Below are 132148 nucleotides of genomic sequence, written 5' to 3'. Positions count from 1 at the left end.
TTTTGTTAGTTTTTTGTAAGAAAGAAGGACTAAAAAAGCATCAGATGATGAACATAATATTCCTTTGTTATTTGTAATGAAAATAATAAGTCATGGGATGTGATAAATTTAACTTTATTTATTTGAATTGGCTTTAATGACATGTTACGATACACAAGGTTGAATAAATTTATAATTAAAATTTCTAATTATTCATAATTTGTACCTTCGCCATACTAAAATTATTATTTTGATGTTTTTACAGCTCGTCTCCGTCACTTGGACTGTCATGGCCACCATTCTTCTAAGTAAATAATTTATGTGATGGGTGTTTGTTTTGGATATTCATGCATAGGTACTCAGGTGGAGTTCTGTCTTAGTCGTCTCTATACTTTACAACATATTAGTCAGTAGCACCCACCGTCACCTCTTGTGCTAATATAATCAAATTGAGGGATTTGTGAGGACATCTAGTGATTAGTAATGATGTTCTTCAGAAAAATTAAAATATAATAAGTTTTAGCTACGAAAAAAACTATACATAGAAGATAACGGGATACGTAATATTTATATAGCATAAAGAAAACTAGAATGACATTAATAAGAAATTAAAAGGATACATAATTATTTAGATACCGCAAATAAACCTAGAATGGCATTAATAAAAAATTAAATGGTTAAGTAATAATTTAGATATAAAAATTGAGCTGTAATATCATGTAGTTAGTAGGTGTAATAGGTAGAAAGTAATTACAAAAACACCTATTAATAAGGTTTAAGAGAAAAAACACCAACAAAGGTGATATTTACTTGGGAATAAAGAGTTACTGAAAACCTGAAAGTTGATTAGTTATTAAGTACACATTAGAGAGAAAATTAAAAGTCCTACTAATTATAAAGTATGGTAAAGAGAAATTGAAACGGTGTTGAGACATTAAACCAGACAAAGAAACGAACGGACGAATACTTAATTAATAGCTACGACACAGAGGGAGAGATATTAGTAATATATACTTAGTTTTTTAATTATGAAGAGAGAAATTAAAAGTGGAATAAGCTATGTGGTTCGACATATACAGACTATTATTACTAGAAAATAACCATAAAGTTTTATGTGGTTTTAGTGATTGCAAAAAGTATTATTTCTGTTAAACGAATAACGAATTTTTTAAGTTAAGAAATGCCAACAGCCAGGTTAAATAATAAAACAATAACGATAATTTTGTACTGGTGTGTCCAAAAAATGGTGTTGAAATTTGTTGTTGTTCAGTCATTGAGATTCATTGCTTTGGCAAGTTTAAATATAGTCTTATTCTCTTCTGTCTTGAACACATCAGCAACAAAGCCACAGACAGGTAAATGTGGGTTACCATGGTAACGCTAGCCACAAAGCTACAGAAGGGATGAAGGTAGGTTACTATGGTAACACTTAGATATATATAGAAGCTCATATAAACAATTTATTGTTACAGAGAATCAGACAATAAAAGTGAAAACGGAGATTCTGTCTTTATCTTTTCATCACATTACAAAAAGAATAATCTATTACGTTGTTTGCTTTGTGATGAATAAATGAGATTTTGTGTAATACAAGTTATGGGTACTTTGATCTTGCGCTACATTACTAGTGTTAGTTCTTTGTTGCTTAAGACTATTGTCTTATTTTATACAGGGTGAGCTAAAAGTAGGTGGACAGTAAAAAAACATTTATTTAGAGATCACGTATACGTACAACTATATGTAATAAGACAATTATATTAATGAAAATAAAATGTTATTTATTAACGCAAATGCTCAAATTGTTGAGATTTCCAATACTCTTTTATCTGTATTTAAAGTATTTGACATTATGGGTTCTATTAACAATCTAAAAAAAAGAAAACAGATTAAATTAAAACAAATGTAATTATATAATTGTAATTATATAACACAAATAATATAGTTGCAACATATTTATAATATACAATTGCATTAATATAACCGATACATAAACCTATCCCAAATGCTGTCCACCTACTTTTGGCTCACCCTGTATATACTTGGAAAATGTCTCTTGTCAATTTCGTATCGTAAATCGTCACATAAATATTTATTGTAAAAGTCTAATTTGAAGACAACTACAGTAGTTATTGTGACAGAAAATTTGCATAAACACTTTCCAGTCAGGTTGAAAGACCTGGCATGATCTGGTGGTTAGGGCGCCTTACTTGCAATCTGCATGTGGCGAGTTCGAAACCTATCACCGAACCGAATATATCACCCTTTTAGCCGTCAAGTCGTCAGGATGTATGGTCAATTCCATTTTTTGTTGATAGCTCAAGAGTTGACGGAGAGTTGTGTTGACTATATGTATTCCCTCTCGTCTATCACTTGTAATTAAAGACAATTAATGTAGATAGTGCGAAATTCACTTTTGAATTTGAAACAGATGTTTGATTAAGTTGTCCAATTTTGAAGAATTTAATGTTTTGGATTATATTTTTGTTTCATCACATGTTACTGCTGAGTTTTTTAAACTACAACCGAATTTTACAGCTTTTAATGTCAGTGCTTGAAAACATGGTAAAACTTCGTGAGAAACACCTGTTGTGTTTACCAACTTAGGTTGTGTATTAACTTATTCACAATCTAAATAAACACATATATCTCCACAAATATGTTTGTTTGTTTAATATTTCAACAGAGTCATATGAACACGCACACACAATATATATATATATATATGCATAGAGAGAGTTATATTGTATATGTGTCAAAAGTCATAATTAACTTAGCTATAAAAATAAGTTTTATATATTAATATTAACAACTAGTAGAACTTGATATATTGTCCCTTGTTGTTTTCGTAAACTTTGTTCTTCCAGACGTAGTTCAACTTAAATCAGATGAACAGCCCTGTTTATAAATCCCAGCTTTACGTTATCGACCTGATTTCAACCCAGGTTTTTGTAAATATGGTATGAAAGAAAGTGATGGTGTCGTTGCTTTCCTCGTGTGAAGACATATTTCAAAAGTACGTATATTTTTCAAATCCAAACAGTCGTTTTATTAAGAAATATAATGTTTGTTGTAGATGTATTGAAACTATGGTACTCTATTGTGAACTAAACCATATCTAGAAGTATGTGTTTATAGATTCTGTTGCTTTCAATGACAAGCTTAATTTATACAACTAATAAGCTTGATCAATACATGATGCAAGATTAATTTCCCTTCAGCAAAATTTATAGAATTATGTATTAACCCTTAAATTACTAACTTTTCAAACACAGTACATATCGGTTGGGGTCCACGTATTGTATTATAGTGGTTTGGTTTGAATTTCGTGTAAAGCTACACGAGGGCTATCTGCGCTAGCCGTCCCTAATTTAGCAGTGTAAGACAAGAGGAAAGGAAGCTAGTCATCACCACCCACCGCCAACTCTTGGACTACTCTTTTACCAACGGATAATGGTAGGCATGACGATTGACCGAACATTATAACGTCCCCACGGCTGAAAGGGTAAGCATGTTAGGTGTGATGAGGATTCGAACCCACGACCCTCAGACTATGAGTCGAGTGGTATCATAGTGATTACTACTATGTTTTATGTGTTACAACACTCAATGTACATTAAAAAGTGACCAAACACACTGAGTGAAGTCATTCACTTTCTATATGTGACGTAAAGTGATTATAACACAGTAAGGTTAATTACAGTATTGATTATGTCTTGATTATTTTGTTTGTGTGAGAGTTTAGGATCCATTTTAAATGAACATGTTATGAGCACATAAGCAATTAGACACATGAATATTTTAGTAAAGTGCCTTTGAAAGGTTGATGGGGTCCATGTTGCTCTCTGGTAATTGTAGTTTTAACCGTAATTACCATTTCGTGTCAGTTAGTAACATTAAAACCTGTCATTTACAGATGTTTAACTCCGAACGTGTAGCTAAATGTTAGAGGTTAAAAGGACTTATCCCGACAACATAATTATGTATAAAGAAAATGAGAAAAATGAAAACAGCAAACTGGAAAATTAAGTTGCAAAAACATAAGTAATTAATTAATCAAAGAATAATTACCACTTTAGAAAACAATTAAAGGTTTAATAAATATTTTAATTAGAATATTTATTTAAAAATAAAAGAAACTAAAATTATAGATGAAAAACAGCTTCAAAAGTACAGTTTTGAGAGAAATAGCTAACATAGCTATTTATATATCACATTCTACATTCAGAGGTTTATTAAACAATTGATGTTGCATTGCATTTTCTCAGTTGGCTGAAAAATGATAATGTTCTCATATTGATACGTTTTTTATATCAGGCTAATACAGTGCTGGCCAAAATCTTAAGGCCAATAAACACAAAGAAAAAATATGCATTTTGCGTTGTTAGATTCAACGATGAAAATAAGAAAAGGGAAAATAAAAACAACAACTTTTTTAACATTTAATAGGGAAAATGTGAACACTATGAAATTAGCCTAAATACTAGCTGGTCAAAAGTTTAAGACCATACTGAAACGAAGCGTTAATCGATAAACAAGTAACTAAATTTAGTAATTTGTGCTCAAGCATTAGCGTTGTCAACATCTTCCATTGACATCTCCTGCGTTACATTGGGTAGAAACATGGCAAAGACTAAAAAGTTGACAGAGTTTGAACGTGACAGAATTGTCGAGCTGCAAAAGCAGACCTCTCTCTCAACGTGCCATCGCTGGTGGGATTGGGCATAGTAAAACTGCTGTTGCAAATTTCTTACCCTGAGGGATACGGAACGAGAATTTCAAGTGGTCGGCCCAAAAAAATTTCGCTGGCGTTGAGCAAGAGGATTCGACGGGTTGTCCGGCAAGACGCCAGCCGATCGTCGAACCAGATTAAGGCCCTTAAGGACGCAGAATGCAGCACAAGAACAATAAGACGGCATCTACCAGAGAAAGGTTTTAAAAACCGTAATGTCTTCAAAGGCCACGTCTCCTTCCACACCACGATACAGCTTGTTTAAACTTTGCTGAGAAGCACCAAACATGAGACGTAGAAAAGCGGACGAAGTTTTGTTATCTTCCATGGAACAATGAAGCTTCAGGTTATACATGAGCGTCAAACAGCAGCTGGTTACATTGGCATGTTGGAGAGAGCATCCTTATTGTCTGAAGGCCCTCGCTAGTGTGGAAATGACCGGATCTTTCAGCAGGAAAACGCTGCAATCCACAATGCTAGCAGGACAAAGTACTTTTTCATGGCGAATAACGTGATTCTTTTGGACCATCCAGCGTGTTCGCCCGAACTGAACCCCATTGAAAATGTTTGAGGTGGATGGCAAGGGAAGTCTATAGAAATGGACGTCAATTCCAAACAGTGCATGATCTTCGTGAAGCCATCTTCACCACTTGGAATAACATTCCAGTCAGCCTTCTGCAAACGCTCATATCGACCATGCCACAGTGAATGTTTGAAAATATTCGTAATAACAGCCGTGCAACTTACTACTGACACCTCTTGTTGGTCATTTCCTACATTGTTTTGATTTTTTTTTGGTATGGTCTTAAACTTTTCTGCTAGTATTTAGGCTAATTTCATAGTGTTTCATTTTCCCTATTAAATGCTAAAAAGTTTTTTTTTTTTATTTCCCTTTTTTATTTTCCTCTTTCAAAGCTATTCTCAAATAAGTGGTTGAGTCTAACAACGCAAAATGCATATTTTTTCTTTCTGTTCATTAGCCTTAAGATTTTGGCCAGCAGTGTATATGATGAATAACTTACAATATACAAGATTGTTATAAAGCAAAAATGTATGGATGAACAGATTTTAAATTTCAAATGAAAACGATTTCAGCTTCCCTATTCGACATTCGCATCAACTGGAATCCGGGAGTACAAGTTCAAAGCTGCTCTAGTTCATCAGAATCATTCTAATTCCGAATTGTAACAATAAAATGTAAAATATGATCTACCTTAACTTTCATTACTCTATCTTCAAAATTATTATACAAATAATAATAAAGAGATAATTGACCATCTTACTGTCCACTTGAAAGGACCATTGCTAAAGATGCTGATCAAATTACCAATCAAAATATAGAATAACCTTTGTTAAATTTTGCTTTCTTTAGTCGAATAGAATCACTCACTAGTAATAGTTTGTTTAGCCAATTTCAAAAGCAAAGTGAAAGAAGAGATCCTTGAATTATTGTTGAGAATACAGAAGCTTTGGTTATTGCTTAACCACAGGTATTTGAAGGTTAATAAATTCATAAACGCTTACACAGTTCGTTGAAACTGATTAGTGTGAAAAACTCTGCATTGAACTGAGATAGCGAAATGATTGGTGGATCTTTTATTGGCTCATCATTAATCTCTAAAAAAATCTGTAAACAAATTAGAAAGATAAATCCCACACAAAATGAGAACGTATATACCTGGCAAAGTCGACCAAACATAAGCCTTGTTTTATATGTTAAAACACTCAAAACTACACTAGGGAAACACAGAAAAAAAATATGAACAAGTAAAAGAAATGCAAATGTAAATTGTCCTTATTGTGCTCATCATAAAAAATGTACCAGAATTTATCTCTGAAGTAAAAAATAATGAAATCAAGTTATTAATTCATTAAAGTTTAGAAACGTAAAGGGAAAATGGCACTAATGATTAATCGAGGTACACAGATTAGCTGACTTTGATTGGTTAAAACAAGCGTACAAGTCAAAAATTTGTGAATTAACAGAAGGATCTCTATTTGATGTTCTCATTGATTCCGTTGTTCGTGCAAATACCATCTTCAAGGATAAAAAACTGTCTTTACAGCTGAGATCAACGTTACCACTGGAAATATTTCTTCACACTATCGCACATGAATGAAGAACGTAAAATAGGAGTCAGTCTTTGGATAGAGGGTCCCCGGTGGCTCAGTGATAAGTCTGACGACTTATAACGCCATAAATCGGGTTTCGATATTGACGGCGGATAAAAAACAGGTAACATACTGTGCAGCTTTGTCTTAACAATAAATGAACAAACAAGAATCATCTTTGAGAATAGACTTTCTAGCATCTGCTTAATAAAAGTGGATGTTTCTCAAGGCAATTTTGTTAACTCCCTATGCATGGTAAAACACTTTCAACTTTCCAGTTAGTAATTTTAATATCGTCAGATGTTTCTATATATGTGTGTGTGGGTTATATACGTATATGATTTTATTTCTTTATGTTTTATTATCCTTATACCATGAGCTGGCTGAGTGAAATGAGTTAATTTATGAACACCAGTGGTATCAAATTTTAAATTCTTACCAAAGAAGAATGGACCGACCTTATTAGAAAGAATTAATGACAGTGGATAAGATAAATTCTAGTGTTTATGACCATTTTAGGGAATGACACTACGAACTGATTTGACTACACATTATTTTATTACTTATAATAATAATTATCCTACTCACTTGAGTTTCAGGAGTATATACAATCGTAGGCAAAATATTTACAGAAAATATCTTTTTTATTAAGATGGAATACAAATACACTTAGTTCTGTAAAAGTGGGAAGTTCATATTACATTACAAATCTACATAAGTATGTTTTATAGGCATCGGAATAGATTTATTAGAATAGCAAACAATTTTATCAAACATAGGTAGAAAAATATGTAATTCAGCATTTTATCTATCACAACAAAACCTTACCAAAACATAAATAATGACAGAGTATAGTATTGAGTTATTATACACAACCTCAGTAAATTTATATAAGTTCATATTAAATATTCAGTACTTGGTTGGTTTTTCTCGTATTCTAATAACTTCCGTTAGGCGTCGTGCCATACTGTCTATGAAGTTATTGATTTAATCCACCTGGTCTTTTATCTCAATTTATTACTAAAAAGCGCTGTAACTCAACGACAGTAACTGGTTAAGGGTCACGGTCAGCAATGTGTTGGTTTCGTTCTGCCCAACAGTTTTCAATGGGATTTCAATCTGGATACTTTGCGGGCTACGTAAATCTTGTAATGTTCTCCTGGCCGAAATAATTTTGCGCAATGCACATACTGTGGGCAGTAGCTTGTTATTCTGGAACACAAAGTTATTGCCAATCCTTATCTTAGCATATTGCAGAAATATCGTCTCCATGTGATGTCTGTAGGAGCTATTGATATTTCCATGAAGGATATAAAAAGCATTTTCTAACCATAATGAATAGCTGCCCAAATATATGTTGCACCACCTCCTTTTTGTTTAGTACGGGAAAGATGAAAGACGTTCTTCCCTTATTTGTTCTACACAAAAACGACGAAAATGATGTAGAGAATAATAATCCGTGATGATAAGAAAACTCACTTGCAGAGAAAATTATATATTTAAAAACACTAGTAGAGGAGCAAACAACGTTTCGACCTCTGCTAGTGTTTTCTTTACCCATACAAGCCGTTTTTGAACGTAAGATGTAGACAATAACATCAGTATAGTAGAATATGCAAAAAAATTGGCGAATGCTGTTCACTGTACATAGAATGTCTGATCATTTTTAACAACTTGTTGTTTGTCTTGTCAATTTATTTCTATTTTAAGCGCAATGCTGCGCAATGATTATCTACGCTGTGCTCACCACAGGTATCGATCTCTGATATTAAGCGTTATAAGCTTTCAAGTTTACAACCGAGCCAGTGGGAAGGTTTTATCAAAGGAAGTCTTATGAAGCAGTAGGTTTTCAAACATGTTTTTTACTTTTACGTTTGGAGAATTTATAATGTAACTTAAAAGTAAACCTTACATAATTTAATTTTTTTTCTGTTTTCTAGAATTATTTCAGATGTATCACATGACACTGAATATAATTTAGTATCTCTTATGCCTCAGCGCTAAAGAGGAAATTAAACACTTCATATAAAAAACAAAACAGAAACTCATTTTATGTTTGTTACAACATCTTGTGAATAGATTTCAGAATATTTTTTCTTTATTTTACTTCAGCACGTTGTAACAGCGCATGATGTCAAGTTGCTAAAACATTGTAAGTTGTTAATATACGAATAAAATCATTCAGTTGAAATGTTTGCCAGTCTTCTCAGGAACACGTCATTCGAACAGGCACACACTAGTTTTCAGCCATTATTGTTATTATGTTTTAGGTGTGCGAGAGGGCAAATGAGCTAAATATATAGAAGAGATATCTATGTTAAATACAATTTAGGCTAGAAATACCAAGTCTAGGTTACCAAATTTTTTAAACAACGACATTCAAAAGGAAGTTGAAATAGTTGAACATAAAATAGTGTACACTAATATTACAACTGCTTTGTAAACATTGGTTTGGTTTGGTTAGAATTTCGCGCAAAGCTACACGAGGGCTATTTTCGCTAGCCGACCTTAATTTCGCAGTGTAAGACTAGAGGGAAGGCAGCTAGTCAACACCACCCATCGCCAACTCTTGGATTACTTTTTAACCAACGAATAATGGGATTGACAGTGGTCTTATAACGCCCCCACGACTGAAAGGGTGAGCATGTTTGGTGTGATGGGGATTCGAACCTGTGACCCTCACATTACGAATCGAGCGCCTTGACCACCTGGCCATGCCGGGACCTTGTAAACATTGAGATTATGCATAGAATGTTTTTTTCTTTTACAAAGCTACATTCATATTAATAATAATAAATATTGTGTTTCTCTTCAACGTCATTTCCCCAGATTCGTGTGAAAAAGTAGGTGAAGTATTTAGTATGTTCATTTGTTATTGCACCCCGCTAGTACAGCGGTAAGTCTACGGATTTACAATGCTAAAATTAGGAGTTCGATTCCCCTCGGTAGGCTCAGCAAATAGCCCGATGTGGCTTTGCTATAAGAAAAAACACACACTCGTTTGTAGTTAAACACAAAGTTACACAATGAGCTAGTTGTGCTGTGCCCACAACGGTTATCGAAACCCAGCTTCTAGCGTTGTAACTCCGCAGACATGCCACTGGGAGGGGAAGCTATTAGCGTTATAAATACGAGATTAAAGAAATAAGCTGGGAAACCAGAGGTTGGGCAAAAGCTTTTCCAAAACGCTATTTATTAATATAATATAAGAATTTAAAAGTTAAGGTTTAAATACAGAAAACTGGAGAAATATTGAAAACCAACGTGTGTAACATTCACGGTAAAATTCACGTAATTTACGAATGGGGTTTCATATTCCTTTTGGTATGACTTTGAATTCCAAATCAGATATTTACATTGTTTCGTGAACGTTTATACCGTAACTTTTAAACTTTTTATTGTGCTTACATAAACAGCCCATAATAAGCTGACGAATTCAGAAATTATGCGAAAGGCCTCTTGGATTACAACTTGTTCGAATGAAAGATAAATATGAAATCCACTTTTACACACCTTTGATTTTGAATAGAAAGTGGACAAAATAAGAGAAATTGAAAACAAATGGCAGTTTACTAGATCTTTTTGAAAACATATACCTAAAGCATTCCAGTGTTTCGCTAGCTTTCAGCATTTAAATCATAGCCTTTTAAGATTTTCAATTACTTCAGTAATTACAATTTCCTTTGATGACGTTTTGCGCAAAGAAGTAATCATCCATTCATAAAGTAACACGTATCTTAACGTTTTGTACGTATATACCAATGAATAAATTTATTTATTCAACTAAGTGTTGAAATTATTTTAAAAAAACTAAGTAGAAAAGAAATGTTTATACAATGAAAATACTTAAAATATGTTACATATACACTGATCAAATCAAAGTTGTTCCTTTCTCCTGTTGCTAGTAATTTGCTAGTAAGACAGAAAATTCAATTTTAGGTTGTTGTTCTTTTCGTAGACTACAATTTTGGCAGATTAAAATTACTAAGATCAATTTTGATACTGCTGTATCTTTGTTTTGAAGAAGCGGGTAATTTTTGTTTGGTTGTTTTAAAACTAGAGGGAAGACAGCTAGTCACCACCAACTCTTGGGCTACTCTTTTACCAACGAATAGTGGGATTGATCGTCACATTATAACGCCCCCACGGCTGAAAGGGCGAGCATGTTTGGCGCGACGGGGATGCGAACCTGCGATCCTCAGATTACGAGTCGTACGCCTTAACGCGCTTGGCCATGCCGTGTCAGCGGGAAATTACTAAATATTACTCACAATTTGTTTGCGTTTTGTTTAAGAACATAATTATGTATGAAGGAAATAGGAAGTAGACTACATTTAAATTAAACTAGGACAAAATTTTATTTTTACCATAGTTACATAATACGAAAATTTTACCACTATCCTGAAATGTGATACTCTTTGACAACCATGCGAAGTTAAACGTAAGTGACACAGTGTTTTATTTCTTTACAAATAACCTTTCATTCATTTTGTTATTTGTAACACAAAATTGTCTGTTCATTAATTTCCACAGTTAGTTTTAAGATTTTGGAATTGAATCTTATGTAAATGTTTGCTTAGATAATCTTACAACAGAAAAATAAGTGTAAGTTACTGTTGTTTGCTTGGATAATATTACAACAGAAAAGTAAGTATAAGTTAGTGTTATTTACTTGCTTAAATAATGTTGAGACTGAGAAGAATGTTTAAGTTACTGTTAATTGTTTGCTTGGATAATCTTACAACGGAGAAAAAGTACAAGTCGCTGTTAATTTCAATTTTTCCTTTTTTATGTTTTTAATTTTGTCTTCACACTAGACAAAAGTTCTAGACAGGCTAGAACATATTTTAACCTTCTCTCCACCGAAATATGAAATAACAAAAATATCACAGAGGGAAAGGACGACGTTTTGAAAAAAAAAATCCCGTCTTTCGTCGTCAGATCAGTCTGCACTTGAGTTTCAGTGTTTTATCACAGTGTTTGAGAGGGTTGAGGTGGACGTGACCTGTTTGTTGGTGATTCATGTAACGCAATTAGTTCAACGAGTATTGATTTGACCAGTGATAGCCACAAACTGCCTGTTTCCAGATTGGCAATAGAAGTTTGAAAATCAAATGGCGTTATATGCACCCACTTGCATCACTTTGATAGATAACAAGGTTGATCCATTCACCAGTGTCAAAACAAATATATTTATGACCTCAACTTAAGGGTTTGTTTCATAATTCATATGTAAAGAGTTCTCATGTTAAACCTTTTCCGATCGACAAAATGCAATAGACTGGGTCTAATTCTTAACTTCCTGCTTCTGAGATAACCCTTCATAACCCGTATTTCCTGAAATTCTTAAAACATGCGTATTTTTAGTTTTGATTTTATGTTGCTATAATGATATTATCTTATGAAGTAAATGTATACATTTATCTGTAAGTGGCCATTACTATTCTTACTTTAACGTGTTTGTGCAATGGGAAATTTATTTTTGTATTTTTTTACAATTATCTCAAGCTTTAGTCCATTAAGTATAAAGATTTACAATTACTGTTTAGTTTGAAAGAGGAACATGTTGTTACATAGAAATAGGTAGCAAGGTAGTACTGTACCTTCTATTGTTTCTTGAGTCAGAACATCAACGTTGTCTTTGACTCAGGAAACAGCAAGTATGACGTAAGTTACGTCTGCCTTTTTTGTGCAGAAAAACACACAACTGTGATGTGAAAGCTCAACAACTACTTACATACAGTACGCTGAAAAGTTTCCGAATATAAAGCAGTCGTACAAAATTCGCATAGAATTATTTAGGATGAGAATCGTGACGTGATTTAGCATAGCTGTAAAGGCCGCATCTTGTTGAGCAGCTCGTGCGTCAAGTGGTGCTCGAGGTGCGCATGTGAAAACGTGTCAGTAGGTTATCGCGCCCACGAGGTAGTGAGGCAATATTTGGATCTCTAATCTCGTCTGGTAGAACAAAAAACTGCTTAGATAGAGCGGCTGTGAAGCCTTACACTGTGAGCTTGTGATTTATTCCGACACATGTCAAGGTACAAAGATTAAAACCAACAAAGAAAAAAAGATTGAATGGAATATTACGACGAATTAAAACTCATTTTCTGTCTTATTTTACGTAATAAACGTAGAAACTTTTGAAATTTACTGCTTAGGTCTCGTTCTGAGAAGCAGTTTGAGAAGACGTGCAGAAGTAGTGGACTGTTCTATTCCTGTTTTAAGACCGAGCATTACAGGTAGGTTTGAAGATATTTATCTTAGAAGGCAAACTCATTGTAGTGTTACAGTTTCTTTAAATATGCTTTTAAAGATACATTTTCGGAATTTAAATAAACAAACTATTTTGTACAACCTGTTAAGGTCTTTACCTATTTACTTCCGTTGTTTCTGTTGTGTGTTTTTTTTTCTACAATAAGTTCTGTTTTTTTTTTTTTTTTATTGATCATGAGTATCAAGTGAAAGCAAGTATTGATTACCGCGCGTCTTATGGTTCTGGATCTACGTCGAAAGAAAACAGTAAACACCTCGTGCGAACAGAATCTGTTGAAGCAGACAATATATCCATGTTAGTCATATGGGAAAATAAGGCTGTTCACGAATCTATCCTAGTAACAATACGAAAGCAAGTAGTTCGTGTCGAGTATAGTTTAGCGTGTTTTTGTACCTTTCTACATAGAAACGCTAGTCGTACACAAGATTACAGATGTAAATTACTTATGACGGTATACAGTGTCTACATATGTGCTAGTCACGTTATCTATCTGTCATTTTATATAATATAAAAATACTATAGAATTTTTTAAAAAATTCAATATTGAGAGTGCAGTATTGATGACGTAGATGTTGGATTGCGCTCGGCATGACTAGATGGTTAAGGCACTCGACTCGTAATCCGAGGGTCGCAGGTTCGAATCCTCGTCACACCAAACATGCTTACCCTTTCAACTTTGGGGGTGTTTAATATGACGGTCAATCCCACTATGCGTTGGTAAAAGAGTAGCCCAAGAGTTGGCGTTGAGTGGTGATGACTAGCTGCCTTTCCTCTAGTTTTATACTGCAAAATTAGGGACGGTTAGCGCAGATAGCCCTCGTTTAGCTTTGCGCGAAATTAAAAAACAAACAAACAAACAAACGTGTTGGATAGAAATGACACAAAAACGTTTCAGTGAATATGAGTGAAAACATACATTTACATATTTGTTTATCCATATAAACATGAGAAACAAGTATTAAACAATAAAATGTTTTGATTTGTAGTTAACTTGACAAATTATTCCACATTTATACCACATATTTATACACATCTCTTGTTGTTTTCTTCGACAAGTATTTGTTCGATTTTACAGCAGGTGGCGCCTTCACAGTATTTGTTTGTTTTTGTTTTTTGAATTTCGCACAAAGCTACTCGAGGGCTATCTGTGCTAGCCGTCCCTAATTTAGTAGTGTAAGACTAGAGGGAAGGCAGCTAGTCATCACCACCCACCGCCAACTCTTGGGCTACTCTTTTACCAACGAATAGTGGGATTGACGGTAACATTATAACGCCCCCACGGCTGAAAGGGCGAGCATGTTTGGCGCGACGGGGATGCGAACCCGCGACCCTCAGATTACAAGTCGCACAACGTTGTAACAAGATTACAACGCGCTTGGCCACACCGGGCCTCACCTCCTATTAGACCTGCAATGTGTTTACTAGCCTTTTTATTTTGAGAGCAGGGGAAAGTTCTGTTCCACTAGTCCCCATCTTAAATATAGTTTTCTGAAAATTCAAATTATCTAATTGTTAACTCCCACTGATATGAGAATGTTAATATTTTGCCTCCTTAATAAAAAAATATTCTTAAAAACGTCTCTGTTTGAAAGTTAAAAATATACTCTTCAAAAAAAGAAACGCAAAGGGTAAATTTTGAGACAAATTGTTAACAAGTTTATTCCTGGTAGTTCTGTATGACATGTGTGTAACTTTTCACATTCACTGCTAAACATCCAAAGTCTGCAAAGGCGAATTCCACGCTCACTAGTTGAAGTTTAACGTCACTCAACGTCAATAACGAGTATGCCCCCGTAAGCATCAATAACTGCTTGGCATCTCCTGCTCATGGAAGCGATGAGATGACGAATCACATCCTGTGGAATGGCTGTCCACTCAGCCTGCAAAGCTGCTGCAAGCTCAGGTAGAGTCTGCGGTTGAGGTTGTCGCCGTCGCAGACGTCGGTCCAACTCGTCCCAAAGATGTTCGATGGGGTTTAAATCTGGTGATTTGGAGGGCTAGGGAAGAACGTTGATGTTGTGGTGTCTCAAGAAGACAGTGGTGAGTTGGGCTGTGTGAGGACGGGCGTTGTCATGTTGAAAAACGTCGTTGACGTTCACCATGACGGGTTGCACATGGGGCCTAAGATTCTCGTCGACGTATCGTTGAGCCGTAAGATTCCCTCGAATGTGCAAAAGGTCTGTTCTGGCATTGTAGGCGATGGCAGCCCACATCATGACGCTGCCACCACCAAATATGTCAACTTCCTGCACACAGTTTGCTGCAAAGCGTTCACCCCGGCGACGGTAAACACGGGTCCTTCCATCCTGCCTACGAAGCATAAAACGTGATTCATCGCTGAACCAAACATGCCTCCATTGTCGATGAGGCCATACCCGATGTGCCCGAGTCCACTGCAGCCGTGCTTGACGATGTTGCTGGGTGAGGATGACGCCTCTGACTGGACGTCGAGGTCGGATTCCTGCATCTCGTAGACGGTTGCGTACGGTCTGATCGGAAATCCTACGCAGCCCTGTTATGGTTGAGGCAGTAGATGTCGCAGTGGTGGTCCTATCCCGAAGGTGACGTAACCGGATGTTGCGATCTTGTGCGGGCGTGGTCACACGAGGGCTGCCAGATCGTGGACGGTCACGAGTTGATCCTTGTGATGGTGCTTGGGTGGACATTCACAGCTCTGGCAACATCTGATCGAGATTCGCCTGCTTCCAAGCGACCAATGGCGTTGTTGCGTTGTGCTTCAGTCAGTCTTGGCGTAACTGTATTGCGTGTCGGTGGCTTAACACTGAGCTATGGAAACCGAGAACCCGACACTTTTACAGGGATTTTGCACATGTTGCACTTGCAGAACATGCAGATCTCTCAAACAAATTTATTGGACACGAATGCGTTGTGTAGCCTTCTACTAAAATGGCAAACAACAACAACGGGCTATTTGCGCTCTATCCATTAAGCAAAATCGAATCTCGGACTTTCATTTACAAGTTCGTAAAGTTACGATTGAACCACCGAGAGAAAAAAAATGCATTATATTATCTGTTCGTTTAACTGTGCAACTTTTAGACTCTTTTACTTCCATTCCATGTATAATTACTTAACGGTGTAAAATGATTGTATATAGAGCCATTTAAATCAGTTATTTTAAAACGTTTTTGTTTGTTTGTAATTAAACAAAAAGATTCACAATGGACCATCTGTAGTCTGACCACCACGGATACAGAAATCCGGTTTTTAGCGTTGTAAATCCGCATGAATTCCGCTGTGCCACTGGGAAGATGGAGTTATTTTAGAAAAGGTTTAGAAAGTCAGAGCTAAAATACAATAAATGTCTATTTCATGACCTTTTTTTTCTGTTGGTTTGGTTTTAGTTCATACTGTGAACATTATTTGAAATAATTAAAATTTTATACTATGTTCAAATTTATTTACAAGAAGTAATTAGATATATAATATAATAGTGACAAATTAATAAACATTTAAAATTAACTATGTTTTTAGGTTTTACATCGACTGATGAAAACGTAGTGCGACAGTTATTATTTTTAAAATTTTTGTCATTACGTTATTCCAAATGTACACTGTGAATATTACAATATAATGTCACACGTGCAAGATTAATAAGTTTCTAGCTGATTATTGTGGAAAAAGAAAAATACAGATTAAAACACAAATATGAATTTTAAAAAATCATAGTAAGGGTGGGACTTAGATATATCATGGTGGTAATGATAATACATATCTTTTGTTTGTTTGCTTTCGAATTTCGCGCAGAGCTACACGAGGGCTATCTGCGCTAACTGTCCCTAATATAGCAGTATAAGACTAGAGGTAAGGCAACTAGTCATCACCACCCACCGCCAACTCTTGGGCTATTCTTTTACCAACGAATAGTGGGATTGATCGTCACATTATAACGCCCCCATGGCTGAAAAGGCGAGCATGTTTGGCGTGACAAGGATCGAATCCATGACCCTCAGATTACGAATCGAGTGCCTTAACCATCTGGGCATGCCGGACCTGTATATCTTTTGCATCACCCTTTATGTATGCAGAGAGTATCTTATATAATATATATATGTATTATGCAAATACATACCATAATACTCAGTTACCATGTGAATGTTACCATCACTGTAATTGATAATGAGTTGATACAAAAATACACGCTATTTTTGCTTCGTTTTCGCAGAATGATTGTTTTTACGTTAAGACTAACACTAATATTCATTTTACCTGTACAGTTATCAATCGTTATTAATTAAAAGTATAAATTTCAGTGAACTATACAGTAATATAAGTAATCTGATAATTGTAACGCACATTAAAAAGTGTAAAAAATTGTATAAACTGTATTATTACAAGATATAATGAAATTGGGAATAATAGACAATAAAGTTTTCTTTCTGATTTGTTAAAGAATGTAGCGTGCAAATATTATAACTGTATCCTTTTTATAGCTTAGAAAATGGAAACACTATTCAGATGTATTCAACGAATTATTTATTATTTTAATAAATTCATTTCATTTATTCACCATTTGATTCCATCGAGGAACATAGGGCCGCAATAGCTTGCGGATTCTTTAACAGGTATTTAAGTGAGTAGGTTGTTAGCCCACTGCACCGAACCGTCCCTAATTTAGTAGTGTAAAACTAGAGGGAAGCCAGCTAGTCATCATCACTCACCGCCAACTCCAGGGCTACTATTTTACCAACGAATAGTGGGATTGACCGTCACATTATAACGCCCCCACGGTTGGGAGGGCGAGCATGTTTGGTGCGACGCGGGCGCGAACCCGCGACCCTCGGATTACGAGTCGCACGCCTTAACACACTTGTCCATGCCGGACCATTTTAATAAATATTGCTTGTGTATAGTTGCACTTTCTTAAATAACGAACCTAATCTTATGAAACTGGTGAAATGGTGTACTGGAAGTCCTCCTGGAGCTAGAAATCGAGTATGCTTCCAAGTCCGTATCAAGTGTAGGTGGTTTATTTGAACTGTGTAGCCAACTTTTGCTGTTGTATATCAGAGAGGCTGACTTGAGAAATAGTATTTGCCTTTGCCCGCGATACATTTCAATGAACGAAGTCACCAGAACTTTTTTTTTTATCCTCTTCATTACATTTGTTTCGAATGAAAACAACTATGCTAAGGCTCTGTTTTTGTTGTTTACCACAACAGCAAACCTCAAACGGAAAAGTTTTTGGAAGACTGTGTCATAAGATCAAGGGAGAAAAGAACAAAAAACAAGGGCCTACGTAGTAGAGAATACACTTAACAAATATATAGATAAGTTAGAATGGAGAGGGGCATGGCTTAGTCGTGTTCTTGCTCGGAGACTTTCAATCAGAGGATTCATGGTTTGATCTCGTTGCTGCGAAAATATGTTCCTCACTTTTGAGCCATTGAGTTATAAAAGTGACACACATAATTCTAACATTTCGTAAACAAGAATCGCCCAGGAACCGGTGGCGGGTGCTTTTCACTAACATCTTTATCTCTAATCTATAATTTCCAAATTAGAAGGACGCAAAGATCAGATAGTCTTTAGTGTAATTTTGTGCGAAATTTTGAAAAAAATCTCAAATACAATCAATTTATTCTTCCATCCGTCACAAAGAATTTCCTTTGTAACATGCCCATCCTTCAGTTAATATCAACTGAATTTGATTACTGAATAATGTGTTACCTATTTATTACCTTTTGCAGTGTGCACAAAACATACATTTATAATAATATCAAAACGTTTTTGAATAACATTTTTTTAACTGTCAACTTAACCGAGCCACGGAAGAGCAATCTGAAAACAGTAAACAAACCTGTTTGACTATTTCGTCTACTTGTATTTATTTTTAAAATATTGTATTTAAATTTTTTACATGTTGGAGCTACGGACTTAAGATCACTCTTTGATTTGCAACTTAAGTTATAGCACAGAAACTTAATAAAACCGAAAAGCAGGGAACAGGAATAAGCTAAAACATTTGTTATGGTGATAAATCTGTATTAAGGCGTAATAAGAAAAACACCGTAGACGTTTGTTTTGATATTTTTTTACTTCACTATGTTTGAAACAGCTCTCATTAGCAATAATGTTGTTTTAATAGAAAGTCTTGGAATTTTGTACATTTTACTTTTTACGTTAGATAAACACTAGAATAAGAAGAAATACACATAACTTTGGAAAGCACGAGCTTCCTCTCGTCACAATAAGCTTAGAAAGAGAGAGAAAAAAAAATCGAACTGTCCCCTGATCTCGTGTGTCTTTTCCCTTTGAGGTGGTCGATGATTACTTGGAAGGGGTAGCGGGGGGGGGGGTATAGAGCTTTTGTGTCGATAATGCCGATTTTCAGTTGCTTCGGAGGAAAACAAGTGGGGAGGGTCATCTCTGTATATAACGTCCAATAAATACGATTTTCAAGGCCTTTGTTTCAATGAGGGTGGTGAATCAAGTTCTTACTAGTTTTATCGAGTTACATCTCTACACGTCTTTCTATGTATGTATCTCTTTTAACCGTGTTTTTAAATGTGTTTTTGTGTAAAATATATTAATGTATTTACTTTTATTATTATTTACATCCACCTAGCTACTTTTTAATGTTTACCAGTCGTATATGTATTTCTTTACATATCTAATCTTTTTTGGAATGCAGTTCTTTTCTATGTATTTTTGAATAAATCGATTAATTCAGGATAATTATCACGTTACTTACACGGGTATCTTTTTTCATAGACAAGTTATATCGAGAAAGACACTAATATATATATGTATAGTGAATAATGATTTTCAACATTACATTAAATAGCTGTAATGTTAAGATAAGTGATATTTTTGGATACTCGAATAAATTGTTTCAGTTAATTTTAGTTGTGGTACCTCAGACTTTACTGCTAACATTTTCAAAGTTAAATTTCTAAATCGTTAGGTTTATCTAGTTTGGATATACCACTACTATACATGTATGTGTAGTTACACCTCTCAAACTTTCACACTTGTACATAAATATTCCCACGTGAGAATTTCTGTTACCTAGGTGCTTCTTTTCGATGAATCAACTTTCTTCCGTTACTTCGTTAAAATAACACAAAGCTATTTTTACCTTACGCATGTTGCCTAAGTAACGTGAGTAAAAGAAGAAAACGCCTTTCTTACAACTTTCGTGTCGGCGTTTCACTGTTAACTATCACTTTTGCTTTTCGTTTAAAAACATGGAGAAACTATAAAGGACTCGTGCCTTTTGGATGAGTGTAAGATGAAACGTGCTAACTTCTTGTAGTGGTCTCCCGTATACACACTCATTTTCACGATAAATTCTTATTGTGTTTACCCATTTTCAAACCTAAGACTTCCTTAAGTCCCCTGATGGGGACTTAATGATGTAAAGTCTTCGTATTTACAAAGCGAAAATCAGGATTTCGATTCCTCACGGAAGAAACAGTAGATAGCCTGATGTAGCTTTGCTATAAAGAAGTACCCAACACTTCCTTAATGTATTGCTGAGCTGTTAAGTTCACTTGGAAATTCTTTTTTTCAACTACCATTAAAACAACGTTTATAGGTTATTTAGGCTAAACAAATCGATAGTTTAGATTTAGGATTATAAAATTAACAAAGACATGAAATAATATTTTGATTTCGATGAAAATAAAGGAACATTTCTTTACAATCGGGTGGAAATAGTTTCTACTAGTCAGATGGAAAATGTATTATTTCAGATGTCTTAAGATTGATTATGCCTATCTTCTACTTCTGTAATCATGATGTGTTTAAAATCCGTAGGCCCAAGAAGTCTTGATACAACTGAAACAGAGATCCTTATAACTCGAGCACTTTCGAAAGCGCTCGGGTTATAAGGGTTTCTATTTCAGTTTCGACTTCTATTATTCAGACATGTAGAACAATGATATAATATTTTTCAACATGTATTATACATCCCACAATAATGTGGTTTAAAACTACTGTTTTATCTTCGGATATCCAGGTTCACTTTTCTGCCATAAGGTGTTAATTTCGTATTTATTAGTCAGAAAGTCACGTATCTAAAATTATGTATAGGTGAAAATCACAGTTATTCAGCTTTATAAGTTTCACCCATTTCACAAGTAGTTTGTGTTAAAAACTAAATTATCAAGAAATCATTAAGTTTTACAATTTAGTTACTTGATCAAAACTTTCAGCTCATGGTGTAATAAAAATATAATAGTAGAATCTAACTGAAAGGGTTTTGTTGCGGGTTGCTTTCACGTCTTCTTGTAACGTAAAACCTTGTTTCAAGCAATATTCTCAAGCCTAACTGAATGTGAAGTTTAGATCTCTAAATTACAGTGTAGCTGGAAGCTTTTAACGTAATATTTCTTAAGGGGTATCACCAGAATGAGCTGTTAAACTGATTCAAGGCTCAGAGTGTGCCCTAAACCAGAGCACTTATTAACTTTCTTCACGAAACTTTACGTATTAAAGACAGGAAGAAAAATGTGGTTGATATGTATGATACTTTTCTTTATCACAAAATGACTAACTGCTGATGTAATCATACATATGTATCATTAGATTTAGTCTTAATTTGTGTACGCCAATTTTAAACTATTCTATATACCTTCGTCCTATTTTCAAAGATTTTTAGAGAAAAAAATCACATATTTAGAATCCTTCTAAGTCACGTGATAATTAAGTTATTTCCAGGTTGCTCTGCGGTGTGTAAGTGGTAAAGCTTTTGATGAAACTCAGAACCGTGTAAAAGGATATGTTTATTAGAAATTGTACTTCCTACCTTCAAACTGCTTGTGTTATAGGCGTCGAAACATATACGAATATGGGGAAGGGCAACACAATCGACTGGGGGTTCTAGTTTACTATGTTGACAGTGACCATTGAACTCAAAACTGACAGTGCAGCTGTCCATGATAACTATATACAAGTCTTTATTTCCCATTTAAACAAGCACTTCGCTACCAGGTCAGAATTGAGAAACACGTGCTCACACATCTACCACCCCCACCCGTTTCGCTGCCTACGCCTTATTTTGATCATAAGATATTTCCATCATATTGCTGTTAGTGGTCTTTCTTAATTGGAATTAATGATTTTGGTTTTATTGCAAAATAGGTTAATTAAGAGAATGAAAACCTATATTCATATTGGGAATAAGGTTTTCTCTCTCAGCTCAGTGTAAATTATTCTGGTACATATAGAAAGATAAACTGAGGGAGTTTGTCTTTTGTCTTATGGGATATATTATACTTACGTAGTTGAACATTTAATCTTGCTCTTATAATAAATTATTGGTGCTATTTTTCTTGTTACTGTAAAACAAAGTGTGAACTTTCTGAGGCACTCTTTTTCAGGCTTCAAGACTAATTCGTGAAAAACACATTTGGCAAGTAATTGATTAAATATCTGTAAAGTATAGATTTTTTGCAACAAAGACTTTTAAATTTCCAGCAGTTTTAAACATTTCTGTAAGACTGACGCTTAAAACAAGTAAAAATACAATAAATACACCGAATAAAGTTTGTTGAAATTGCCGCATGGTGGCTATTCATGGGAACTCTTACAGATGTAAAAAAAAATGTAAATTAACAATACTTTATTTAAATTGTTTTTTGCGTCGTTTTTAGACCGAAACAAACGTCTATTGGGATCTATAATATTTGGCTAACATTACATAAACTTAACTCTCTCTTTGTTAACCTGAAGATGATCTAAGAAGGTCGATCTATAATATTTGGCTAACATTACATAAACATAACTCTCTCTTTGTTAACCTGAAGATGATCTAAGAAGGTCGATCTATAATATTTGGCTAACATTACATAAACTTAACTCTCTCTTTGTTAACCTGAAGATGATCTAAGAAGGTCGATCTATAATATTTGGCTAACATTACATAAACATAACTCTCTCTTTGTTAACCTGAAGATGATCTAAGAAGGTCGATCTATAATATTTGGCTAACATTACATAAACTTAACTCTCTCTTTGTTAACCTGAAGATGATCTAAGAAGGTCGAAACGTTGTCTTTATTAGTAAAAGTGTTAATACCCATACCAGCCATTCTGAGACATGTTGGCCCAGCATGGCCAGGTGGGTAAAGGCGTTCAACTCGTAATCTGAGGGTCGCGGGTTCGAATCCCGATCGCACCAAACATGCTCGCCATTTCAGCCGTGGCGCGTTATAATGTGACGCTCAATCCCACTATTTGTTGGTAAAAGAGAAGCCCAAGAGTTGGCGGTGAGTGGCGATGACTAGCTGTATTCCCTCTAGTCTTACACTGCTAAATTAGGGACGACTAGCGCAGATAGCCCTTCTGAGGCTTTGCGCGAAAATTCAAAACAAACAAACCATTCTGCTTCTTTACGCGGCCCGGCATGACCAAGCGTGTTAAGGCGTGCGACTCGTAATCTGAGGGTTGCGGGTTCGCATCCCCATCGCGCCAAACATGCTTGCCGTTTCAGCCGTGGAGGTGTTATAATGTGACGGTCAATCCCACTATTCGTTGATAAAAGGGTAGCCCAATAGTTGGCGATGGGTGGTGATGACTAGCTGCCTTCCCTTTAGTCTTACACTGCTAAATTAGGGACGGCTAGCACAGATAGCCCTCGAGTAGCTTTGTGCGAAATTCAAAAACAAACAAACTGAGACCTATTTTCACTTGTCATCACAAATCATTTAAATTTACGTTAATGTTATTAAACAAACAGTTATAAGCAACAATTAAACACTTTTAGCAACTTATTCTGTTTAATTTAATTTGTAAACTTAACTATATATAGGGAAATATTTTCCCATCTTGTTTATTCTTTCCATGAAAACTTTTGTGACGTAACTAATTTCAATAATAGAGTGGTGGTTGTTTTGTAAAAATACTGTCACATATGAGTTGTAAGAGTACGTAATCGGTAGTGGTATTAATATAGGTCTAAGGGCAAGTTAGACTACAATGTATATGGTACATTCCTGTTGTTGAACTATGAGGGGGGATAATTCACTGTTAATAAGAATTGAAGGAGATATACTTTCCAGTCCCTTGTTTAAATTACAATTACTGTTCATTTATGCTCTTGTACAGCGCTTACCACATTGGTTGGAAACATGTCTTGGCTGATATGGTAACAAACATGATTTTCTTACACGCATGTAGTTTCACAAGATTGTATATAACGTCAGAAAAGAGTTTATAAATCAATTAAAACCGTGGATATTATAATAATACATGTTTAAGTTTGGATACGTTTGTTTAATTAATTGATTGACAAAATTTTGAAGTATGTGAACTAATATCAATAAACATTAAGAGAGATTATCAATAGTTCTGTTAGACAACACGATTGATCTACTTTCGTCAGTGCAAGATAAACTTTAACGAAAAGATACCCAACTAGTAATAACAGGACAGATAAACTAGGCAGAAATTTACAAAGGAATTTCGCAAAGTGGGTCAATGGTAATTTTCCGGACTAAAAATATCAAAGTCAGGGGTAAATAACCCATTTTGTGGTTTGCGCTAAAGGCAAAATAAGTTTAATAGAATAGAGAAAATTTCAACTATTATTAATAATAAATTATGTTTAACAACTCAAAAAAAGTTTTAACATTAAAGAGAAAATTAAACCGTTATCAGCAGAATATTAAAACAAACAAATGTGGTTTGAATCACTAAAATAACAAACGATTAATATTATTAATGAAGATGTGGGTTATATATGTTAGTGTCTAAAATTCAAAATATAAATTTATATATTGACACTTGCCACAAGAGCCACCAGGGCATCTTGATGTAGTTTCAAAAAAAAAAAGGAGTCATTTCTGAAAAGTTTGGGTTTTGATCAGACAATCTGAAGACGTTTGACATTATTTTCAAGGTCTAGGTCACTGGACCAGACCCGTTACATTACCCGAGAATATAAAAGCTAAAATGGAGAAAATAACTTTTCAGCTTAAAGTACATCAACGTAGCAATGAAAAATGTTTGAAAAGTTCTAGATGTGGTTGTGAATGCGATGGCTTAAGTGTAAAAATTAAGTTAAACCTTGGTTTCAGGCAGAATGAGGGAAGAACTTAATCGAAGATATTCCAATCGATTTTTCATACCATTTGAATCACATATTCGTCAATTCATTACTGCATTGACAGCGAAATATAAAACAACAGGCACGTTAGTATCATTATCTTCAAAAAGAGGAGTTGAAGTCATAAAGACAGAATCATTGACTTCAATATTATGTGAAAGTAACGTCACAGTGAAGCCCAAAGATAAAGTGTTGAAGTTGGAACCAGATGCACGATGCATTGTGAGATGATTTCCTTAGCGATTGGCCCGGCATGGCAAGGTCGTTAAGGTACTCGATTCCTAATCCAAGGGTCGCGGGTTCGAATCCCTGTCACACCAGTCATGCCCGTCCTTTCAACCGTGGGGGCGTTATAAAGTTCGGTCAATTCCACTATTCGTTGGTGAAAGAGTAGCCCAAGAGTTGGCGGTGGGTGATGACTAGCTACCTTCCTTCTAGTCTTACACTGCTAAGTTAGGGATGGCTAGCGCAGATAGCCCTCGTGTAGCTTTGCAGAAATTCAAAACAAACCAAACATTAGCGATTGTTAAATTAAAAGTGTCGTATTTGAAATGAAGAGTAAACATAAGAAGGATGATATAATGTGGAGTATGGTACAATAATTTATATAGATCTTTTTATCATGCCATATTTTCATTAATAGTTAGTTGTTGTTTTCGGTTTAGAAGTTGTGTCGAGCTTCATTCATCCAGATTTGTCACAATAATCCTAATTCACCGACTTACAGGATGTATTCTTCCTCTCTGTTGAGCATCCTTAACTCCGCACTAAAAGATGCTGAGCTGACTTGTACATCAGATGTTAAAAAATACCTCTAAAAGGTATCTCTTCCTCATGTGGAATTTATTTTACATAAACTGAAGTCTGGTTTTTAGCGTAATGTGAATCTGTAATTCTGTTTGTATTAAGGGTTTCCATTATTTTGTTGTGGCTTTTAGTTTTTTTTTGAATGTTAATATTCTTAAAGCATGTGAAGGTGTTTTTATATGAATTACTAATTCACTATAACACGGCATCCATCTCACTGGCCTCACGTGGATGGTGGGTGATGTGCGTGTGCGACATTCGTAATACAAGTCTACAGCATATGAGTGATAAAAAAGATACACATTTGACGTCGGCTTCATGTAATAAAAAATGATATAGCCGATAAAATCTAACCTTTTTTCCTCACTGTTTATCCATGTCAGTTCCATCTTGTGAGCCCACCTGAATAACAACCTACCAAATTTCATCGAAACTGGTTCAGCCAGTTACAAATTGTTGCATCAAGACAAGGGACAGACAGATAACTATGTTGTATATTTGTATAATTAATACTATTTAATAATTCATTGAATTACATTTTCATTCGATTTTAACTCATTTTATAATAAGAAAAAAAAGAGTCGATAAGATGAAAATGTTGAAGGTCAAAAATAAATGTTCACTAATAAAAAATGTTTGACCTTTATTCATGAAATATACTTTATTACCTCACTTCTTTATGTTGTCTTATAACTCCAGAAATCGAGTTTAGCTACCCTCGACTGGCCAAATATACACAGTCCATTGCGCAGCTGCTTGTAGCAACTTATTTTCTCCCTGTGTAGAATCATGTGTAAGTGTAATTATTTACTTTTGCTCAATTGAAGGTAATTTTCCCTACTTTGCATCAAATATTTAATTCAAGTATCAGTTTGCATCAACTTGAGTCTTTAATATTTTGTTTGTTGTTAAGAGTTATGATAACAATACTGTTTAAAAATATCTTTGTATATTTGTCATATAAACTGTTGTTTCTGCGGGATGTCTGGAGACTCACACCGCGAGAAACCGGGTTTCGATACCAGTGGTGGGCAGAGGACAGATAGCCCATTGTTTACCTTTGTGCTTAATTCAAAACAACCCAAAATCTAATTATTGTTATGTTTCGAAGTGCTTAAACCTTTTATCTTGAGATGCAACTGCGCTATATGATAAAGGGAACTACTGAATAGATTTAAATTATATGTATCAACCAATGATTTCGCGACTTGCTCAGTAGAATCAGTCACGTGGATACTACATATTCGAGACTACAGACGAATATTTGTCCACATTGCTTGCTGATAGGATAATCAGCTTCAATCACATTGAAGGGATGTAGGCAAGGCATCATTCAGTGGAATACCATGCGAAGTGTGGACCTAAAGGGAGAACCTTGTGATATTCTAGTGTAAAATGATTTTCTCAAAAGTAACTGAGTTGGGCCCGCAAGAACTGGAAATCTGACGAAGAGTTAAGTGTGAATTGAGTTTGCCACAAAGAAAGTGACTGTACACAAAAATATACAAACCCCTTACACATAACACGAACAAGTGTTTTGCCATGGGCGTGTTGACAGAGAGAATGTGATAGAACCTTTAATGGCTCTATTTTATCAGTGCAGTGTGAGCCCCTTAAATGAAAATTAAAGCTCAGCTAGCAGGTAAAACACAACATAAAACCTATGAGTTACAAAACAAATATTTTACTAAACGAATATTTTACTTGACCTTTAAATACAAAACAAACTATGCAAACTTAGCCAGGGTGCTCGCGGATCGCGCTTTACTCATGCGACCCAACACCACAATGAATTCATCACAAGAGTGAGAAGGTCATTGCCCGATTCACTGAAAGAAAAAAAAAAGTTGTCTATTTTGAGAACTCTCAATTGAAGTTACAGTTATCTATCGTGTAAGAAGACATATTGAGAGACCCATAAGAGTGATTTTAACACATGCATGACTAAATCAAGGAGATGTTGAACAGTTTACTTGAATGACTTCTTTATTGAAACCTAACTGAAGAAAACAGAAATTGAAAAGGCGTTTACATGTTAATGAATGGTGAAATAAACATATGGTATCGTCTTGAATCACACCGTGTGTACTATGAAAATATAATGGTGGACTAAGATATATATATATATCCAAGAAGAGAAGGACACTTCTATCGAAAATTACGTTATTCGTACAAAATCACCTCAACAGCGCTATTATTCCTAGTGTCGGACATCTGATAATCCCTTCTAGATGACATTTAAACTGAATATGTGTTTAAAAGTACTCGATTGATTGCTGTAACATTTAAAATACGCCCCAAGGATTTGTTATACATGGTATTATTACCTCTGCTGAAACTTGGTGCTACAAAATATCACCTGAGCAGAAAGCATTTACACCTAACTCCTTCTAGGTAATAGGTGTAAAAGTAATGGAACACATCAACTGTAATATGATAGATGTGATGTAAGGTGAACTAGCCTTTGATGGTCTCAGAATCTAAAGTATGACAAATACTTTAATCTAACAAGACTTACGAAGTTTTAGTTTGATTATCTTTCTTCCATGATTTTATCTTTGAAGATTACATGTATGCGAGACCTATGCGAATCTTTTTCTGGGAAGGAAGGGCCCTCGTGATTAAATTTTGAGCTGGTTTATCAACTAGAATTCTGTTTAAAATTTTGGGACTGGTAACACGTTTTCTAACGAGAATAATATATTCAGTTTTTCTATCTTGGTGGGCAGTTTCCATTTTGTGTGTGTAGGATTTGGAAATAACATTGATATTCAGCTGTACTTGACTATTATATAGGATTTTCTCTCAGAAAAGAAAACTGATGTTTCCATGGTAGTTTTAGATGGTGTTTGTATTTATACAGTGCAGTTTTAAGTGTTGATCACAGAAGCAAGGATACAGCTGTGCAGCGACCGTATCAGTGGGTACATATTGTTGATCCGTGGTTCATATCCTGCTGAAAAGGTAAGTAATGATGCACTTGTTCATAACACTTGGATACAACCACGTGACATAGCAGAGGAACAGGGGTGGAAACAGGATTTTTTGGTGGGGGGGATGATCGACTAAGTAACAGTGACTTAAACCCGACCCCAAGTAAGCTTTTCCTTGTTAGTGCTATTTCATAGAATTAATTTAGAGACAAAGAAAAGAAACATATATGACTATGAACTCTCATTTATTGATTTTATTCTAAAATATCAAGTTACAAGTAATCGTACAGCAGTGTACTGAATCACACAACATAGTGCATGTGACAATGGACTTTTATATATTCCTAAATACATGTTACAAGTAAACATACAGCACTTAGGCCTATAGCAGTATATCGAATCAACCACACAACATATTAACATGAACTTTTTAACACCATAGTACATATGATCATGTACTCTCATTTATTCCAAAACATTTCTGAGGAAGTAAGTGACTGCCTAGTGGGTTGATCTAGCCAATACTATAAAGTCACCAGGCCTGAGGTCAATTTAGTAATGGTGAGTCAGTAGCTCCTTGTTCTGGGGAAATCCCACTCAGTGGTCTACGTAATCAAAAATATTCTAATTGAGATGATCAGTACTTTATATTTCTGATTTCACATTAACATACACAATTTTGGTATGGCCAGTGGGGGGATACATCCCCCCCTCTGTATCCATCCCTGCAGAGAAATCCAATGTTTTAAGGATTGTCACAAAGGCGCGTTGAGTAAAGCAATGATTTTTTCATAAAAACAATAAAAACTACTTACATGGGGTTTACCAACCTGCAGATCTCTTTATGAGGAGATTATGAGAATTATCATTTCTACTGGCAACTGGTGTTACGATGCTTTAATATAAACTACAAAAAGTAATTCTGTTCCAGTACAATGGATGCTCGAACTGGTGAACAATCCAACACACTCCAACATATTATGATTTGCAGGTTCAGTGCAAAAGCTGTTGATTTTGTAAAGATTGAAGCAACTGATACGACTTTGGGCTTTTTAGAATTATCTGAAAACCTATCTGTTGTAAACCTACAGAAACAGGTATAATATGCCCAAGAACATCTGTCTGAGAATGGACTGTACGTTATATTATTTTTAGTGAAAAACTTAATCTTCCCCTTTTAAAAATTTAGCTTCACCATCTTTCAATTAAGGTGTACTCTTTTTGGCTTCAAAATAACGTTCAAAGTGACCCATACAAAGCTCATATTGCTCGTATCGCGCATTAGCAAGGGTGATGTGCACACATAGCATCCGCAGCGTGTTTATGGGGTTCAAACAGCACAAGGAATATAAACTAGGCGGATTTAAGGTTGTGAAGGCCCAGGGGCAAATAATTTTTGTGGATCCTACATCCCATATCATTTTACAGAGAATAAAATTATCAATGGGCTCCTATTAAGATCATGGGTCTTGGGGCTGAGCTCCCCCTAGCCCATTTTCCATAAATATGCCACTGAACATAGATTCACTACACCAGCTTCCAATTTCGCTGAGTTCCGCAAAGATCGAAGGTCTAAGTAATTGTAACGAGAACACTTAGTTCACGCAATATTTGAAATGTTACGTGAAATACAACTTTCTAGTTATCTTTGTGGTTTCTAAAATTTGTAATACATGTAAAACATTCAAGGAGTGGTTAACGTTATTATAGATACTTGCCTTTATTTCATTAGAAGTAAAGAAACATGTTATTAACAACTTAATGTTGAGGGCGAGTAAATCAGTTATGTGTTAATTGATTCTTTCTAAACACATTAGGCATGGCATAGCCAAACGCGTAAGGCGTGCGACTCGTAATCCGAAGGTCGCTGGTTCGCGACTGCGTCGCGCCAAACATTCTCGCCCACCCAGCCGTGGGGGCGTTATAATGTTACGGTCAATCCCACTATTCGTTGGTAAAAGAGTAGCCCTAGAGTTGGCGGTGGGTGGTGATGACTAACTGCCTTCCCTCTAGTCTTACACTACTAAATTAGGGCCGGCTCGGTGCAGTGGGCTAACAACCTACTCACTTAAATACCTGTTAAAGAATCCGCAAGCGATTGCGGCCCAATGTTTCTTGATGGAATCTAATGGTGATAACCAACTACCTAACTAAACACATTACTAAATCATAGTGGTGAAAAATTATTTTAATAAATGACACCCAAAGTTGCTACTTGCAATCTAAAAAGTAAATTGAAAATAAGTGTGTTATTATCAATAACCAAAATGAACAGCTACCTTGTAGTATTTAATAAACAAAGTATTTAACAAAAGGTTCAAATTAATTTAACATTCTCAGTAGCAAATTAAATAAAAACACTTACTTATTAAAACACGCAGACTTAATGTATTTGTGGCGAAAGAGGTTTTTTTTGGAAGTTGATAAAAAAATTCAAAACATTCTTTTTTTTAAAGATATATAACATTCCTTATGCGCATGTGCAAGGAATCGCGAATTGTTACGCTGAATAAATAATGCAAGTTTATTACATCTTTGACGTCAACATCTGGTATAATGGAACTGATGTAACATTTTGAACACGAAAAGATTGATTGTTTGTTTTTTGAATTTCGCGCAAAGCTACTCGACGGCTATCTGCGCTAGCTGTCTCTAATTGAGCAGAGTAAGACAAGAGGGAAGACAGCTAGTTATCAACACCAACCGCCATCTCTTGGGCTATTCTTTTACCAACGAATAGTGGGATTGACCGTCACATTATAACGCCCCCACGGCTAAAAGGGCGAACATGTTTGGTGCGACAGAAATTTGAACCCACGACCCTAGGATTATGAGTCGAACGCCTTAACCCACACGAAAAGAAAGGTAGATTCGTAAACAATTAGTGATATAAACAATAAGTAATATGATAAGAATGTGAATTTTATGTTTCTAAGAAAATAAAATGAAAAAAGGACAAAATTAAAAGGTCATTTAGAAACAAATCTAATAAACAGATGTAATAAACAAATCTAATAAACAGATGTAATAAACAAATCTAATAAACAGATGTAATAAACAAACCTAATAAACAAATCTAATAAACAGATGTAATAAACAGATCTAATAAACAAATTTAATAAACAAATCTAATAAACAGATCTAATAAACAAATCTAATAAACAAATCTAATAAACAGATGTAATAAACAAATCTGATAAACAGATGTAATAAACAGATCTAATAAACAAATTTAATAAACAAATCTAATAAACAGATCTAATAAATAGACCTAATAAACAAATCTAATAAACAGATCTAATAAACAAATCTAATAAACAGATCTAATAAACAAATCTAATAAACAGATCTAATAAACAAATCTAATAAACAAATCTAATAAACAAATTTAATAAACAAATCTATTAGTAATTTGCAGAAAATCTCTTATCCAAGGCTGTGCCTAAAGCAATTTCAAGAATAATCTGTAGAAAAACTATTCTCAGAAGTTTCATATAAAACGATTATGAAAGCAATCTGTGGACAATATTTTCTCTAAGATTGCTTCTATTTCAGTTTTTAAAATAATCCGTAAAAAAGTCATTTTCAAAAGTTGCATCTGAAACAATTTTGAAAGTAAGCCATGAAAAAACTCTTCTCAGAAGTTGCATCTAAGACATTTCTGAGAGTAGTTTGTTTTGAATTTCGCGCAAATCTACTCGAGGGCTATCTGCGCTATATGACGCCCTAATTTAGTAGTGTAAGACGAGAGGGAAGGCAGCTAGTCATCACCACCCACCGCCAACTCTTGGCCCACTCTTTTACCAGCGAATAGTGGGATTGATCGCCACAATATAACTCCCACGGCTGAAATGGTGAGCATGTTTGGTGTGACGGGTATTCCAACCCGCAACCCTCAGCTTACGAGTTGAGTGCCTTAACCACCTCTGAGAGTTGTCCATGGAAAGTCTCTTCTCAGGAGTTAACCCGAGAGTAATTCACGGAAAGACTTTACTCCGAAATTACATACAACACTTTGTTCTCATAGACTTATTATTTTATACCACTAATTATAATTTTGGATAACCACTAAAGTATTTTTGTGTCGATTTTATGATACTACTAAACGACTGGTTGGTGTTTTGTAATAAGAAAAGCTGGGAGCCTAAGTCCTTCCTTTAGTGAACTTTTTTCGTCAAACTTCTTGTTTGTCATGAAAGAAAAACAATCAGATTTTGAGGAAATAAAAAATATTTATTCGATTTAGCAGACGCAGGGAGCTCAGTTAGTTTCTAATTAAAATTCTCTTAGAAAAAAAAAACGTTTCAGAGTGAGCTTTGGTTGTTTATATTTTCGAAATGGGATTTGGTCATTAAAGGTTTCGGAAGGTATTTCATTCACTGAACGTTTCAGAGTGGACATTGAGCACAAAGTTTCAGAGTAGACATTAACCACTATTTCTTTCAGGGTAGACTTTAGTCATTAAACTTTTCAGAGAATACAATGGTCACTAACCGTTTAAGAGTGTATATTGGCGATTAAATGTCCGAGGATAGACTTTGGTCAATGAACGTTGAGGACAAACTTTGATTATTAAATGTTTAACCAAAGTCCGCTTTCATTACATAGACTAACAACAGTTTAGTTCATGCTTTTATTGTTTAACAACATATTATAAACGCCATAACACCGATAACATCCCATAATAAAACCTCACGCCATAACATTCAACAATAGTTCCTTAAAAAGAACTCTCTACAACATCATATAATTGTTAAAAACACTATAACATCGTATAATAGTTTAAAAAAATCTTTACACAACATTTGTTTTGAGAAGAATAAATTCGTTACACACTTTAATTAAAATTCCAGAGATGCAACTTTTGAGTGGATTGTTTATTCTTGAACTTCATTAGAACGTTTAGATTATTCGTGTGGCCATCATCAGGTAACTGTCTCTATTGTGTGAAATACCGAGTGAGAATATTTTTCCAATTTAAAAGTCCCTCCAGTGGTACAGCGTTATGTTTGCGGACTTAAAACACAAGGAACCAGGTTTCGATACCTGTGGTGAAGAGAACACAGATAGCCCATTCTTCAGCTTTCTGTTTAACTACAAACAAACGCATAAGGTGACACCTGTTGTTTGATTTAAATTAGATTTTAGTTTACGAATAATTAATACTTATTTTATTTTACTTCTATTAATGTTGTTCTCGTTGCATAATATTTTAGAGTTGTTAATGTTAAATGGATGTTGATTCTTTGTGTTGTGTTCGTTAATGTGTGCTGGAAGATTGTTATATTCTTTGATTGTAATGCTTACGTTGCATCCTGGTTCGCCTACGTCAGTGCTAGTATATGGATTGTATTAATATTTACAGACGTTGAAATTATCAGAATAAAATGTCTTTAGATGATCTTTAGTTTTATGCAATGAGAACAATATTAACAGAAGAAAAATAGAAGAAGGATTAATTAATTAATTACTCGTGAACTGAAAACCTAATTTAAATGAAATACAGGTGTCGCCCTATATGCTTTCTAAATTGGAACGAAATGCTCGTGTAGTATTTCACACAATAGATGACAGTTAACTGATGATTGCAACACAAGAAGGAGAAAAGTTTTAATGAAGTGAAACAAAAAATAAGAATAATCAATCTCCTCAAAAGGCGTATCTCTGAACTTTTATTTAAAGCGTATAGCATGTTTGTTTTTTGAATTTCGCACAAAGCAATTCAAGAGCTATCTGCGCTAGCCGTCTCTAAATTAGCAGTGTAAGACTAGACGGAAAGCAACTAGTCATCACCACCCACCGCCACCTCTGGGGCTACTCTTTTACCAACGAATAGCTGGATTGACCGTCACTTGTAACGCCCCCACGGCTGAAAAGGCGAGCATGTTTGGTGCGACGGGGCTTCGAACTTGCGACTCTCAGATTACGAGTCGAACGTCTTCACCCACCTGGCCATGCCGGGCCCATATACCATGTATTCAACATATATACCACTGTTTTTCAAAGAGGAATATGAGATGATAGTACTGATGTATCTCAGGATGGCTGGTATGGGTATTAATACTTTCACCAAAATAATAAAGCAGGGAATAACGTTTTGACCTTCTTAGGTCATCTTAAGGTTAACTTGAAGATGACCTAAGAAGATCGAAACGTTGTTCTCTGCTTTATTTTGGAAAAAAAAGTATTAATACCCATACCATCCCTCCTGAGATACATTTTTACTTCAAGTAGATTTATCGTCATCGCGAGATGATAGTTCTGTTGCTAAGCGATGACGTATGTTTTTGTTGAGCGTCATCAGTAACAGGAGTGGAATCAAAAGATAGATAGATAGGTAGACGCTGGCTCGAAGCGGGAACTGAAGTTGAGAAGCCCAACGTCTAACTCATTTGGTTATTTCTCCTAGAAAACGGTGAAAATTAACTATCTAATACTACATTTCATTAATTATTGACTCTATATTAGAAAAGAAAACATCACCACCAGCTCTGATGACAACTGAAGTCGCACGACTTGTAAATAGTTAATCGGTATAAACCAGTTTTTCAAGTTTAATCTTATGACCGTTTTAGTTCCTTCACAGATTATCCTACAATATAGTTTCGGTTCCCCTTAGCCCTTTGTTCCATAGAGCTAGGGAACACTCCTTAGGGATTTTCTTATCTGAGGGTCGGATCTCTTACGACTCGCCCTCAACCACTTTCAACATTGATAGAGTTTACCAGTAACTTAGAATGTTTAATAACTTTATTTTACATAAAAAATATTTTTCCCTGAGTTAAAAATGTTAGTAACATAAGCAAAAACAGCATTTGCATACACATTCAAATAAAATGATAAATTATTAATAAATAGGGTAGAAAATAAAGATCTAAGCGCTAACCTATAGATTTTTGTACCATATTCCACATTATATAATTCTTCTTATGTTTACTCTTCATTGCAAATACGACACTTTTAATTTAACAATCGCTAAGGTTTGGTTTGTTTTGAATTTCGTGCAAAGCTACACGAGGGCTATATTACGGCCTAATTTAGTAGTTTAAGACTAGAGGGAGGGCAGCTAGTCATCACCACCCACCGTCAACTCTTGGGCTACTCTTTTACCAACGAATAGTTGGATTGACTGTCACATTATAACGCCCCCACGGCTGAAAGGGCGAGCACGTTTGGTGCGACAGGGATCCGAACCCGCGCCCCTCACATTACGAGTTTAACGCCTTAACCCACCTGGTGAAGCTGGGCCATTATATATGTACTTATTTAATTATTACAATTTATACGGTTACAACCCATCATGTAATATATACCGGATAAAGGGTTTTAACATTTCTTCTAGTATTTCTGATTTACAGCTGTATCATATTCGTTCTTGAATTATGAGTATACACATCTCCGTCGTCATGAGGACGAAGAAGGAATATTACATGTTCTTACCACTTCGTAGAAGACATTTATTAAAGCATATTTTCTTCACGGTATAAAAATGGTAAAATAATTACGCCCTATTGAATGGAGAAATATGTATCCCTTGGACATTTTGACAGATTATTTAAAGTAAAATTGTATCTAAAATCTTATTAATATGCTTGACAGTTGTAAATTCGTATCGGTTCACAAATAATGTTAAAGCAAGCGTGTAAGTTGGATATTTCTTTTCAAACTGAAAAATTTCGTAACATATTACACCGTAACACAAAATAAATTTTAGTTTCTATAAATAACAAAAATGAAACGGTCGTGTTTTCTCCTGTTTTATTTGAGGTAAGACTCGGTGCACCGTAAGTAGTATATTTGCACACACATAGTTTTCATGAATTCGATATTTTAATAAATGAGATGTCCTCACTTAATGTATATTTCATTAATTAAATATTGTGGAATAATAATATACTTTAACGGCAATACTCAAACGTGATAAATATTGGAATACAAAAGAATATTTAATTAATGAAAAATAACTTACATGTAGATATCTCCATACAATTAAATATAGAACTAACGAAAATAGTACGTCATAATAGTTAATTTGCGCGCGCAGAGGAATATTGGGAAGGTGTTTGTAGTCTCGTCATGACTGTTGTGCCCATGTCAGTGAAACCTGAACTAACAGTACAGTTTTTTTCCCAAAGACTAAAGTAATTTAACAGACTGTCGTACGTAACATAAAAGGTATTTATTTATATAGTATTTATAAAAAATGACAAAAATAAATAAATAGAATACAGCTTCCATTTAAGTGCCCCCCAGCGGCTCAGCGGTATGTCTGCGGGCTAAAAACCGGGTTTCGATACCCGTGGTGGGCAGAGCACAGATAGCCCATTGTGTAGCTGTGTGCTTAATTCAAAACAACAACCTTTTGTAATTAAAGCCCCCCAGTGGCTCAGGGGTTTGTCTGCTGACTTACAACGCTAATAACTGGGTTTCGATACCCGTGGTGGGCAGAGCACAGATAGCCCATTGTGTAGCTTTGTGCTTAATTCAAAACAACTACCATTTAAATGAAAATATTTCTTCAAACCGTTTTACTTTTCGGGAAGAAACGTCTTTTATCAAATTCACAAGAAAAGTAAACAAACAAACAACAAAAAAAGAATAGTTTATATACTACTTTGAAGTTAAAGATGTGGGTTTTACGTGTTTTAAAACGCTATACTTTGTAGAATATCACATTTAATGTGTCTGTGATCACACTTACCCTATTGATTAATAGCTGTTTATAGTTTCTTCACAAAGTTTAAAGGCTTAGAATTTCTAAGAAAGATTTTGTAAACGATGGATCGAATCTTCGTTTGTAATATTTGTTTGCAAATATAGAGAGCTGATTTTTCGTGTTAGCTATGTTTTTTCCTTGTCCTAGATAGTTATGGTCTAATAGATTGAGAGATAGAGCCCATTATCTTTCATGTGCATAACTGTACGTACCTTACGTAGAAAATAAATGACGAATAACCGCTACTTAGATAAGTCTAAGCGCTCTCCTCCTAGTTTTCTGTACTGAAACTATGTACATAGGATACTCCATCGCGTATATTTTCCCAGCATTAAAAATGGTTTCCTGTCAAACCTTTTCTAGAGAAAATGTTATCAGTTGTATAACGAATTTTCAGTTTACAATATTGATGTTAGTAGATTGGAGACGTAATCAATTACAATATATGATTAAGAATTGGAATCCTTTGACAATATAACGAAAAATAAAAATTATAATACAACATAAGCATGGGAAAGACGTCAGTTACACGTGAAAACAGAAACTTTGAACATGTTGTAACACTGCCACTAAAGAGAGTTAACATTTTTGTGATTGGGTACTTTATGTAAAAACGATGTTAGAGCCTCGGTCATTATGGAAAACGTTCCCACACCCAGTCATGCTCTAATAACGACCACGAATCTTGACAATAATCCTTCAGCGAAGTTTCAATAGCAGAAAGCTTCGTCATAAGGTTGTCACGTTCAAAGCATGCTGTTCCTTCCTGGATGCTTTCCACAACTGACCAATATATATGTATGTATACTTAGTGTACGAAGACTACAGTTTCCTAATATCTATTTCAATATTCCCATTGCGCAAAATCCATAGGTACTGCATCTGGTGTCTTGACCAACATTTCTTCATGTAGAAAAAAAAATGATAACCTATTTCATTCTTCGGCTGTTGTGGGTATGCAACAACTGAACGGATATTTCGTGGAAGCAACTTGTGTACACGTGTTTTTTTTTATAGTTTTTTCAAATAAAGGCTGTTTTTTATTGCGTTGTTTATTATTGCCTGGGATACGTGGACGACTTTTACTACAGGTCATTGTTTTCTGAACTTTCACCTGTTACAAGACGCCAAACTTTGTTTATCACAATTGGTGTTGGATTTGTCGCAAATCTATCTCTTTGGGTGTTCTTGGTTTCTCACGTTGTTCTCTATTGCTTTGTTTTCGGTTGTAATTAAGTGCAAGGGATATTTCCATATCGTAAATTGCAGATTTCCTATCCTAACACAACTTATAGTCTGAGGGTATAGATATTTTGCCTGAAAAAGGCTGTTGCATGACCTTCCCAAAAGTGATCAATTTTCGGTATCATCACACTATTTATATAATGTCAAACAATATTTCAATGCAGATATGATACATGTTTATTTTACTGTCGTTTTGTATTGTCTGTGGTTGCCACATGGCATATTTTTTTCTGATTTGTATGATGCAAATCGTTTTAGTATAACACACTGGACTCTTTGTAAACCTGAGGATAATGACAAAGCTAGTTAAATGTGATATTCAGAAAAGTAACCATATTAAGATAAAAGTTATAAATGCATAGTAAACCAGCAGGTCCAGGGTAGTTTGATTACTAGATTTAGTAAGGCTCAAACTGGCGTCAGATTAAAAATAAATGACACAAAGTGTCCATTTTATTTACATAACTATGAACAGAGTAAAACAAAAATAAACAAGTATACATAAACAGAAATATACAGTAAATATTGCAATAACAGGTAATTTGATATAGAATTAGATCTAAAAATCTCTTTGTAGAACGAAAAACATTTGTGAGACTAAATAGCACTGTTAATATTATAGTACAGTTAAAAAAAGACACAACAACAACAGTATAAAGATATAATCTCGATACTTTCAAATTGTAGCAGCAACTAAAGCACAGTTAAATTACACAGACCCAGCATGACAACAACAACAGTATAAAGATATAATCTCGATACTTTCGAATTGTAGCAGCAACTAAAAAACAGTTAAATTACAAAGACTCAGCATGACAACAACAACAGTGTACAGAAATAATCTCGAAACATTGCAACAACAACAACAATACAGGTTCACAATTTCCTTCAGAAATTTTTAACATGAAATAGAAAACACGTTATACCACATAATTCAGTAACATTGGAACCGCACTAGAGCAAAATTAGTTGTAGCTGTAAATCCGAAATAACTAATCGTTCCAATAAACTATAAATATAATAATCAAATGTATGTTAGTTACACGTAGCGTAGGGAAACATTTCACGTTTACTGACATCATGGAACAAACACATTAAAACAAAAGTAATAGAAAATCCCAAGAAGACGGGTCATCTTATTGAAATAATTACTGTTTTCCTTTTTTTATGTGAATGATCGAGCGTTTTTGATTCAGCGTGTTTCTTACTGTGAGGCTTACAAACATTAAAACTTTACTATGCTTAACATGTAAGTTAAATAGTTTTAAAGAAATATTAGAATCATCATAACGACAAAACTTACAGGTGTAATTTGTAGTCAGTGGATTTCCATTCTCAATACTGAACCGTAGTAGCAACTCACCTTTTGGTATAGATCAGAAACATTACGTTGAAGATCCAGTGTAAATACGGCAAACCCATTGCAGAATATCACAAACTGGAGTCACACGCTGTAGTGAAATGTTACAGAATGAAGTCAGAAAATTTTGAACACCAGTAACAAAACAAATTCACAGTTAATAAAAATAAATGAATCTTAAAGATAATAATATATTGAAAGCTGGAACTTAGAAAAAACCGGGAAATAACAATTCGTACTACGTACAATTATATATGTTGTGCTAAAAGGAACATTTATTACCCCATGGTTATGAAAAAGGCCCCCAGAAAAAAAATCTCAGTCTAAATATTGAGCTCTAGACTTTCATGGGATTTGTGTGAACATTTGGTCCAATATTATGCACTTTCACAGCGTGTTCCAGTGCTTTGTAACTGTTTTATGTTTCGCAAATATCGGAGAAACATATGAGAAGTATCTAGTTGGACTGGCACGGAGCGTCCTTTCTACAGTGAAAAATGATGCGCTCTACTGATCTACTTCCATTCATGGGGTCAAGAAAGTATGTCCCAAATCTGGACTAGACCGGTGTAGATTTTCTTTCAGGCCTTTTGCAACTTTTGTTCTTTATTTATAATTTATCTGTACTGATGTTTTTCGTTATCGTTCACTGAGTACCGTGATGTTTGTTGACTATTTACTGTCGAAAGTAGCCAGTTCTCAGAACCAAATAAAGTTGCTGTATTACATCCACGTCACTTATCTTTCGAATTAAAAAGTGCTTACTTATAGAAATTAAAAAATAAATTGTATCTCAAGTGCTTGTCAAAATTTTTTGTATGGTATATCGCCAATAAATGTGTGAAGACATGAATAAATAGAGCATTAAGCATACACCCCCCTATTTACTATATGGTGACAAGAACAAAGAACGTCATACCTCTACTTTCTGATTACTATATGGTGACAAGAACAAACAGAATATTAAATGCTACACTCCTACTTCATGGTTACTATATGGTGACAAGAACAAACAGAATATTAAAGACTACACTCCTACTTCATGGTTACTATATGGTGACAAGAACAAACAGAATATTAAAGACTACACTCCTACTTCCTGATTACTATATGGTGACAGGAACAAGCAGAATATTAAACGTTACACTCCTATTTCCTGATTACTATATGGTGACAAGAACAAACAGAATATTAAAGACTACACTCCTACTTCATGGTTACTATATGGTGACAAGAACAAACAGAATATTAAAGACTACACTCCTACTTCCTGATTACTATATGGTGACAGGAACAAGCAGAATATTAAACGTTACACTCCTATTTCCTGATTACTATATGGTGACAAGAACAAACAGAATATTAAAGACTACACTCCTACTTCATGGTTACTATATGGTGACAAGAACAAACAGAATATTAAAGACTACACTCCTACTTCCTGATTACTATATGGTGACAAGAACAAACAGAATATTAAAGACTACACTCCTACTTCCTGATTACTATATGGTGACAAGATCAAACAGAATATTAAAGACTACACTCCTATTTCCTGATTACTCTATGGTGACAAGATCAAACAGAATATTAAAGACTACACTCCTACTTCCTGATTACTATATGGTGACAAGAACAAACAGAATATTAAAGACTACACTCCTACTTCCTGATTACTATATGGTGACAAGATCAAACAGAATATTAAAGACTACACTCCTATTTCCTGATTACTCTATGGTGACAAGATCAAACAGAATATTAAAGACTACACTCCTACTTCATGGTTACTATATGGTGACAAGAACAAACAGAATATTAAATACTACACTCCTATTTCCTGATTACTCTATGGTGACAAGAACAAACAGAATATTAAAGACTACACTCCTATTTCCTGATTACTCTATGGTGACAAGATCAAACAAAACATTTAACGTCACACTCATACTTCCCGATTACATTTAATATGAGTAAATATCACGAGAAAACTTCTGTCATCCGTTGGTCACATTACAAGCAGTATGCCACAAAAATATACTTAAAGTAAATGTAACCCTTCCCACTGTCACGTGACTTCTGTCAGCTGGCTATATTTGGTTGGGTGCGCGTACCACATATATCTCAACGCGTGTTAAAATGACTCGGGTTAGGAAAATAATTCTACTATGTTAGAAAATGCTAATACTAACCCACATTCATGCGAAAACCATCCATTACTATTTTCGTTATATCTTTAGTATATTATTTTAATACTCGGTGTATTGACTGTAACAACGCCCGGCGATTTGTATAACTCGCGCCTATCGTGTATCTCAGAGAGAGTGAAGCAAAGCGAAAACATTAACTACAGATTCCACGTAGTTACAATGTAAACAGGCGAAAGTAAATATTTTATTTGTTGCCAGGCTATTAGTTTGACTGGTGCATATACACCTACACACGTCGTTGTATTCAAGTATCTTTACAATGAGCACAGTTTTGAAATGATTTTTTGTACGTCTGTGTCTGCTACATTTTCTGCATGACTCTTTGTTTTATATCACGTGACGCATCTATAGCTTGTTGTGTCGTCTGCTAATTACAGTCTCCAAACGACAACTGACACCGCGTCCCAATAGGGGTCGGGAGCGAGACCATTTATGTTTCAAGGTTGCTGGTAATAGTATTGATGCTAGCCTCTGCCAGCACAGAAAACAGTTTAAATAAGGTATTAACTAATTATACAACATCATATAATGAATATAGTGTGATGTGACTACTTCGGCTAAGAAGTATTGATTTATATTTTAAGATTTAATCAGGATTTGTTTCTCTTCAATTCTGACGTTAGGGCTCAAGTTTCTTATATGGAACTGCTGGGATCGATATAGAATATTAGAACGCCCCTAGCGGTTTTGTGCTCAGTGTATATTTACTCGTTATTTGTGATGAGGTTCCACAAATGTTTTCTACGCCCAGCTGTGGAGATAAATACTGATAAAGTTGCTTGTTATTTATGAAGGTTAATTCACGTCTTATGAATTCACTACTTTCGGTCATTTTCTTTGGACCCCTTGTTTCATATCCGTGTCTTTTTTCTCTGAAGTTTTATTACTGAAATTAGAAAACTTTTGAAAACGTACAAATTGTACTTTTTTTTACATTCAGTCACTGTACTATCTTTTAATTAAATGTTATCTGAATAATTTAGTACCAGTTTGACTAACAGCGTTCTCTTTCAGCTTGTTCTTTGCCACCAGGTGTTTTCTTTCTGTTATAGCATTATATCTTATGTACAAACCTATGCTTGCGTCATAGTTTTGCAAAGGAGCCGAATTACTATTATTAGTAAAGAATTAAAAAATATAAACAAATAACAGGTTATCTAATGTTTGTGACACTGTCGGAGAGTCTAGTATTTTCTCTTATGGCCAACATTATGAGATAAGATATACAATAATTTGTCTTTGTCAAAAACCTCTTTATTGGCTATAAGTAATTCTTCGTAGCTTGTGCCTAAAATAACTTGACGTAATACCACTTGTTTGATATTTGTTAGCAAACTAGAGTGTCTACGTTTTATCAGTCTATTTAGCCAATTGCAACTTTGGCGACTCTAAAGATGGCAGGTGACTAAAAGACAAGTCATAAATCGATTTCAAAAACCATTCAAGATGACCTCTGCTGAATTGGAATCAACATCTAAGGCTGTCAGACCTGAAGCCACCACGCTAAAGAAGGGGTTACTATGGCAACAAAGAGACAAATTTTTCAGCCGCTGGAAGGAGCGCTATTTTGTGCTAACTCTAGATTACCTAGCTTGCTTCAAAAAAGGTTCAAAAGTGGGAACTTCAGAAATGGGGAGCTTTCAGTTTAAGGTAAGTGTTTCTTTAAGTTCTCTACTAAACGTAAGTTTTTTTTTTCTTTTACAACATTTCTCGATAATTGTGTCGTTAAAAATGTGTATATTTCTTCTAATTATAAAGAACATCAATACTGCTAAACGTTTTTGAATCATAGACATTCCGAAGGACGTTATCTTAATTTTTATTTTTTTTTTTAAAACATAATTTTTAGGAAAATATATTTAATTCATGCAATTGTTATTCACTCCGTTAGATGATACGTAAAATAGCAAATTCACTGTAACTGTAATACAGCTAAATTTTGCATTAAAACGTCACCAAAAAATATTTTACACTATTTCAATGATTTCCTTGGTTATTATCAAGTTTAGTTGAGAAACATTTAGTGTTTTCTGGACGTGTAAAAAAACAATAAGTTTGCAACAAACAATTAACTTTTTGCGTCTGCTTTCATAATCAACAAAGAATGCGAAGTGCGAATTTTCCACGAGAGATGGCTGTCACCTAGTAATAAAAAACTTGTTTGTTTGTTTTGGAATTTCGCACAAAGCTACTCGAGGGCTATCTGTGCTAGCCGTCCCTAATTTAGCAGTGTAAGACTAGAGGGAAGGCAGCTAGTGTTCACCACCCACCGCCAACTCTTGGGCTACTCTTTTACCAACGAATAGTGGGATTGACCGTAACCTTATACGCCCCCACTGCTGGGAGGGCGAGCCTGTTTAGGGCGATGCGGGCGCGAATCCGCGACCCTCGGATTACGAGTCGCACGTCTTACGCGCTTGGCCATGCCAGGCACAGTAATAACAAACATAATCAACAAATAGTTTCTATAACAGTAGCTTTTAGAAAGGATCTTTACCAAGCTAAATCATTACGTTCGTGATGCTCAAAACTCCGATATGATATAATAATGAGATAAGATGAAAAGCTATCATAATAACATATAAAAAAGAACCAAGTCCAATCCGACATCTATCAGTGTTTCTTTGTGTATTAAAAATGGGTGATGTATTAATTTCTGTCACAATGAAGCATTTCAAGCGATAGACTTGCCATAACTTCCAAATAATTAACAATTAACAGTATAATTAAATTAATAATTAACAAAATCATATTAGAAGTTTATAAATATAATATTTATTTTGACACAGTATTTGTTGTGCTTGTAAAAGAAAAAAGGTATATTTGCGATTTATTGGAATAATTGATAAACGTAGTGCCATGATTTGTTCGCTCTTATTTGATACGAATTATTTATTGTGTATAATATTTTGGTAAAGAGGTAAACTCATGAAAATCAAGAAAAATACAAAAAATCACCAACATATATGAAATTATCTTTCATTTTTTTACAAGAATAATTTCACTTGTAAAATTTATGTTAAAGCGATTTGACTAGCAATAAAAGATTCAACGTATTTTCTAAACGATAATTTCTTAACAAGTGTTATTTATGCTTAATAGATGACGCTAAAATCACTACACATTTTATTAGTTTTTTTTTACCAAATACGACAAAGTTTTATAATAACTGATTTTTTCATTCATTTTTTAATTATCAATGAATCAACTCTGCAGATAAGAAATTAGTATTTGATATTACAATGTTAACAGTAATTTTTTATTAATTGTGCCAGGCCTTGAAACTACATTGTTTCTCTAGGCCAGGCGTGTTTTACGTCAAGCAAACGTGATATATGTTTAATAGATGATACCATAAACATCTGGCTATTTTACCTCATGAGAACCAGCTGAATAGTTTCTAAGACATTAATATTTTTATAAGCTGAATTTTACTTGTAAACAGTAGTAACAGCTTCAGAATAACTAAGTACATGCTTAAATTAACACATGAAAACTGATATGACTAACTTATAATTTACTTTGCATAAATCCTGTATAAGTAGTAAAAAATATTAATATGGATTTGTTATTGAGTGATAGTGAATTATGAATGTTCTCATTTTCCTTTGTTATATAAAACGAGTGTTACTCAAGGTACTAATCCCTCATTTGTTTTGCACTTAAGAGTACAAGATGAGAAATACCCTATAACCAGAGCGCTTTCAAAAGGTGGCCATTTTTTCTTAGGGACAAACCTATAGTGCAAGTATATCTAAACAAGATTTCTTCCCTCACATACAGTTTTGTAAAGAAGTAAGGGGATTCATCTATCATCCACTTTTCCTTTTTTTTTTTTTTTGTTGTTGTTAGTTCTTGTGATAAACCTTTCACATATTCCTGCTGTTAAAGTATAAAACAGTTTTAGAAATCACGGGAACGTGAGATGTCTAGTACTCGTTGTATCTGTAGGTGGTTTAGTGTCAGAAGGTGAACACGTATCTTGACGTCTAGAACCTTATCTAAAGCTTCAGCATAACTTGAACAATATTAATCAAGATTTAGAGTAAAGTAAATCATGATTGATTTGTGAGTGAGTCTGTTAGTTAAGGAGTAATCTATATAAAATTTAATCTGTTTGTTGCTTTCAACCAGAGTTAGTTCGGTACTGTCAGTTATGAGTTTATGTTTGTGATGAATTATAGGAGATATGAAAGTAGCAACTAAGTTGAATATCTGTTCAGACATTGTTTAGTTGTGAAATCAGGCCTAGCGTTAGCAAGGTACAACTGGAACTTCTTGTTGAATTTTACGTAAGGCTATAGCCGTCCTTAATTTCGAAGTAATAGACTAGAGGGTAGGAAGCTAGTCAACATTTACTCACAGTTGAGCTACTCTTGTCAGATCGAAAAATGAGATTCGACCGTCACTTTTATAATGCATTAACGGCATAAAAGTACAGAGAAGATTATTTGGCAGTAATGAAGTGCAAACCTGTAACCTTAGAGTGAAACTCCGGCTTGTTAGCAACTGGGTCAGATTGTGAAAAAAAAAAAAAAAAGATTTCGTTTTCATTAAATGGAACAGATTTTGAATTCTTTTTGTACTAAATAGTTTTAAAAAATCCGACAAACAATAGGAACCGTTACAATAATATTTCACAGAACGTCGTTTTTGGTAAACAGGACATGAAATACTGAATGTGCTGGTGTTTATGCTATGAAATATGATCGTTTTATAATTCACAGTTATTCACATTATGTCAAAGTCAACATATAATTTTTAATATTGCTACGCCAACTAACTTTTTATTGCGCTTTTCTACAAAGTCACTTAAGAACTTAAACTGAATGTTGGTCGAACGCCTTAACATAAAAACGAGTATATTGCTGCTGAAGAGTTTGAATTTGTAGAATAAATTATAGTTGAATTCTGAAAAAGGTATGTACTGTTTCATTTGTGGTATTAAATTTGTATTCACTAATATACATTTCGACACAGGAGTGGAATTAGGCTCTCGGGACTAGGGAACAATCTTAGAGTGAAATGGAGAATTACAGATGCATCACAAAGTAATATTTTTGTGTTGAATATTCCAAAATAGACAAGAGCACAGCAAAAACACAAGATACTGATTCATATAAATATATATTTTTAAACTAACACTTTATATAATAGCTATACCTCATTTGTTATTAATTAGTGTCAGAAATTGGCGAAACAAACTTCAAGAAACTCAAATAGATGTCATAAGCATGTCATAAGCATGTCATAAGCATGCTGGCTGCGAGTTTGATGTCTCTTGATGGAGTAACTTGAAACTGGTCTAAAAAAGGATAATAAACCGCAAGTAATGAATTATGAACATCAGTCATAGGCATTGACTATTAGAAAAGGATTTTACTGATTCATTGAGTGGACTACGTTTTTGGGAGGGAAGCAAGCTATAGTTTGATTAGGTTATTCAATAACCTGGCTCTACTATGAGGTGAAACTACAGAAACCTGTGGTTTGAGAAAAAACAAGATAAAATAAGTGGACTAATTTAGTGTTAAAACATAACTGGCATTTGCAATGAAGGAAACTCATTCGCTGTTCAACGGATGTATTCATTAACAAATGACTGTTGTAGTCGTAAAGTCGAGCTTAGCTCGTTTGATGACTATTATATTTCTTTGTTATCATAATAACAGAAATATCAGTACTATATAAGACCCCTATACTACAAGGGTTACGTATATGACACTTTTGCACTGGAATTGGAGCAACTGCTTGTTGTGGTAAAAACACAAGTGTAGAAGACGTTGTTTCAAAAGTCTTCTGTTTTTAACTTTTCAGAGAAACAAAACAGTTTATTATTTCTTAACATATTCATCAGCAATTACGAATGGAGAAGAAAAATCACCACATCTGTATCACCACAGACACCTACATTTCCAGTTCTATCACCGAACCTCTGTAAAATATGGTAGAATTCAATACATGAACAAGAGAGCAAATAAACAACATTTGTGATCAGATAACAATTAAATAAAATACACAAAGATTGTAAAATATTTTAAACAGAACGGTTATATCTCTACCTTATCAAGAACTTCCTGAAGAAAACCACAACAGAAAAACAAACAAACAGAACAACACTACTATTATTGTTAGACTTACATAACTGTTTAACTTACTACGAGTGTTATGGTTTAGATGGTTTAAGTATAGCATGAGTGTCAAATTTAATTATTTTTAGAAACGATAGCCTGTTATAGGTTTGTTTATATAACTGTTTATGTGTTCTACTTTGTGTAGTTTAATTGTTGTGAATTGGAGATGATTTGATAATTTCGTCATGTTACTAGAGGTTTTCTCGTAGTTTTAAATTAAGTATCATTGCATCATTATATCTCATAGTGTGTGTATCATGCTATAAGTTCACATACAAAATGTAGTTCAAGTTGGTGAGTTAGATAGATTTAGACTCCGTGATTGTGAGTTTAGCCATAATGCACATTTAGTGGCGATTTATAAAATGAAATTATCAAAGGCTGTATTGTAATAACAGAGCAGAGAAGAAGAATTCGCATTGTAAAATTGTGTTCTGAAGTAGCTGAACCAGTCTGCGTGGACTTTGACGAAAACAGAATTATTTAAAGCTTTGAATAGGACTGTGGTAACTAAGAATGAAATGAACATTCGTATATAGCTTTAACTTATTTCAGTATATAATATTTCAAAATAAGTAGACTGTGTTCTGTTTATTTATTGTTGAAAGTTATCGCCAACAAAAGATATATCCTACTACTTACTTCCTCTACATGCAAAATGTCAGTGAAAAACTCATGTGCATAGTCAAATGTTCAACATAGATGTCCTATGAAAATCATACAAGACAGTAAGATTGATTTTAGTGAAAACCAACAAGAAATTTTCTTATGAAAACCAGAAAAACGTACTTTATGAAATTCTACGTCCCTGTAACGAAACATACATTGGAGAAACGGGAAGACAGCTCGGGATAGAATAAAGTAAAACTGTAGAGCGTGAAATGTGAACTTGACTCAAAATTAACTGAATAAAAACTAAAATCCTGAACACAGACAAATTTTAGTAGAATCTTTCTGTATCAATATAGTAAAGGCTTCACTAAACAGAAATTCCAGGTTAAATGTGAACATCTTGTAGCAACTACTGTTTGAAACCACATGCAGCCATTCCACCAGTCAGAACTAGGAATAAATAATCAATAACAAGACATCGCCAACAATCCACCAGGATGCTATAAAAGACCTGTAGCAGCTTCTACTGCTAAGATCTTTATTGAAACCGTTAAGGTGATGACTGACACCAGGAGTTATATTTGTCGGACTACCAAACGACTTATTCCCCTCCAAGAAGTTGTGAACTTTATCTACAAGTATAAACCTGAAGTTCATTTCGTTCTTAAGTATATAAGAAGAGTACGAAAAGGAAGTTTTCTCCTATAACCTTGTCTCCTGAAGACCTACAGAACATATATGAGCCAATCATGGAAATATATCCCACCCAGCCTACATATACTTTTCTGAGAAACGTAAAGCAATCCTTTATCATTGAAGAGGTAAATAAGCCTTAGAAAAATACAAACACAACAAAATGCACGCAGTTCGCTGATGATTTCAAGAAACACAGGAAATCCATCACATTTTATGAAATTTGACATCTTATAAAAACAAACAGTAGATTTCATTCTTCCCCACGGATGCTTTCTTTACTTTTTCATTTTACAACTGAAAAACCTTAACGTAAACCACGACTTCCAACCACCATACCAAGCAAACAGTCCATGCAACATCAGCACTGACAAATAAACCAAGAAACCTACCACTGCAAAAGAAGCAAGCAAAGATCAATACATTTAAACAACAAACTAAAGGAAGAGAAAAACAAGAGACAAGATGATTCAGAAGACACATACAACAACCCAGGAAACTGGAACATCTTACTACCACCAAATAGCAGTAAACCAGAAAACCTAAACCCATTTATTTTAAAAGAGTATATCAATCTAAACCACTGTGATAGCTCAACTTTTTCTATGACCTTCTGTCTCTAAGTAACGAACCTACCAACGAGATGTTTGGCATGTTAGCTTTCTTCTGACGCCCCTCCTCAGTGATAAAGATGGCAGATCCCCCTTTAGTCAACAAATTCCATTCAATCACTTCCTTTTCAAGACGACCACAAGTTTACAAGCAAATAAAGTTGATATAGTCATCTAATGCCTGTCAATCTTTCTTTTAATAATATATTCATGTAGCTCTAATTCCTGTTTTGTTTAACCAGCTCTAGTTAGGTAGAATTTCTGGCGCTTAACTAGTAAAAATAGGCTTTGCTCAAAGTAGTTCTGTCTTTTCCTATATCACATTTTCCAGGTACATGACTTATGGATTCCATCTTCCTGAAGGATCATAAATCTGACAAGGGCCATTGTTTTCAAGAAATCAGATTTATGTAAAAAAAATCACCCCTTCCTTATCACCCCTTCCTTCAGTTCTACATCTGTAGTCAGTTTAGTCATGTACCAATTCATTCAACATTTGCTTCACACGAAACTGCTCGTTTAGACATAATAAATCCCAAAGCTCTCCATGTTTAAGTTTATTTTTGACTGTCAACCTTACTCGCGATGTGAAGAGAACAACAGTGTACTCATCATGAATATTTTGCCTAAACAATCTATTAAGGATACTTTTGCAGTTTCCAATGAAATGAACCATTCTTAATATTAGAAATCTATTGAAACCTTTGAAATGGGCATTGGCCTTTCAACAACTAGAATCTTTTTCTGCTCAAATGACAACATTTTTGGATCCAAACTGGTACTAACCTTACTCATACCCAAACTTCATTCGAAGTGCTTGCTACAATAATTTTACAAAGTTCCTCTTCCTTTGCTATCTGCAAATCAAAACATAAGATTTATCTAAAATTTCAGTTGGAGTCGATCTCCAATCTGACCTTAAATTATCTTCACATGATTACCTGCTACACTTAAACGTTTTATTGTTTAACATGTCAGGGCACCCTCTCCTTGTGCTGCTTCTGTAACATGCCAGGGCACCCTCTCCTTGTGCTGCTTCTATGCCCTGTTGGATTCCTTGCTGCACCCTTTTATTTTTAACAAAATATTTGATCACTGCATAAAATATATCTTTTTTACATTTAACTCCATTCGTTTCTTTCCATTAAAAATATGCAACACACAAAATCAGCTCGTCGAGTTATATGTTATATGTTGTTTATTTATGAAAGCGTTTAAACTTAATATTTAACTGAAAAACATCATACCTTCCTGTTTCTATTTAGGTTATACCACAAACGTTTTGGACAAGTCTCGTACATCTTACTAGTACAATAACAAATTAGTTATACAAATCACAGCTCACTTTAAAGTGTCGTGTAACAATTTCCCCAATTCTGGAAAAGAAAACTGGCTGGACATAGTTTGTACTAAATTTGTTTGTAGTTAAGCACGAAAAAATACAATGCGCTATCTTTGCTCTGCCAAATTTGGACTGTAGTCCCCAGACATACTGCTGTGCCACTGGAAGCTGTATAAATTATTATAACACAATTGAACATAACAATATTTTACAGATCAAATTTGTTTATTTTAAAACAAAACCACCATGGCCACCCCACCATGGGGAGTCAAGCCCCGGATTTTAGAATTTTAAGTCTATAAACTTAAATTTTCCCAACGGGAAATCCCAAAGTATTTAATTTTTGCTCATAGTAATATGTTTCAAACTGACAGCATACATAAAATAATTAAGAAAACTTTTCTATGATTCGTGTTCTTTTAAACAACCAATACACAGGTTTTCCTGGAAAACTAAGTGTAGCTATTATAAGACACAACAGCTGTTTAAGAACAAAAACCATAGAGCTTTCATATAAAGCGTTGTCGCTTTCAGTATTAAAGGTTGGGAAAAGGAGATTTGTGTTGACTTCAGATGAAGTGACTTCTGTTGGTACTTTTTCCTTTCGTTGATAACTGACTATCTGGATCCATGTGAAAGTGCTTGATGGTTTATAACTTTAGATCTGTCTTCTTGATAATGGAAAATGAAATCTGAATGACAAGAATCAAGCTAAGATTTTTTTTACAATACAGATATGCATCAGTTTATTTTCTTTTGCAAACTTAACATAATGTCTAATTCGAATACAACTAAATAATATTTTGAAGTAATTTGTATATTCTATATAGTTTAGTGTGTTGGGTATATGCAAATATATAATGTGTTAAAGGATATAGTAATGGGTAGAATTGATTTTGTTTGTTTCAGACTTTAGCTTAGTAGTTCAATTTGTAGAGCTTTGGTTTCAAATGAACAGTGTAAGGAGAGGTTTAGGGTAGATTTATTTAATATTCTGATAATTTACAATATCTTTCATGCCGAATGATAAGTAAAGTGTGTATTAATTACCGTTAAATGAAAGAGTCCGCAATTCGATACAAAATTTTGATAGATTCATCTTTTACAAAGGGCTCTGTACGTTATATTAAAACAAATTTAAAATATCTAAATCGGCAAGTTGTGTGACAACTACAGTCAGTATGAAACAACAGTAGAATTACATGTATCTGAATTAGATTTTGAAATTTTTTGGCACCAAAAATTGACCTTTTTTGTATTAGGCATGTATAAAAAAACAAACAAACATGCATACACTCAGATCAAAAATATGGGAAAATCCTTTCATCTTAGTGACATTGTAAAGCAAACGAATGTGGATTAATGTTATGTTTCCATGACTATCCAGAAAGAGGCTTGCAGCAAGCCATATTACTGACTTAATAGGCAAATTGTTGTGTCGTATAACTGGTGAGAATTCATGGAAGCAAAGTTCAGTGAGAAAAAATATTTAAGTGTTCCATGCAACGATATACAACATATTCAAGAACGGTATTTATCTAGAAGAACGGCCAACAGATATTTGTTATAATTATACGACCTATTTAACCATTATATCTTCACTCGTTTGGAGAATTAAATAGATATTCATGCTATTCCATATAAAAACATACTGGCCACAAGTTGCTAGAAGTTATGCCTATAGTTATTAGTGTGGTTAGGTTGTTGAAACAGATGCTGGGAAGCCAGCAAAAATGAGGAATGTGCTGTGAACATAACAGTTTTATGATGGAGTCTTTGACAATACAAACTATGTTGCAGAGTTATTTTCAAGATCCTTGGTTATTAGATTGTGCATGATTGCACATGGTGATATGGACTTTAACAATGTGGTGAGGCTCCAAGATTATTTTATAACATACTCAACATTTGTAAGTTATAAATACTCAGTTGAACTTTGAAGTTTAGTTTGAGAGTTCATGATAGATTAACATAAACGCAATATATCATTCAATATTTATAAAGGCATGGGTACAATGCTTGAATGTATAGCTCATTTGAGACATTATGCAAAATTATTTGATATGTTTTTCAAGTCTTCGACAAAACAAAGGAGAGACAAATGTCTTCACTTTTGGAACGATTTATATTTCCTAATGTCTATATCAGCAGAACATTGCTTTGTTAAAACATTCTATACAACAATGCTCAGTTTGTAACTTTTATAGTTTTTTAAAAGTATAATTTGTATATTTGTTTACTACTTTTATGCAAATTTTACTTGTTTAAACATTAAATTTTGTATTTCAGAGCTCTACATTCATGTACTTATTTCATATCTTATAAGAAAGTCACACGACAAATCAAACTGATAAGACCATTAAAGCTGTCTCCCCTCTTTACTTAATACAAACTACGAAACATTAAGTTTATAATATATAAGAAACCCCTCACATTCAGAAAATGATGAATTACGTTAAACTAAAAGCATAGAGAGGTTAACAGTTTCTAAATATTTGTCTATTTTTTAACTTTCAACTAAGGACTAAGACCATTTATAGTTCCAGATTTATGTGTCTTTTGAACTGATTTTTATCATATACTGAAAAAATTGCTTATAAATACTGTGATTTGTAGAATAAAATTATTTAGGATTTGTATGCAAATCTGGACAATACTATTTACTGTTAGGTTAATCTGGCTGATGTCGATGGCCTTCAATGGGCAGATAAAAAAAGAGATGGAGTAATAGCCATCAGGGTAGGGCAAGAAGGACAGTTGTTACTATGGACACCACAAGGCTTGGATGATTGGATGTTTTCTTTGCGAGATGCTATGAGTCGTAGTAAGGGCAGACGAGAGGTTCTCCGGAAGTCACAGACTTTAGTTCCTCAACTTTCTGATGTAGGATTAACAAAAAGGTATGGAAAATTATTCACGTTATATATTTTAAAACAAGATTTATACTCGAGTCTCGCATGGTGTTATGGATTGAAAATGTTGTTTAAACTATTTTTATATCATTAAATGACAAAGACAAAAATAATATTAGTCAGTGCCCAGTCGCATCAAAGCAGTTTAGTTATTCTACATTGGTTTACAATAGAAAACAAAATGGTAAGCTGTAGATAATATTATCGAGATTTAGAAGAATATTCAGAATATTTATATCTAAAGGCTGGCTTGTGGTGGAACTTGGAGACAATAGCATAAAAGTTCTCGAGTTTATTATTTAGGATATATCATAGGCTTTTGTTAAGAAACAGTCATTTTTATAAGAGTGTGACAGACTTATTGTTTGTTTGTTTGTTTGTTTGTTTTGGAATTTCGCACAAAGCTACTCGAGAGCTATCTGTGCTAGCCGTCCCTAATTTAGCAGTGTAAGACTAGAGGGAAAGCAGCTAGTCATCACCACCCACCGCCAACTCTTGGGCTACTCTTTTACCAACGAATAGTGGGATTGACCGTCACATTCTACACCCCCACGGCTGGGAGGGCGAGCATGTTTAGCGCGACACGAGCGCGAACCCGCGACCCTCGGATTACGAGTCGCACGCCTTACGCGCTCGGCCATGCCAGGCCTAAGACTTATTGAATGAGTTGCCTTCAATAAGTTGGTACTTCACAAGAATAAATGAGGGGAATCGCTGGTTTTCTGAAAAATAAAGTGTAGGTTTAAATTTTTACTTTACAAGGATAGGTGTGAAAAGACAGCTTTGATGGACTCATTGTCCCTTGTTGTTTGTATGTTAAAGAGAGATTAGCTTATTTTGGTTTACAACTTATGACTGCAAAAAATTAAAATTGACTTTGTAGTAGCTCTGTTCAACTGTAATCTATTATTTAATGTCGCCAGGCATCTGTACACTCTGCAACATACCCTCTCTGATAGTTACGTGGAGAACTCTTTGATGTGCCATCACAACACCAGCAAATACCTCCAGCGATTAGGTGACCTGCGGCCTGTTGCAGAGAAACAGTGCACACCTTATATGGGTAACCGCTCAGACGGTGAGTATTTAAGTTGATTTTACTGGTGTCTTAACATCTCTATAAAATATATCTTACAATAACATCAGTATGGCTAGTTGAGTTCTGTATGTAAATAAGCTATCATTCAGTTATCATGTCCATTTCTTAAACTTCCCATGTTATCGTCAGAAACTACAGAAACATTCACTAAAGCTCGTTAAAATAAGGTGAATCTATTAACTGATGTAAAAGGAATTATTTCTTTGTAATTAAACATTAAACACAAAGATACACAATGGGCTATCTGTGCTCTGCTCGCTACCGGTATCTAAACTCTGTTTATAGCATTATAAGTTTGCGGACATATTGCTGGGCTACTGGGGGAACAAGGAACTTAATGTTAGGAAGTACTCTTCTACCAAGTATTCGGCTAAATTGAAAAAATAAAAACAAAAATTTAGCACTAAAGACGTATATATGTTGTTGGGTATTTTTAAAATTTTAAATGTGGAGTTTTAGTAAATGTACTTTTAAATGTTACATTTATTTAAGGCTCTATAAAATATAATTATTTATTTTTCCGTTTTTAATTCCTTAGCTAGTTTCTAGTGTTTATTGAATCTAAAGATAAGACAAAGGGCTTTTTAAAACAATTCTTTCTCAGCTTGTTTTCCTTTTGCATTTTAACATAAACTGGTTTTATGTTTCGCTTTTATTTAAAGTTAGGATGTTTTTAAAGTTATTTACTATAAAGGTGAAACTATTCTCTATCGTTATATCTACATTTCTTCAGAAACTTCACAGATAAGTCTTACCTACTGTAGTGGGTTAGAACAATATAACACTTTGTTATTCTTTTCATTTCATGGAGCTAATGCTTCCACGTCATTACAGAATGTACATTTCAATATTAAGGTAATTCTTCACTGATCCTTGTTACCAACTGAATGTGTAGGGTAAGAATACTTATCATTCTAGAATCCCCCTATACTTTTATCAAAGACACGTCATAAAGGCTCTGCTCAAATGAACATACTGTTCAAACTTAGGTTTTGAAATAACTGTAATTGTACCCCATGCAGTGTCTTAATTACACAGAAATAAGCTACCAAGGAGCTAACATATGGTATTGGTATATGCTAGAAAAAATCAATATAATAGCATTCCACAAATAAGCCTTTATTTATTAAGTTCTTTTGTGCTGCCAGGGTCCAAACACCGAGTAGAAAATTGTCAGTACAGAAGAGAGTTCGCATAAAAGCTTTATGTGATGCTAGTTGGATTCTCTGATACATTGCTGCAGGTTTGAACTAGTTCCCAAACACTGTCAAGTACAACCTAAATCGTGAGACCGAGACAGTTAAATATGAAAATAGGAAAGGAAGAGGCAGTCTACCTAAACTCAGTGATACTGATGTTAAATATCTTCGTTTATGCAGCCTTCAAGACAGAAGGAAGACTGGCACTGATCTCAAGCATGAGATAAACAACCATGTAGCAAATCACAGAAAAGTATCCAGATCTACAGTATCATGAATACTCGAGAAGAATGAAATATTTGGTTGTGTAGTAGTTTAAAAACAACAACTTTACTTCTATCTCCAAACATTGCCAAGAGACTGAAATTTGATGAAACGTACAAAACCTGGACTGTTGATTATTTTAAAAGGGTGTTGTTATAGACGGATGAGTCCAAGTTTGAAATAGTTAGTTCAAAGCGTAGGTTGTACGTCCGGCAGAAAAAAAGTGAATGCTGCTTACTTCAATGCATAGCGCTTACCATGAAGCATAGGAGAGGCATTGTAATGGTTTAGGGTTGTTTTTATGCTGAGGTAACAGAAGATATTTGCAAATAAATGGAATAATGGACCAGCACAAGTAGCATGAGATACTGATCCATCATAGTATAACTGGTGGTTTGCGTACCATTGGTAAGAAATTCTACTACCAAAAAAATAATGACTCCAAACACTCATCCAACCTATGTACAAATTACTTAGCTAAGAAAGAAACAACTGGAGACATTTAAATGATGCGATGGTCCACAAAGAGCCCTGATCTCAATCGAATTGAGCAGATCTGAGATTTGATAGATAAAAAACTTGGCAAATCAGAAGTTATTTCCAAATAAACTTCATGGGAACATATCAGAGACGTTGGAAGTGAAATCTCAAAGGATAGAATAAAATATGTTGCAACAATGATTCAGATATTGTCTGCAGTTATTTAAGCAAAAGGGGGACACAAGATATTAACTGTTTGTTAAACTCAAGCACTTTCACTGAACTTCTGTTGTGCTAAATATGAAGATTATTGAAATTTGATGTTTAACCTGTGATTTACCTTTAATTGCTCTTTAAAATTAGTGTGAAATCTAACTTTTGACTTTGCATTTACACTTTTGCATAGTATAATATATAAAATGTGATAAAGAGGGAGCTTGTTTCTCTTACTAAGTTCACAAAAAGATGAATTGCTTGTTTGTTTTGAATTTCGTGCAAAGTTACACGAGGGCTATCTGCACTAGCCGTCCCTAATTTAGCAGTGTAAGACTAGAGGGAAGGCAACTAGTCATAACCACCCCCCGCCAACTCGTGGGCTACTCTTTCACCAAACAGTAGGATTGATCGTACATTATAACGCCCCTATGGCTGAAAGGACGAACATGTTTGGTTCGACGAGGATTTGAACCCGCCACCCTCAGATTACTAATCGAACACCTTAACCCACCTGGCCATGCCGGCCGTCTCAGACGAGATAACGTTAGAAGATATACATGTGTGTATTAGATTCACATACATCACCACTTATGACGTATAATTAAATTTTAGTGTTTTTGTAACTTGAGAGAAGAACAAAAAGTAAAGTTTTGTTACGTGTCCCTTCCCTTCCAATGGAATTTGTAATTTCACTATTCTACTTCTTGACTACTTTTTCTAAGATGTGTTGTAGATTAACGTGGGTATGCTTCTTTGTGCAGTAAGACCTATCTAAGTACACTGTGATTTCCCCTTACCTTATATTATAATTTCTAATTATATACCAATTTGTATTGACATAGGTAAATTTGGAGGCGGGGATTAGAGTTATATTTAATATATAAAAATAATATATTTAATATATATATATATTCAATATATATAATATATATATAATATATTTAATATATATATATATTCAATATATATAATATATATATAATATATTTAATATATATATAATATATTTAATATATATATAATATATTTAATATATATATATTAAATAACATTTAGTACTTATTACAAGTTTCAAATTCAAATAACGTAGAATATAGTATTTAATAATCAGATATTTATCTGCGTTTATAGTTTCCTAAAGTAAACAGTACCAAGATACATGTATTTTTACCGTATATAAACACCTCTACACAATAAATTTCTAGCTACGCCTTTAGAGAATTTTTCTTTCTTATCTTTTCAGGTAAAGGGTAGCAGTTTTAAGTAATGACGTTCTTCTCTTGTTTTCCTATAACAAAGCTAAAGTGATACTAAGATGTTTGTTTCTGTCGTAATTATAAATGTTTTCTTGATTAATATTTATTTCTACGTTTTATTCATGCAGTTTCCACTGACATTGAGCCATTAGATGAAAGCAGTGTGAAGATTCCCTTTGAATCAGATGTTCATTCTCCATCTCGCCTTGTTCTTACACCTCGACTGGCTCCTCAATGTTCAGGAGGTTCTTACTCTTCCCTTATCTCAGTAGGAAGAGGATCCTTGCGAAGCCATTTTGAAAGACCTTCTCCACGTTCTCTACAGGTATCACCAGCTCTCTCTCAGCGATCCCTTTATGCTCAACATATACTCTCCAACCCAGAAGCTGCTCACCCTCTTTCCAACACTCAGTTTTCTAAATCTGGGGTATCATCAGCCACATCAGAATTTTCTTTCATTCACCCAGGTTTTCCTGTAACTAGTCTAACCAGCAAGGGAATCTCTAGTCACCCTCAGCATGATAGGAAACCAGCACTGAATACAAATAAGGAATATACACGATCAGTCGTCTCGTGTTCCTCCAGTATAACACCTCAGGTAGAAAGTTCACCAGTGACTGGGCCTCCTGGAGACGATGCTCGTCCTTGTAGCATTCATGGCCAACCTTTATTAACTATTGAAAAATCTGCATTTTCTACTCAGCCTCCTGATTTGATACCTTTGAATATAAATGGACAACCAACTTTAAAGCAGCCATACAAGCGTAAGATTAGAATATATAGTCACACAAAGTCAGACTCTCAGTATTTTAATGCTAAACTTACAGTTAATAATAGTAGTTCTCTAAAGGGTTCTTTAGAAATAAGATGAAAATCTGTGATATAGATAACCCACTCTTCTTATAACCTTGGATGTATCTTCATAAAAATGTCACATTTCATATCATTTCATAACTATATGATGACGTCTATGTATAAAGTTTGTGATTAGCTTTGTATTCTTTATAGAATAGTGATGTGAACATTTTTAGCCAAAAATGTATTTCTGCATCAACTGTATAGTCTTATTTATTATTATAATTTTATTGTTGTTGTTTGTTTATAGGTCTTTCATTACATTTTTATACCTTCATATGCAGGATATTGATGTATGTTCTGTAAAAACGACAAAATTATAAATCTTCTTTGTTGTGTAAAGAAACAAAATATAACCATACTCATTTTCACTTTGCTCGAAGTAATTATATTTTACAATTTTTAGATGTTCCAGTTGAAATAACTTACGTGGCCTGAAATAAAGTTCTTACCTTGAAGACTATTCATATTTACTAAAAAGTAAAGTTTAATACTTAGATTTATTTTATCAAGTAAAACGTTTAAAGTAATTCAAATACCTCAAAATTGATGGAGTTAATACTGTTGTGATATTCTAGTTTCTTAATTTTAAAGTTAACTGATTTTAGTGAGTTCATATTTACTTCAGCGGTTTTCATTGTGTGTGTATTTGTTGTTTCAAAAATGTTTTATTTTAACTGTAATAAAGTTTTCAAAGATCAATAATAAACTCGAAGGTTAATAAATGATCAGTGCATTAGTAGAACAGTCATACGTTCGAGATGTGAGTCTTGTGTCCGCAGATTTGTTTGAAGAGTATTGATGAGAAAAAGAAACCTACACAAAAGTGATGTGAATAATCAGTGTTATAAATATAGAACAACTAATAACTGATTTTACAGAAAGTATAATCTATTTCAATGTTTTTTATTGTATGTATGTGTTGATACAAAAATGTCTTGTTTTTAGTTGTAATAAAATCATTTTTGAGGTTCAATACTAAGCTCAGAAATTAATAAATTAAAAAGCGTAAGTTGTTATTGACTTTACACAATACATTAGTACAACACTCGTAAGTTTGACATGTGAATCTTGTGTGAACAGTTTTGTTCACGTGCTGTTTTACGTGCCATATTTCTAACTTTCTTGTATTATTTAACAGCCACGTGATGAACGCATGGTATTAACAATATCATTTGAATTTAAATATCCGAAGATTTTTTTTTTACTGGATGATTTTGTTAAATAAGGCATAAATGACAATGTTGTAAACTCGCAAGTACTTCGAGTATTGACAGCATTATCTAATTTTGGTATGATTAATTTTCGGTAAAATGTAATTTGTCATTTATATTCACATAAAACTTAAAAGTTCTAGCATTTTACTTTATTATCACTTGACATGGTTTTAACTTGAAACTATAATTTTACTAAGTACTAGCTAACTTATGACAGGACACTTGTAACATGTTGATATAAAAATTCTAAATATATTTCCATCGTTTTAGTGGAAATTGCTAATTCTTTCACATTCATCTGATTTTTAAAGTTTTTGTAGATTTCTGTTGAACATGATACGCCTTAAATCTTTTCAAGCTATCGTCATCCAGACCACTTTTCTTAAGATTAATTGATGAAATGATACTTTGCGTACGAAGTAGATAAAGCTGTATGTAATAAAAGTCTGGGGGTTAATGTGCCAGGCTGCGGATAGTAAGGTTCAAGCTGCAGCATGCTGCTGAATATGCTTTGCATTTTTAACTGTGAGAGGGATATTTGTCACGAGGATGAATTTTATTATTTGGTAAAAATATTTAGTATATGTGGCTGATGACTGGTTGCTCTTCATCTGGTCATCTTCATCTGGAAGCTCAAGATTAGAGATGGCTTTGGCTGAATCTTAGGGGATTCTTTACTGTTCTAATTAAAAATAATCTCTCAGTAAGCAAAACAGAAATGAGTTTGAAATATTTTATTCTGTAAAGAAAGAAATTATTATATTAATATTTCTGATTGAAACGTACAAATGTTCACTTTATCGTAATTTGTGAGTCACCTGCATGTAAATATTCATTAATTAAAGGAAATAATATTTTAAGATAAACGATGATTAATAAAAAGTATATACAACGTTTACATAACAAGATAAAATTTCTAACGGATTATCCACTTTATTGTAGAATTGTACAGGTCAGCAGTCTCTTGTTTAACAGTTTATCCTTAGAACCTTTAAACCTATCTCTTTAATATAAAGTATGAGTGAAACTTTATTTTTGTTCATACATTGCTGTTTATACATAACGATAGACAAAACATAAATAGCCACTTGACTGATTTCATTAAATACTGTTTATATTTTGCAGGATTTAAACAGTTATGCTAAGAAAGTAATTTTTTGGTAAAAGCACATTTCAAGTTAAAACAGTTAAACTTGCTGTATAATTTGTAATAAGCGTTTTTAAATCTCAATGAAGTAAGCTGAGGACTTGTGTTTCATGTTTTGTTTTCAAAGCATAAAAAACTGAAAGTATTACAGTCTCAGTTTGTATGTTAAGACATTCATTTATATGAATATTTAGGTTGAATGCCCACTTTCTCTAACAATTATATAGTAAGAAGAGTGTTACATGTGAAGTTTAATTTTCTTGGGAATTGTATTTTGAAGAAAATAATTAATACAGAACTAAAGTAATGTTATGTTATGATTTGTTAAAATTGTATTATTGTGTTACACTTGGTAAAGTGCGGTAAGTTTTTTGTAAAGATAGAACTTATAATACATTAACTGAAAAATATCAGATTAATTTTAGTTATGTAAGATAAAACTATTTTCAGTTCTTGAAATTCAGATTTCTTTTCTATATTCTGTGGAAAGTATGTAGAATTTAGAATTGACATGCATAGATATTTTTAATATTTTTGATTGGGTATTGTTATTGGTTGTTATTATGCACAAAAAGGGCTATCTGTGCTCTACCCACCACTGGTACTGAAACCCAGTTTCTAGCAGTATAAGTTGACAAACATACCGTTATGCCACTGGGGAGAAGCATTGCTTGGGAATAGTTGTTAATAGGTTTACTTATTTACTATACTCATAAATATTTATAAGTATAATGCACTAAAGTAAAGTTTCAAATGTTATTTTATATTGTAATTATTACTTTTCTATTAATTGAGTTCATAACTTTCAATTACTATTGTTATTTTCTTTTTCTGAACTGACTTCTACCTTTGGTTTTGGAAATATCCACCACAGGAGACTTATGTTCGCTGCGGAATTGGGAGTTTGTGAACCCTTTTAAAAACAACAGCAAAAAACACGAAACGGCATCATTTACTGTTAGTAAATAAATAACAAAAACTGATTTACATTTTGACGAAAAATGTATCATTTATCATTTTCGTACGCTTTGACGATTTGTTTTTGAATTTCGCTCAAGCTACACGAGGGCTATTTGTGGTAGCCGTCCCTAATATAGCTGTGTAAGACTAGAGGAAAGGCAGCTAGTCATCACCACCCACCACCAACTCTTGGACTACTTTTTTACCTACAAAGAGTGTGATTGACCGTCACATTATAGTGCCCCTACGGCTTAAAGGGTGTGCATGTTTTGTGTGAGGGGGACTCGAACTCGCGATCCTCAGATTACGAGGCGAGTGCCTTAACCACCTGGCTACGCTTTGACAAAAGGAACGTTAGGTTTTACTCGTTCGCATGTGTGGCGCATGTAAACAGTCCCTTAACCTTTTTTTACCTTGACAACTTGTAGATGTTAAATTTTATACCAAACCAGCAGAGCACGAAGTGCCCAGCGCTGATCGGATGAAAATCGCTTAAGTATAAGTTTTCTGAGTTGTTTTGATTAAATCATCTATATTAATTATGATTTTTTTTCTAAACAAACTAAAATGATTTCTTTATTTAATTAAATATTTTGATTAGAATCAATAAAAATAAAAATTCACTAAAATTATTTAATCAAAGCAAAACAAGGTACGTATCTCCTCCTTTTTGCATGTGCTTTGCATGATATTTCAATTTCTAAAACAGACTTCCCTGCCTTTTGATGTTCTGAGTTGTGTAATATAGTGACGTTTGGAATGTACTCTGACTTTAATATTGTTCTATTTAATGAAGAATTGATTTAATGTATTTTCATTGCAAAACAACGAAACCTTGGCAATACCAGGCATTTTCGTTAAGCCATTGAATAGCTGAATCTTGCGAGTAAACGCAAGAAAAGCAAAATATATATCTGAAGCAAATCTATTTGGTTGAGGGAGTGTGTGAGCATCAGCCTGTTTCAGTTAAGGGGAGATAGAAAGTATGGTTGTATTATTCGAAGAAAGAGACTTAAAGATCACAAAAGACCACGATGATTTGAAATATTTTGAACACATAATTAATCACGGAATTGCAAATAATAGCTTTCTTGTCCACATATTACCAAAAATATCTAGCCTTAAGAATTTGCGACCAAATGGTTGTCCTATTTGCCAAAAATTGCTATATTGGTCAATTTGGCCTGAGGCCTAAAACTGCGACCACAAAAATGGCTTTGATGCGTTGGTCACATAACTCATATTACTTCTAGTTTGAAGAGTTATCTGTACCCAGAGTTTGTAGCTTTTAAGATGTATCTGTGCATAAGGAACAGATTCACAGACAGCGAGAGAGATCTTCGCTCTTATATATATATATGTCATTGTATATATTATGGCATTTATGCAGTTCTTCGATACGTGACGCAAACTTTTTATATAGCATTATTGCATTATGTTTGTCATATTGAGTTCTGGAATGAAAGAGTGAAAATAATTTTAACATGGTTATGCTTCTACTAGTCTAATATGACTAAGAGAAAGAAACTTGTTTTGAGGTAGGATTAACATTGTCTTTGCTGTTTTATGTGTCTAAAACTAAAAATAACATTCTGGATAGAATAAATTATATTAGGTCTTTAAATCATTATTTAAAACATGCATAAACATAAAAATAAGGTTAATTTATTTTCTAAACAATAATCTAAATACATTTTATTGGCAGATGATATTTATAATATAATTCAATAATTTTACAAACACATTTCTCTACAAGTGGGTTTTCTCGACATCACTGAATTCAATAATTATTTTATGGTTTAAAATATTAACTCTAATATTTATATTTCATAGTACTATGAGACAATCTTTTCCAAAACAGGGTTAATAATTCAAGATGTTTTAAACTTACTAGTTGAACGTCTAACCTATTGCAAGTTGGGTTAGCTTGGAGTTCCTATTCTTAAGTTCTGCTATAAACTATTGTAAATCATATTCATTAGTTATCTTATTTCAAAGTATATTGAAATTACACCTGAAATTGATGAGACGCTAGTAGGAATGAAAATCCTATAACGAAGCGAACAAGCTGGTTACAGTGTGTAGTAAGAAGATGCGAAGGTAAAGATAACGACTTTTGTGCTTGTCAATGGCTTACTAAACATCTATTCTCTAAAATAAGTTGCCAATAACATATGAAGATGCAATCAAGAAGTCTAGAGTGAAAAGGAATCCATGAGCAACCCAAAACATCTGAAGACCTCAAACCTTTAAATGAACAGTGGAATTCTATCCCCACAATATATTTTAAGTCGTCTAGAAGTAACACCAATCTTTACACCATCTTTCTGAGGACCTAGACTTGTCTATCACTACTAAATAACTCACTGAGAAACTATATTACAACTGAAATACTTACATTCTACAGAATCGTTTCACGAAAGACAAAACATTAAACACAATTCATGAATGCTTTAATGACATCAAATTAATTGCATCATACATACATAGTTTTTTCAGTATTTCTTTAATTTCAAAGTGAATAAAAACACACAGGAAGATAAACAAGTAAAGGAAAACTAACACTTGCAGGCTCAACATATTACATCGACTAATGCACACAAAGCCTGAGCTACACGCCAATAACATCTCCATAATGGACTAATGACCTTAGAAATCACCACAAAAGACCACTGTATCTAATTCAGTAAACCTCCTGATCATTAAGAAAAAGTTACAATACCTGCAACCACAGATGCAGACCAAGGAGACACAAAACACAGGAGCATCCACAGAAAATCCTTCGACTTCAGAACAGGAAATTCATACCAGAGTGAACACTTGAAGCTAGGAAACTGAAGTCGACATTGAAATTTACCCAGAAGATAAAGGTACAACATGAGATAAGTGTTTATAGAAACCTGTACAGAGAAGATTCCACCAGAGACATTTTACTGAGCCTAGGCCTCCTGAACAAGTATCTGAGAATAGTTTACTAAATTACTACTTAATCTACTGATAATACGAAACACCTGAAACTATTTGAAGCAACAACACCTATTCACTCTTTCTCCCCAACATTCATAAATTACCACTAAAACCAAAGGAGTATTTCTGAGAAACTTGTGTTTCACACTAAAAATATTTTCTTCCATTTCAAATATACAGTTGTGGCGTTGTTTTGGAAGAATATTTAATGCTTGAACAGTGAACGCGAATTTTGCTTAAGGCACTCCCCCATCAATTTCTTGGTATTAACATTTAAGCTCTAAAAATATTTAGAACTGACCACTAAAGAAAAAAGTACAATAAATCCAAACACTAGCACGTCACTCAGACATACAGTACATTTCCTTCTATGATGACGTCTGGGTTTTTTCATCTTTTCTTTATTCATTTATTTATTTGTGGTAGTTGTCTTAGTTAAATATAAATAAAGTCAGCCAAGTAAAAATAAAATTTCCACACACTTATTCTTAAATTATAAACCATGTATGAGATGAAGTGATCTGCTCAATCTCTGAGCATCACCTAAACAAATTACCTACCACAGAATTAATGTAGCTCTGTTTCTTGATGCTGACACAGAGTCAGAATTTTCCAGCCAGCACTGAGTGAAGACCTAACTATTACCACGATATTGGTTGCGATAATCAACAATTTGTCTAATATATATATACTCTGTACGAAAATTATGCAAATTCTCCAAGAAATTTAAAACAAAAGCCAAAATCATTCGAAAAAAACAAACAAAACAAGACTTCATTTGATGACATTTTCATTTAGTTAAGATCATCTAAAGATTTCAAGTACCTTTGTTCACTTTGGATTTGCCCCCCAGTGGCTCAGCGGTATATCTGCGGACTTACAACACTAAAAACCGGGTTTCGATATCCGTGGTGGGCAGAGTACAGATAGCCCATTGTGTAGTTTTGTGCTACAAACAAAACAACAAAACTTTGGATTTCTCAACCGTTATCTCAGGGCCTTTCAGACCAGAACTTAAAAAAGGAATTAATAATAACTAAACGTTATGAATATTTAATAATTTTGTTTAGATAAAGGTTAAATACCATGATGTTTATTCATATAGCTTATTAAAATATGAATCCATATCTGTATCCGATCTCTTTATGTGAGATCTTACCTATTCTAATTATTACTACATGGCTCTGAAAGCAACGTAACAATGCTTTTTCATTTGCTTATCTCTTAACCAATCAAATGTCTCAGCTGTACAATAACTTAGTATTTATCATACGACATCCTGATGAAATATTTGGAAAATACCACTTAAATAGCTGGAAAGCAAAGAAATCCTTTCTATACAATGATGAGAAGGAAGGCATCATAGCCAATCATTGAGACAGATAGCTTCATCTGATTGATTACTTATGAACAGCCACAAAGGTATTACCAGCCTTTCCCTGTTCATCAACTGAAACAATGAGACAATATTATACAATACAGTACCCTCATTATATGAGTCAAATTACTCATCCATTTCTGATTCCTGAAGTAACCGGTTCTCGAAATTAATACCAGTGATGTGTTGTTTGTAGTTTTGGACTGTCAATATGTTCACTACACATATACAGTTCATGTAGTATATAGTTCACCTCATTCACTGTTAACTAATGACATAAAGACTAATCAAGTTATTATCTATTGGACAGGCAAACATAGATCCATAGGGAGCTGTATTTATTGTCCATAAATTAGAGGATTTGGATAACAAATATTTGATATTTATGATATAACATATGGTAAACGTTCATCTCAGTCAGTTCACTAGAGATTAACAAACTTGACTAGCATATGTTTGACAGTTTGCATCGATCATTCAGTTAAACTATCAAACTGACAATCATATGCTGAAATGTGCATTTTCACCACACCTAACTCCTAGTATAACTTGGCAAACAACTCTCTATTGAACTTAGCTCCTGATCAGTTTGAATCTCTACAAGTTCTCCATGATCTTCTCTGCTCAGCCAACAACTCTGTGATATATTGTGCCGATATGCCAACCAACGAGTAGACTTTAGCTCAATTAAGTTATGACCAACAGTACTAATTACATTTTTTGTCTCAGGAAGTGGGCCACCTAGAATAAGATGGATTCTTTTAAGTAAAACGTCTGCATCTTTTAGTTGCATTTTTCCCTAACGTGGATGAGATTTTTCTCTATGGGCAGTGCACGTAGTTCCATGACTTTATCTAATTAAGGTAAAAACTGCTTTCACATGTTAACAGTAGTATTGACAGGCAATTAATCTCCCTGTAGCTTCATTATATAAAGTATGTGTTAGGAATGTAATGGATTTTAACTGCAATATACACTGGCTACTACATCCTGGTAGATCATTACGATGGTACATCCAGAATTCACAACTAATCGTATAAGTTCCAGATATGCACATCAGAAATACATCTGCCATATTCTCATAATCATGCTTTACTTTGTTCAGTGTTAAGAAATGCCCAGTTTGTTTGGATCTTTCAACTGCTATTTTCAAAGTTTCTAACTCGTCATTCATAGTGTCCATTTAAATGCAAAATTGTTCAATTTGTATGGTTAATAATGATTGTTGTTGTTATGGAGTTAACTGCTGGACAGTGTCTCAAATTAAAGTATTCAATAAATCGACATAATTTTATTGATTTATGAGATAATCCATCAATTTTTCTATGCTGTTGACATGGATGATGTTATACAACAAAGTTATATTCTTGCAGCACCATCATTCTATGTGTACTCATAGCTTCTAGTTCATCACCATTTTAGTGATGTAGGATCCACTTTAACGGTGAACTCACTGCCCTGCAAATAGTTGCAGCAATGCTTGACAAATAATACAAATGCAAGGACGTTTTTATTTGTTTTACAGTACTGGCACTCAGTAGCTGTCAACGCATACTCAGTTTAATACTCAATATTGTATTGTACCAGTGACAAAACTCTTCCAGCTTTACTGTGTCAGGTACTGATAATGAATGGACAATATTAATGCAGATAAACCAACACCAGTACTTTGACAAAGACATATTTTAAAGATTAGAATGCGTCTTTACATTCCTGTGTACATACAAACATTTATTCATCCTCAGTTAATAGAGATGGTGATGTGGTTGTCTTGAAAGAATTGGCCACAAACCTTCAACGATACAATTCAACACTCAAATAACTGTGGACTTATTATTTGTTAAGAGAATTGGATCAGTTATTGATTGCTGTGGTTTTTTGAAAGATTAGATGACACTTTGTCCTTACTTATTGTACAAATGAGAAACCAAACTACTGTGAACAATTTCCTGGTTTTAATTTTAAGTCTTATCCTTGTTGTGCTTTACTATTACTTTTAGATTTCAACAATCTGTTTCCAGGGTGTGACCAAACACTAGTATGCCACTCACATGATAAGTTATCTATCTCATTGCAGTCTCTTAAGTGTAAGTTCCACCAGCCCTTCAGAATTAATATGTGCGTTACATACATCACGTAGTTTGACAGTGAATTCAGAGTTTTCCCCCGAGGGCTAAATAATTTAGTTCCAATTGCTAATATTCAGAGTTAGTGTATTGAAAAAAAACACGGATGTTTTCCAGTGTATCCAGAAATTTATATGTAAGTACATCAGTGAATATTACTACATTCATCTGGTGTTCCTTCCTTATTGGTGGAAGGCACTCGACTGGCAATCTGTGAGTCGATAGTTTGAATCCTGTTACCGAACATGTTGTCCTTCAAGTTGTGGGAATTTTATAATGTGACAATTAAATCTACTATTCAGTTACAGTGGCCAAAACAATTGCCTTCCCTCCCTACAGTCTATCACTTATAAATTAGTGACAGCTGGTGGCAAATAGCCCTAAAATAGTTATGTGCAAAATTCGACAAGCAAACCTTCATATTTACAATTATCAGCGGATATGAATAAACACTCTCTGAAAGTTATATTAATCCTCTTCAACACCAACTGAAGTATCTAGTAGTATTTTTGGTACTGAAAGGAAGCCTGTGAGGTGTTTGATTTATCAGACATCCATTACCAGTATCAATGTGTAAGTTTTATCATCAGACATCCATTACCAGTATCAATGTGTAAGTTTTATCCTCAGACATCCATTACCAGTATCAATGTTAGAATTCATTGATTTTAAATCTCTGTATCAAGTTCCACTTGTTATCACAATCCTCAACTACAGAATTCAAATGCCCCAAAAGTTGTACATTTGTTCAATGATGTTATACATTGGCTGTGGCATTAGATATGCGGTTCGTTTGCATCAATTCTCATATTGCACAGGTTTTCAGGTGAAAAAATTCAAATGTCAGAGAATAAGTCGCTATTAAACAAAATATCGTTGTGGAGTTTTTATTTATTACTGTTCATACTTAATTGATATAATAAAGTATTTTATGGTTGATTTATTAATTTCATCCTTTAAAAAATTCACTATTGAGCATTCCAACGACTCAAGCATTTCATCGTTTCTTGATGTTGATGTTAGCTTAAAAGATGACAATCTTATAACAAAATTGTGTTGTAAACTTAGTGAGAAACTGGTATTTGTACATTACCACTCATTTTACCCACTACACTTTAAATGTGCTACTATTATTGGACTTTTATAACTAACAAAGTTATACAAGAAACTGTACACAAAATTTTACACAACAACGAAAGCAGAGTGCATAATAACAGTGTAGAACATTACCACAGGAAAGCAAGGAATTACATTCATATGTTTTTTGATAAATTGTTCAGGCAGAGTATTCATGATGAAACTTTGTAGAATGGACGGTAACTGTCTGTTGTGGAGACAAGTGTAGAAGACGACGTTTTGAAAGTCTTCCGCCTTTCGTCTTCGAAACGTCGTCCTGTACAATTGTGTCTCCACAACAGGCAGTTGCCGTCCATTCTACAAAGTTTCAACATTCGTATGTTCTTGTATCATACGCTAATCCTTGTGTCAAAAATATATATAGAAAAACAAGTTTTGACATCAGTTTACAAAGAAACTAGGTAAAACGTTGAGCAATGCTTTAATAAGATAAGCCAAAACTCAAAGCATGCAATGAACTCACAGATAAATGTGCAGGTTGTAGGTAATTTTAAGACTAATCTGTAACCACGAGAATGTAATATATATGACAGTTTAACACGTAAACTTTGTGATTCTGTATACCTGGGTAAATCAGTCAAAACTATTAGAAATAGAATTAATAAACGGATCATTCCATGCCAACTCACCGAGGGCTTCCCAGTTAATGTCATAGATCTCTTTGAAAAAAATTAAAGTTAAAAATTCATTCAGCTATACTGTACAACTTTAGGATTTTGCATGGCTGAATAAATCAAAATGATGTTTTTACTTTAATTTTTTCAAAGAAATTTATGACGTGAACTGGGAAGCCCAAGGTGAGTTGGCATGGAATAACCCGAACACCTTTTACCTGTCAACACCAAAGCAGTGTTGTGGCTGAACATCTTGTTGACAAAAACATTTTAACTGTTAGAGATTATCTCATAACACCAAATATTCTTATTGTCTTCACCAACTTTTAAATAGAAAATTCAGATTTCAAAGAATAAATCATTGTTAAACTAAACATCATCAGGAATTTTAATTATTATTATTGTTCATGTGTGTGTTTTTCTTACAGCAAAGTCATCAGGATATCTATTGAGTCCACCGAGGGGAATCGATACCCTGATTTTAGTGTTGTAAATCCGTAGATTATTGTTCGTATTTAATTAGTATAATGACATATTGTATGCGTGTTTTTATTAACTTTCCATTTCACAAGAATTACGTTAAGATATTCCAGTGTAAAAAAGTCCACCTCATTATGCAAACTCAAACTATTCTGAAATATTTTGTACAAGTCTAAACCATGCTAGTAAGTGTCTTGTTTCTTCTAGCAAAGCCATAATGGCGAAACATGACTTAAATAAAACCAAACTCTATTTTCTGGAGTGATAAGTAGTTTTTTTTATTTATCTCTTTAACAAAGATTGTTTGTTTGTTTTGAATTTCGCGCAAAGCTACACAAGGACTATCTGCCCTAGCCGTCCCTAATTTAGCAGTGTAAGACTAGAGGGTAGGCAGCTAGTCATCACCACCCACCGCCAACTCTTGGGCTACACTTTTACCAACAAATAGTGGGATTGACCGTCACATTATAACACCCCACGGCTGAAAGGGCGAGTATATTTGGTGCGACGGGGATTTGACCTCGTGACTTTCAGATAACGAGTCGAACGCCTTAACCCACCTGGCCATGACGGGCCCTTTAATAAAGAAGTAAGTTTTGTTTGTTTTCTATTACGTACAAAACTGCATAAGAAGCTTTCTGTGCTGTGCCTACAACGGCTATCAAATTTCAATTTTAGCAATATAAGCCTGTAGGCTTATCGTTGAGCTGCGGGAGGACAAAGTAGGTATGAACGAACAGCAATAAAGTAGAAAGAAGGTACAAAATTACAGAATTTGAGTAAGCATGTCAGTAAAGTGCAGCTGCTGCCATATTGTTACATAATTATTACGTTATTAGTACACCTGACTATTGCATAATATATACCTATTGCGTAACTATTATATGATATACACCAAATGTTACGTAAATTAATATACCAACACCTGAGGGCGCGTTGTTAAAGAGCCATGAAGATTATTACGTAACAGTAAGTAAGTAAGTAAGTAGAAATAAAAATATTCTTAGGCGGCCATGATGCCATGGTTCCAGGAAGTGGGGCCAGCAAAAATGTGATTAACATGTCTCAACAAAACTCTTATTAGTTAATTTTATTTCTTGACCACTTATATTTAAATCGTTCTTAAAGGACACTTAACAATAACACTATGTAACAAAATATTTACTTTTTGTTGTTACTGTGCAAAAAATTGTGTTATTTCCCAATTACTTATGCCTAAAGTGAATGGAAAAGACATATTTTTCTTTTCAAACTTTGCTTTTGTAACTTGAGTAATGAAATTTTCAAATTTACCCATTTTCCAGAACATTCCAGATGGAGTTAATGCTGAATAGCTGATAGAGAATTTTCTCGAACGAACAAAAATTTTCAGGAACTTTCTAAAATGTTGTAGAAGCCTCAAAGCTGTGCTCCACAACGGAATAAGTATCCGTCTCTTCCTCTGGCTCATTCGGTGCACCTTAAATGGGAATATAACAACGTCAAGACCTTGATAGAAGCCTTGAAATATGATGCGTATGGCTGGGTGGTTATCGGATACTTCAAAATGGTGGCTTTCCTGATGGGTCTCCAAGGAAACTTTACCAAATTTCTCTGTTATCTTTGCCTTTGGGACAGCGGGGACACCACAGCGTACTACAACAGGAAGCACTGGCCACAACGGACCGAGTTCTCTGTGAGGAGGTACAATGTCAAGTGTGAGCCACTAGTGGACCTCCAGAAGGTGTTGTTCCCACCATTGCACATAAAATTGGGTCTCATGAAACAATTTCTCACAGTTCTTGATAAGGAGTCTGCAGCCTCCAAATACCTTTGAGACTTCTTCCCTCAGCTGTCTGAGGCAAAGGTCAAAGCTGGAGTCTTCGCTGGACCATAAATAAAGAAGATTCTGGAGTGCACAGAATTTCCGAAGAAGGTCAGCAGGAAGGGAAGAAAAGCTGGGAGCAACTTTGTCGCAATAATTCAGAACTTCTTGGGCAATCACAAGGCCAAAAATTATGTGGAACTGGTTGAGGCTCTAGCGAAGAACTACGGCAAAATGGGGTGCAGGACGTGCCTGAAAGTTCATATCCTTGACGCTCATCTTGATAAATTCAAGGAAAACATGGAAGCATACTCACAGGAGCAAGGCGAGCGCTTTCTCCAAGATATGCTGGAGTTTGAACGCTGCTACTAAGGAGCGTATAACGAAAACAAGATGAGAGACTATATCTGGGGGCTGATACGTGAAAGTGATTTACTTTACAGTCGCAAATCTCGAAAAACTACTCACTTCTAAACATATTTGTATAACTTAAGTATAAATACATGTAAATCTTGATTCATATGTTGTTTTATTGAGACCTTACGTAAATGAAAATGTGCAAATTTGCTCGATTTTACATATCAAATAGGTTAATTTCTAAATTTCATTATCCAGGTCACAAAAACAAAGTTTAAAGGGAATAATGGCAATTTTCTGTACTTTTACAACATAAGCAATTAAGAAATAACACATACTATCCAGCCAGGAACACAACTTGTGTTACATAGCGTAAATTGATTAGTTGTGTATACATTGCTGACCAAAATCTTAAGTAAAATGAATCTAAAGAAAAAATAGGCATTTTGAGTTGTTAGACTCAACCACTTATTTGAGTAGAGCTTCGAAAGATGAAAATAAGTAAAGGGAAAAAACCTTTTTAGCATTTAACAGGGAAAGTGTGAGCACTATGAAATTAGCCTAAATACTAGCAGGTCAAAAGTTTATGACCATACCAAAAAGAAATCCTAAACAATGTAGGAAATGACCAACAAGAGGTCTCAGTAGTAAGTTGTACGGCTGTCATTACGAATATTTTCAAACATTCACTGTGGTATGGTCGATATACGTGTTTGCAGAAGGCTGACTGGAATGTTATTCCAAGTGGTGAGGATGGCTTCACGAAGATCATGCACTGTTCGGAATTGACGTCCATTTCTATCGACTTCCCTTGCCATCCAACTACAAACATTTTCAATGGGGTTCAGTTCGGGCGAACACGCTGGATGGTCCAAACGAATCACGTTATTCGCCATGAAAAAGTCCTTTGTCCTGCGAGAATTGTGGATTGTCCTGCTAAAAAATCCAGTCATTTTCACACACGCGAGAACCTTCAGTTAATAAGGATGCTATCTCCAACATACCAATGTAGCCAGCTGCTGTTTGACGTCCACGAATAACCTGAAGCTCCATTGTTCCATGAAAGGAGAAAGCACCCCAGATCATGACGAATCCTCCTCCACTGTGTCGTGTAGAAAATGTTTCCGGTGGGATATCCTTGTCGAGTCAGTAAGGTTGGAAGCCATCTAGACCATCCAGTTTAAATTTTTTCTCATCTTCCACTTTTCTACGTTCCATCTTTGGTGCTTCTCAGCAAAGTTTAACCGAGCTGTTTCATGGTGTGGAAGGAGGAGTGGCCTTTAAAGACGTTTACGGTTTTTAAAGCCTTTCTCTCGTAGATGCCGTCTTATTGGTTTTGAGCTGCATTCTGCGTCCGTAAGGGTCTTAATCTGGTTTGACGATCGGCTGGTGTCTTGCCGGACAACCCGACAAATCCTTCTACTTAATGCCGGCGAAACTTTCTTGAGTCAATCACTTGAAATTCTCGTTCCTTACTCCTCAGGGTCTTTTAAGAAATTTGCAACAGCAGTTTTACTGCGCCCAATTTCACCAGCGATGGCAAGTTGAGAAAGACCTCGCTTTTGCAGCTCGGCAATTCTGCCACGTTCAAACTCTGTCAACCTTTTAGCCTTTGCCGTGTTTTTACTCAATGTAACACAGGAGATGTCAGTGGGAGATGTTGACAATGTTAATGCTTGAACACAAATGACTGAATTTCGTTACCTGTTTACCTATTAACTCTTTGTTTCAGTCCGGTTTTAAACTTTTGACCAGCTAGTATTTAGGCTAATTTCATAGTGTTCACATTTTCCCTATTAAATGCTAATTTTTTTTTATTTTTTTTTCCCTTTACTTATTTTCATCTTTCAAAGCTCTACTCAAATAATTGGTCGAGTCTAACAACTCAAAATGCCTATTTTTTCTTTATATTCATTGGCCTTAAGATTTTGGCCAGCAGTATATTGTCTTTGTGATTACGTGACGACAACCTAGAAACAATGTAGTTTCAAAGTTTAACTGAATATCGTCAATGACTATATTTAATCACATGTAAAACTGTCTTCCACATTACAAAAAACTACTGTGGAAGCAATGTCATTATTATCGTCCACGCTTCAACCACGAGGGGCAGTGAATCAACATTTATTTTGGTCACAATCTGACGTGTCTGTAATTCAAAAGACTGACTGGCTTGGTTTTATAATATATTTCTGACGTTTAGTACTAACTCAAACAGATAATAGTTTCGTTTTCCTGGCGAAAAACGTTTTAGTCAATTATAATAGTCTGTTGCTATTTAAGTATTTACATTATATTGATTTATTTGTTTGAATTTTGCGCAAAGCTACTCGAGGGCTATCTGCGCTAGCCGTCCCTAATTGAGCACAGTAAGACTAGAGGGAAGGCAGCTAGTCATCACCACCCACCGCCAACTCTTGGGCTACTCTTTTACCAACGAATAGTTGGATTGACCGTCACATTATAACACCCCCACGGCTGAAAGGGCAAGCATGTTTGGTGTGACCGTGATTTGAACCCACGACCCTCGGATTACGAGTCGAACGCCTTGACATTATATTGAATATTATAAATAAAGTCTACGTAAAGTTTATGTTCAGTCTACACAATAAAAGGAATTTAAACAGTGGATCTGGTACATTTGTGTAGTTGTACAGAGAAAAACTGAATACGACTTTTTTCTAAAAGGACGGAATCGTATAAATTGTGTTGCATGTATTAATAATACTTCCTCTATTTTATTTACGTATTAATTTGATTATCATGGTATTAATATGTTATCTGATAATATTCTCTTTGTTTTATCAGATTTCTCATTTTGATACTTACTTAAACGCTCTAGTTCATAATAAAATGTAACTAAATGAATAAATTAACTTAAATCTTATTAATATATGCGCTAAAAAAGTAGTGAAGAAAGAAAGATGTGAAATTGACGATCTTAGTTAAACTCAACATTCTTCTAACATGTTAAATCATGATGAATGAGTATGGCAATATTTGAAGGAAACACTGACAAGATACTGAATAAATCTATTGTTTAATCTGTATTTAGATAAAGAGTAACACAATTACTGACCACGTTTGTTTTGTGTTTTTTTTTCAGTTAGACAGTGCCTACAATAAAGAATAGCTTAAATGGCATGCTGGAAACGATAGAATGATAAAAATTCAAGTGAGGGGCATGAATGTTTGTTGGTCGTGAATAATTATTACATTATATTATATTAATAATTATTATATTATATTATATTATATTAATAATTATTATATTATATTATATTAATAATTATTATATTATATTATATAATTATTATATTATATTATATTAATAATTATATTATATTATGTTAATAATTATTATATTATATTATATTATATTATATTAATAATTATATTATATTATGTTAATAATTATTATATTATATTATATTATATTATATTATATTATATTATATTATATTATATTATATTATATTATATTATATTAATAATTATTATATTAGAGAATCTTCTATAATATTGTTTTCCTTTATATTAATCTAAATCTAGTATATGTAGTATACTCTTGGTGGTTGTTTTCGGAAATTCAGTCATTATCACATGTTGTGTGAGTATATGAAAGAAATGTGACAAAAGTGAAGTCATTGTTTTCAATGTATATTATAGTAACAGTTGTATATTTGACTTGTGGACTGACTACCTATCATCCGTGTTTAATGTTTTTAAAGTTTCAAACCTCACGTATAAACAAATGCGAGACTAAATTTTCTGCACACACAAGGAGGACAGCCGTATAACATGCCCTTGGCTTGGCCATTCAAGAATTCCCAGAAAGGTTTGGATGTTTGACCTACGTCAGCGCATCTCGTGCTTGTATATGTAAAAGTGTAAAGGAAAAGAACAAACAAAATATTTGTCTTGGGTCCCGTGAACATCACAAGTGTATTTGTTACTTCCTTCTTCCAATATGTATCAGCGTGTGTTTCATAGCAGTATAAATTTGAATTTTGATTTGGTTTCTTCTTGATATATCTATAAAAAATGCAGACGTCGACAAAGGGCTCGTATGTTTTATGTTTAGAGATGGCCAAGGTACTCAACAAGCATAATACAAATATTCACGCTAAGAAATCGACATTGACAAATAATTTTACTTTAAAAGTTAACTGCCAATCATTTTTATCTGTTTTTCTGTCCAAAAAGCCCGGAAAGAAGGCAAAGAAAAATAAGATACCAATCCGAGAAGTGATCAACCCATCAAACTGTCCACCTTTCTTCTTGTATGAAGTTAAGATAACGTTACAACACATTTATCACAAAATCAGCTTAAACCTTAGGACACTCAATGTGTTTCTTGGTAACGCATGATGTCCTCAATTAGTGTAATAACTATTGGTAATTTTAGAAAAAAACATTATTCTAATGTAAATGACATTATAATTGCCCCTTGAAGTTAGTTTTTTAAAACGATTTAGTATAGGGTAAAACAGATATTAACAGCCAATAATAGATGAACATTAAATTACTGTAACATGTACATACTCAATGTCTTATACATTTTACAATCTGTGTCTTTATGTAACCAACTCCCATATTATGCACGAATCGAAGGAGTAAAAATTGTTTTTTATTGTTGTTTTTGAATTTTGAGCAAAGCTATTCAAGGGCTATCTGTGCTAGCCGACCCTAATTTAGCAGTTTAAGACTAGATGGAAGGCAACTAGTCGTCACCACACACCGCCAACTCTTGAGCTACTCTTTTACCAAGAAATAGTGGGATTGACCGTCTTATTATAACACCCTCACGGCTGAAAGGGGGAGCACGTTTGGTGCGACGGGGATTCGAACCCGCGACATTCAGATTACGAGTCGAACGCCTTAACCCACCTGGACATACCGGGCATAGGAGTTAAAAAAACACAAAAAACATGCCATAATATTAAATTTTCTTACACATGTTCATGGAACATTCAGTTAATCAGGGGAATAGTCTCACAAAGTAAGTAATAAAACACATATGAAAAATGTAAAATTATTTTGGAATGCCAGTACAAAAAAGAATGCGAACAAGAATACAAAGCTGGTACAGCTATACATAGATCATCCCTACGTTACTTTCAGTATTAAAATATTACCCTGTAAGATTTGTACTTGACTTTAATTTGAGTGCAGTTGAAAGATACATATTCCTGATTGGTCATATGAAATTTGTTTATCATAATATTATGATCATATCAGGATAGTCATAAATATAGTGTAATTAGACAGCCTAGAACGAAAACTAAATTGATTCAAAATATGTCTTGGTTACGCCAGACACCCGTTACCAGGTTGGTCAAACTGATCGACTTCGTAACCATTTTGTAATCATACATCTTACAGTGTAACAATAAATTTTAATATTGAAAGTGATGTAAAGATGATATTGTACAGCTTTATCGCTTCTGTGTTGTTGTTCGAATTGTGTTTGGCGCTGTTATCCCTACATCATTTTAGATTTACAAAATGTTTCATATTACGTGCATAAACGTACGTGGATTTTGGGTGGGAGGAGCGTATTTATCATTGAATCGAAAGTTTGCTGAATAAATAATGATTTACGGAAATAAATTTCCCACTGTTTTTGTGGGTGTTATAACAGCGATGTTATGACATATTGATATTTTGAACTGCTCAGATGAAATTGGTAGTTAATACTTACTCACCATGCATTTTTCTTAATAATAGGTCCGGCATGGACAGGTGGTTAAGGCACTAGAAACGTAATTCTTCGTTACTTTTTCTTAGATTTTTTTTTATTATTTTTAAAACTTTCAGCCTGAATAACAAACCTTTTAAGAGAGACAGGTTATTACATATAATCTATTGATGTCGTTAGTTGTAACTTAGTTAGTTGTGATTTTATTACTAATTACCCAAGTTCAGAACAGGGCAGTGTTGTGAACTACATTTTAACATTTTAAAGCAGATGTTCTGTATTTTTTATTGGAGGGAGGTTTGGTATTATGCAATGATAATATATGAAACCTAAAATTTCGAGAGTGTTTAGAGTTAACGTGATGTACATTTGTCTTTTCGAATTTTCTTGTTACTCAGGATTGGGATGGATATTGTAATAACGTGTAAACATCACAGAGTTGTTGTCGGCGAGCTAGTTCATTAGTATGTTTCTTTTACAAAGTTTTCAACTGATTACTAAACCAGGGAGTGTATTGACAGGTTTATCTACATTTGACCTAAATTTAATGTGCGCTGTCATTAATCAGTCATGTGGTATGTTCGCTATTACGATAGTGAATGAAAACGTATGTTTCTAATTACAATATTAATTATTTGTTTACATTTACAAATTGCTCTTGTTTTTCTTAGGATCGGCAGTGGATGATAAAAAAGTAAAAGATAGGTGAAGGCACTTACTGTGCCTTCAATGGCTGCATAAATAATCGGCAAAAACTGAATTTGTGGAATGTATCTACAGGCGATGTTCACAAACAAATGCACGAAGAATGTGTCTGTTTAATCTCATATAAATTTCATAAAGTGTAGTCTGGATAACCAGTTAAGCTCTATTGGATAAAAGCAATAAACAGAAAAAAAACATTACCAAACAAACTACACGCTCGGTTTGCTCGGAACATTTTCTTAATGGCTAAGGCGACTGAAACAAACCTCCTCCCTAATCTGTAAGTGGGATATGACAGAATGGCAACACCTGGTCGACGAGAGATACAGAGGCGAGAATATGATGTTAAAAAAAGGAAAACTTATTGACTACACTCATGGTTATGATTCGTTCCAGAACCACTCAATGGATGTTTACATTGTATCAAGAAGCCACGTGCAGTTACGACATAAATCAATATTTTACATGTACTGTCTGCTGAGACTCAAACTTCTGAGAACTCTGTTAACGGTCTGCTTGGATACAACAAGTAGGCTTGCAATATCGCGTTGGTTCAACCAAGCGTTGTCGTAGGTAACAATTTGATTTCTCAAACCTACGTTACTAGGATCTGGTATAATGTCTAATATAGTTACAGAGCTGAAAACGCGTCGCCAACAGGTAGGGTGCAAAAACAACACCAAAATCCCTGGCTTTTATACCTCACCCCAGACACTGCGGTAGGGACAAGTCTCAAAACACTCCAATGTTCAAGGGATTAAACCGACTCAAAATGAATTCAGGTAATGCAGAGTAGTAGACGAGCAATGTAAAACTTGAAAGTTGTTAATGGTCTGCTTGGATACAACAAGTAGGCTTGCAATAAACAAAGTGACTTTAGTTTTAAAATGATATAAATGACCAAAAATCACATTTTTCGAACATATAACAACCTTTCTGACTCTTGATGAAACTTTGTATAATGGACTGTATCTGCCTGTTGTGGAGACATAAGTGTAGAAGACGACGTTTCGAAAGTCTTCCGCCTTTTGTCTTTAAGACAGAGAAGCTAGCCTAAGGTACTGTAAGTAGTGTAAGTAGAAAATACGATTAAATGAGTAAATATAGCTACTGCTGGAGGAGACACTACTCACCTAAAAGGGCTATATGGCTACTGCTGGAAGAGAACTACTACACCTAGAAGGATTGACAATAATACTGAAGCTGTTGTAGATCCACCCACACAAGTAGGCTCATGAGACACTACACACTTAAAGGGTGCAACACCATTGTTTTACGGTAAGCTTCATGAGGATGTCCAGAGTTTTATAGATGCTTTAAATGAAATATCTGGTTGGACTAATGCCTAAAAATCAGACATTTTGAGACTATGAACCGCAGGAGAAGCAAAACGTTTTATTAGGGCTTATGAAAAATTACGTGAAACTATAGGTTTTCATTTGTTAACTCGTAAGTTAATAGAGGAATATGGCAAACGAGAAAAGCCAAGCACGATCATGGCACAGTTACGAAATATGACTCAACAGAGAGGTAAGACAGTTCGAGTGTTTAGGCATAAGCCACAACAGACAGAGAATAGACTACTTAGAGCTTACCTGCACCCAGATGAACAAGACACCTTAAAGTCTGAGTATAAGTGAGGTTTACTTTGTGATAGAGTTCACAGTAACGTAAGTAAAGCAAATATTTCACTTTTGGATTTAATCGAGGTGGTTACTCGAGAAGAGATAAGAGAACAACTGTTACACAGACAGCTGCATTCTGTAGTAAGAATAAGAAAGCAAGCTGTTGAATCAAAGTAATGAAGAGTGAGGGCTTGCAATGTTTTAAGTGTGGCAAGAGACTGTTTTAAAAATCAAGATAAAAGTAAGCATATAACTTGTTTTAATTGTGGTATTAAAGGCCACATAGCTCGAAATTGCAAACATCCAAAGCAGACTGAATACAGAAAAGCCCCAAAGGCTGGGAATTTTAAAGGAAAATTTACTAGAAAGGATAACACCTTGACAGTGGAAACAAAGAACGTAATCCTTGCTGAGATTACAGATCAAAATTAGAGTAGTTTTGGCAGTATGGAATAAAAGATTAAGTGTCTATGATGTCAATGAAGTGCCACCAGTAGCTGTAGTGTGAATAGAAGGTATAGAGTGTCGGTTATTGGTTGACACAAGAAATCGATCGTTTTTAATAAATGCACAGTTTGTGCTTAAAAAATCTGACATTATTGAGTAATGCTTGGAAGGAAGTTTCTGAAATTATTTTAACTTCCATAACAAGACACCCTGTTGAAACAGTAGGTAATATAGTGTTTAAATAAGAATATGAGAATTGAAGATACAACACTCGTTCTATATCTGTAAGCACATAGATCTGGACAGAGACTGTATTATAGTACAGGATTTCTTAAGAGCTTATGACACTGAAATATCCCATACCTCGGGTGAGTAGCTTACCTGCAGAAACGGAAATTTTAAGTTTCAAAGGGCTTGAACTTCCAAACTTATGTGCAAAAGAGGAGAAATGATACCTTCACACTGACTAAAACTGATAGTCATACGCCTAACGCTAATATTAGCGAGGTTAAGAATCAACTGTCAAAATACGAAAGTTAAGTGGAGGGAGTATTGGAAGTGAAGAGAGCTTTGAAACACATCAAGCTTCCTACCAGTTCTCTCCTCTCTGAAACCAAGATACTAATTTAACTGGGCAACTTATACATAAAACAGAGACATGTGGGTCATTTTTAGTCAGTGAAATGAGGTTCCAATTGCATTTTTATGTAGAAACCTGCTCACTTGAAAAATAGTTATTGGCTGGGTTACCAATTCACATAATCGACAACTCTGCTATAGTTCAAAAGAAAAGGAATATTTCGAAATTGTTCTCTTTCTGGCAACCTTTGATTTCACTATAGAACACAGAGAGGGAAAAGATAATTGTACCATTGAAGCATATCTAGAATGTTTAAATAATATTTAGTTTTGGTCATAATCATGACTTTCTTTGCAACTACTGCATGCTTACAACTGTGTGTAACTATGTGGAGAATTTAGTTCGATCATGTTGTTTTATATAATATTTCAGATTGTACCAAGGCTTGGTATATGTTGCAAATGATGCATCTAAGTCACCAGTATGTCATCTTGAGCATTCACCCAATTAACTTATGAATCAATGTATGCATTTGCGTTTTCAGGCTTTCTGGCAGTGGACACTCGGTAGATTTTAACATTACAGTATCATTAATCATACTTGATGCAGTGAAAGACGCGACTGGATTGTGCAAAGCTGGGGATAGCAAACAATTCAGAACAGTGACAGTCCAGGTGAACAAAACACAAACTTTAAACAAAATTAAGTGGCTAGACCTATATTCTTCCCTTTCATTCAGTCAGAAGGAGTAGCATGTGTGAATAATGGATATTAGTATATATTTTTCAATGTGATAATAAAAATTTTATTATTTTATACTTTAGGTTCATGTGTTGATATACGTGTAGCTGTTAATATCAATCATATTTTTAAATATGTTCAGATGTCTCTAGACTAAGATACATTGTTTTGGGTGTCTGGCATACATTGTAGATACAGTTTGTAAATATGCCATTTTCATGTTCTAAGTAATTTTTTTGTCGTTTAGTGAACATCTGTTTTTGTGGTAGGTCACAGGTGGGTCCTGTAACAGAGCTCTGTATTTCGGAGCTAGTGAGTGGGTTCGAACCTTGTGACGCCAGGAAGTATTCCTCTACCCCACTTTAAGCTGTGGAGTTGACTGATAAGGTGCTGGAGTTTTTCTGCGGGTCGGTAAATCAAGGGCTGGAGGCAGATAACCTTAACGATGTTTTTACAGATGTATTAAAAATTTATATCATATCGAAAAAATAAGAGGTATATGTTTTATCTAGGTAAGCCTTAGTGGATTTTGTTTTCGTTGAAAGAAGTTGAATACCTTTTACTTTTTAATTTTTTTTTGTACATTTTCTAACTAATTATAATTTATTTCAAGAATACGACAACTAACTTAGGTTAGTTTGCTTAGTTTGTGTAATTATAAACCAGGTTGACGGTGTTTTGCTACTCTTGTGTTTAATGCTACAAGGCCAGTTCCAAATAGTTGTGTTGAGCTTAACTTTTTTTATATTTAAAACACAATCCCTTCTTATATTGGGAATTTGATATAAAGAAACAATAATGCGAAATAAGTATGATAATTAAATAAAGTAAAAATGAATTAACAACTAACTAACTAATTATACACAACGATAGGTTGCTGTGATTGGTGGGTTCAAAATTACGGACAGCACCACGATATGTAGTGCATTTAATAACATACGTGTTATGACAAGCTTGATAATTGGAGGGAGAAAAGCCTGTGTTTTGATTGGTGTCGAATGTTCCTCTGACGTGTAACTATAGTCATCATAATGTATGTGATATCGGTACATCTAAGAAGAAACAGATTAAAAGCGTTATGAAGTAAAACATCAAACTTACATTAAATGGATGTGAGATTAGACATGCTTTCGTTCCGAGCTCTCTAAGGTTCTAAATTTTAAACTGTCCTTCGGGTCAGGTATCTAAAAATTATAAATGCGAGATTCTCTTTGCACATTCTCGTGGAAACGATTGCTGTATTATTGAATATACCGTATAGAAATCGACAGTAACCTTCTCACTGGCAAGTAAGGTGTTTTCTTTAATTATGGTTCAATAACGTAATTCGAAAAACTATATACGGGAGCCCGTAAATGAAGACTAACTTTTTTTTTCACCTGCTTGAGTAAGTAACCCTGGGATTTCGCTGTTACATAACATCCCGAATGAAAGCGGCTGTTTGCTCGTACATCCACTCCACAATTCAGACCTTCGCGTCTTTTGTGTTGCGTCGACACTTGCTTTTGTTTTTTACAAATGTGTTGAATTATCACAAGTTTTCCCTTCAGTGGTTTCAACATCTGTGTTAAAAATATTGTCGTTCTTGACGTACTAAAAAATAATTACTCACCGTATTGTGCGTGTACGGAAACGTTGATTGTGACAACACAAAAGGTCGTAATGGCGCATAATCGTAGGAACCAGCACACCGAAAGGGTAAGAATTATAGGTTATATCGTTTGTGCAGTTTTATTTGTGTGGAAATTGGAAACTATAGAAACGTGCGATTTGTAACGATGAATCTTCTGCGGTAAATGCTGTTTTATTATAATCATTACATATTGATGACTGTCGTTGATTTACATGTTATCACGTTATGTTTCTTTTTATAATTATTACTTAAAAACGTAAGCTTGTGGTGATAAATTAACAAACAATACATTTTCAGTACAATGAAAATTGTTTTAGAAAACCTACTACAGGTTTCGGTAGTACCTTTGTTTTGCGAAGTCATGTAGCACGTTTCCTACAATAAATAACAGTGTTTACAGCGCGTTGTTACGTGAATTTACTGCTCTATTACGATAATAAGTTTTAATTAATAATAACGTAAAATTAGTCTGTGATAATAATAGAGATTTACGTCATAATCATGGCGCCCTACTTCAACTTGTTTACGACAAAAAGAGTTTTTCTTTGACTCTAGGACTCTCCATAAAGTTGTTTAAAATTTTGCTTTTAGTTGTAGTGCAAGAAAGTAAAGAAACTTCGAAAAGGGTTAAAGCGATAACCTTTAACGAAAATATCTTACTCTCTTATGTTTCAAATTAAGTTTTCACATATAAGTAATAATTAATACCACTAATTACAGTGAGAATCAAACATTATTATCAATGACAGTAAAGGATATTTTACTTTGACAGTATTGAATTAAAATATCAACACTGCTTATTAGTAGCCTCAGAAGAAACAGGCTGAAACTTTACAATATATTTATTTATGTGTGTGTTTGTGTTCAACAGTTAGGCTTAATATGTGCATGGTTTAAGTCATAAAAACCATCAAAAGCTTTAAAAAGGTAGCAGTACGAAATTACAAACAAAAATTAACTACAGCAAACAACATTCTTGAGATGAACAAAACTTTACGAGTCAGTTCAACTTTTATCAGATTGTACGCAGGCCTGTAGCCAATACCGATTTGCTTCTTTAAAAAACACATTTCTGCACGTAAGGTTTATAGTCAAGTGTACGCATAAAAAACTAAGGGCCGTATTTTTTAGAGTGACTTGAAATGGTTTCGTCAACCAGACAAAGTCTTGAGACTGCGTCGTAGAAGACAGAATTAGTTGTAGTGTTGATAATATAGTGTATGTATTAAGTGTTAATAATGTAAACGACAGAGTGAGGTAGTAGTGATTTGTGTGTGTTGCCTGTTAAACAGTGTATATGACAGAATGAGGCAGTAGTAATTTGTATGTGTTGCCTGTTGAACAAAGTTTGTTTGTTTTGAATTTCGCGCAAAGCTACTCGAGGGCTATCTGCGCTAGTCGTCCCTAATTTAGCAGTGTAAGACTAGAGGGAAGGCAACTAGTCATCACCCCCCCTACATCAACTCTTCGGCTACTCTTTTAGCAACAAATAGTGGGATTTACCGTCATATTATAACGCCCCAACGACTGAAAGGGCGAGCATGTTTGGTGCGATCGAGATTCGAACCCGCGACTCTAGGATTACGAATCCAACGCCTTTACGCGCTTGGCCATGCCGGGCCCGTTGAACAAAGTAAACGATAGACTGAGGTAGCAGTAATTTGTGTGTGTTCTCTGTTAAACAGTGTATACGACAGAATGAAGTAGTATTGATTTGTGTGTTTTGCCTGTTGAACAATGTATACGACTGAATGAGTTAGCAGTGATTTGTGTGCGTTGCTGTTAAACAATTTAAACGACGGAATGAGGTAGTAGTGATTTGTGTGTGTTGTCTGTTAAACAATGTAAACGACAGAATGAGATAGTAGTGATTGGTGTGTGTTGCCTGTTAAACAGTGTAAACGACAGAATGAGGTAGTAGTGATTTGTGTGTGTTGCCTGTTAAACAGTGTAAACGGCAGAATAAGGCAGTAGTGATTTGTGTGTGTTGTCTGTTAAACAGTGTAAACGACGGAATGAGTAGTAGTGATTTGTGTGTGTTGTCTGCTAAACAATGTAAACGACAGAATGAGTAGTAGTGATTTGTGTGTGTTGTCTGTTAAACAATAAACGACAGAATGAGGTAAATTTGTGTGTGTTGTCGACAGAATGAGGTAGTAGTGATTTGTGTGTGTTGTCTGTTAAACAATGTAAACGACAGAATGAGTAGTAGTGATTTGTGTGTGGTACCTGTTAAACAATGTAAACGACAGAATGAGGTAGTAGTGATTTGTGTGTGTTGTCTGTGAAACAGTGTAAACGACAGAATGAGTAGTAGTGATTTGTGTGTGGTACCTGTTAAACAATGTAAACGACAGAATGAGATAGTAGTGATTGGTGTGTGTTGCCTGTTAAACAGTGTAAACGACAGAATGAGGTAGTAGTGATTTGTGTGTGTTGCCTGTTAAACAATGTAAACGAGAGAATGAGGTAGTAGTGATTTGTGTGTGTTGTCCTGTTAAACAATGTAAACGACAGAATGAGGTAGTAGTGATTTGTGTGTGTTGTCTGTGAAACAGTGTAAACGACAGAATGAGTAGTAGTGATTTGTGTGTGGTACCTGTTAAACAATGTAAACGACAGAATGAGGTAGTAGTGATTTGTGTGTGTTGTCTATTAAACAGTGTAAACGACAGAATGAGGTAGTAGTGATTGGTGTGTGTTGCCTGTTAAACAATGTAAACGACAGAATGAGTAGTAGTGATTTGTGTGTGGTACCTGTTAAACAATGTAAACGACAGAATGAGGTAGTAGTGATTTGTGTGTGTTGTCTGTGAAACAGTGTAAACGACAGAATGAGTAGTAGTGATTTGTGTGTGTTGTCTATTAAACAATGTAAACGACAGAATGAGGTAGTAGTGATTTGTGTGTGTTGTCTGTTAAACAGTGTAAACGACAGAATGAGGTAGTAGTGATTGGTGTGTGTTGCCTGTTAAACAATGTAAACGAGAGAATGAGGTAGTAGTGATTTGTGTGTGTTGTCTGCTAAACAATGTAAACGACAGAATGAGGTAGTAGTGATTGGTGTGTGTTGCCTGTTACACAATGTAAACGAGAGAATGAGGTAGTAGTGATTTGTGTGTGTTGTCTGCTAAACAATGTAAACGAGAGAATGAGGTAGTAGTGATTGGTGTGTTGCCTGTTAAACAGTGTAAACGACAGAATGAGTAGTAGTGATTTGTGTGTGTTGTCTGTTAAACAATGTAAACGAGAGAATGAGGTAGTAGTGATTTGTGTGTGTTGCCTGTTACACAATGTAAACGAGAGAATGAGGTAGTAGTGATTTGTGTGTGTTGTCTGCTAAACAATGTAAACGGCAGAATGAGGTAGTAGTGATTTGTGTGTGTTGTCTGTTACACAATGTAAACGGCAGAATGAGGTAGTAGTGATTTGTGTGTGTTGTCTGTTAAACAGTGTAAACGACAGAATGAGGCAGTAGTGATTTGTGTGTGTTGTCTGCTAAACAGTGTAAACGACAGAATGAGTAGTAGTGATTTGTGTGTGTTGTCTGTTAAACAATGTAAACGACAGAATGAGGTAGTAGTGATTTGTGTGTGTTGTCTGTTAAACAGTGTAAACGACAGAATGAGGTAGTAGTGATTTGTGTGTGTTGTCTATTAAACAGTCTAAACGACAGAATGAGGTAGTAGTGATTTGTGTGTGTTATCTGTTAAACAGTGTAAACGACAGAATGAGTAGTAGTGATTTGTATGTGTTGTCTGTTAAACAATGTAAACGGCAGAATGAGGTAGTAGTGATTTGTGTGTGTTGTCTGTTACACAATGTAAACGGTAGAATGAGGTAGTAGTGATTTGTGTGTGTTGTCTGTTAAACAGTGTAAACGACAGAATGAGGCAGTAGTGATTTGTGTGTGTTGTCTGCTAAACAGTGTAAACGACAGAATGAGTAGTAGTGATTTGTGTGTGTTGTCTGTTAAACAATGTAAACGACAGAATGAGGTAGTAGTGATTTGTGTGTGTTGTCTATTAAACAGTGTAAACGACAGAATGAGGTAGTAGTGATTTGTGTGTGTTGTCTATTAAACAGTCTAAACGACAGAATGAGGTAGTAGTGATTTGTGTGTGTTATCTGTTAAACAGTGTAAACGACAGAATGAGTAGTAGTGATTTGTATGTGTTACCTGTTAAACAATGTAAACGGCAGAATGAGGTAGTAGTGATTTGTGTGTGTTGTCTGTTAAACAATGTAAACGGCAGAATGAGGTAGTAGTGATTTGTGTGTGTTGTCTGTTAAACAGTGTAAACGACAGAATGAGGCAGTAGTGATTTGTGTGTGTTGTCTGCTAAACAGTGTAAACGACAGAATGAGTAGTAGTGATTTGTGTGTGTTGTCTGTTAAACAATGTAAACGGCAGAATGAGGTAGTAGTGATTTGTGTGTGTTGTCTGTTAAACAGTGTAAACGACAGAATGAGGCAGTAGTGATTTGTGTGTGTTGTCTGCTAAACAGTGTAAACGACAGAATGAGTAGTAGTGATTTGTGTGTGTTGTCTGTTAAACAATGTAAACGACAGAATGAGTAGTAGTGATTTGTGTGTGTTGTCTGTTAAACAATGTAAACGACAGAATGAGGTAGTAGTGATTTGTGTGTGTTGTCTATTAAACAGTGTAAACGACAGAATGATGTAGTAGTGATTTGTGTGTGTTGTCTATTAAACAGTCTAAACGACAGAATGAGGTAGTAGTGATTTGTGTGTGTTGTCTGTTAAACAGTGTAAACGACAGAATGAGGTAGTAGTGATTTGTGTGTGTTGTCTATTAAACAGTGTAAACGACAGAATGATGTAGTAGTGATTTGTGTGTATTATCTATTAAACAGTCTAAACGACAGAATGAGGTAGTAGTGATTTGTGTGTGTTATCTGTTAAACAGTGTAAACGACAGAATGAGTAGTAGTGATTTGTTTGTGTTACCTGTTAAACAATGTAAACGGCAGAATGAGGTAGTAGTGATTTGTGTGTGTTGCTTGTTAAACAATGTAAACGACAGAATGAGGTAGTAGTGATTTGTGTGTGTTACCTGTTAAACAGTGTAAACGACAGAATGAGTAGTAGTGATTTGTTTGTGTTACCTGTTAAACAATGTAAACGGCAGAATGAGGTAGTAGTGATTTGTGTGTGTTGTCTGTTAAACAATGTAAACGATGTAATGAGGTAGTAGTGATTTGTATGTGTGTTGACTGTTACACAATAATTAGTAGTAGTAACGTACGTGTACTGTTACGTATTATAATTTATTTCGGACGAGCTTCCGAATAATTATGTTACGTATTACAATTGCAAATAACCAGAAGTTTTAATTTTAATTTAGAAGTTAATTGAATGTCGATGTGTATAAAATATATGAATTTGTGAACAAGATTGATACTCACAGTTTTCCTTATTAACACACATATATTTTAATATACAAACAACAATAATACAAATTTTAATCGATTATTACAAATAATAATTTATATACTACAGTTTTATAAACTTACAAACAATACTGAGTCTTCTATATGGTCTGGAACTGAATATTTTATGGATGGTTCACGATACCAAATTAATTCTGATTTGATATTATTATACTTCGCGCAAAGGTCAACTAGCGAGGTCTTTATTCTTGGCTGGACTCACGCCATTCACAAGGTGACTTTTTTTCGACGAAGATATCTAATGTATTCGTAGAAATACTAAAGTACGAAGTAAATTTCCTGAAGTTAAACGGTTTGAAATGTTCGAAATATGTAAACGTTTTTAGTCAAATATCTACAGTTTCCCGATTAGTAAGCGTTTATTACAGTTATAACTTCTGAGGTTTATAGTATACTAACCGCAGCAAACAAACGATATAAATCTGCCTCATGGCGCGACGATTTATAAACCTTTAGGATGAGATTCTTGAAAGTTCAGTTGGCAACTATATTTGAATGCTCTAGTGCTTTCGTAAAATGTATATTGTTGATTCTTAGTTCTTACACTAGTGAATCTACAAATTTTGAGAATAGGCAGACTTTCACAATCTACATTTAACAATGTAACTTACATGCATTTCTAAATACATACTAAGCTGAAAAAACAGAAAATAAAATAATTATGTAATATTAAATCCGTTACAAGTATATAAGTGTTAAACAATGTAGACGACAAGATGAGTAGTAGTAATTTGTATGTATTAAGTGTTAAACAACGTAGATGACGTAATGGGTAGTAGTAATATGTGTATATTAAGTGTTAAATGATACAAACGACGGAATGAGGAGGAGTAGTTATTTGTGTGTTAATTATGTCATTCCTAAACAAGAATATTTTGTTAAGCGAAACGATGCCAACAATACACTGTGAATATGGTAGTGTTGTCATGATTACGGTCCAGATATTTGTTATGTACTAAGCGTTTGAATGTTTTTCTGATACTGTAAATACCAAATCATGTAAACAACACACTGTGTAATAGTAGTTATTTGTGTTTGTTAAATGTTACTCAATGTAAACGAAATAATGTGTAATATTAGAAATGTGTATTAAGTGTTAAAGAACGTAGGCTGATAAGAAATTAGTAAGACCTCTTAAGGTAAAAACATTGATATATATATATATATACACACACACTACATGACCAAAAGTATGTGGACACCTCTTCCAATTAGTAGGTTCGGCAATTTCAACCACGCCCATTGCTAACAGGTGCATAAAATCAAGCATACATCCATGCAATCTCCATTGACAAGCATTGGCAGTGGAATGGGTTGTATTGAAAAGCACAGTAACTCTCAATGTGGCACTGTTTGTTTGTTTGTTTTCTGAATTTTGCGCAAAGCTACTCGAGGGCTATCTGCGCTAGCCGTCTCTAATTTAGCAGTGTAAAACTAGAGGGAAGGCAGCTAGTCATCACCACTTACCGCCAACTCTTGAGCTACTCTTTTACCAACGAATAGTGGGATTGACCGTCACATTATAACGCCCCCACGGCTGAAAGGGCGAGCATGTTTGGTGGCACCGGGATTCGAACCCGCGACCCTCGAATTACGAGTCGAACGCATTAACACGCTTGGCCATGCCGGGTCTCGTAGCACTGTCATAGGATGCCACCTTTCCAACAAGTCAGTTTGTCAAATTTATACCCTGCTAGAGCTGTCCCTGTCAATTGTAAATGTTGTTATTGTGTAGTGGAAATGTTTAGGAACAACAACAGCTCAGCCACGAAGATGTAGGCCACACAAGCTCGAAGAACGGGACCACCAGTGTTGAAGCGCGTATCACGTAAAATAGTCTGTCCACAGTTGCAACACTCACTACCGAGTTCCAAACTGTCTCTGGAAGCAGTGTCAGCACAAGAACTGTTACTTGGAAGCTTCATGAAGTGGGTTTCCATGGCCGCACACAAGCCTAAGATCACCATGCGCAATGTCAAGCGTCTGCTGAAGTGGTGTAAAGCACACCGCCATTGGACTCTGGAGCAGCGAAAACGCGTTCTCTGGAGTGATGAATTATACTTCACTATCTGGCAGTCTGAAAAACGAATATGGGTTTCATGGATGCCAGGAGAACGCTACCTGCCTGAACGCACAGTTCCAAATGTAAAGTTTTATGAAGAAAGAATAATGATTTGGGGCAGTTTTTTACGATTTGGGCTAGGCTCTTTAGCTCCAGCGAAGGGAAATCTTAATGCTACAGCATACAATGACATTCTAGAGAATTGTGTGCTTCTAACTTTGTAGCAACAGTTTGGGGAAGGCCCTTTTTTTTGTTTCAGCATGACAATGCCCCCATGCACAAAGCGAGGACCATAAAGACATTGTTTGCCGATGTTGGTGTGAAAGAACTTGACTGGTCTGCACAGAGCTCTGATCACACCCATCGAACAACTTTAGGATGAATTGGGACGCCGACTGCGAGCTAGGCCTCTTCGCCCGACATCAGTGCCCTACCTCACTAATGCTGTTGTGGTTGAATAGGAGCGAACCGTTGCAGCAATGTTCCAAAATCTAGTGAAAAGCCTTCCCAGAAGAGTGGATAGTTTTATATCAGTAGAGGGAAGACCAACTCCATATTAATCCCTATGCTTTTAGAATGAGATGTTCAACAAGCACATATGGGTGTGATGGGCGGGTGTCCATATACTTTTGGTCATGTAGTGTACATATATATTATTTCTTTTTGAATAAAGTTGCGAATTTCATGTTTAAACTAAACTTTGTGCCAGGTTTTGAATCTGATGGTCCATGGTTTGCGTCCAATTGCCGTAAAACCCGCTATGCACTTTGAGGTTGCGGTGCGCTTTAATTGTAATGGTCAAATCTCACTATTATTTAATCAGAGTATTCCATACTATTTGATAGCTTTCTTTATTGTAGTGAATCTAGTCTTATATGAAACAAACAAATTTATAACTTATTTAACATAATTGTGTCCCAATGTTTTTAACACGTAAGTTTTTGTATCGAAGCAGTGTGAAATATTAAACCAAGTGTTAATTTGTAATGAATATTTCTAAACCACACAAACTGTTAGTTATATTAAGAGAAAGGAAGAAAATTGATAAGCAAGCTACAACAACCACAAACTCATACACACACGCGCGCGCTCACAGATGTGTGTAACAAAAATATTAAATAATTTGAGTTAGAAATAATTTGAATACAATTATATATATATATGTACTGAATAGATACCCGAATAATCATGCGATTAAAGGAAACAATTTTGAAAAGAATAGAGAACCACTATATAAAAAATAGAACTTAAAAATCAGTGGTTATAAATTGTCAATTCTTGAACAAGATCGATGATCAAGGTGCTGACCACTGAATAAAAAAACAGTTGCGAGAATAAATGCATTTATCATGTTTAATAAAGGCAATAAGTAACGGCCATATAATGATATAAAGCTGGTGGCAAGGAATAGAAATTTTAGTTCTGGTATATTGCTACATGTTGAGAGGGGGGACAATGGCAAGTCTTTGAATTTACAATAATAAACACAGGGGTTCGACTCCTCTCGATAACACAGCAGAGAGCCCAATGTGACATTGTTATAAAAAAACACAAACATACTGCCCCATTAAATTGGCGGATAGATTTTGTCTCCCATTGATACAGCGGTAAGTCTACAGACTTATAACGCTAAAATCAGGGTTCGATTCCCCTCGGTGGACTCAACAGATAGCCTGATGTGGCTTTATTCTGAGGAAAACACATACACACATGACAGATTTTGTCGATTGTTTAAACGTCCTTCACACGATAATGAGTTAAATAAAATTTGAAATTTCTACTCTACTAATGTTAGGATTGGTAATAACCATCTGCAATTACATAATTTTGAAGTTGCTTTAATAGTTAAAATAATACTGATATTTTCTTTAATTAAATATGAAAAAATATACAAATATTATGTGGTATCTAACACTTTGCTTAGCCATGTTTCCCAATGCTCTTATAAAATAAAGGATTTGCTCAAGTTATCTTGGTAGTAAACATGACATCCAAACGTCTTCATCGTTGGTACTATAAAAACAGTAACAATACATACTGAATATTATAACTGGTGTAACGATTTCTAAAGTTTAAGTGATGCGTCTGATAGATTACAAGAGCAATTTATTATATGTTGCAAAATTTAACATGATTTCAATCAAGATGTGCAAATATGGATAACAATGGCATTACAATGAACTAATATTTTACACATTATTAGTTTAGTGATGATTACCGCTATAATACAAGTTTAATTTATTTAATCAAGTTAGTAAGTGAGCCTATTCACATGCTATAACGTAAATTTATGCCAAATTTGGGATCCGCTTGTGAAGTATCCCCGTAAAGTCGTTTAAGCGAAATACCTGGATTCCCTAAGGAGTTGGTGAAACATTTTACCTTTGTGTAAACCTCGGGATTCTGACAATTAATTTGGCACCACTTAGAAGTCGATGAGTCTAGCTGTTTAGGAAAAATTATTTTAGAGAAATCTCAAAGTTCCCCAAGGATGGACGGGTGCAAAAATCATTTAAAAACATTAATGCTATCCAAACGCATATCACTCAGTGACAGAAGGCGCCTAAAAATTTCAACAGGAAAATATTTTTCTATAAGGCACATGTGTGATGTGCATGCAGTAACTGGTTTCTAGGTGCAGTTTTGTTTGGTTTGGTTTGTTTGAAATTTCGCGCAAAACTGTACGAGGGATATATATGCTAGCCGTCCCTAATTTAGCAGTGTAAGACTAGAGGAAAGGCAGCTAGTCATCACCACCCACCTCCAACTCTTGGGCTACTCTTTTACCAACGAATAGTGAGATTGACCGTCACATTATAACGCTCTCACGGCTGAAATGGCAAGCATGTTTGGTGTGACGGGATTCGAACTCACGACCCTCAGATTACGAATCGCATGCCTTAACCACCTGGCCATGTCGGGCCTTCTAGGTGCAGTACTCGCATAGTGTGCATGTTTGAGTAATGTTTCGGCACCTTGGTAAGTGTGTGAGTAGATATATATTTTAATGAGTGTATTAGTACGTATTCTGTTAGTACATTTCTTGGTTTGTGAAAATAACGTAAGTCGTATTTTTTATGGGATGGATGAGAGGGAGAGGCAAACATATTGTTGTGATGGTTTCTGAGTGAATTAGTTCTGTCTATGATGTTTGTAACCTGAAAGGATATAATGAGTGTTATAAGTGACATACAACAAAATAAAAGTGGGTAATACGTTCCCCAGTTTCTGTTAATGAATATATTATTTTGCAACTTATGCCGATGTTACTAACTTTATTTTACTAGAAACGTATTCTGCTTCTGCCCATAGACAAGCTTCATGTTTTTAATTATGTCTATCTAACAATATTGGAATAAACCAAGGATGTGTTTAACAAGCGCACATTGTATAGATATCTCCCGCCGTTTTCTATCGCTGTTTGCGTGGTATTCTTGACTAAGGTCATATGCTGCAGTGTTGCCTGATTCTTATTAAAAAACAAGGTTAGGACTAGAACTTGTAATACCACTTAGCGTTATAAAAGACACCTAAAAAATGGCATTCTAAGTTATTCAAGCAAGATGTTTTACATACTAATGATACTATCACACATGATTTTATGTATCTTGGTCTGATACTAGAGGGTAGGGGTTCCTTATTTCTGAACTTTCTATAAGAATCAGTTATTATTAGGGATACCATTACAGTTCAAAAGTTTATTCACTTTAGAAACACGCTTGACTGCTAGGACAGAATATCCAACGTCAAAAAATAAGTAAAGACTCCATTTTTTCCATTTGGCTATGGAACATTACAAGTACACCTTCTTATTATTAACCGTAATATAACACTGTATAACGTAATTATAGTACATTACACGGCGGCTCTTGTACGTTATACAACACATGCGTATCATTTCGAGACATACAATGTTAGAAAAGTATATTTTTTTTCACTTAAACTATAACTTTTAAAATACTAAAAGTAAATACGAAGTCCAATTTATCAACTGAAAAACCACATATTAATTCAGCTCGTACCTTTGTATACATATATATGCATGTCTCTAAGACTCAACTTGGCAGGTAGATTAGGAAGTGGTCATGTCTTGTCTGTTGGACATAGTTCTTTACCAAGAGCTGCTGAACATTCTTCACCCAAGCTCGATAAGGTCTTAAATTAAGTTTTTAGGATTACTGAACCCAAATCAACAATCAGATTTTGTATTCCTAGCTCTCTCTCTGGATGACCGAGTAGCCATATTTAGCTCTACGTGTATCTTTATGTAACTAACTCCATATTTAGCTTTCTGTGTATCTTTACGTAACTAACTCCATATCTAGCTTTCTATGTATATTTATGTAACTAACCCCATATTTAGCTTTCTGTGTATCTTTGTGCAACTAAAATCTTCCACAATTTTAGGGTTAGCATGATTAGACTCAGGCAAATGTGAAGTATCCTAATGACAGGCCCGCTCATGGAAGGTCATCCAGTTTTCTAATTCCTGTGCAGATCATAGGACTATTATGATTCTTGAAAGAGAAATTTTATTCCTTTTTCATTGATACTGGTCAAGTTTTTCATTGAAACCATTTAATCACTAAACCTACAGAAAAACGCCAAAACATATGCACAGCTACTAAGCAAACACCTGCGGAAGTTGTATGGTTAGCCCTAAGTTGATTTTTGAAAGTCAAGATTTACAACCTCTAAAATGTTCTAAGTTCTTCGCTACCAACATAAGTTCTTTGAAGCAATTCGAATATTGTAAAAATGTAGATGACATTTCAGCACCATTATACTAGTCAGAAATTCTTGGTTTTATGAGAGTAAATAATGTGTAAATTTATAACAGTGTATTCAGCCTTATTATTATTGATTATAATTTGAAAGCTGCTACAGGAAGAAAAACGGATATGAATATTTTACTGAAATTAATAAGAGTTATTTCAAACATAATTATAGCTTTTGAGACTTATGGCACCCCAGCTATAGCAAACCAACAATATATACTGTCTTTTGGCATGTCGTATTGGTTATATTTATAGGCGCGAGAAAAGTTTCTCGAAACTACAGCTCAGGTAGCAATTTTGACAATACATTAGTGTTTACGTACACACGAATGTTGTCGATTCTTATACTTGAGAAACTTTACAGTTTTACTGAATAGGCGAGAATTTCGCAATACAGTTTTAAAGGTGAATTTTACAGAAAAAAATTTTGCAGTCAAAGCTCTACACGAGGAAAGATGGTGGGAACGATCCTGTTTACTGCCGATGGATTTTTTAGTCTCAACCTGCCTGGTTTGAAATCCACGGAATCAAAACAGTGAGATCTGACACAAAACATGAGCGTTCAAAGTGATCTTGACAAAGCTTTACATGGTGTGAAGGAGTTTAGTTATTTCTAATGACCATCCGCACCCACTGTTGCCACCTTACCGGTTCCTTCTCCTTGCACGGAAACGAAAAGAAGCTTTTGCCCGATAACAAACCCTTTATACAAACATAAGCAACGCAATAAACCACGTTATCATAAAACAAACATAAAGTAGCAATATCAAAACACAAAATAGTCTCACAAGGTATGTAATTCGAAAAAAACACCGATAGATTTACATAAAACACCAGCACTGAAAGGAACAAAATGGTCGGCGCGCAACGAAACGTGTTTGGCAACTATTACGTCATTGTTTTAAAACGTCACGGAAACAGCCGAACTACCGAGAGAAACTTGAGTTCGAAGACCTGCATATTTTGTTTCATTTTTTACTCAAAAACTAAAGTGTTTAAAAATATGGAAACCGCACAGGAATTATACCTAACCAAATTACAGTTTCTAAGGCAATTAATAAATTTGTTGAAAATTTACCTTTAACAGCATAAGTTACGTATGTTTCTAAATGTAAATTTAACTTAAACAATCACTGATATGCAAAAGTAAATATATGACGGTAAATCTGTCACATAAATTATACAAAAGATTTACTGTCCATACAGTTTAGCTCTCTCTTCTTAACCATTGAAAAATACAGCGGAACTGGTTTCACTTTCTTGCCTTTTGTAATTTATTTATTTTATCATTACATCTGCCTCCACAGGTTAGAGTTTTAACTTTTATTTTATATTTCATTCACTTATTATACTTTTTAACTCACTCCGCTATCGCTGTCTTTTTTCAAATACACAGATCAGATATCATCTGTTTATCCACTTTTAGTCTGATGATACAATCTAGTGCAGTACTCGAGGCGTTGCTTAGATCTAGTAATGTCATTCATTAGGGTTCTTCGTTTTTATCTTTTATTGATTTACCTGTCATTTTACAGATTCGCTTGCCTAATGAAATTCAAGAAAAAAGCTATTAATTGTAGTCAAATTACTCTTTCTTGTTGTTGTTGCTTGAATGAGTCTTTTGTTGATGACGCCCGGGAAAAGGGACATCCATTTCAGGTGCCTATAATAAAATGTTTCCTGTTTTGAATAGATTTCTCTTCTTTTTAAATTATGTTTTATTCATTGTACAGTTCGATACGAGATGGTTTAATGTCAGACATATTTTAAGTTTTAATTTTGTTTATTGTTTTTTGAAAATTTGCGAACAGTCCCCGTTTCTCCCTCCTAATCTGTTACTGGGAGGAATGGGTATGTAGACTGTCAATTCAGAACATATTTTAACATGTTATCTGTTATCTGTTGCTTGTTTTATGACTATTCTTTGATAGTTATGTTTCTTAATCAACACATATCACTAACTAGACTCATACATATAGGAGCCCGGCATGGCCAAGCGTGTTAAGGCGTGCGACTCGTAATCTGAGGGTCGCGGGTTCGCATCCCCATCGCACCAAATATGCTCGCCCTTTCAGCCGTTGGGGCGTTATAATGTTACGGTCAATCCCACTATTCGTTGGTAAAAGAGTAGCCCAAGAGTTGTCGGTGGGTGGTGATGACTAGCTGCCTTCCCTCTTGTCTTACACTGCTAAATTATGAACGGCTAGCACAGATAGCCCTCGAGTAGCTTTGTGCGAAATTCAAAACAAACATACATATAGTAAAGATGTATCAGAAAGGGGAGTTTATCCTCAATCAGGTGGCGCAGCTTATCATGTCATGCAGTTAATAAAACCATGAAACATGACGCAACAGTGTAGCTTATCAGGTGAAACATTTGGTGTCATGACACGTAATTAATAAAAAACTATGTTATTAGGTTTATCAAAAACTAGATATATAAATAAAGTGTTAATTAAAAAAACAAACGTTAAAATACTGAGCGTAAGTAACGGTTAACTGCTTAATAATACTCGTAAACTATTTTTATGTTGTAAGTAATAGGAAAAAATAAATACAATTTCATACTACAAGATATGTTAATAACTAGACTGTTCCACGTCCATCATAATATTCTCAACTGCATAATTGATATGTACCGGTCATAACCTGTAGTACAGAAATAAAATCACAAACCATCTGCATGGTATTGTAAGCACACAACAAAAATAACTTGCTTCTTTTCAGCTAGAGCTTGTAGTTTGTAAGTATGGCCTGGTCACACTTTATTACGATGTCCTTCTGGTCTTGTGATTTAAATATTCCATCTTATTATACTGCATGATGTTTTGATTTATGCTTCACAAATGTTAACAGTGTAAGGCATAACGTGTTTGTAATTATATACTGAGAGAGAATTAGTGACCTTAGAACAACGGTGAAGTACAGTGGTGATTTGTTTGAAGAGGGAGTTATGTAGCTACTGTTGAAAATCAATTTGTTAGTGGTTACTGGACTCATTTCTGTTTTAAATATGTAGACTTAGTTATTGCTTTGTGAGGCCTATTTACTCGTTCAATGAAAAACTATTTTTAGTTTAGTCCAATTAATAGAATTTAATTTTACGTATTCGGTTGTCTAGAAATAAATGTCTGAAATCTCACGATGACATTTCAAAGTTTGAATATTGAGTAACTTATTGTTGGTTGGTTCAATCCAACGTTTGTCGCTTACAAGGTGTCTTAATTGTCTGCTATTTGAACTCTACTTAGAGTAAGTTTCGAAACCCTTAAGGCAGCATGGACAAAAATTACTTTCGTCTGATTTTCCTCTACGACTTCAAAAAGCTACCGAAACTACACAGAACATCAACCAGATGTTTGGATACGGATCTGTTACTGAACATATAGTTCAGCGTTGGTACCAAATGTTTTGAAATGGATATGAAGTCTTGAAGTCCACGAAGGTCGTGGAAGGAAGTCATCCTTAGATGAAAACACATTAAGAGAAGCAGTTGAAACAGACAATCGCACAACAGTACGTGAGCACAATCGCACAACAGTACGTGAGCTTGTATAATAGCTAGGCACAAGCAAATTAAGCATTGCCAACTACCTGGGTGCGATTGTAAAGATGACAAAGTTGGATAAGTGGGTTTTGCATGACCTGCTGAAGATCAACAAAATCGGTATTATGAGACCTGTTAAGAATGGTGCTCAAAAATTGAACGAATTAGAAGTCGAGGTTCTGCCTCATCCACCTTATTCCCCAGACTTCTCCCCTACAGATTTTCATTTTTCCAAGCACTTTGACAACTTTTTGAACAATAAACGCTTTCAAAACCAGGCAGCTGCAGAAGGATCTTTCAGGGAGTTCATTGAGAATAGTTTACCATTCTTACCCTTAGCTTTTGTACAAGAATTTGTTTTACCATACTTGAAATACTCTGATAGATACAGACATATGGAAAGGAGCCTAACATGGCTGTGAAACTTTTCAGCAGTCTTTTGATTTGCGATATCAGCCAGACATGAATTAATTATGTCATTGCTCTGACATAGGAAGATCAGACATTGAAGATGTTGAGGGAACTGATAAGGAAGAGAAGAGTTAAAAATGAAACGATGATCATCATGCCTGCTGCATTGACGTTTAGTATTTCATCGAGCATTGCTTTGTTTTCATGGCTTCAAACAGACTCTTTATTTTGAAACTTTGTAGACTGGATGGATGGTAACAGTTGCCGTCCATTCTATAAACTTTCGTCATGAATACTCTTCCTAAACAATCTATCAAAGGTTTTTTGTCTTCTTCCACCACTTATCCTAAGATTAAAATAACATTTCTGGTAACTTTCCGAAAAGGTAAGTGCAAATCCAATAGCTATTGTCAAAATAAGTTATAACAAGATATAATACAAATTAAATTCATACTTGTATCTCAGAACAGCTAGTATAGGTATTAAAACTTTTATTCAATTAAATCCATATTTGTCTCCCGCTAGACGGGGCGGTAAGTCTACAGGTTTGCAACTCTAAAATTAAGGGTTCGATTCTCCTCGATTGACCCAGCAGGTGACCTAATCTGGCTTTTCTTTGAAAAGCGCACACACACACACACACACAGTTACATTATATAATATTGTCCAGAAATGCAGAGAAACAAAAATGATAAAATATAACATTTAAAAGGCAGATGTAAAGAGAATGAAGATTTTCAAGTTCATCGAACTGAGAAATTGTGAATAGATTCACATGCTTTATAACCAATACAGTACTATTACCTAGTCAATCAAAATGCCTTAAAATCATGTAAGAATGTCAACGTTTCAGAATTTACCAAGGCGTTGTCGCTAATATGTCTGGACTACTGCAAGGTTGCACATGCACTACTGGCCAAAATCTTAAGGCCAATGAACATAAAGAAAAAAATATGCCAGGATGGCCAAGTGGTCAAGGTGCTGGACTCGTAACCCACGGATCGTGTGTTCAAATCCCTGTCGCTACAAATATGTTTGCCCTTCAGGTGTGGGGGCGTTATAATTGGACGGTCAATCCCACTATTCGTTGTTAAAAAAAGTAGCCTACTAGTTGTCGGTGGGTGGTGATGATTAACTACCTTCCCTTTAGTCTTAAACTGCTCAATTAGGGACGGCTAGCGCAAACAGTCCTTGTGTAGCTTTGCGCGCAATTAAAAAAGAAGCAATCATTCTTATAAATGTGAATACTTTATCTAAAGTTTTAAGGTGCGCTTCATAGAATTACGACAGACCCATATTTAAATACCTGTTATTTTCGGGTAAAATTGCCCATTTATAACTATCTTCATCAGTTGCCCAACCAGCTCTCAAAAACTACGAGTAACCCTAGCGATAACTATAAAATATGTTTCGGGTAGAATTGTGCAAAAATAAAATCATACTTGCCGTATGTTTCTTGTGCTCTTACTTTATAAAAGTCTCCCGGTGGGACAGCGGTAAGTCTTCGGATTTAGAGCGCTAAAATTAGGGATTCGACAACCTTCACTGGACACAGCAGATAACCCAATATAGCTTCGGTATAAGAAAATACATACATATTTTCAAAAATGGTTAGTCCTACCTGAGAAATTCTAAGTACATTTTTCTAAACTGTTTTTCTATATATTGGTGTGTGTAGTATTTTGTCATCGTGTAAATAATGTTTTACGTTCAACTGAAAGAGAAGGCAAATGTATAAAAAAATAAATGTAATTTTGTGGCATCTCATACTTTAAACACCTCTAAGAATCGCCGTGTGTAAGACACATAAGTTAACTGAATATAAGTTTAAAAGTTATCTAAGCAACAGAAGTATAGAGTATAAAAGAAAATATTTTTAGTTATGTGATAGACAAGTCTTACTCCATAATCCTCGAGGTGTTTGATTAGTCATCATTAAATATAACTTATGTTTTTCACTGTTTTAACACAACCACATTGAAAAGTCACGCTTCAAGCACATACATTTAAAATATTTATGGTTAAATAAATCAGTGTTAGATAAACCCATAAAAAATATTTAGGTTTTGCACACATTCACGCTAAAAACACGTAAATTTTTAGATTAGGTTTTGTGCACTTTCACGTTAAAAACACGTAAATGTTTAGATTAGGTTTTGTACACTTTCACGCTAAAAACACGTAAATTTTTAAATTCAATCTCAGAATTGAATATCAATAACTATAGCAGCTTTTTGCTGTTCTTGTGCAGTCAACCAGTTTCATATATATAACTGAAAATAATTTATTCTGTCCAGGAAAATAGAGATACATCTTAAAACTTTATAACATTTTGTTTTATATATCTCGAAAATGGAAACTTATTAAAATCTTACAGTTCTTTCCTAATACCCTGGGCTCGGCATGGCCAAGCGTGTTAAGGCGTTCGACTCCCGGTCGCACCAAACATGCTTGCCCTTTCAGTCGTGGGAGCGTTATGATGTTACGATCAATACAACTATTCGTTGGTAAAAAAGTAGCCCAAGAGTTGGCGGTGGGTGGTGATGACTAGCTGCCTTCCCTCTAGTCTTACACTGCTAAATTAGGGACGGCTGGCGCAGCTAGCCTTCGAGTAGTTTTGCGCGAAATTCAAAACAAACCAAATCCTAATGTCCCCCGCTAGTACAGCGGTAAGTCTATGGATTTACAACGCTAAAATCAGCGATTCGATTTCTCTCGGTGGGCTCAGTAAATAGCCCGATGTGACCTTGCTATAAGAAAAACACACACGTTTTCCTAAATTACTTGTAATATTTAAACCAGAAATGAATGCAAAAAATTATATATTTTTACCGGTGTTTCTTTCTTTAACACTTATCTATAAATATAATAAAATATCTAATGAAGATTTTTTTTATGAAATAATATGTTCAGTAACATAATATTGTTTTTAAACAGTAGTTTTAAGCACAGGTATTAATTCGTTTTTGCTGTTTTGCAGATGTGTATTGCTGAAACCAACGAACATTTGTACAAAGTTTTAGTGATCGGAGAACTGGGAACAGGAAAAACCAGCATTATTAAACGATACGTTCACAACTTCTTCTCCCAACAATACAGAGCCACGGTATCCTTCCTGAAAAATATCATGTATCACAAGTTTTTGTTCATCTGTATCACCTATATCACCATTTTTGAGTTTATAGTATATCGTTGACCAATATCTTATTTGTAATTTCAGTCCCAATTTTCTAGAACTTTCTTAACGACGTTTTCCGGTATAGAATTACATTCTTAGGTTTCTCGACTCGGTGTTTTCTTATGAAGTGACATCAGTCATTAAATGAGCACATTAACATTAAATCAGTTGTTTGCTAATAGACAAAAGTCAGATTGAAATGCTCACGAGATTCGATACCACTTTCCAACTTTAGTTTGTTGTTTCTACTGTACTCTACAAGATTTTTCAAACAAGTTTGCCTTTTCGCAAACTGAGCTACTAAGTAAAAGTAACACATAGCAGTAAAGTTTTAATTATTTTGTTTGTTATAATAACAATCGTTATTATGCAATTAGTATCATTTTTGTTATGTAATTACTAACATAAAGTTCACAAACAGAAAGTTCGCATTTTTAACTGTTCGTGAAATTCATTATTAATTTTATTTATCCATTATGAGGTTAAATGTAACACTTGCTTTTCGTTGGTATAAAATATCTGCAATTTTGTTTACTAGCAGTAACAAAAAAAAAAAAAACTTTGTTCACATTATCTGGTAGTAATGTGTCAAACTTGTGTCAACCAAGAGAATAAGTAAAGCATATTCAAATATTTTGGAGCCTAACCACGTTGCCACGTCCGGTCACTTTCTCTCTGACTACCGTGCATCTTGAACACATCGCTATAACTTCTCTTTTAAAAGACTCTGTCTTAAGGCTATCAAGTCTGAGTCCACCTCTCATCTTTGATGCTCACATAACTGCTAGTTTTGATCCAAAAATTTTACTGACCAATTCACGCAATGTCATGAAACATTAAAATATTGTGCTTTAGTCAAAGTGAAGAAATTCAACCAAGCGCGGGTAAACTGCGGGAGTAACTATGACTCTCTCAATAGAAATGCCTCGTCTACTTAAGAAGTCGTAGAACATTGCCGATGCACTGTCCATGGAGGTACCTCCCAGCGGTGTGGCTGGATACAGGGTGACCTGTAACTGAATCCTCCACACGTGAAGGAAAACACTAAAAACCCGTATGATGAGCTCGCCGACCATCATATGTCCAAAGGCAGGGGCAGTCAGCTCCAGACAAAGGAAGGAAAACCTTTTAAACCGTGGCGAGGACTCACCGAACTCGCTAGCTATCTGGGTACCCGGTAGGAGGTTGCAGCTCTACCCTGTATTAGCATTTTGTAGGGACTGACCTACCCTACATCAGAGCTGGTTATTTTAAATATGGAAAGAAATTATTATGATAAAAGCGATGGTTTGGCGTTCGTGGGGTGCCAGGACGACGGCCAAACCCGAGCTACTTGGCACCACCCGGTGATGGTAGCTTACGAACGATTCCCCGGCAACGTGAGAAAGGATAGCCTAACATCCGGAATAGAGGTATTGAATGAAACCTATTCCAACAACCAATCATATATCCAAGGTGATTGTGCTGCAACTAGACAAACTGCCACCGGAGGCAGATGCCGAACCACTGAGGTGGACGGCCAAAGTTATAATTCCTCTGGACACGAGGAAAGAAAAACATTGAACTGCCGAACCACAGAGGTGGACGGCTTAAATCAGAGACAGATTTTCCGAACAATGACAAAACAGAACTGACAACCGAAAGGGTGGGCACAACAGTGTTTGTGAACCTACCTATAAAGAATAAACTTATGGCTTGTGACCTGTGTTTACTCGAGTTTACGGCTATTCCTAAATTTGCAGACCATCTGGCAAATGCACATAACTCGGTGGCGTAGGCACGATGTAAATATTGTGGAAAAGACGATAGCCACCATCATGCTATCGCATGTCATGTACCGAAATGTCCAAACCGGCGTTTCGTAGCGTTCGCCACCCAGTCTTCCAGCTTCGGCTGCGAAGTCTGCGGCCTGAAATTTAAAACCAAATCAGGGCTGTCTCAGCATAAGAGACATAAACATCCAAGGATCCGGAATGCCGAGCGCATTCAAATGACTGGAGTTCGGACGCCGTCGGAGCGCCCCCACCAGGTAGTCTGGTCCGAGGAAGAAATACGAACCTTCCGAGAGATGGTAGTAGTATACTCGGGCCAAAAGGACATCAATGTTCTCTGTGCAGAACATCTACCTGGCAAAACTCCAAAACAGATCTCTGACAAACGCCGAGATCTTAATAAACAACAACCGCCCGTCTGCACTGCTTCACACACCATCCAGAGTCGTGGAGATCCTGTTGACGTCGTTCAGTATGAGGAGCTCAATTGGGATTCAGCTCAATCCCCGACCTGAACTCTAAATTCTGTTCGTACATATGTCAGCCGAGAGATCAGAAGGGACCCGACGAGGCAACCTGGCAGGAGGTTGAAGTTGTGACCAAACAATGGATCGACGAGCTCACCCATTCACAGACGTCATGGAGAAACGAGATATCTTCGACGCAGGCTCTTAAAGTCATTAATCCTGCTCGAAGGCCATAAAAGAGGCGGCTCCACAGGGTAGAACGTTTCAAACGGTTCCAGCGGATGTTCGATTTCGAACGTCAACGCCTAGCTAAGAAGATATTAGACGGCCGGGATGCTGTTACATGTCCCCTTAGTAAAATCAGGTGAAAGACCATTACGATCAGGTCTACGGTGTTGCGAATAATAACGTCAATTTTGACGACTGTCCATTTCTACCCAGGGCAGACAACACTCATATTCTGGAACCGATAACATCTGACGAAGTGAGGATAGCACTTCGAGGCATGAAGAGAGGGGCCCCTGGTCCCGATAACATCACTCTTCCGTTCTTGCTCTACCGCCTTAAGTTTGGTATGGACGCCTCCTTGGCAAGTCTGTTCAACATATGGTTATTCACAGGCCGCATCCCAGGATGCATGAAGGTCAATAAGTCGGTGCTCCTTCCGAAAGGATCGAGTAAACTGCACGAGGTCAAAAACTGGCGGCTTATCACGATATCTTCTATCGTGCTTAGGCTATATTCCAGGATTATGACCCGTCGCCTCGAGCAGGCCGTGCATATAAATCCCAGACAGCGTGGTTTCATTCCTCAAGCGGGTTGCAGAGACAACGTCTTTCTGCTCCGTTCCATCATGAGGAGAGCCAAGCGACATGGGACTCTGGCTATGGCCTTTCTAGACCTGTGCAAAGCTTTTGACACGGTTGGCCACCAACATCTTCTTGCCAGCCTTGCTAGATTTCATGTTCATCCACATTTCGTCCGTCTTGTGGAGGACATGTATCAAGATGGTACAACGACGTTCCGGATTGGTATTCAACATACCAAACCTATTCGCCTCTTCCGAGGCGTGAAACAAGAGGACCCCATGTCTCCAATTTTATTTAACATTGCCCTGAATCCTCTCATCCGTAAGCTTGAAGAGGTTGGCCGAGGCGTATCGCTAGACAAGAAGCTGGATCCAGTTTCTACCCTGGCATATGCCGATGATATGGCAGTGCTGGCTAAAGACCATGCTAGCTTCCAGGAGATGTTAAACATCGTAAACGAATACTGTTCGGGTAACGGCCTCTCCTTAAACATCTCAAAGAGTGCCGGAATGCTGATTAGGGGGTCCAATAAGACCTTTACCGTCAACAACTGTCCACCATGGACAGTTAACGGCGATAAACTCCCGATGATCGGACCCGAACAATCATACCGTTATTTAGGGGCCAATGTCTGTCCATGAACCGGGGTATACAGCGAGCCTGTAATTCCTCTTCTCGAGAAATGGATAGATAACATCTCAAAGTTAACCCTAAAACCACACCAACGTGTTGAAATTCTCAACAGATTTGCGGTACCCCGGCTCCTTCACCAACTCGAATTGGGTGAGTCGAGTGGTAAAATGTTAAGAGATCTGGATAACTTAATTAAAAAGGCCGTAAAGAGCTGGTGTCATCTTCCGCCTTGCACGGCCGACGGGTTACTTTATTCCCGTTACAAAGACAGTGGCTTAGCACTTGTCAAGTTGGAATCTCTGGTTCCAACGCTTAAGATCAAGACAGGATTAAGACATGTCCATTCAATGGACAAAATTATAGCTCAGATAGCCAAAACTGATAACTTACTTGAAAACATCCAAGGAATCGCCTTAAAAGCGGGACTTCCGATCCCCAAGCCCGAACAGACTTCTGGAACATATCATTCTAATTGGAGAGATATGGAAAGGAAGCGCTGGGAAGGTCTTGCCCTGCAAGGGCACGGTGTAAGTCTCTTCAAAGGCTCAAGATCTGCCAACCACTGGTTACCTAAACTAGTGGGAATGAAAGACCACCACTGGGTGAAGTGTCTTGCTCTGAGGGCAAATGTATATCCCACACGGGAATCCCTCAGTCGAGGGAATTTGAGTACGAGCAAAGAAGCTGCTAAATGCCGGGGTTGCTCTGCCCCGAGAGAGACCATATGTCATCTTTGTGGTCAATGTCCTAAATTAAAATCTATGAGGACACGGCGTCACAATAAGATCTGTGACCATTTAGTAAACGAATGTGTAAGTAAAGGGTGGAAAGTACTCAAAGAACCCACCATTGAGACAGGCAATGGTGAACGTCGGAGACCGGATCTGATCTTCCACTGTGAGGATAAAGCAGTGGTTGTTGATGTGACGGCCCGATATGAACTCATGTATAGCTCCCTAGAGGAAGCATAAAATTCCAAGGTCGCCCGCTATGAAGAGCTTGCACCACAAATTAAAGATGTAACTGGTGCAACTTCTATTGTTTTCCACGGTTTACCAATTGGTGCCCGCGGTGCCTGGTATCCTAGAAACACGGAAGTACTGGTGGACCTGGATATAAGATCAAAATATTTTGAAGAGTTCTTGTGCCGATGTACGATGCTGTACATCCTAGATGTATTATGGAAGGCGAATAATGAAGCACACCTCGCCTGGTAAGGCAAATACCACCCGCAACACATCAACGAACTCGTAAGTCGTAATCCCTTGCGCTTTAACTATCGGCATCTGTCGATATCGTCTACCCTGACGTAAAATTGGGTAATTGTATAATATCGATAGCCAAATGCCTCGTCATCTAATTAGTGACGCGCAGAATGGATTAACGAGATTCCCACTGTTCCTACCTACTATCTAGCGAAACCACAGCCAAGGAAACAGGCTTGGAGAAATCATTAACGGGCTTAAAATATACACATTTCTTCAACCGTCTCGTGATCCAACTGAAATCTCCTTTAAACTAGCGGTTGGGACCTACTTATGTACAAGTAAGACTGTTTCTTTAGAGTCCGTTTTAACAGTCCAATCGCACAGGTTTTGCGTCCAACGACTTGACCGGCATGTCACCTGTTCGAATAGAATAGCATGAAATCCGCTTCATTCATAAGCTGCTTGAGGTATATGATGGTTGAATGTATGCGTCGTGCACATGTAATTGTGTCGCTCTTTCACAGAAGGAATTTGTTTTCTTGTTTGTGTTATGCACTATTGACTGTTGCTTGTGGCACATGGAAAGCTTTTGCCACCGACCTCAGTGTTAGTGAATCCTCAACTGTTACAAAACGCCATCTTGTGTTTGCCACAATTAAAGTACGACTCGTTACAGCTATCTTTCTAGAGTTGATCCATATCACTTTGTTTTCCAATGCAGTTAAGTAAAAGGGGTGTACCATGATCTGAAATTTTAAAATCCTCAATCTGAACGTATTTCTGTGATCTGAATGTATAAATATTTTACTTTGAAAAGGGTTGTTACGTATCCTTCTCAAAAGTGATCAAGCTTCGGTGTCATCAATATTAAAGAAAATCAAACTGTAGTTCAGGTACATTAGTTGCATTTCACCGCAATCTTTTATAGGCTATAGTTGTCTTGCAATTTGTTAATTACATATTCAAAATCGTTTTAATATAATGTTTTGTACAATGATGCCAATACTACGGTAATGTCAAAACAAATCTCTGTGGAGATAAATAAACACAATTTTGGAAGTGTTTTTTTTCATGGCATTTGTATAATAGATCGGAGTGGATTTTGCTCTAAAGGTTCTCAACTGGGATTCTAACACTTTGATACGACTTCAGTTATGGGATATCGCAGGTGAGCTTTAATTTTGTCATTGTAATTCTATTTTAAGACATTACATAGTACATCACCAAATAAGGAAATAAGAAGTTGAAAACATTGATATACTGCTGTAAGGACAAAAAGTAGTATTTTGTAATTACTGTATACATTAATACACAGTTGTAAGAACAAAAACAGTATTTTATAATTACTTTATACATTGATACACTGCCTTAAGGACAAAAATAGTATTTTGTAATTACTGTATACATTAATATACAGCTGTAAAGACAAAAAGAGTATTTTATAATTGTTTTGTGATGCGTTGTTCGATTAGTTACTTAATATCATAATGTATATTTTGAAAAATAATTCTAATACTAGGAATGAGAAGGTATTTAAAATCGCAGGAAGTTTGATATTGAGTGAAACAAACCATAATTTTGAAAATACAGAAAGTAAATTCAAGTTAAAGAAATATTATCTTCCAAAATGTTGCAAAAATAAATACAATTGTTTACATCTAAGTTTGTACATTACAAATGAGGTTCGATTCAGTTGTATCAATAGACTTATGACCACTTTAGATAAAATACCTGTTTGATTTCAACTGTTAAAGGCATCAATTATTGGAAACTAGAATGGTAAATCAGTTCGACATAACACGAATCGTTCTGTTTCTGTAAAGGACAAGAAAGGTTTGGCAATATGACAAGAGTTTATTACAAAGAAGCAGTCGGAGCTTTTATTGTTTTTGACGTTACAAGAACGGAAACGTTTAATGCTGTCTTGAAATGGAAAAACGACCTGGACAGCAAGGTCCGTTTACCAGATGGAAGTATCGTACCGTGTGTTCTATTAGCAAACAAGGTAAACGTACGAAATATTGTCTTTTAATATAATTAATGCAACATTAAAACCACATTTTTTATTATGATTTTACTGCATGTTTCGGATACATTTGTTCGGGTCATCATCAACCCTGAAACATGTAGTAAAATGTCTTTATTTGTACAATAATGAACCAATATGATTTTAACTGGCGTATTATGTTTATTAGTTAACCATCACAAGGGTAAATCTATTACTATTTTTATGCTTTCTTTTCTTAACAAGCATCTCCATCAGTGGCTCGATGATAAATCTGTAAACTTAATACTTTATAAATAAGGTTTCGTTACCAGTAGTGGGCAGAGCACAGATATCCTCTCGTAGCATTGTGCTAAACACCAACCAAAGTAACAATATCAAGTATTACAGTAACTTGTTTGGATTTAAATAAGGAACTTTTTAATTCAAAAAAATGTTAACTTTAAATTACTACATATTTTATTATTAAAAAGTGTTATTTGTGAACTGTTGTATTTTAATGTTACCAAACAAGGTATATTTCAATATAACAGTTATTGACTAAATGGTTTTACGAAATAGATCTTATTAACTTCAAACGTGGTGCTTAAGTGTTAATTTTGTAATTGCGATACATTTCTCTTTACTTTTCCCAGTAAATAAGGCTTACAGATTCATTAATAAATTTATTATTTATGATACCCTAAAAAAAATATCTTTCAAATATCCCTCTATAGACCATCAGACATGAATATTTCTATTCAGTATGCAGATTTTGCAGTTTTATTATTGCAATATTTTAGTGTGACATGCTCAAAGAAGGAGTGGTGAACGACCCTTCTCTGATGGAGGAGTTTTGTCAAGACAATGGATTTATTGGTTGGTACCTAACATCAGCTAAAGATAACATTAACATTGAGAATGCAACAAAATGTCTAGTATCAGAGGTTTGTGTTCCTAGTTTTGTATCCACTAACTTCTATATGAGTGTTTATTGCGCCCAGTTTCTTAAAAATAAAGTGAAACGTATTTATTCAGTAATCCAAATTAAAATAAAAGAATTATAGGGTGAAATTATTGTAAGCAGTCCTTCACTAGATGCCTGAAATTCTTTGTAATCTAAGAAAACATTAAGAGAGTGTCAGCTTGCGTCATCAGAGTAACAAAGTGTATATCCAAAAGTGATGGTACTTCCATAAGATAGTTAATGTGCGGTTGACCTCTAAGCTGTACTTATCATATATTATTGTTTAAACTTTCAATAGAAATATGACGTTATATTTGTAATCATAACTTATTTCACTCAATAATTTAATCATTTCTCTTTAATTACGTTTTCATTGTTGTTTTGATTATTTCCTATTATTTACATCTTTGTTAGTAAGCAAACTTCTTGTAACAATAGCTGACCGCAATATTGATATTTACAGATTGTTAAAAACCAGTCGTTGTTTGTTGTTGAAGAATCTTTGAACGACAAGATCTTCCTGGACCATCCTGGTCATTCTTCTCACATTCCCAAGGAACACTCGTGTTGCTGACGGGGTTAAAAGATACAGAACTTTAATTTAAAAAACAAATATAAGAAATAAAGATGCAATATTTGAAAGTTACTGTTAGGAACGGTAAAAATTAATATAAAATATAAGCTAAAAATGTCTGTGAGAATGATGAGGCAAAAGTAAACAGTAAAAAATAATAACATGACGTGAATAGTAACCAGAACCGCAGGCTTCATAACAAGTGTGTAAAATTTGTATTAACATTTACAATTTTGAGACTTATGTGGTAAAATATTAGTTCCAATAAGTTATTGAAAAATAGTTCGTTATATACAGATTAATACAAGAAATATTATTTTCTTTATTAACTTTGTATACATTGTAATAAATATTAGAAAACAAGAGTGGAGTTAATCAGTCTTTATTTTTAAAAAAACAATTGTATGGGAGGAGACAGAATGTTATGTAAGAAATTCTATGAACGATTATTTAAAATTAAATGGTAAAAAACATCGTTTAATCTTTTGTTTTACAGAAGATTAATATTTTACAATAAAATATATGTTTTTGTTATCTTTTTTGTTTCACGCAATAGGTTTGTTTGTTTTGGAATTTCGCACAAAGCTACTCGAGGGCTATCTGTGCTAGCCGTCCCTAATTTAGCAGTGTAAGACTAGAGGGAAGGCAACTAGTCATCACCACCCACCGCCAACTCTTGGGCTACTATTTTACCAACGAAAAGTGGGATTGACCGTCACATTATAACGCCCCCACGGCTGGGAGGGCGAGCATGTTTGGCGCGACTCGGGCGCGAACCCGCGACCCTCGGATTACGAGTCGCGCGCCGTACGCGCTTGGCCATGCCGGGCCCACGCAATAGGAAAATGGAATTCTGAAAATTTCAGATAAAAATGGAAGACATAACACGTGTCACAAAAGTTAGTGCTATAATGTGATTGATGGCTGGACACATGAAGTTATGTCGAAAGTTTGATATCCTAAATAATGTGAAATGGATGCTAGGCAGTAAAAAAGAAAAACATAAAAGTTTCAAACAAAGAGAATCGAACGCCGCCGAATATCGTTATTTGCATGTGACGTTCTTTGGTTTCAGACTAAATAAAACGTCATCATTCCAGTTAAATGTAATATTAACGGTAGTTTCAACGTTCGTGTTGTAATGTCTCACAAATAGTTAACCAGGAGTGAAAAAATGTTCAATTTGATAATAGTACATTTTTTACAAGAGAGATCTAGCCACGACTTGTAGAATATATAATATTTGGTCTTCTTTATAAAAATCATTTATTTTCGTTATTCCTTACGATGCCCAGCATAGCCAAATGGTTAAGGCACTCGACTCATAATCCGAGCGTCCTGAGTTCAAATCCTCATCACACCAAACATGCTTGCTTTTTCAGCTGTGGGATGTTATAATGTGAAGGTTAATCCCACTATTTAGTGGTAAAATAGTAGTCCAAAGAAAGTTTTAAATATTTTTATTTTTTTAAAATCGCAGCTTTGTATTCACTAAAATTCAATCAGCCAAACGCATGAAAAAGATTAATATAAGTTAGCTGGAGGAATTTATTGTTCAAATACTAGGAAAATAAATGGCGCGAAAAAATCACCATTTCAATTCCAATACTAAAATCACATCTACCTTTTTTGGGTTGACAGGAGAGATGCTGTTGTAGAAAATGTTACCACAGTAAGTGCTGAGCTCAAAGCTGTCCAAAAACTTATTTCAAAATACATAAAAATATTTTTATCTAGAAAAAAATATTTATATCTTACAGTAAAATTATTATAAAGGATAAGAAACTCCACTATTTTATACGTTGTCAATACTTTTAGGCCTAATAAACTACTTCCTAAACCACAAATAATAAATAAATAAATCATTTAACAGTCTTTTACTTTTTGATTTGACGATTATTGATATAATACATTCGGTAACGTACATGAAATTATTTTTGAAATTTTTGTTATTGTTTGTAATTAATACAAAGCTACACAATGGGCTATCTGTGCTCTGCCCATCACGAGGATTGAAACCCGGGTTTTAGCGTTGTAAGTCCGCAGACATAGTGGGGGACTTTTATAAAATCAATAATATTGCACAATCGCCAAATTACTTATTATCTATTGTCTTTATTACACTAGTTATGTTATGGAAAATGGAGCGGATGGAGTGTAATGGCAAATGGAATATACTTCTGGTTAGTGAAGCCGTCCGTCTGTCATTGTTAGCGCAGATAGCCCTCGTGTAGCTTTGCACGAAATTCAAACTAAACTTTTATTTCTTGTTATACTATCTCGTCTATTTTCATACATCCACTAAAAACGGTAGCTAAGATTGCCTGTTGTTATTTCACATTTGGAAACTGCTTCTCCAAATTGTAAAACTTGTTTGTTTGTATTTAAGCGCAAAGATACGCAATAGGTTAACTGTTCGTTGCTCACCGTAGACATTAAAACACGAATTTTAACGATAAAAGCCTTCAAATATTACCAGGCTCGGCATGGCCAGGGGGTTAAGACACTCAACTTCTAATCTGAGGGCCGTGGGTTCGAATCCCCGTCACACCAAATATACTCGCCCTTTCAGTTGTAGGGGCGTTATAATGTAACGATCAATCCCACTGTTTCGTTGATAAAAAAGTTGGCGGTGAGTGGTGATGACTAGCTGCCTTCCCTCTAGTCTTACGCTGCTAAATTAGGGACGACTAACGCAGATAACCCTCGTGTAGATTTGCGCGAAATTCAAAAATGAAACAAACAAACAAATCTTATTGCTGGGCATCCGAGGGGCGAAGCAACATGGAAAACACAGACTGTTAAGAAAGAAAACACTCCCTTTTTTTTAGTCCTTTTTACTGAACTCTTGGAAAAAAAACTGTAACATTTACTTTCTGAAGTTCAAAACATCATACTAGTAAAACGTAAATTTTGAGATATAGTTTTTAATATAGGCTTGAAGTAAGTCTTAACATTTGTAGTGAGCTGAAATATTGTAACATAACACTTAAAATTAAAATTTAGCAGTGAGATATAGCTTAAGTTTTAAGAAATAACATATTAGTGTAACTCTTGAAATGAATTTTTTCACATAAAAAAATTGATAAAGTATAGTACCAAAGATAAATTCGATCAATCTGTGTGATTGAATTAAACACAAAAACTACAAATTTTATCTTCTAAATTTTGATGTGTAGCATATATTTCAAAGACTTTATCGACAAATTTTTCACTAAATGAATAAATATGTACATTCCTTTAGCAAAACTTTTATTATCGCTTAACATATAATAATTTGTATTTGTTCTTTGAGTTTAGTGACTTTTACATTTAATAAAAATTTGTTATTATATATATATATATATATACATCAGTTGAGGCCCGGTATGGCCAGGTGGTTAAGACACTCACCTCGTAAGCTGAGGGTCGTGGGTTCGAATCTCATTTACTCCAAACATGCTCGTCCTTTCAGCCGTGGAAGCGTTATGATGTGACGATCAACCCACTCTTCGTTGGCAAAAGAGTAGTCCGAATTGGCGGTGGGTGGTGATGACTAGCTGCCTTCCCTCTAGTCTTACACTGCTAAATTAGGGACGGCTAGAGCTTCCTTAACTCAATTCCGTAATATGATTTTTAATAATGCTTCTTTTCGACCTTTCATTTAGTATTGGTTGATAGGTGTACAAGTATAATACATAATGTATGTCAGTCAATGTTTTCATTGCTGCTACTGTAGCACGGGAAGATACTGTGTACCTATTATCCCCTTACTCAAGATGTTATTTATTTTCAAATTTATAATGTTTTTCGGTGTTTTCAGTTTGGATGCAAAGAGTTGGTTATGTAATTATTTTACTTTCTGAATTTTGAGGGTCTGAAAGACATTGATTCATTATTTGGCAAATAACCGACTTCCTTGCTGAGAGGATATCATCTGATGTTGAGAAAAAAGAAGCTAATTTTCTATTAGTGAATCGGGGTTAGCTGTGAGGTGCGTTTTATGTGCAAGACTGGATTCTTTTTTTGCGTATTTAATTTTAGTCAGGATAGCCCCTTTAAAAAAATCTGGCCAGAGAATTAAAATTATTAGATAGTTTTTAATAGTTATTATAACACTTTGCAACAGTGTTTGTTTTTAATTTGAGCTCTTAATTTGTATAAGTTGACTGGTGTTTTTATTAGAGAAATAAATCGTTTGTTTGAACTTTGAGAGACAGGCTTAGATTTGACAACTTAGGTTTTAATATAAAGTTCTGCGAACGATTTTAAATATAGTTGAAATTGAATGTTCGGTTGTATTTAACTGTAATTCTTCTATCTTCATTTTATTTTTTACTAGAGGTTATTGTCACTTCAGGGTTATGGTTTAATTTAGCTCATGTGGGGGGACACACCAAACTAGTAAAAGCGTTTGAATGATGTCCTCATTTTACTGGTACCAGTTCAATACACACTACTAAATACTAGCTCTTGTTTTAAGTATCAGTTCAATACACACTACTAAATACTAGCTCATGTTTTAAGTATCAGTTCAATACACACTACTAAATACTAACTCATGTTTTAAGTATCAGTTCAATACACACTACTAAATACTAGCTCTTGTTTCAAGTATCAATTCAATACACACTACTAAATACTAGCTCATGTTTTAAGTATCAGTTCAATACACACTACTAAATACTAGCTCTTGTTTTAAGTATCAATTCAGTACACACTACTAAATACTAGCTCATTTTTTAAGTATCAATTCAATACACACTACTAAATACTAGCTCTTGTTTTAAGTATCAATTCAATACACACTACTAAATACTAGCTCTTGTTTTAAGTATCAATTCAATACACACTACTAAATACTAGCTCTTGTTTTAAGTATCAATTCAATACACACCACTAAATACTAGCTTATGTTTTAAGTATCAGTTCAATACACACTACTAAATACTAGCTCTTGTTTTAAGTATCAATTCAATACACACTACTAAATACTAGCTCATGTTTTAAGTATCAGTTCAATACACACTACTAAATACTAACTCATGTTTTAAGTATCAGTTCAATACACTTTACTAAATACTAGCTCTTGTTTCAAGTATCAATTCAATACACACTACTAAATACTAGCTCATGTTTTAAGTATCAATTCAATACACACTACTAAATACTAGCTCTTGTTTTAAGTATCAATTCAATACACACTACTAAATACTAGCTCTTGTTTTAAGTATCAATTCAATACACACTACTAAATACTAGCTCTTGTTTTAAGTATCAATTCAATACACACCACTAAATACTAGCTTATATTTTAAGTATCAGTTCAATACACACTACTAAATACTAGCTCTTGTTTTAAGTATCAATTCAATACACACTACTAAATACTAGCTCATGTTTTAAGTATCAGTTCAATACACACTACTAAATACTAACTCATGTTTTAAGTATCCGTTCAATACACACTACTAAATACTAGCTCTTGTTTCAAGTATCAATTCAATACACACTACTAAATACTAGCTCTTGTTTTAAGTATCAATTCAATACACACTACTAAATACTAGCTCTTGTTTTAAGTATCAATTCAATACACACTACTAAATACTAACTCATGTTTTAAGTATCAGTTCAATACACACTACTAAATACCAGCTCTTGTTTTAAGTATCAATTCAATACACACCACTAAATACTAGCTTATGTTTTAAGTATCAGTTCAATACACACTACTAAATACTAGCTCTTGTTTTAAGTATCAATTCAATACACACTACTAAATACTAGCTTATGTTTTAAGTATCAGTTCAATACACACTACTAAATACTAGCTTATGTTTTAAGTATCAGTTCAATACACACTACTAAATACTAGCTCTTGTTTTAAGTATCAATTCAATACACACTACTAAATACTAGCTCATGTTTTAAGTATCAGTTCAATACACACTACTAAATACTAGCTCATGTTTTAAGTATCAGTTCAATACACACTACTAAATACTAACTCTTGTTTTAAGTATCAATTCAATACACACTACTAAATACTAGCTCTTGTTTTAAGTATCAATTTAATACACACTACTAAATACTAACTCTTATTTTAGGTATCAATTCAATACACACTACTAAATACTAGCTCATGTTTTAAGTATTAGTTCAATACATACTACTAAATACTAGCTCATGTTTTAAGTACCAGTTCAATACACACTACTAAATACTAGTTCTTGTTTTAAGTATCAATTCAATACACACTACTAATTACTAGCTCATGTTTTAAGTATCAGTTCAACACAGACTACTAAATACTAGCTCTTGTTTTAAGTATCAATTCAATACACACTACTAAATACTAGCTCTTGTTTTAAGTATCAATTCAATACACACTACTAAATACTAGCTCATGTTTTAAGTATCAGTTCAATACACACTACTAAATACTAGCTCATGTTTTAAGTATCAGTTCAATACACACTACTAAATACTAACTCATGTTTTAAGTATCAGTTCAATACACACTACTAAATACTAGCTTTGTTTTAAGTATCAATTCAATACACACTACTAAATACTAGCTCATGTTTTAAGTATCAATTCAATACACACTACTAAATACTAGCTCTTGTTTTAAGTATCAATTCAATACACACTACTAAATACTAACTCATGTTTTAAGTATCAATTCAATACACACTACTAAATACTAGCTCTTGTTTTAAGTATCAATTCAATACACACCACTAAATACTAGCTTATGTTTTAAGTATCAGTTCAATACACACTACTAAATACTAGCTCTTGTTTTAAGTATCAATTCAATACACACTACTAAATACTAGCTCTTGTTTTAAGTATCAATTCAATACACACTACTAAATACTAGCTCTTGTTTTAAGTATCAATTCAATACACACTACTAAATACTAGCTCTTGTTTTAAGTATCAATTCAATCACACACCACTAAATACTAGCTTATGTTTTAAGTATCAGTTCAATACACACTACTAAATACTAGCTCTTGTTTTAAGTATCAATTCAATACACACTACTAAATACTAGCTCATGTTTTAAGTATCAGTTCAATACACACTACTAAATACTAACTCATGTTTTAAGTATCAGTTCAATACACACTACTAAGTACTAGCTCTTGTTTCAAGTATCAATTCAATACACACTACTAAATACTAGCTCATGTTTTAAGTATCAATTCAATACACACTACTAAATACTAACTCTTGTTTTAAGTATCAATTCAATACACACTACTAAATACTAGCTCTTGTTTTAAGTATCAATTCAATACACACTACTAAATACTAGCTCTTGTTTTAAGTATCAATTCAATACACACCACTAAATACTAGCTTATGTTTTAAGTATCAGTTCAATACACACTACTAAATACTAGCTCTTGTTTTAAGTATCAATTCAATACACACTACTAAATACTAACTCATGCTTTAAGTATCAATTCAATACACACTACTAAATACTAGCTCTTGTTTTAAGTATCAATTCAATACACACCACTAAATACTAGCTTATGTTTTAAGTATCAGTTTAATACACACTACTAAATACTAGCTCTTGTTCTAAGTATCAATTCAATACACACTACTAAATACTAGCTCTTGTTTTAAGTATCAATTCAATACACACTACTAAATACTAGCTCTTGTTTTAAGTATCAATTCAATACACACTACTAAATTCTAGCTCTTGTTTTAAGTATCAATTCAATACACACCACTAAATACAAGCTTATTTTTTAAGTATCAGTTCAATACACACTACTAAATACTAGCTCTTGTTTTAAGTATCAATTCAATACACACTACTAAATACTAGCTCATGTTTTAAGTATCAGTTCAATACACACTACTAAATACTTACTCATGTTTTAAGTATCAGTTCAATACACACTACTAAATACTAGCTCTTGTTTCAAGTATCAATTCAATACACACTACTAAATACTAGCTCTTGTTTTAAGTATCAATTCAATACACACTACTAAATACTAGCTCTTGTTTTAAGTATCAATTCAATACACACTACTAAATACTAGCTCTTGTTTTAAGTATCAATTCAATACACACCACTAAATACTAGCTTATGTTTTAAGTATCAGTTCAATACACTACTAAATACTAGCTCTTGTTTTAAGTATCAATTCAGTACACACTACTAAATACTAGCTCATGTTTTAAGTATCAGTTCAATACACACCACTAAATACTAACTCATGTTTTAAGTATCAGTTCAATACACACTACTAAATACCAGCTCTTGTTTCAAGTATCAATTCAATACACACTACTAAATACTAGCTCATGTTTTAAGTATCAATTCAATACACACTACTAAATACTAGCTCTTGTTTTAAGTATCAATTCAATACACACTACTAAATACTAGCTCTTGTTTTGAAGTATCAATTCAATACACACTACTAAATACTAGCTCTTGTATTAAGTATCAATTCAATACACACCACTAAATACTAGCTTATATTTTAAGTATCAGTTCAATACACACTACTAAATACTAGCTCTTGTTTTAAGTATCAATTCAATACACACTACTAAATACTAGCTCATGTTTTAAGTATCAGGTCAATACACACTACTAAATACTAACTCATGTTTTAAGTATCCGTTCAATACACACTCTAAATACTAGCTCTTGTTTCAAGTATCAATTCAATACACTACTAAATACTAGCTCTTGTTTTAAGTATCAATTGAATACACACTACTAAATACTAGCTCTTGTTTTAAGTATCAATTCAATACACACTACTAAATACTAGCTCTTGTTTTAAGTATCAATTCAATACACACTACTAAATACGAGCTTATGTTTTAAGTATCAGTTCAATACACACTACTAAATACTAGCTCTTGTTTTAAGTATCAATTCAATACACACTACTAAATACTAGCTTATGTTTTAAGTATCAAGTTAATACACACTACTAAATACTAGCTCTTGTTTTAAGTATCAATTCAATACACACTACTTAATTCTAGCTTATGTTTTAAGTATCAGTTCAATACACACTACTAAATACTAGCTCTTGTTTTAAGTATCAATTCAATACACACTACTAAATACTAGCTCATGTTTTAAGTATCAGTTCAATACACACTACTAAATACTAGCTCATGTTTTAAGTATCAGTTCAATACACACTACTAAATACTAACTCTTGTTTTAAGTATCAATTCAATACACACTACTAAATACTAGCTCTTGTTTTAAGTATCAATTTAATACACACTACTAAATACTATCTCTTATTTTAGGTATCAATTCAATACACACTACTAAATACTAGCTCATGTTTTAAGTATTAGTTCAATACATACTACTAAATACTAGCTCATGTTTTAAGTACCAGTTCAATACACACTACTAAATACTAGTTCTTGTTTTAAGTATCAATTCAATACACACTACTAATTACTAGCTCATGTTTTAAGTATCAGTTCAACACAGACTACTAAATACTAGCTCTTGTTTTAAGTATCAATTCAATACACACTACTAAATACTAGCTCTTGTTTTAAGTATCAATTCAATACACACCACTAAATACTAGCTTATGTTTTAAGTATCAGTTTAATACACACTACTAAATACTAGCTCTTGTTCTAAGTATCAATTCAATACACACTACTAAATACTAGCTCTTGTTTTAAGTATCAATTCAATACACACTACTAAATACTAGCTCTTGTTTTAAGTATCAATTCAATACACACTACTAAATTCTAGCTCTTGTTTTAAGTATCAATTCAATACACACCACTAAATACAAGCTTATTTTTTAAGTATCAGTTCAATACACACTACTAAATACTAGCTCTTGTTTTAAGTATCAATTCAATACACACTACTAAATACTAGCTCATGTTTTAAGTATCAGTTCAATACACACTACTAAATACTTACTCATGTTTTAAGTATCAGTTCAATACACACTACTAAATACTAGCTCTTGTTTCAAGTATCAATTCAATACACACTACTAAATACTAGCTCATGTTTTAAGTATCAATTCAATACACACTACTAAATACTAGCTCTTGTTTTAAGTATCAATTCAATACACACTACTAAATACTAGCTCTTGTTTTAAGTATCAATTCAATACACACTACTAAATACTAGCTCTTGTTTTAAGTATCAATTCAATACACACCACTAAATACTAGCTTATGTTTTAAGTATCAGTTCAATACACACTACTAAATACTAGCTCTTGTTTTAAGTATCAATTCAGTACACACTACTAAATACTAGCTCATGTTTTAAGTATCAGTTCAATACACACCACTAAATACTAACTCATGTTTTAAGTATCAGTTCAATACACACTACTAAATACCAGCTCTTGTTTCAAGTATCAATTCAATACACACTACTAAATACTAGCTCATGTTTTAAGTATCAATTCAATACACACTACTAAATACTAGCTCTTGTTTTAAGTATCAATTCAATACACACTACTAAATACTAGCTCTTGTTTTAAGTATCAATTCAATACACACTACTAAATACTAGCTCTTGTATTAAGTATCAATTCAATACACACCACTAAATACTAGCTTATATTTTAAGTATCAGTTCAATACACACTACTAAATACTAGCTCTTGTTTTAAGTATCAATTCAATACACACTACTAAATACTAGCTCATGTTTTAAGTATCAGGTCAATACACACTACTAAATACTAACTCATGTTTTAAGTATCCGTTCAATACACACTCCTAAATACTAGCTCTTGTTTCAAGTATCAATTCAATACACACTACTAAATACTAGCTCTTGTTTTAAGTATCAATTGAATACACACTACTAAATACTAGCTCTTGTTTTAAGTATCAATTCAATACACACTACTAAATACTAGCTCTTGTTTTAAGTATCAATTCAATACACACTACTAAATACGAGCTTATGTTTTAAGTATCAGTTCAATACACACTACTAAATACTAGCTCTTGTTTTAAGTATCAATTCAATACACACTACTAAATACTAGCTTATGTTTTAAGTATCAAGTTAATACACACTACTAAATACTAGCTCTTGTTTTAAGTATCAATTCAATACACACTACTTAATTCTAGCTTATGTTTTAAGTATCAGTTCAATACACACTACTAAATACTAGCTCTTGTTTTAAGTATCAATTCAATACACACTACTAAATACTAGCTCATGTTTTAAGTATCAGTTCAATACACACTACTAAATACTAGCTCATGTTTTAAGTATCAGTTCAATACACACTACTAAATACTAACTCTTGTTTTAAGTATCAATTCAATACACACTACTAAATACTAGCTCTTGTTTTAAGTATCAATTTAATACACACTACTAAATACTATCTCTTATTTTAGGTATCAATTCAATACACACTACTAAATACTAGCTCATGTTTTAAGTATTAGTTCAATACATACTACTAAATACTAGCTCATGTTTTAAGTACCAGTTCAATACACACTACTAAATACTAGTTCTTGTTTTAAGTATCAATTCAATACACACTACTAATTACTAGCTCATGTTTTAAGTATCAGTTCAACACAGACTACTAAATACTAGCTCTTGTTTTAAGTATCAATTCAATACACACTACTAAATACTAGCTCTTGTTTTAAGTATCAATTCAATACACACTACTAAATACTAGCTCATGTTTTAAGTATCAGTTCAATACACACTACTAAATACTAGCTCTTGTTTTAAGTATCAATTCAATACACACTACTAAATACTAGCTCATGTTTTAAGTATCAGTTCAATACAGACTACTAAATACTAACTCATGTTTTAAGTATCAGTTCAATACACACTACTAAATAATAACTCTTGTTTTAAGTATCAATTTAATACACACTACTAAATACTAACTCTTATTTTAGATATCAATTCAATACACACTACTAAATACTAGCTCATGTTTTAAGTATTAGTTCAATACATACTACTAAATACTAGCTCATGTTTTAAGTACCAGTTCAATACACACTACTAAATACTAGCTCTTGTTTTAAGTATCAATTCAATACACACTACTAAATACTAGCTCTTGTTTTAAGTATCAATTCAATACACACTACTAAATACTAGCTTATGTTTTAAGTATCAGTTCAATACACACTACTAAATACTAGCTCTTGTTTTAAGTATCAATTCAATACACACTACTAAATACTAGATTATGTTTTAAGTATCAGTTCAATACACACTACTAAATACTAGCTCTTATTTTAAGTATCAATTCAATACACACTACTAAATACTAGCTCTTGTTAGTGTGTATCAGTTCAATACACATTACTAAATACTAACTCTTGTTTTAAGTATCAATTCAATACACACTACTAAATACTAGCTCTTGTTTTAAGTATCAATTTAATACACACTACTAAATACTAACTCTTATTTTAGGTATCAATTCAATACACACTACTAAATACTAGCTCATGTTTTAAGTATTAGTTCAATAGATACTACTAAATACTAGCTCATGTTTTAAGTACCAGTTCAATACACACTACTAAATACTAGTTCTTGTTTTAAGTATCAATTCAATACACACTACTAATTACTAGCTCATGTTTTAAGTATCAGTTCAACACAGACTACTAAATACTAGCTCTTGTTTTAAGTATCAATTCAATACACACTACTAAATACTAGCTTATGTTTTAAGTATCAGTTCAATACACACTACTAAATACTAGCTCTTGTTTTAAGTATCAATTCAATACACACTACTAAATACTAGCTTATGTTTTAAGTATCAGTTCAATACACACTACTAAATACTAGCTCTTGTTTTAAGTATCAATTCAATACACACTACTAAATACTAGCTCATGTTTTAAGTATCAGTTCAATACACACTACTAAATACTAGCTCATGTTTTAAGTATCAGTTCAATACACACTACTAAATACTAACTCTTGTTTTAAGTATCAATTCAATACACACTACTAAATACTAGCTCTTGTTTTAAGTATCAATTTAATACACACTACTAAATACTAACTCTTATTTTAGATATCAATTCAATACACACTACTAAATACTAGCTCATGTTTTAAGTATTAGTTCAATACATACTACTAAATACTAGCTCATGTTTTAAGTACCAGTTCAATACACACTACTAAATACTAGTTCTTGTTTTAAGTATCAATTCAATACACACTACTAATTACTAGCTCATGTTTTAAGTATCAGTTCAACACAGACTACTAAATACTAGCTCTTGTTTTAAGTATCAATTCAATACACACTACTAAATACTAGCTCATGTTTTAAGTATCAGTTCAATACACACTACTAAATACTAGCTCTTGTTTTAAGTATCAATTCAATACACACTACTAATTACTAGCTCATGTTTTAAGTATCAGTTCAACACAGACTACTAAATACTAGCTCTTGTTTTAAGTATCAATTCAATACACACTACTAAATACTAGCTCATGTTTTAAGTATCAGTTCAATACACAGTACTAAATACTAGCTCTTGTTTTAAGTATCAATTCAATACACACTACTAAATACTAGCTCATGTTTTAAGTATCAGTTCAATACAGACTACTAAATACTAGCTCTTGTTTTAAGTATTAATTCAATACACACTACTAAATACTAGCTCATGTTTTAAGTATCAGTTCAATACAGACTACTAAATACTAGCTCTTGTTTTAAGTATCAATTCAATGCACACTACTAAATACTAGCTCATGTTTTAAGTATCAGTTCAATACATACTACTAAATACTAGCTCATGTTTTAAGTATCAGTTCAATTGACACTACTAAATACTAACTCTTGTTTTAAGTATCAATTCAATACACACGAGTAAATACTAGCTCATGTTTAAGTATCAATTTAATACACACTACTAAATACTAGCTCATGTTTTTTTGTGTGTGTGTTGTCTTATTTTTGTATTGTGATTGTATTTTCATGAATTAACGTTTTTGGGACCTTTCTGTCCTGTCGAGTTTCTTTTCTGGATTATCTCAGATATGGATTAAGGGTCTCAAAATACTGCTTAGTTCTGTATTTTAAAGGTTTTTTCTTAGTTGTTGGATCGTAACTGAATGTTCTATGAGAAAATCCTTTTGCACAGAAAATGACACATAATTCTAAGTGGTAACGAAGGTTTTTAATTTATATAATAGTAGATTTGGCAATATTTCTGTGAAATAGAAAATTCAAGGCTATAATTGTGACATCCTATTGAACACACTACACTTTCAGCTGTGGTGAGTTACAAGTATTAGTCATTCCTTACATTCCAATACGGGCATGGTAGTGAGAGCGTTCGACTTACAATCTGCGGATGAGTTCTAATCTTGTCACCACACATATTTGCTTTTTCAGCCGTGGGGAGTTATAATGTTACAAATAATCCCACTTTTTGTTATTAAAAAAGTAACTCAAGAGTTAGTGGTCAGTGGTATTGACTATTTATTTTCCCTCTGATTAAGCACTTCTAAATTAGCTACAACTATTGCAAATACTCCTAGATCTCGTTTAATTTTGGAAAAAATTCAAAAAACAAAACAAAATATTCAATTAGGTTTGGTTGGTGTTAAACACAAAAAAGCTACATAATGGTCCGTTTTGTCTATCCCACCACGAATACTGAAAGCAGATTTTTTGCAACCGTTTTTAGTAATCGTTTAGTTCACTGATTCCGAAACTTTTTTAAATTGTGAACGTCATACAACGATCATATGCCCACTTTATACAATAATGTACTGTTATAATATACATCCCTTCCAGTCGCCCAGCGGTATGTTTGCGGACTTACAATCCTAAATACCCGGTTTCGTTACCTGTGGTGTGCAGAACACAGACAATCTATTGTATCTTCAGGTTAAGAAAGTTAAGACAGACAACCGATTGTATAGCTTTGCGCTTGATTACAAACTGAACTGGAAACTATAATACCAAATGTAAGAAGTACAATGTTATTTAAGATGTACAGGTTATTTACTGGCTGATATCTCTTGATCCAATTTATTTGTATATTTTGCAACTAACATTTTACAATCAACACTTGTGCTAAAGTATTTTATTGTTAAATATATATATATGTTCTTGTTATAAATTAATGCTTTATACGTCACGCATGTTTCCCAGATTTCTGACTCCATCAGCTGTTTCTTTATACATATTTTATTTGGCTAATATTACCACTTGCTTTTTTATGGGTCACTGCTCACTAACGATTTTATAAGCGTCTAATTTCAATGCTGTAGTTTGCAAACAAACGTATGGTATACAAAGTTAGTGTAGAATTGGTTTGGTTTGAATTTCGAGTAAATCTGTATGAGGGCTATCTGCGCTAGCCGTCCCTAATTTAGCAGTGAAAGACTAGAAGGAAGGCAGCTAGTCATCACCACACACTGACAACTCTTAGGTTACTCTTTTATCAACGGATAGTGGAATTGCACGTAACTTTATAATGCCCTCACAGCTGAAAAGTCGAGCATGTTTGATCTGACGGGGATTCGAACCTGTAATCCGCAAATTGCGGGTCAAGTGCCCTAACCACCTGGCCATGCCGGGGCTCACAGTTTGTACAAGCAGATGAATGAAACTGTAATTTCTGCAAATACAAAACGTTTGCGCATTTTTTATTATCACTTTATTCACACGATTTTCTGGTCGGATATGAGAATTCCGACTTTATTGGTTTTATATAGTCACGTGATTCATTGTCGTAAATAATTTCGTGTTAGCAAATTTTTTGAATCTTCTCATGATCCGCAAGGACATATTTCACGCCTCTGATGAGGTTTTGTATGGGAAGTGCCATATTAGTTACACTATTTTATAAATAAACATGAAAATGAAATGCCCGGAGTGCAGTTACATTTATTTTAGTAGAATATCCATGGGAGCTGCTACATTGGAGAAAATGTTCTTATCAGAAGTTGTATTTGGAAAAAAAATGTATACAGAGGGTTGAGTGCGTTATATTAAAACAATTTTAAATGTGCATATCAATAAGATATGTAACAAGCGCAGCTGGCATAAATTCATGTTGAAATAGTATATATTAGCATTATATTTGACATTGTTTGTCTTTGTGTGATAATACAAAAAATTCTCTCTAATTTGTGAAATGTATGTAATATTTCTTTTCAAATTAAAATATTCATACACTTGAATCATAAATGCGTGTTTAGATCATGATTTTAGAATTTCTAAGATAGTTATCCTGGTGCTTAAAAGCATTGGAAAACAAAGAAAGGGGAATCGGTTTGGGGCACCAGGACCATCCAGAAGGTGACCTTAAAAAAAGTTTTGTATCATTCATGATAAGCAAAGTGTGGCGCGAATCAATGAATACAAACGTCAGTGCTAAAAGTCATCAACAAGGCCCCAAGTAACAGAACACAGCATAATCAAAATAATGTACATGTACACTCTACAAGTACATGAAGCCTAGCTGAATAATTCAAAAGAATGCATTAATGGCATCAGTACTGCATAATTTTGAAATATCTTTACAAATATAGGATCACTGTGTAAATTAGAGATAATATAATATACATTTCACTGCTAAATGAAATCTAGTCATATTCTTCCGAGTTGCCCTTATCAACTAACTGGAGGTAAGATTTCTCAAGACCAATATAACTCAGTGGCAAGTGGTAGAATGAATGAAGTATTGAATTCTAGTTGTATTTTTAATATAATGAAAGATAATCTTTGGCTGGAAAAACTATACAAATAACGTGCACCCAAGTTGTTTCCATATTATTTGTTCAGTTGCTTCATATAACAAGTATCTAGAGAATTCAATAGGCACTTATGTTATTTTATCCAGAGATACACTGTTCAAGTTGCAATATGCTGTTCCCATGAGTTTCTGTGTGCTCAGACTGTTTAAATTGGCACTAAGAACCAAACCGTTATTTTTGTGCACTACATGACTCACGAAAAAACTTGGAGGAAGGAGAGAAGTACTCTAAATATCTGCTTAGAGCTTTGTGTCCCCACTTGTACTCTAAATATCTGCTTAGAGAGTTGTGTCCCCACCTTTGCTATTTTGTGACACGGTGTATTGGCTGTCCTCTTCAGTTCTAAGGAACAGTATCTTACCGGGAGCTTTCTTCACACAATCATCTTAATATACGAACGAAGCTGACCGGCAACTCCTTGTATTTGCCATTAGGAAAAACAACTGAATTTCTCGAAGATCCGCGACAAACTGGCTTCTTCATTTAACATAATTACTTCGATATGTATTTTGCTTAGTCAGAATAACGAAACTTGATCATGAAGACTATTACAGACTGAATTAATCAAGTCATAAATTAGATGATCCAAAATCCCCCTTTTTATGGAAGTTAAACTTGAAATGTAGTAGAAGGAATGAAGTAAAATCCACAACATGTTCAAGTGACACATTGGAATTAAAACAAGATAATCTTTCTAACCGTTCCCAGTGTTCAAATGTTCCAACAGATCCTGATAGATTATTTATGAGGTTGATTCTGATAAACTTGAAATTGAGGTTAATACTGATTCTACGGATGATCTTGGCGTAGAAAAGGAGGCTCACACATATGATTCTTCTCCATGAAATTAGATTAAACAGAATTCAACACCACTAAGCAGTAAATGGACTATTGTTTAGAAAGTTAAAACAACATCAATGTACAGTACAATCTGGATTTCATATTAACACAAAGAAACCTTACACAAATCAAACAACATGAACCACCTAAATAAAATTAATATTGAAAGCATTCCTGGAACTCACTTAGAGCCACGTTTAGCGAAAGAGATAAAGAGGCATGAAACAAACAAAATAACTGCTTAGCTGAATGTCCTCTTAAAAGATGAAAAAAGTCAGGATGTAAACTCACTGCTATCTTTATACCCAGAAAATGTTTTAACCCAGATAAATAATCAACTTACACCTGTTAGAAGTTAAACAGTGTTTTTAAATAAGTAAATGTAAATCATTCTATCTGTAATGACGAAGTTAACAAACTTAAAAACTAAAATATTTAATTCTCAAAAGTATAATGAATAATTTCTAAAAGAACAAACTCCTCAATAAATATAATACAAAAAACTTCACCACAGATAAAGATCTCATTCTAGAACTTATTGACCAAGGGATTTCTTTATAGTTTAAAGTATATAAAGTTCAGGGGCAAAACAACCTGTTGTATGAATCAGCAAATGTTTCAACTGTCAAAGATTTGGACATGTTGCAGGGACATGTAAATGTTTTCATCACTGCATAGTCTATGATCAAAACCACAACACGTTCACACGCTAGAAAATATAGACAACCCCAAATGTTGTAACTGTAAATACACATAATAAAACTATCGATATAAGTTACCCAACATTACTCTTACAGCCACAAAAACAAGCTTCAAACTCGTTGCTCGACACCAGACAACAAATCTTAACATGCATTCTCAATCTGTTTCTACCACTGATAACATATTTAATACAAGCTCGTAATCAGTAACT

General features: G+C 34.2%; 2 protein-coding genes and 1 long non-coding RNA gene across 7 annotated transcripts; 2 read left to right on the top strand and 1 right to left on the bottom strand.

The window, feature by feature from the left end:
• The first annotated feature begins 12704 nt into the window (after positions 1-12704).
• On the top strand, positions 12705-61120 carry LOC143234094 (uncharacterized). 4 transcript variants are annotated; one of them, XM_076471156.1, is made up of 6 exons: positions 12705-12861; positions 12982-13062; positions 43888-44091; positions 54504-54733; positions 55669-55823; positions 59388-61120. In XM_076471156.1, exons 3-6 carry the CDS (start codon positions 43888-43890, stop codon positions 60128-60130), a joined length of 1332 nt encoding a protein of 443 aa, XP_076327271.1. In that variant the 5' UTR covers positions 12705-12861; positions 12982-13062; the 3' UTR covers positions 60131-61120. The 4 variants fall into 4 exon arrangements, with proteins under 4 accessions (XP_076327271.1, XP_076327268.1, XP_076327270.1 ...); XM_076471155.1 differs by having other exon boundaries at positions 12706-12861; positions 43809-44091; XM_076471154.1 differs by having other exon boundaries at positions 12707-12861; positions 43800-44091.
• Positions 29398-42532, bottom strand: LOC143234096 (uncharacterized). Its single transcript, XR_013018517.1, has 3 exons — positions 42424-42532; positions 40235-40322; positions 29398-29515 (listed from the first exon to the last, which is right to left on the bottom strand). It is a non-coding gene; the product is annotated as an uncharacterized LOC143234096 (long non-coding RNA).
• A 23954-nt stretch (positions 61121-85074) lies between the features above and the next one.
• LOC143234093 (ras-related protein Rab-32-like) lies at positions 85075-113765 on the top strand. 2 transcript variants are annotated; one of them, XM_076471152.1, is made up of 6 exons: positions 85075-85798; positions 104986-105111; positions 111162-111240; positions 111896-112077; positions 112860-112935; positions 113487-113765. In XM_076471152.1, the coding sequence occupies exons 1-6, from the start codon at positions 85763-85765 to the stop codon at positions 113492-113494; spliced, it is 507 nt and encodes a 168-aa protein (XP_076327267.1). In that variant the 5' UTR covers positions 85075-85762; the 3' UTR covers positions 113495-113765. The 2 variants fall into 2 exon arrangements, with proteins under 2 accessions (XP_076327267.1, XP_076327266.1); XM_076471151.1 differs by having other exon boundaries at positions 85080-85798; positions 112860-113003.
• Positions 113766-132148: the final 18383 nt, after the last annotated feature.

The sequence above is a fragment of the Tachypleus tridentatus genome, chromosome 12, assembly GCF_004210375.1.
Source record: "Tachypleus tridentatus isolate NWPU-2018 chromosome 12, ASM421037v1, whole genome shotgun sequence".
Lineage (NCBI taxonomy): Eukaryota > Metazoa > Arthropoda > Merostomata > Xiphosura > Limulidae > Tachypleus > Tachypleus tridentatus.
Note: the sequence above shows the minus strand (reverse complement) of the source record. Positions and strands in the feature narration are given on the sequence as shown.

What these genes read in the sequence shown, in the direction of transcription:
- LOC143234093 (XM_076471151.1), top strand. Translation starts at nt 85,763, where the DNA reads ATGGCGCATAATCGTAGGAACCAGCACACCGAAAGG. An exon ending in GGAACCAGCACACCGAAAGG is followed by an intron (nt 85,799 to 104,985) that starts GTAAGAATTATA and finishes GCTGTTTTGCAG; the next exon opens with ATGTGTATTGCTGAAACCAA. An exon ending in TCAGTTATGGGATATCGCAG is followed by an intron (nt 111,241 to 111,895) that starts GTGAGCTTTAAT and finishes GTTTCTGTAAAG; the next exon opens with GACAAGAAAGGTTTGGCAAT.
- LOC143234094 (XM_076471156.1), top strand. Translation starts at nt 43,888, where the DNA reads ATGACCTCTGCTGAATTGGAATCAACATCTAAGGCTGTCAGACCTGAA. An exon ending in GATGTAGGATTAACAAAAAG is followed by an intron (nt 54,734 to 55,668) that starts GTATGGAAAATT and finishes TAATGTCGCCAG; the next exon opens with GCATCTGTACACTCTGCAAC. An exon ending in TATGGGTAACCGCTCAGACG is followed by an intron (nt 55,824 to 59,387) that starts GTGAGTATTTAA and finishes TTATTCATGCAG; the next exon opens with TTTCCACTGACATTGAGCCA.